The sequence below is a fragment of the Nuphar pumila genome, chromosome 5 (assembly GCF_984573655.1).
Source record: "Nuphar pumila chromosome 5, dmNupPumi1.hap1.1, whole genome shotgun sequence".
Classification (NCBI taxonomy): domain Eukaryota; kingdom Viridiplantae; phylum Streptophyta; class Magnoliopsida; order Nymphaeales; family Nymphaeaceae; genus Nuphar; species Nuphar pumila.
In genome coordinates, this window is record NC_143253.1 from 125,447,037 (window position 1) to 125,562,021 (window position 114,985).

A 114,985-nucleotide genomic window follows, 5' to 3' on the forward strand; every position below is an offset into this window, starting at 1 on the left:
CCTAGACCCCCGTCCGCTGACCGCGCAACGAGATCTGCGCCGGGGGGGGAGCCCCCGGACCCCCCTCCTGTAAGGGCAAAAACTCTAAATCAGGCTCCACAACGAATCAAGTTGAATGATGCTACCCACGCTGGGAGGAGCCCTCAGATCCCCTTTCTGTAAGGGTAAAAACTCTGAATCAGACTCCACAACTCTTCAAGTTGAGCGATGCTACAATCAGTGTAAGTCAATCGATGTTTGATAGAGCAATGTAGGATCATCTGTTGGATGTGTACATAAGTAGAGAGAGAAGGGAGAGAAAGAGAGAGGGTTGATGTTCATGGCCTTCTCCAGGGAGAACTCTTTGCCTCCCTTGATTTCTTCTCTAGAGAGAGAGAGAGAGTTTTACAGTGTTTTACAGAGAAAGAAGAAGAAGACTTTGAAGAGTCAACATCATCATCGACTTTCTGGATGGAGGACATGTTTGTCATTTTTTTGAACGGAGAAAGAAGAAGAAGACTTTGAAGAGTCAACATCATCCTCGACTTTCTGGATGGAGAACATGTTTGTCCTTTTTTTGAACTGTTTGTTTTTTCTTTTTTGAATGAAGGGCATTTTTGTCATTTTCTCAAATCATCACTTTATGAAAAAAATAGCAAGAAAAGGTACTTAAGTCTTTGCAACAACACCAGAGTTCGATGCAAAGTTATGTCAACATACACGAGAATACGAGCCCCATGTGCTTGTATACATGGTGCTCATTCAAAGCCCCGAACACAAACGCGGGATTCCATGAATCATGGGGGGGGACATACACCACCCTCCCGTTTTTTGGACGCTCACTCAATCGTGCTCACTCAATCGTGCACATTGGCTTGACCCGTTAGCTGGCAGTTGGTCGCGCGATTAATGAGTGCTGAAATGGGTGGCGTATACGGCTCTCATGTGAGCCCAACCAAGTCATGTGCTCAGAACTCAGATTCTTTCTCATTAATTCCCCTCTCGCTCTTATCAGTGACACTTGACCCAATGTAGTAAATAACGGATTTTGTTTAGTATCAGAGATCTGAATGATACCGCCTATCGGCCAATACTCGGCTGTATCGGCTAGCCTTGAATTATTTTTTTATTTTTTATTTTTTATTTTTTTGTGGTTTAATGCAATTTTTTGAAATAAACTGATTAAAAAGTAAAAAAATCCAAAATTACAAGAAAAAACAGAAAAAAAAATTAAAACTTACAAATAAATTTCTTATGACAATGTTTTGTCAGGGGTAAAAATTACAAGAAAAGCAGCAAATTTCTAGAAAAGTACAAAAAAATCATACAAAAAATTTAGGATATAAATAGTTTAGAATAATCAAAATTCATTGAAAATACATCAAGCTCCACTTGTGCCCAAGAAGACCCTCAACCAATATCTGAAACAAGGCATCAAAAGCACATCAAATGCATGTTTATCAGCCAGAAAGCACACCAAATGCATGTGTTTCTCTCTCTGCCGGCCGGCCGGTCGACATGAGAGAGAGAGAGAGAGAGAGAGAGAGAGAGAGACGGAGAGAGAGAGATTCTGCCGCCGTCACCTGCCGCCTGCCGGAGACCCGTAATCTCTCTCTCTCTCTCCGTAAGGCGTAGGGTTTCAGAGTTTCAGTTTCACTGCGAAAGTCTCGAGCTCGACCTGAATTACAAAAGTTAAGGTTGGAAACAGTTTTGCAAAACCTGGAACTACAAAAACCATAGACCGAAATTTACAAAAGTTAAGGACTTCTCTCCCATGGTTTTGTCGATACGGTGGATGGGACGGAAAGCAAACATCTTATTCAAAGACTCTAGAACGATTTATGACAGAAAAAGTAAGTTCTCTTTGTAATTGTAACTAAATCTTGTAAGATAAATTTCGCAAAGTGTGCTTTTTGAATTATAGCAAAAAATAGGCCCCGAAAGGAAAATCTACCAATAAATTAAAAACTCAATCCCACCTGAAACCGAAAGAGCGGGTCAGTAATTGAAAATAAAGGATCGTTACCAGCAGCTCCTGTCAACCTGTTTGACACGCAAAGTTTTATTACAAATAAAATGGCCAAAATTTTAATCATTACCTGTGATAGTTACCAAAAGAGCAACCGGTTATATTTGGCAAAAAATTAATGTCTAAATGATTTTTTTGTAATAAATTATAGTGCGGAAAGATCCCTCTCTCACTTCTCCATGCACAAAAACACTTCTCCATGAACAAAAAAAGAAATATAGTGATGCTTTCCAATGTCGTCATCGATTACATTATCAAATGTTGAGGGTTTTTTTCTTCTTCTTTTGAAATCGTGGTAAAATTTTCTTACCACGATTGAGTTCTTATATGTAGTAACATTAAGCTTTTATATATGGTTAATGTGTTGCTTTTGAAAATGACAAATTTTACAAAATGAAATTAAAAACATAAAATACTTAAGTTTTAATTAACTATATATGTCTTTTAGAGTTGTTAAGCATAGCATATTTTCCATCAATTTAACTTGGGTTAACATTAATTTAAGTTATATTTATGAGTTAAAACAATCATAATATGCAAAAAAAAAAAAGTTGTTTACATTACTATTTTCCAGTCCCCCTTCTTATTTTAAGAACTCATATTTACCTTTTTTCTAAGCATTTTTTTTTAACGGAGAGGAGCTCTTAAAGACCGTCCATCTAAATGAGTACCTGAAGGTTAGATTTCCAATAAGTAATACAATAGATTGACCAACTTATGAAAATATGGATATAATCAAATCTTTTTATTATTTTTTATAGGAAAATCGATTACTCTTTTTTTCCCTCCTGTTTATGAATGGAAGTAGACGTTTAAACTTCGCTTAGTTTTTTTTTCTGTTTTCTTTTTAAATAATTCCTGTGCGCACGCGCACATAGATTTTGCTAGTAGACATAAATGTGTGACGTAGAAAACCTTTTTAAAAGGTGGTGGAGCGAGCATTTCGTCTCAAAAAGTAAAAATAATGACGATGTACGGTCAATTGAGATTTTTACTTTATTTTAGGCAACATATCGGTCAATATGGGGCCTGTATCAGCTAAAGCTTGGATAATCGGGTGATTCAGTTCCGTATCGGCCGATATGTAAGTAAAACAATATTAAAATTTTATTTTTTTATTATAAAATATTTTAAAACAACAGATACAAAACGAAATGCATAGGCTAATATGTCGTATTGTTTTCTTAAACGATACAACTCCGAAACTGATACTAACAAAACGCTACGGCTTTAAAACCGATACTCACAACATTGGGTCAGCCCACTTGGTTGCAGGAGTTCAATAGAAAAACTTCAACTTAAAGGAAGTTTAGAGTTCAATATCTACCGAGGCCAAGACCTCAGAACCTAAAACATATAACAAGAGTTCAATATCTAAGAGTCATCGATCCCTTGGCATAATAAACTGGTGGGCAACAACCTGAGTGCAGAATTGGAGCCTCTTATAACTTACAACATCAACTACAATGTGCCAGCTATCACATCTAGCTTTGAGCATTTTACTTGGGTTACTTTGGGCAAATGAATTGAGATCAAATCGCCACTTGTTAGGTTGCCCAGCAATATGGACTGTCTATCTAGCATATACTGTGCGAGAAGAAATTTTGCAAACAAAAAAAATGCTCTTATTTCGGAAGAAAATGGTGTGCGCTTCCTGCAAGTTATGAGCTCGCCGGTTGTTTAAAATGTAAACGACGCGAGGAAGAAACAAGAAAAAAATGCCCATGTTTACCATGTGGGAAGGATCGGCCAATCCAAAAAAAATGCCCCTAACTTTTAAAAAACAAGAGGCATCTCATGCATAGCATCTAGAGACAGAAGCGGATTTGGATTTCAATCTAAATATCCAGACCCATTTCGAACATCGCTATCCAAGGCGATCCACACTCTTGCAGGACATCCCTCGTCCTAGTGGATATCCCAGTTAGTCGATGCTCGTCGTGCTCCTTTTATTGTTTTGATTCCATTGTGAAATCATATTTTTGGATATTGTTTCAATAATAGTTATTTCATGTATTTTTTTTTAGGAGCCGGATTCTACGGATCCGGATAATTCTGGTACCCTGTAAAAAAAAATTGTACTAGAGGGTGTATGGGGTTCAAGGGTAGTTTTTATTTTTTTCGCAAATTCGTTTCTCTTTTGTGTTGATGCAGGATCCAGTTCGCAACCTGTTTGAATCTGGATCATGATCCGTCTTCAAGAGAGGGTCCTAGGTGGTGCCACCTTTGTGTGGTCCATCTTGGACCTCATTCAAATTTTGTTGACCAGCCCAAAGTCAAAAAGTAGGTTGTTGGAGGTTTAATAGCTCTTGGTAAAAATGAGGCCTTGCACACTCATTTTTGGCGCAAGGCTTGAGAAGGCCCATGGCCTCTTTAATGTGGCCCTTCCCAAGCAAGCAAAGCCCTTAATTAGGGGAGGTCGACCAAGGGGTTGGAGGTTTCTTCTTCATTTAAAAAAAATCGTGAGTTTGTGAGAATGGTGGTTGGTTAGTGCTTGTGTGAAACCTTGTGAGTGTGGTGCTCTTGTGAGAAAGGAAGGTTCGTGCACCGTGTGAAGGAAGTGTGAAACCTGTGAGAGGTTTCATTCGTGGTGGTTGTACGAAACTTGTTCGTGGTTGTTGAACTTCATCCCTACTGTTCGTGGGTTCCCTTGTGGCATCGGTTGCTTCCCAACGATGACCATTGTTGATTTTTAGCTCGGATATCATCATTGGTTCTTCGTTCTAGCCCTTTGTTACTCTTATTCGCATTTGTTTGTGATTGTTCATGATTTATCATTACTAATTTGTATTAGACCATTAGAGAATTGTGAATGCATGTTAGAAGTGTTTTTCATGTTAAAAGTTATCTCATTTGATCTTAAGTTATTTTGGGTAATTGATGTGTGTGAATGAAATTCGGATCCGGTCAAAAGATCAAATTCCCTGTTATGAGTTTTCAAAGGTGTCTCTGAAGAATCAGTTGTATCAGACTCATTTCTGAATGGATTTTCACGTTATTTAGTTTCCTTTAAAGCTAAGACAATTTCCTATAATTTTGTAGTTAAAAGTTTTTCAAGAATCATTCGTTTGAACCTCTGAAATTTACTGTCAAGATGTCAAACTGACAAAAGTCCACTATCTCTTTTCTGTTACAAAACCGTCATAGTAGTGTTCGGTATTTTGCCATTATCTGAAGATTTCCTGTATGAAATTTCAATTTTTTTGATTATGTGAAAAGCTAATACCTAAATATACATCTTTTATGTTTGAAGATATTGTTGAATAATAGTTTTTATGCTCTAAAAATCTCAATTTCTGCCGCTGTTATTTTGCTTGGAATTTTTGTTTCATGCTCGTTATATATTACCATTTTATAACTTCAAAATAGGTGGTCAAGGTCAAAATAATTTTAATAGAGAGAACAATGATCGTGACCATCAATATGAGGTACGAGATTTGCAAAGATAACTCATCGAGGCTAATCGTCGAGTTGAAGATTTAACTCATCAAATGGCCAAAAATGTTAGATTTAACGATCGACGTGATGAGAGGAGTTCACACAGTTCTCGAAAAAATCTTGAAACTCAATCGTATGATTCTGATGATGACTTCGAGTCACACTGAGGAAGTTCAGAGAGAAGATAACCTACAGCCTAGGAGATCCCATTGGGATTCGGGCTTACATTTTGATATCCCAGAATTCAAGGGAACTAGACCTCTCGAATAATTCCTAGACTGGATTAGCAAAGTTCGCAAAATCCTTGAGTTTAAGGAGGTGCCTGAAGATCGTCGTGTGGGGTTGATATCTCTCAAATTAAAGGGTTGAGCTGCAACCTAATGGTGTCAGCTCAAGCAAACACGCAGACATCAGGGTCGTGCCCCAATTGAGCGTTGGGAGCACATGGAACAAAAGCTTTGTGCTTAGTTCCTTCCGTTAAACTATCATCGCGAGCTATATCAGAAATATCAAAGTCTGAAACAAGGAACCAGATCGGTGGATCAATACACCAAAGAATTCCATGATCTCGTTGCATGGAATGACATCATGAGAGTGAAGAACAATTAGTTTCGAAGTATATTGGAGGACTGTACTTCCAATTACAAGATATGCTAAATTTCGTAGAGTGCTGGACTCTGTCTGAAGCACATCAGAAGGCACGACAATGGGAAAGGTTCATCCAGAGAAAGACCTTGTCCAGACCTAGTGCTATAACTAAACCAGTGGCACGGGATCCTACAGTCCCCAATGAGAAAGTTGCCCCACCCTACCGTCACCCCAATGCGTCAAACCCACCTAGGGTTGCAAGCCAGAATGGCTCAGTAGGAAACCAGACTAGAACCTCTAGTTTAAGCACTCCCATCAAGTGATATACTTGTGATAAACCCGGTCATAAATCCATTGAATGTCGTGGAAAAGCCTTATTCGTTGAAGGAATTCATGAGGAAGAGGATGTCCAATTCAATACCGAGTTCGATCCCATTTATGATCTGGAGGTTGAATCTTTTGAAGAAGAACCAAAAGAAGAATTTGTGGATGGTGATGTGTTGCTACCTGATCGAGGCAAAGCACTCATCACGAGGAGAGTTTGTTTAGCCCCGAGGCAAGAAACAAATGATCGTTGGCTAAGAACTCACATATTTGAGTCTGCTTGTACCATTAATGGGAAAGTGTGTTGGTTCATCATAGACTCAGGTTGTTGTGAGAACGTCATTTTTGTAGAAGCCATGACTAAGCTAGGTTTGAGTTGTAAGACTCATCCCCATTCGTATTAGATGTCTTGGCTCCAAAAGAGCATTGATGTTCGTGTCTACCAGCAATGCTTGGTCAAATTCTCAATTGGAAACATCTATTTCGATCAAGTATGGTGTGATGTGCTCCCCACGGATGCTAGTCATATCATACTCGAAAGACCATGACAGTATAATCATTTTGTTATTCATAATGGTCGATCTAACTCATACTCATTCACCTTCGAAGGGCAGAAGATTCATTTGAAGCCGTCCAAAGATTTACCACATTTGTCTTCATCTGCTTCATCATCTCGTACTCCTATTACCACCCAAATTTCTCACCCCACTTCATCCAAACCTACTCCTTCAAAAGTTAAGCATTCAAGTGTTTTTATTGCTAGACATGAGCTTCAAGAGGCTCTGAGTAAATCTAGCATATAATACTTCTTGTTCTCTATGGATTTTGATTCTGATTCTGATTCATCGCATGGTGAGTTAAAGTCTGACACCATGGATCCTAGAATCACACCCCTGTTAGAGGAATTTTGTGAAGTCTTTCTCGATGAATTACCAGACGGATTACCCCCTCTGCAGGAAGTCCAACATCATATCGATCTACATCCTGGCACGGTATTGCCACATGCCCTGCATTATCGCATGAGTCCTATGGAGTATGAAGAGCTTCGTAGACAAGTTAAAAAATTATTAATTAAGGGTCACATTCGTGAAAGCCTTAGCCCATGTGTGGTTTCTGCTCTTCTTGTACCCAAGAAGAATGGAACATGGCGGATGTGCATTGATAGCCGAGCTATCAATAAAATTTTGGTTAGCGGGACCCGCGCCGGGGGAGCCCCCGGACCCCCCTCCTGTAAGAGCAAAAACTCTGAATCAGGCTCCACAACTCATCAAGTTGAATGATGCTACCCACGCTGGGAAGAGCCCCCAAACCCCCCTCCTGTAAGAGAAAAAACTATGCTACCTATGCTGGGAGGAGCCCCCAAACCCCCCTCCTGTAAGGGCAAAAACTCTGAATCAGGCTCCACAACTCATCAAGTTGAATGATGCTACCCATGCTGGGAAGAGCCCCCAAACCCCCCTCCTGTAAGGGAAAAAACTATGCTACCCATGCTGGGAGGAGGCCCCAAACCCCCCTTTTGTAAGAGCAAAAACTCTGAATCAGACTCCACAACTCATCAAGTTGAACGATGCTACAGTTAGTGTGCAGGTCAGTCAGTGTTTGATGGAGCAATGTAGGATCGTCTGTTGGATGTGCACAGAAGAAGAAATAGATGGGAGAGAGAGTGAGAGGGTTTTACAATGTTTTACGGAGAAGGAAGAAGAAAAAGATGACGATAAAAAGTTCAAACAAACATTTTTGACGGCTCAGGTTCGTTAAGCCAGATCACCATCGGATCGTCGGCTCACCATCAGATCGTTGACTCACCATCGTTTCGCCGAATCACCATTGGCGAAATGATTAAGGTTTGTTTCGTTGTGTAGACTTTGAAGAGTCAACATCATCCTCGACTTTCTGGATGGAGGACATATTTGTCTTTTTTTTGAATCGTTTGTTTTTTTCTTTTTTGAATGAAGGACATTTTTGTTATTTTCTCAAACCGTTGTTTTATGAGAAGAATAACAAGAAATGGTACTTAAGTCTTTGCAACTACACCAGAGTGATGTCAACATACACGGGAATACGAGCCCCATGTGCTTGTATACGTGGTGCTCATTCAGACCCCCAAACACAGACGTGAGATTCAGTGAATCATCGGGGGAGAGCATACACCACCCTCCCAAAAGACCCACTCTTCATCATTGGTGAAGTGGATGTTGATGCTGAGGTCAATGATAAAGAAGTCCTTTGCCGCCTCTGTGTGGGTCACATCGGTCTCACCTCCAGCAAATAGGGATGGCATGGGTCAGAAGGATATGGTCAGCGGGCCTGTGTCGGCCTAGCTCCCATCAGCAATGGCGTTGGAAGGTCCCATGAGTGGGTTGGGGTTGTGGTTGACCGAGTTGAAACTGCAGGTGGACATGCCCTCCAACACGCTTCCAGCGAGCAACGCGGTTCTCGGTTGGCTAGATCCAATTGACATAAGAGTGATGGTCAGCTGGGTCTTACCAAACGACGACTGGTGTCTAAGGCAACAGGGGATAGAGGGTTAGTCTATGGCACTCCAAAATGGGCTTTAAACATCTCTACCAATGATGTGTGTCTTGCCTCATCTGGTTGATTTGTTGTTTTATATCATCTACATACATCGGTTCCATACACGCTTCAATAGTTTTTCCCATTCGCTTTTTGAGCAACGCGACATCACGAACAATCGATTGGGGGTGGTGTGCTAATACCAAATTGATGCCAATTGGTTTTCCAATTCATGAAAGTCTACAAACTATAACTATGAACTACGATTAAGCCACCAAACAATGAGAGAGAAGCAAGGGAATAAGGTTTAGAGAGAGTAAAGGGAAGATGGAATAAAAGTTTAGAATAATTTTTTTATCAATATTCTACTTTAGAAATCCCTATAATGAGTAGATTGGGATTCAATATAAATGCATTACATAAAAAGATTCAATTCTAAATAAGAAATCCAAATAAAAATCCTAAACTAAATTAGATCCAAATGGATCTTTATGGACCAAGTCTTCTGCTATGCTCCTGCATCACACACCCTTCATCAAGCGAATAAAATCCACCACCTCCATACCTCAAGCCATTTGTGATGCAGCACATTTGGTCAAGTTGGATTTAAGACCTGTCTTAAACCTGAGTCTGGTCGCTTGAACCCGACCCGCTCTACAACTTGAACCAAGTCTATAGGGTTAAACACCAATTTAGGCCTTTTTTTTAGATTTCAAAATTTATTTTGAGCATTTTGGATGTTATTTTTGTTCAAAAATAGGGTTTTAAGTATTTAGATATTATTCTTGATTTTTTGTAGCTTAAAATTTTATATTTTAGGTTTATTTGATTTTCATTCGTGGATATTAGCTCCAAAAACCTGTTAGGATCTATATATTTGGGCTTCTGACAGATGTATATGGATTTGGGGTAGGATTTTTATAATTTGAATCTGGGTTTCCCATTGTGTTTGGAGCTTTCAAAATTTAAAATAAAGTTATTGAGAACTATTGGGTCCCTAACTAGTTATTGGGTTTGGAACTCTGATTGGGTCCATGGGTGGCAACACCTAGAGCCTCCCTTGGAAAGACGTTGGAGAGGGTCTCTCTGTTTAAAGCCCCAACACAAAGAAGAAAGCAACTTTATTTTGAAGAAAGAAGAAACCCTTGGACTGTGGAGGCTCCCCCCCTCTCTCTCTACTGAGTTCTCTATGATCGTCTTTGGGCATGGGCTACAAAGACCTCCCTTGGTTGCGCATCGACCTCCAGCCAGTGGTTTGTGTGGGTACTAATGACATGAGAAGAAGAACCCCTCTTGTTGTGTCAGCTGACGTTCTTGCAGGAGCTATCCAGATTTGGCCTTTTCGTGATCTATTTTATTGTTTCTTGATGGATTATTCTAATCATATTGTGATTGTTAGAGAAACACATCTATTGTATTTGCCCTTTAGGTTTGCACACTTTAAGGCCATTCTCTTTTGAAGAGTCACTAGAGATTTTAACAGCAGTTTTGAAGCGCTACTAAAAGTTTTTTTACCTTTAATGGTACTTTTGCAAATACTAGGCATGTCTGATATGTCTTGGTATTCGCAATACAATACTACATCCACAACCATGAGTTGCAAAGGTCCCAAAAATATGTAAACTCCTTTTATTAAAATCGCACACAAGGACATTCACAAATGTGTGCGGACATTTATGTGTCAAGGTAAGGCATTCATAAATATAAGAGTATTTAGTTAAAAAAAGTGCAAATAATTTGGAAAACTTATTTCGAATATCTCCAAAAATGTGCTAAGCCTTCTTTTAATAAAATTACATAAAAAAGTAATGACAAATAAGACACTACACTCACAAATGTATGAGAAGAAATTCACATATTTAAGAGAAAAATCATATATTTAAAAAAAAAATTGCATATTTTTTAGATATTTGAGAGAAAGTTTGCATATCTAAAGAAATGGAATACCAATTCTTGTGTGTGTTAATCCTTCCTCCTGGCAAAGAACCCTTAGACCACAACGCTTTGTTGGGTCGAGTCCATCCTCTAGAGAAGCGTTGTAGCATGATGATAAAGAGAACTACCCATCTTTGGAAAGCGACGAGCTAACAACCCCGTCATTATGGGTCACCTTTATAAACTGTGAGAAGAACTAAAATTCTTTATTCCTTCTAAATGAGTGACCCACTCTTCCAAGAGTCATGTTACTGCCATGAGCTCGCTGGTCCGCTCAACCTATATTTTCTCTTGATAAAGCGAACAATGGGAGTGTCTTCTAAATCAAATCACCACCACCAACTACAGAAGAGTGCTTTGTTCAATGCTAATAAGTTCTTCATTCCATGTCCTCTCTGCTTGTTGGCCTTGTGATCTTTTTATTTGGATTCCAGACTTGCCCCCATAAAGAAGGAACAGAACAGACGGTTGGGCCTGCTGGCAACGTTCACTCCAACCTTCCACAGGAAGGTCTCTCTCTCAAAACCCTTCTTCCAAATCAGAACTCTCTTTCTTCTTCAAAACCCTCTATTTTTCAAATCAGAGCTCTCTCTCTCTCAAAACCCTCCTCCTCAAATCAGAGCTCTCTCATAACACGATATGCCCCCCATTCTCTGGCAACAGCGGATCAATTGAATTCCGGCAACGGCGGGCATATCCGACACTCGAGAGGCGTAGAGATGGTCTGGTCGGTGCAGCAGACGATGACTACGACGACCCTCGATCGAAATCGTCGTCGTCATCATCCTCCCGCTTCTTCTCCATCAACTCTCGAGCGGCCATCACCTTCCTCCGCTTCTCCCTTTTTCTTTTCTACATTTTCTTTTTCAATTTATAAGGGCAAATTGAAAAGATCACAATGCCCCCCATTTTTCCCCAGCTAGTTCGGACCCAGGTGAAACCAGACCTGGGCCCAATTTTCGAGTATTGCATAAGGTCCCAACCCGGGAGAAATCATACCTGGACCCAATAAGAACTACATGAACTATACTCGGGCCATACCCAGCGAAAAATAATATTTTTTATCATTTTTATATTAAAAAATTGCTGTCTTAATTGAAACTCGAGTCTAGACCTGGGCCCAATTTTCGAGTATGGCATAGGGTCCCAACCCGGGAGAAATCATGTCTGGACCCAATCAAAACTACATGAACTATACCCAGGCCATACCCAGAAAAATAATAATTTTTTTATCATTTTTATATTGAAAAATTGCTGTCTTAATTGAAACTCGGATCTGGTATAAAATTTCACAAACTATACCTGGATTCATATATTAATCGAGTCCAGACCGGGGTCTTAATCAGGTCTTTTTATTTATCACCATACCTACTAAACCCTATAGTGTTTGGTATGGGTCGGGTCCCAGTAAACCTTACCAGTTGACACCCCTGCTTATATGCCATGGCATATAGCCGCTCCCGGGAACCCGACTCGTAGCACGCACTAATGGATGTTCAACATTTATGGCCTATTTATGTATGTTGTTGAGTTTAGTTTTGGTGTATTTTATCATCTCCATCGCTTCCTGTGTCCAACATTTTGTCACATGCTCCAGGTATGAGGTTTTTTTACCCGCTGTTTGTGGATGAGGTATGAACAATGTTGTCAGTATCGGAATCGAACCTTAATCGTTTGGCCAACATTCAGGTGAATAGGCAGATACCATTCTCAAGTGAATCGTTCTGAATCTGCCCAAAAAAACAATTAAAAAATATTACGTGTCAATAAAAAACTGACACGTGTTTAAACCATTGAATAATATTAAAATTAATTTTAAACTATTTTTTTATATTTATTAAAAATAAACGATACACTGTTGTACTGACAACACTGGGTAGGTGTAGGGGTGTCAACGGGTCGGGTTTGGTTCGGACCCAGGTAGAACCAGACTTGGATCAGATTTTCGGATATGGTATCGAGTTCAGACCCGGGTCTACTATAAGAGAAACCATACCTGAACTCGATAAGAACTACATGAACCAGACCCGGACTATAGCCTGTAAAATAATATTTTTTATCATTTTTACATTGAAAAATTGTGGGTCTTAATCAGAACTCCGGTTGGGTCTGGGTCTGGTATAAGATTTCACAAACTATACCTGGGTGGAACTTCGAGTCCAGACCCAGGTCTTAACCAGGTGTTCTTATTTGTTACCATACTCGGACCCTATAGGATTTGGTCTGGTTCCGGTCCAGGTAAACCTGACCCGTTGACACCCCTTGGTACGAGGCAACAAGTTGAAAACACCAGCTATTTTTTGGCTTGAAATTAATCAAATTGATGATTGTGAGATGACGCCTTCACATTTAAGGACCATCTTTTTTCTTGTGGGAACAAGCTTAAAGATAGTTGAAGGCGTTGATAAGTAGTCATTATCATGGGAGCTAAAAAATTCAGGATAAACATTACAAAAGGCAGAAGAAAGGAACCATGATTAAGTTAACCTCCTGATGCAAGAAAGGATCCATGATTAAGTGTTTTAAAATTTCCACTTTACCTTTATTTACTAAAAAAACATGACCCCATTTTACACGTTATGAATTTACACCACCCACACTTAAATTTAGGAACTTGCGAATAACCAACTGGTAGGGTCCTCCTAACATCAGCTTGACTTTCAAAAAAAAAAGAAAAAACTTATCCATACTTTCAGTTAATATATATGAAATATATCAGTATTTGAGGTTGGATCCAGGATAAATACATTTAATTAAAGTATTTTAAAATATTTAACTTAACTAATTGAATATAAAGTAGATTTCACTTGGAAATCGTGAGATATGTGAGAGTACGGGCCCACACACACCTATTTAGCGTGGGGTTGCGAAGGAATATCTATATATATAACGTAGGAAAATGTTGGCTACACTCTAGAGTAAGATACTTTCTACTTGAATCTCAAATGGGTGAGCTTTATTTGATAATCTTACCCCCACAAAAATGTACTTTGGATTGTGTGTTCTGGATGCAAAAATATGATTTTTTTTATTTTAGGAATTGTGAAGCATTCTAGACAGTTGAAATTTGTGCCCATTAGAAAATTTACTTTTACAAAGACAATTTAAAACATGTTTTTGACTAAGCAAACCATATACATCATATTTATAGGCCTTGATTGACAAAAAAACAAAGAAAATATGAACAAATGGTTTCAATTAGAGAGTAGGGTCCATCTTGGATGATTTGAGAATGGATCAACTGAAACGTTTTATGTAAAACGTTTTTCGATATGTTTTTAATTATATGCATAAATTAAATCCCATTTTATAAAGAAAATTGTTTTTATTTTTAATTAGGTGAATCTTTGGATTACTAATTATTTAAATTACTAAAATGAAGAGAACATAAGCAAGCTAGTGATGATGGGTGGTGGTGGTGGTGGTGATAGTGACGGTGATGGGGGTGGTGGTGGTACTGATGATGGTGATAGTATTTACCATGGTGGTGATATTAGAGAAAGTGGTGGTGGTTTTAATAATAGTGATAGCAGCGATGATGATGATGATAGTTATCATGGTGGTGGTGGTCTTCGTTCGTGGTGGTTGGTCACTCTATGTTTTTTAAAACATCACATGATTTCTTATTCAATTTTTAAAAGTTCATTTAAAAAATAAGAGATTCAAACATCAAAACTTGGTACTTAAATAAGTATAAATCCTAATGAGAGCTTCTTTTTCTTCAAAGTAACAAAAAATGAAATGTGTGTTTATAAATTTTTTTTTTTTAATAAACGGTATTACATTTTTTTATACTCTTGGAAAACCGCCACAGAATCAGAGACCTAGCTAAGGAATCCAGAGACTGGCTAAGTGCCATGACTATTGGACACAGTCAATCAAATGACCACATTTCATGTGGGGCCGGCACTCAACTCCTCATCATTGTCCTTGCAGCATAAAACCCGTGTATCAAACAACTTTTACTGTAATCGGTCCTCAGATGGGGCCAGGGCCTTCCACACTTTGCATGTGAGAGTTCATTTCGAACCAGAAAGGCTGCTTTCATATTTTATGGCGAAGGGGAAGACGTCGTGGAGTCGCCGTCCATCCATACGTATACCCATGTACCTCTCAATCCGCGACAGAGGACTTTGAGTTTCAGCTGTACATAAAAAAAAAACGTGCAACACAATTGCATCTTTCTTAAATAACTCATGAAACGTCCATGTACTGGCAAGTGCCCGTCCAAATCAGTGGATGTTAGCAACCAACAATTCCAGAAACAAATTACTGAAGATTGTTTTCGTTCGAATGGTGACTGACAGAGAGAGTGTGGTGGGCTGTTATGGTGGCACACCGGCTCTTAATGTTAGATTTGATGTTCACATGGGCAGCTCGATACTTAAGCAATGTGGGTGGTCCTCTAAAACGCCATTGTTTCGAGGCATACGGATTTCACTTTCCGGTGGTATCTCTGTTGCCATGGCCGAAGAGCGTTCCTCTCAGCAGCCGCTTCTTCCTAACGATGCTCACCACGATGAGCTTCGCGTTAAGAGCACCAACTTTCTCAAACTTTCTGTGAAATATGGCTTAAAATTTGTCATGTGGGCGATCTTCCTTACGGTGGTGACCGTCATATATCTGATTCCCAGCGATTTCATGAACGATTTGTTCAGCGAATGGAATGATCTGACCGACGGGACCATATTTGGTGATGCAGGTAATAACCAAATGAAGAGCTCTCCTTCCATTTTTTCTTTTCTCATAAGCAGAATCGAGAGAAATAGACCAAGGGGTTTGGCGTAGCGGGTTGGGGGCCTAGGCCGTTTGACGGGCAGCCTAGGTTCAAATCCCATGGGCCTCACCCCTTGCGTAAGCCGAAGCTTGGCGACTCCCTGGGGTCGAGGGGTAAGCTAATTGACACTCTTAGGGATATATGAGGGATCTGGCCGTTAAGCCTGAGATTAGAGCTCACCACTACACAAAGCTCCGAAACTGTTTAGTTTTGTTATTTTTTTTTTACCGATCGACTAGAGTTTTACGCTTTTCATCATATATATATATATATATATATATATATATATATATATATATATATATATATATATATATATATATATATATATATATATATATATATGCCGGCTTTGAGAGTAAGGCACGAGAGTTTCAGGTTTTGAGAGCTTTGTTTATCGCCTCTGTATTTTCTTACATCTTGCTGATGAAGCATGTTAATCTTGTGTATTCTGTTGTTTGCTCCTGTTTATCTTGGGGTTTGCTTCGTGGTTGTCTCTGGTTTCCATAACAATAGTATTGCTACTATTTTTTTAGGAGGCTTCTTTCTGTTGTTCAGTGCCCCTGTTCTGGTACTCGCGCTTCTGGGGACAGTGTACGTCGCCTTGTTTCCCAGGGAGTATGACGAGTATGCGTTCTCCATATTTGAGTGCCGAAGATTTTTTTGTCCTGCCTGCTTTCAGTTATAATTGGAATGTTTAACTTGATGAAACACCTAGTATTGACGTATCTCAGTATCTGAGTTCGTTTTCAGGAAGAAGAAGGGCAAGTTGCCGTCTTTCAGCTTGTGGACTTTCCCTGTTCTTGTTGATGGACCTTTTGGAGTGGTTTCTGCTGCAGAACTTATTGTCATTGTTGTGTTTGCATCTTATATTATCTGGGCAACAATCGCCTATGTTATAGCGGGCATTCGTTTCATATCTGGACCGAATTCCCATTTGAAAGAGAAAGTGTAATTCAGCTTTTCCTCACTTTATCATTTCTGCAAATCCATTGTTGGTATGAACATTAGGTTGTTCTAGTTTAATGCTTGGGTAAAGCCATTGACTTGCATCTCTTCTAAAAATAATTTGGATTTTTTCATATCATTAGGTGTCATGGAGATACTAACAGTTATGTTCACTAGAATGAATTTTGGTTCACTTTGTCATGGTTGCTTGGATATCAACGATGAGACTGATATCTTCCTAATGAAAAGCTCATCATGCACACTCTTGTGTACTGCTTGTTAACAGTGGAAGAATGTGATTTCTGTGAAGCTTAAATGTGTTGACTTATTTCTTCATATCCTTGATATGCACTGTGCTTCTTGTCTTATTATATGGTCAACGAATTTGACAAATTTTAAGTTTTGTGATTACCTTACTGGTTTGGGTTACTCCAAGTATGCGCACCGTATATTCTCTTTCCTTTCCAGAGTGTTCTCTTATAAAAATGAGATGTCAACATGGTTGATGTTTCCTATACCTTCTTGCTTTATTTGGAAAATTAGAAATATGAAAATGCAAGCTACTTTTACACAAACAATTTATGGCTAGTTTGCTCCTTCCATAGCCTTTGAAGATAATTTGTAACTATATAAAATCCTTAGTATATCTCTGTGACTGCTAATGCATATTGCATAAAAAAAACCCACTACCTAGTTTGCTTTAACTCTCCACGCTGTACCTGAGGTTCTTAGCATATTAAAGGACACAAATGACTCTTAGGATATCGAGTTATGATAGAGAAGTATACCAATATAAAAAACTAGAATGAAAAAGATGTGACTAGAATGACTTTTACAAGCCAAAAAGATGTTTTTTTTAGACTAAAAGAAATCTTTGCTTTAAAAATATTGTTTTTATATGGAAAACTAAATTATAATTATCCTATTGCGAATATCAGATGTTGCAAAATACTTTTGTAATCCACTGCTCCAAATGTTTTCTTGTTACAAAAGATTAGGTTGTTCTTCTATAGACGATTCCTTTGTGTTTTGATCATCCTAAGTACATATTATGAGTCTTGATTCTGCAACCATTGATGATTCTGTCCCTTTCTTGAAATCATTGATTTTTCGTTCGAAAGATAGTCATGCAATAGTGATTTAACTGTTGTTCATTGTGATTTTGCAGTTGTTTAATGTTGGATATTCTGGGATTCGGCTTTGCATCAATTGGAATGTTTTGCATCATGTTTTTGTTTTTACCCATATCTAGAGGTTCTAGTCTTCTCCGCCTTATAGATATTCCATTTGAACATGCAACAAGATACCACATCTGGGTGGGACATGTTACAATGATGCTCTTCACCTTGCACGGTCTTTCTTTCATTGTGTATTTTGCAGTACAGGGTAACCTGCAATATAAGGTCAGCATAAACCTGGCATTTGATTCTGCTTTTTGTGGCTTTTTATTGTATCATTAATTTGCATTTTGTCATGAACATGGATCAATGCAATTGAATTAAAAAGAGGATAAAAAAAGGAAGAAGAGGCGGGGTTACATCTGTCTAGGTTGATATTGATATCTAGTTTAAGAATCATGAGTTCTTAGATGTGAATAGTACTTAAGCATTGACTTGAAAAGATAGTTTTTTCTTCCTGTGAGTTATCAAACATGGTTGCCTTTTCTTTGTCCGGAGGCATTCAATTAATACCACTTATTAAGAGGATTGGTTATTTACATTCTAATTATAGTCCTTTATGATGGTTCTTGAGAATTTATTTTGGATTATTTTAATGGATTTTCTTGGCCAGAATGGAGTACTCTAATGGAAAAGCACCAAAAGTGAAATGGCTTTCTTTGTCATTTTCTGGAACAGTTCTATTAACTAGAGCAAACAGGGGTACTCATGTGGACTTGTTAATGAATGATTTAGAAGTCAACTAGGACCTTTTTTTCTGGGACCCTGATGTAGGAGCAAAGCAATAAAACTTGGGACTAACAGAGACCATTTCTTTGTTGTTTGTGAAATTGATAGTGAGTGATTTTCTAGCTGGTTTATGAACTTTATATGGCTGAGTTTGAAATTCACTTGTTAATGTGTATGATTGTGTGATACTGATGAAATGAGAAAAGAGTATGTGGCAAAATATTCATGAAAATTTTAGACATGATTTGCAACATTTGTGTCTGTCATAGTGCTTTGGATACCAACTTTTCTAGTGCCGTAGGAGCTATTTACCACAAGGAGACGGAAATGCTTAAGTTGATAGTTACATTGTAATGGCTTATGAGAGGGCAGAGTTCCCCCTGTTATGTGTGTGGATCTCTAAAAGAAGACAAGATGCTACACTGATCTGGGAACCTTATTATCAACTCTGGAAACGGTCTATACTTATTTTCATACTCACCAGGGTCATTGCTTATGATAGTGTTTCAAACTGTCCAATGACCCCTGTTCATGGGTAGGATCGTTTGAACTAAAAAGGACCCTTGTATGCTTGGAGTGGTGGGGTGCAGGTAAGGGGTTGCAGCCTAAAGTTGATCGTGTGTTGTCCTATAACTATATAGTTTCTGGTTAATCTCGTTAAATCCTGCAAACTATAGCCTTACATAACTTATAAGTTATAAGCATAGTCACCTATATCGTTCAAGGTAATTCCTCGGCGAGGGTTTTTCTCGGAGATATTTTCAAAATGTGATTTTTCTCACGAAAATCTTGGAAGCTTTAAAAATTGAAAATATATATAGTAATAAGAAATATAAGAAAACAATAGGTTTTCTATTATTTTTCTTGCAAAAAGTATAAAGAAACAATTAGAAAAGTTTTTAAAATATGAAAGAAACGAGAAATATACTTAAAATATGTACAAAAAAGATGTTTTTGAAAATATCTGGAAAATATCGTGATATTTTCATTTCTAGCGATATTTTGAAAATCTTGGAAAAATATCGAATGACCTTGAAATACCGATAATATCGTGATATTTTCAAAATATTGGCGATATCGGTGACTATGCTTATAAGAAACATTATGTTGCTGGTTGAACTGGAACCTCCATTTTCTACTGTTTGGAAAAAGATCTGAAGTACCTCTTTGTATCTCCCTTGCAGCTTATCTTATACTTAATTTTTTGATTAATCTTTATCTGTCAGTTCTTTGTCAAGCTTACTCATGATAACATATTTGTCGAAGGGAAAATATTGGCTACATTCATGGGTTCCAAACCCCCTAGCTGAAACTCATAGGGGCCCGGTCATGTTGACCAAATCTTACCCCATGGATGTGTTCAGTCAGCAAAGTCAAAGCAGTAAGTATCAATCCTTGGGTCATATTTTCTTGACATAAAAATGCATTTTTTAAGAGGTTAATATTCGGCAGATTGTAGGCCATTGTTTTTTCAACTCCCACAAATAGTGATGTACATGTAAGAAAGTGAAAAATACGCTACAACAAATGTCTCTCAACAAGTTCTCACAAATTTCAAAATGTGTTTTGAGAAATTTTTTAATATCATAAACTCCCTGTTTATCACTTCCAGTGATGATCATGTCGTCAACATAGAGTAGAAGGATGATAATACCTGCATCAGAATTCTTAACAAACAAAGCTGTGTCAGTAAGACAAAATCGAAAACCAAAATCAAGCATAACCTTACTAAACTTATCATACCAAGCTTTTGGAGCTTGCTTGAGACCATATAAAGCCTTGTTTAGGCGAAGTGTTTTCCCTTTAGGTATATTCATTCCTGGTGGTGGGTCCATGTATACTTCTTCAGCTAAAGTTCCATTTAAAAAAGCATTTTTAACATCCATTTGAAAGATATGCCATCCCTTTATTGATGCAAAAGCTATTAGGATTCTAACAGTGGTCATTCTAGCTACTGGGGCAAAGGTCTCTTCATAGTCTATTCCATATTCTTGAGAATAGCCTTTTGCCACCAACCGGGCCTTGAATCTTTCAAGAGTGCCATCACTCTTGGTTTTCACCTTGTACACCCAGCGACAACCAATAGGTTTCTTGTTGTTTGGAGGATGGTCTTGAATGGTCCAAGTATTTGCTTTTTCTAAGGCTTCTAATTCGACTTTCATAGCCTTGACCCATTCTGGTTGATCCTTGGCTATATCATAACTGGGAGGTTCTTCATAGGAATGAATTAGAGCAATAAAGGCTTGATGTTTTGCTGAAAAGGACTGATATGACACAAACTTTGCAGGAACCCTCGAGATCCTAGTGGATTTTCTAGATGAAGAGACAAATTCATGTTCCCTTGTGTATTTATCCAGGGAACACTGTCTTTCTAAATTTCCTCGTCTAGAGTATTGAATACAATCTTGACTATTTCTATGAGGATCAGAATCAATCACATCCATCTGATCATCTAGATCAATTTCTCTTTCACTATCCTTTGGAACTAGATCCAACAAGAAGGAATACTCATCTATTTCAGTAGAATTTTTGTTTTAAAAAAAACTTTCATTTTCTAGAAAGGATACATTCCTTGAAACGTATAACTTGTTGTTTTTAGGGTCAAAACATCTGTATCCTTTTTTATTATTTGCATATCCTAAAAAAGTACAGGGTATAGCACGGGGAGAGAATTTATCATTCTTATCTGTAAAAACAAAGCACTTGCACCCAAACACCCTCAGTCTAGAATAATCAGGTTTTTGTTTATAAAGCTTTTCAGTAGGAGAAATATTCTTTATTGAGGATGAGGGCATCCTATTAATAAGATACACAGCAGTTAAAATAGCTTCGGCCCAAAAAACTTTAGGAACTTGATGTGTGATAAGTAGTGTTCTAGTTGTTTCTATAATGTGTCAGTGTTTTCTCTCAGCTAACCCATTTTGTTGAGGGGTATAGGGACAAGATTTTTGGTGTGAAATTCCATGTGAGTTCAAATATTCTTTAAATTCAATTGATAAAAATTCTCCCCCTGAATCAGTGCGAAATATTGAAATATCATTCTTAAATTGATTTTTGACCATATTATGAAATATTTGAAAAAAAGAGAACACTTCAAATTTGTGTTTGAGAAAGTAAATCCAGGTATATCGTGTAAAGTCATCCACGAAAATTACATAGTATAAAAACCCACCTTTTGACGTAACTGGTGCAGGACCCCAAACATCAGAGTGAATTAATTCAAGTGGTCGAGTGGAGACAAAAGTTCTTTTTTGAAATGGTAGTCGTTTCATTTTTCCAAGAATACATTTTTCACAAGTGAAAGTTTCAAAATTACAAATTTTTTCCATGTTTGGAAAGTACTGAAGCTTGGATATACAAGGGTGACCAAATCTTTGGTGTAAAAGATCCAAGCCTACTTTTTGAACATTGCAGCATAATGTTTTCTTGGGTAATTCCAAAAAATCCATGTAATATAAGCCTCCTTCTCTATGGCTTTCCCCAATCAGCTTCCCTGACTGGTGATCCTGTACTTGACAATCATGAGAAGAGAAGGAAACATTACACCCATGATCAGTTAATTGAGAAACAGATAAGAGATTTAGATTAAGTTTGGGGATATATCTAATCTTTGGAACACAAAATCCTTTTGAGTTTTGAGAGTTATTTTCGAAATTTCATATTCCTTTTATCTCAAGGGATGTTCCATCCGCAGTAAAAACACTCGATCCACTTAAGTCATAACAATGCGACAGTAATTTTAAATTTGGTGTCATGTGAAAAGAAGCACCAGAGTCAAAAAGCCATAGGGGTTTACCTGGATCGGAGCTGCCAACAGAAGAGATCGCAACTCCAGCTGAGGGAGAAGTTCCTTTAAGAAGAGGTTGTAGAGCCTCCACCAGCTGAGACAGGGACATGTTTCCAATGGATGTCTCATTTGATTCTTTTGATTCAACAACAGCTACCTTATTCTCATAAGATTTTTTCAACTTTGGACAGTAAGTTTTAACATGTCCGGGTTCATGACAGTAATAACAAATAACTTTTCTCCTTTCAAAATCGCCTCCTTGCCTTTCATTGTTTATTCTCCCAATATGTGGAGGTTTGTATGTGCGAATGTGATTACCTGGTCTAGATACAGCTAAAACTGTATCATCATCGCTTTTGTCGACTCGTTTCTTGAGTCTATTTTCTTCCATACTTAGCTCTTCAATGGTATCTTCAATAGAGGGAACATTTCCTCGATGTAGAAGAGCGGACTTGGTTGATTCAAATTCGGGTCTCAACCCATTTATAAATTGAAAAAAATGCTCCGCATTTACTTGATTTTGGCGAAGCTCAATGTCTTGTGGACAATGCCACTTTGGTTCAAGAAGAGCCAACTCTTCCCATAGTTCGGATAAGCTATTGTAGTATTCTCTAATACTTCTCTCTCCTTGAACCATATTCCGAACCTTTTCTTGTAAGTTACATATATGAGCAATATCTTTAAGAGAATACATTCTCTTAAGATATTCCCACGCATCATTAGCATGTTCAAATTTTGCGAGACTTGAACACTTCTTTATGTCTACACTAGAAATTAGCCAACACATGATCTTGGCGTGACCCATTCTCCATTCTTTCCATTCCTTTTCATATGTGGAGATGGCCTTAGTTTTTTCTACCTCCAAAAGAGGTACTTCTCTTCCACCTTCTTCTTTAGTGAGCGTTAGTTTAGGTTCCTTATCGGTTCCATCAACTAAGCCCCATAGACCCTTTCCCCAAATAAGATGCTTCATGATTGAAGCCCATGTTACATAGTTTGAATCGTTGAGTTTTATAGACTTAATGGTGACATTATCATTGTCATCCATTTTACAAGCTTGGGAATGAGAGGGGAAGAAGAAAAGCAAGTGGGAAGAGGAATATTTTAACCACAAAGATCGAAAATAAGTAGCCTTCCACGCCCTTCAAGGCTACACACGAGCACTCCTTCAAAGAGACTTCACTTTCTTGAAGAGTAGTTGCATGGCACGCTTCCCAATACACGTCCACCGACCTTGCTTTGATACCATGTAAGAAAGTGAAAAATACGCTACAACAAATGTCTCTCAACAAGTTCTCACAAATACATCATAAGAACCACAAATGTTCACAAAGAGAACTTAAGAATACACAACCCGAAACGGGTATAAAAATGAAAAATAAACAATTTTATTGATTTGAGATAAAAACCCAAAACAAGAGTAAGTATTTACAAGGGGAATAGCCCCATATTTATAGAGAGGTAGAGAGAAGCCTTAAGAGAGCTGTTGGACTCTCCAACGGCTCTAATAGAGCTGTTGGGGAGTCCAACAACTCTTTTTGGATTTACCTTTTTGACTTGGTCAAAAAGGTACCTTTTTGACTAGTCAAAAAGGTAAAGGCCAAATCAGTCCAATGATAGACTGGTTTGGCTAATTCTAGTTGTATTTTAACTAGAATTAATTAAACAAAAAATCCTAACTAGAAAGGAGATAAAACATTACATGTCTATGAGATTACATATGAGATATTATATGAGATTACATATTTTAACAGTACACACCAAGAAAACATAATGCAAGGGTCAGTTTCTACTAAACCAAGCATGTAGATCACATCTGGAGAGTCAGATGTGCAAAAAGAAAATAAAAGAATAAAAAAAAACTTTTCCCAAACCATGAGTGTAGCCAATATTTTTTCCTTTCTGGAAATCCACATTTGCTAGAGGCCACTGGTGAACTCTGTAATTAAAGTCCCACAAATTATGTAGGCAGAGGTTATTCTCACTATCACCTATTTTATTAACAGGAGCTGGTGTCTCTTTTAAGGTCCTTGGTTCCGGATAATCAAAGATATTGCTAATTTGAGCTTGATGCCCAGCTGAAAAAGCTTAATAACTTACCCAACAGTCTACTGAATGATAAGGATTTGATGATCTCTTTAATGATGTTTAAGCTGTAATTAAATGTGATGCAAAAAGTCTTGTTGAACATCACCCAGTTTAGCTTGAGCATCAATAATATCTGGCTGCTCAGCTGGTGCTTGATCAGATGCAGCTTCTTGCTACGATATTCAATTATTACTTACAATAGAATCTCTCTACCTTTCTCAATTATTGTCTGGTTAGAATCAGGTTCTGGATGCATTTGCTGTGCATTGATAGATCATTAGGAATGTAATGTGGCTGAATAAGAACATATCAAATACAGTTGCCTGGGTTCCTTCATTAGTCACTAAGACAACAACAACAACAACAACAACTACGCCTTCATCCCAAAACAATTGGGGTCAGCGATATGAACCAAAAAAGAAAATCATTAGTCACTAAGACAGAACTATAAAAATCTGATTCTAACTAATTAGGCTGAAAATATTATCTGTTGCTCGCATCATATGTTAGTCTATAAATACATACCTTGAAACTATAATTTTATGCAACCTGGAACTAGGGGTGGCAATCGGGTCGGGTTGGCGGTTCAACATACCTCAACCCGAACCCGACCCGTTTATTAAACGGGTCGGCTGTGGCAAACACGAACCCGACCCGTTTATTAAACGGGTAACCCGACACGACCCGCCAACCCGCTTAATAAACAGGTTGGGTCAGGTAAACGGGTTGGCGGGTTGGGTTGGTGGGTTGGCGGCTTGACTCACCCGCCTAACCCGTTTATTAAACGGGTCAGCCGGGTTGGCATACCCCTAACACGAACCCGGCCCGTTTAATAAACGGGTTAGGCGGGTCAACTTGTTTATTAAACGGGTTAGTTTAAGCCCAACCCGAACCCGCCTAAGAGTCGGGTTGGCGGGTCGTGTCAGGTTTTGCCACCCCTACCTGGAACTAAAGCAACTATATCATTTGTGGATGTCATTACTAACCAATAAAATTATATATTTCTGCTCTCAGATAACTTGTTTCAAAAAAATTTGTGAACATGAACATGACATACTTATGCAAACCCCGAATGAGATTTTTGGAGAAATATTTCCCCAATCTATAATTATCTAAGAATTTCTAGAAATATTTGACATTATCGAGAAAAGCAAGAAATAACAGGAAATAACTAGAAATTAACTCATATCTCAAATCTCAATTGAATTGCTAAACCCCAGAAACTCTCATCTATATATAGACAAGTGTTTATAATCCTAGATGACTTTTGTTTTTGATAAGCAAGCTGCCGTTTGGTGGACCCCTACCAGTTTATTCACCAAAACTCACATTTACTTATACACTGACTATACATAAAGAATGTTTGGGACCCAGTTTGGTGATTTATTCACCCACTAGAATTCCCTATTAGACACTGCCAATCTAGCAATATAATGAGCCATGGCATTGAGCAGTTTGCGTACCCAGGAGATGTGTATCCTTTGAAATCTAAAAAGTAAATCCAAAAAAGTCAGAATTTACAAAATTTGGCCTCCCTTGTCTTTCCAAAGCATTTTTGAGGTTTATCCTGACATCCTTGCATGACGCTTCTATGTGTGCTTGACCTGCCCGATCAATTAGTTCAAGGATGTGTCACCACAAGCCCATTCCCTCTGGTTTATCTTCCCCTCCTACTGGATCCATCTTGTCTCAAGTACCAACCTCTCGAATCCATGAGGGTGAAGCCCATTGTCCGTCATTCCTTAAACGTACCATACAAATTCAACTTAGTCCACCCAGGTCAAGAGGGAGCCCATTGTAATGAAATCAAGTGTTCTTCACACACCTCAAACAAGAGGCCAATACAAATCCCACAAAGAGGGCAAAGCACGATAGCCACTTAGGGGCTTAGAAGAACACAGACAACAATACAAAAATTATGTTTATTCACTTGAAAATGCATACAAAATGCATTAGAATACATGGGGGTCAAAGATCTATATTTATACACAAGGGGGAGTGAGGAGCTCCAAGATATAGCTGTTGGGGGGCTCCCCAATGCCTAGAAATCTAACCGTTGGGGGCTCCCAGCAGCTATATAGCTGTTGTAATTGTCAAGGACAATAATGCCCTTGACAATACAACAATGTACACAAAAAGAGAAAAAACAAAAAACAAAAAAGACTTCCTATGGGGTGACACCTATACAATGGTCAAAAGACCAAAATACCCCTAGATTGTTTGTATGTATATATATATGTATATGAACATATACAACTACCTATTCTAACACCCCCCCCCCTCAAACTCACAAAACGACAACCGAGAGTTTGCCAAGAAGAAAGTGAAATCTGAGAGATGATAGCGCCTTAGTGAAGAAGTCCGCCAGTTGATACTCAGATGACACATATGGTAAAATGATGGTCTTTTTAAGGAATTCTTCATGAACATAATGACAATCCATTTCAATATGCTTTGTTTGCTCATGAAATGTATGATTGCTTGCGATATAAACGGCGCTCTTGTTATCACAACATAACTTTGAGGGCGCGGATATAAAACCCCCTAAATCTTCGAGTAATTGTCCCAACCACACCAATTCGGAAGTTGTAGCGGCTATGACACGATATTCAGCTTCTATGAAGGATAAGGATATCTTCTATTGTTTCTTGCACCTCCAAGATATTAAGGAATCACCTATAAAAATGCAAAACCCAGTGGTTGAACAACAATCATTTACATCTCCTCCCCACTCAGAGTCAGTATATGCAATAACATTTAATGGGGATAAGGATAACAAAAATAAATCATGATTAATAGTATTTTTAACATATATAATTATTCTCATTACAACACTCATATGTACTGCAGTATTAATAGCATGAGCAATATCAGGACGAGTAATAGAAAGGTAAGATAAAACGTCAATCATTTGGCGATATGGAGTGGGATCTTTCAGAGGTTCTCCATCATCTATTCTCATCTTTGCATTGATGACCTCTGGTGTGTCTATGTTAAATAATATGTAATAACCTAGGCTAACTAGGAATTGTTCTTTTCTTTTTAGCTTAGTTAGCATAAGCCTAGTTTAGTTAGAATAGGATTTTTTCCCTTTTCCTTTTTTAGCATGTTTGACTAGTCAACATTTGACTTAGTCAAAAAGCAAAAGAGTTGTTGGACTCCCAACGACTCTATTTAGAGCCGTTGGGAGCCCAACGACTCACTCTTCTACCCTCGCTCAATGTATATAAATATGGGGCTTTGCCCCCTTACAATGTATGTTTTTCTTTAGGGTGATTCCCAATCAATAATATATATATTTTTCTTCTTGTTGTTGCATACCCTTTTTTGAGTATTTTGTATGAACCTTTGTAGTTCTTTTGAGTGATCTTTCTCGACACTTGGGTTGGAGCTATTTGAAGTTCAAATTCTCTGACACAAGTTTCTTAATAAAACCACGACTACAATGACCCAAACGATTGTACCACAAATTTGACTTATTACATTGAGAAAAACTGTAGACATCTGTATGACAAGACTTAAGACTCTGTGATGCTGGTTCCAGGAAAGAAGACTTCAAGGCAGAAGGTGAATGAGTAGAGGGATCCTCCTTGAAGATGTACATGTTTCCTCATTGCTCTCCCTTAGCGAACGTCTCCTTCATTCAAAGATTCTTGACATACACAGAAGATGGAGTGAATTCGATAAAAGAATTTGTATCATCAACAAGTTTTGATACCGAGACAATATTATTTTTAATGTTAGGGGCAAGAAGAACATTAGATAAACTAAGAGAAGAACTAGACAAAGGAATTTGTGCACTTCCAATATGAGTGATGGGATGATGTGTGCCATCTCCTATGACTATGCTACTTTTCCCGAAATAAGGGGATAAGTTCGAGAGCTTACCAATATTACCTGTAACATGAGTGGCAGCTCTAAAATTTACATACCATTCTCCTTGCTCATTCTGCTTGATAGTCATTTGAGATAATGCTACCAGCAAAAGCTGTTGCATATCCCCAGTGGGCTTCTGTCCCTCAAAATCCTTTTTGTTTCCCGCTTTGCTATTCTTTCCCTTGTTTTGGGGATTAAACCAGCAGTCAGCTTTCACATGTCCTTTCTTATTGCACAAAAAGCTTGTAGGCACTCTCCTGTGACTCCCTGCATTAAAACATCCTGGTGAATTCGGAGTAGAAAGAGTGCCACAACCTCCCTGTCCAAAACGGCTACGTCCTCTACCGCTTTGAAAACTGTTACTCCCACGCCCAACAACTTGAGACATGTCTAAGGCCAGGACACTATGGGCATTTGTATGTTCACCACCTTCTGTCATGTTTTTTATGCTCATCTCATACTAAAGAAGTTTGGCTTGAAGATCTTCAAAACTAGGCAACACTGGTAGGACCGACAAGGATGTAGATAGAACATGGTATTCTGGACCTAGTCCATTAAGAGTTTGTTGTACCTTTTCCTTGTCAGAAACTGCCCTTCCAACAATTGCAAGTTGATCTGTAACAGACTTTACCTTGTTTAAATACTTCATGAACGACATTGAGCCTTTCCTAAGTGTCTGAAATTCCCTTTTTAAAAATAAAACTCTTGCCTCTGAAATCTGAGAGTATGTTTGTGCAAGCCCGTTCCATAGTTGTACAGCCGTACAATCATTTGGTTTTGATATCAACACTTCCTATGATAGCGTGAAAGTAATATATGCAACCAAAACCTGGTTTCGTTTCATCCATGTTGAAAATTCAGGATTTGAAATATAGCTAACTGATGCAACTCCTTTATCATCCTTCGTTTCTTGTGAAATAAACTTTGGTGGGACTGGAATCGATCCATTCAGATGCCCAAACAAATCTTGGATCCTTATGAAAGGAACAATTTGTCTCTTCCAAGTCAGAAAATTTGTGTGGTTAAGCTTTTCGGAGACAAGCTGACTCAGAAAGTTTGAAGAGAGTCCAGCATAGGAAGAAGAGTCCATTGATTAAAAGAAGAGAAAAAAAAATAAAACAAGGAAAGAGGACTGATTCAGTCAAGTACTAACGTGTAGCAGTCAAAATCAGATTCAGCCAAAAACAGGGAAGAAAGAAAAAATTATGCAAAATGTGCCTTTTTTTTTAAATAGGCACTTCTGCAGACACAATTTGATCCCTGTAATTAGGCCTTGCTAACACAGAAAATCCGCTGCCAATATATAAACTGACTAAATATACGTGAAGACAAAAAAGAATAATAATAATAATACACCAACGATGAAGAGATGTCAACACAAAAGGTAATATTTCAGAATGATTTGAGTTTTGCAGTCAGAATGAAATAAAATCTGGTTTAATAACAAAAAAGACAAGATTTGCAGTTTAAGATTTTCGCAAAACACGAAACACAGATTTGACGTCAAAATAATTTGAGTTTTGGATTAAATATTTGACATCAAAGAGAAATATATGCTATTTTGCATAGAGAAATCCAAAAGAGAACAAAACGACTGATTTGACGTCAAAATACTTTGAGTTTTAGATCGAATACTTGACGTCAAAAAGGGACTATATGCTATTTTGAAGTAAAGAATTCAAAAGAGAACGGAACGACGAGAAAAGAAAGAAAAGAGGGTTTAGATTGAATAAGAATAGAGAGAGAGAGAGAGTTTCTGACTAGAAGATCAAATTTCAGATCTCTATGAGCATACCTTTTGGAAGAAATCCACAACCTTGCTCTGATACCATGAAAATAATTTAAATATCAGATATTTGAGTGCCACCACAATCACCTTTCAGCAAGAAGTAGAGAGAAGGAGAAAGAGAGAAAAGGAGAAGCACAAAAAAAATGGCAGCCACACTGCTATGTGCGTGCCCTAATCTCTTTTATATATGGCTTGATATACATTAGACATAAACCTTTAAAATACAAATAAATTACAACATGCCATTACATAATGTAAAACATGATTATAATATCAGAGGCATGGATCTGGATTGGATCCAGATCCAATTATGCGTAATCACGTCTTATCAACAAGATCATGGGGTATATATATATATATAGCGAGAGAGAGGAACTGGTTCCTCTTAAGTCCATAAGGTGTGGATGGTACTGATTTTTGATGTTCCAAGCTATGTTTGATAAATTAGAACCCACAAACGTGATCCACTTACTAGGAATCGATTGTTGGATTATGATTTTTCATCAAAAAAGATTTTATTAGCTTTAAAATTTATAAAATTTTAAGTCATTTATTTTTTAATCTTTATGAAAACCTGCTCACATGTTATAATTGTCAAGGAATGAGAGTCTTCAAACACAAACGATAATGTCCACCAATAGGTACAAAATGGACAACCACAAAAGAACCCACAAAGGAGCTCACTCACAAAACCCACAAAGGGGCACACTCACAAAACTCTCAAGAGAGAACACAAAGAAGACAATCTCATAAAAAAATTGTTATTTTATTGATAGGGAAGTATGAAAGAAGCATTAAAAGAATGAGGGGGTTCACCCCCTTCATATACACACAAAGAGCCCCAAATAGAGATGTTGGAACTAGTCCTACGGCTCTCTTTGTAGCTGTTGGACTAGCTCCAACGGTTAGTCAAAGCTGGTCAACATTGTGTTGACTAGTAAAAAAGAATAAAAAATACAGAAAAATAAAATATTTACAGGAATTAAATATACATATATAATACATATATACAAATATATATACACATACAATACATATACATACATGGGTATGTAATATGTATACATATAGATACACATATATATGGAATAAATATACATTATATGTATATACAATTTAACAATAATTGGATGATTCAAAAGTTGAATCCTACTAAACAAGCCATGTAGATCACATCTGTATAGTCATTCCAAAAAATAAAAAATTGAGACTGTCCTCACATATATGTACTATATATATATATATATATATATATATATATATATATATATATATATATATAGAGAGAGAGAGAGAGAGAGAGAGAGGAATATAATATGGTTCTGTATACAGTTTGTGTGGATCTAGCCACCAAATGTCAGATCTAACTGTACAGATATATTTAGCAAGGTTTGTTTACTATGCTAAGAGGTTTTATCATGTCTACTACACCACAAGATTGGATTTCTGAGATGGTGAAAAATCAATGGTTCACAATTCATGAAGATAAGAGTGGTGTAAAACAATAGAAGGAAATGATGAATGCCAAGATTGGGTGCTCACAACCTTAGTGTTGTGATAATGATAATCATTTATATGAGAATGAGGGCCTTCTCTTGTTAGATGCACACCGTTTGGAGTCTGGATTATAATTGGGTTAGATCTCCATTTAGTGTCCATGTCTCTTAACCGGCCCATTTGGGATATTATATTATATTTTGAGTCATTTTATTGGCTCTAGATTGCATTGGGTTAGGTCTACTTGTATTGGGTTGTATGGGTTAGATTTCTTTAGTGGTCCACACTCCATTTGCACTAGATAGGGGTATTTTGGGCATTCTATGATTATAAACAATAGCTTTTAAAAGAAGCTTAGAAGGTTGCTTGGGGAGGAATAAATAGGTGGATCTTATACTCATTTTGGAGTCCATCTAATATAATGCTTCGAGAGTTCTTTGTGAATTCTTGGGTGGCTATCTCCTTTCACTAACTAGGAGAATTGGGCTTTTATAGTTAGGATCCTTCTTAGATGTAGGAGAATAAATTCCTTCATTCATCCCACTTTGTTCTTATCAACCAAATTCTAGATCCTACTTCTAATCCACATCTCTACCTTATCCACTTCCTTCTACCATCCAATTTGTTTTCTCTCTTAATTCAAAAATCTTAAAAAAATTGTCCTAAGAGCTAGATCTATAACATGTCACTTCTAATCCTATGGCCCCTAATGTTGCATTAGAAGTTGTTAGTTTGAGGGCTAAGGGGAAAGGGGTAGCAGAGGTTGGGAGTGGTGATTCAAGTAAGAAGAGAAGAAGAGGGAGCTTAGGAGGTGCCAGTATTAGGAGTTTCTCCCTCCATGGACTGCACCTAGGGCCTTGCCTGATGACTCCTAAACCTATAGTTGAGCAAGTGAATGTCACTGTTGGATGTTGGTCTTATGTCTGCATTCAATTTAATGCAACAAAATTCATTTTATTTTTAACAATGGTGGACGCTGTAGCTGGTATTGGACTTGGGTAAGAAATGCCTTTTTACCATGATTTGAGAAACTCCTTAATGCTAGTGTTCAGGAGATGAGGAGTTATTGTGATAACATAAAACAATCATGGATGGATGGAGGTATAGCATCTTCGCGGATGGATGGACAAACAAAAATACAAAGACCCTTATAAATTTTCTTATGTATTTTCCAAAAGGAATTATGTTTTTAAAATCTATTGATTTGTCAGATGTGCCCACAATTTGACTACAGATGCATTATGCTCGGTTTTTCATGAGGTTGTGCAACAAGTAGGACACTCAAACTTGGTCTAATTTATTACATATAATGCAACAAACTATGGAGCAACAAGTAGGAAGCTTGCACATAGATATGGGACTTTCTTTTGAACTCCATGTGCAAGCCACTGTATAGTCTTCATGCTTGAGGACATTGGAAACATGGATAAGATAAAAGAAATTGTTGAAGCCAATTATAATATTACAAATTTACGAAGTTTAAAGTGTGTTTGCAAAATGGAAGTGGACCACTAGCTGGATTGTATCTTCACCCCCTACAGTCTTACTGGAATGGAGCCTGATCTTGGGGTATTAATAGGCCCATTGGACTTATTGTGGAGAAATTATCTGTCTATTTGGAGTTAGTTTTGGGATTTAATCGGTTCTTCCACATGATCAATGGGGTATATATCCTTCACATGACTTGGTAGAGTTATCGTCCTCTCATGAGTGTCCATGTTGATTGTTACATATGAACTTACCAGTTAGTATTATCGGCCCATCAAAAGTAATAGAGGGATTTTTATTTGCCCAAATAACTTTTGGGATTTATCGGTCTTTCGGATCTTTGGTGGGAATGCAAATCAGATCTAAAAGTTTATTGAAATAATAAATTCTATAATTCTACTGCATTTAAAATGGTTTCATTGTTCAAATTAAGTTAAAAATTGTTTAAGATATATTTTTCTGGTTTATGTAATTTCTTTTCAATTGAATCTTCACAGATCTAGTTATTGAAGCTATAATTAGTTGTTAGCATTATAACTCATTAGTTGCTCATTATTGTGAGCATCTCAAGTAGGAAGGATTTTGAGATGCTCACAGGATACTTCCAGGAGAATATATTGGTAGATAAATTAAGCATTTTAACCTATGGTTAAATGAGTCAATGGGGGGTTTGATGCATTCTAGAATTTTAAACTTCCTTTGGGGTATTGGAATGAATCAAGAGTTTTGCAGCTTTTGCTTCCCAAGCACCATCAGACATAGAGTACTGGGCTAGTAATCATAGAAATATTCTGGGAATAAACATTGACTGTGGTGTGCACTAATGAGGTACCAAACTGTCTTCTATACAAGGACGTTGCTACTAATCTCAATGAAATTCTGTCATACAATTAAGCATATTCTTTTTCAAGAATGATATTATTTATTTCAAGAGAAACATGATTTTCCTTTAGTGATACATTAAATATTATTTAGTTGAATTAGGGATACAAATGGATCGGATCCAGAACAGCTAAATAAGTGGGAGTTGGATCTGGATCGGACTGCCAAAAATTGCAAAACCTCCATCCTTGATCCAACCCATTTGCATCCCTAAGTTGAATATATTCAACTTTGTTGGATTTTGATGTAATTAACTGTTGCTTCCCCATTGTTAACGTTGCTCAGGTGAATACTTTTCTATTGTTTATTTATTCTATCTGATGTGTACATATAAGTTACTTCCTGCTCACATTTGGAACACATCTGTAATTGATACTATGTAGGAACTAATGCTGTTTCAGAGTTATCGGACATTTTCTTTTCTATTTCTTTTGAACGGCTCTACATCGACTGACATAACTAAACAATTTCCCCAGATAACTCAGTGGCAAAGTGGTGAAATCTCCATATTTCCAGGGGTTATAAGCCTTTCAGCTGGATTATTGATGTGGGTTACTTCACTCTCTCCAGTGAAAAAAAATTGCTTTGAGCTGTTTTTCTACACCCATCAGCTGTATGTAGTGTTTGCCATTTTCTTTGCATTACATGTTGGTTACTTCATATTCTGTGTCACTGCTGGCACAATTTTCTTGTTTGTGCTGGATCGCTTTTTGAGGTTCTGCCAGTCAAGGGCCACAGTTGATGTACTCTCAGCAAAATGCCTTCCATGTGGAGCAATAGAATTGACTCTATCAAAGCCACAGAGTACTATTTTTACCCTGTACATTTTAGTATCAGTGGAAAAAAAAAAGTTATCTTTTCTTCAATATATTAAAATTTCAATTTTCTTTGGAAATACTTAGTATTTTGTGTATTTAAATTTGCTTTTGCACACTATGTTCTAACTGAATTTTCATTATTTCTAGATATGAGATACAATCCTCTCAGTTTTGTCTTCCTACATGTGAGGGAGTTATCATGGTTGCAGTGGCATCCTTTTAGTGTTTCTTCCAGCCCATTGGATGGTAGGCTTCACTTAACTATTCTGATTAAAGTTTTTGGGCAGTGGACACAAAAGTTGAGAGAGAATATTTTGAATGTCGAGAAATATCCTCAGATAGGCATGCAGTATCTGCATTCTTTCAAAATAACTGCTGCAGTTGAGGGGCCATATGGGCATGAATCACCGTACCATCTGCAGTAAGCTCTGCCTGTGATTCTCCCATCTGATACTATATGATAGCATCATGTGCTCTATTGTTTTTTGCAATTCTTTAATTGTTTTTTTTGAATAAAATGACTAGTAGTAAGAATTATTGTTTGTCCTTCTCATGTTTCTTGTGTTGTCAATTGATCAGATGTTGGACACTTCTTGATGCAAGTATACATTTCTTATTATCCTTGTTGATCATATATTTGTTAATTGGAAGAAAGGCAAATTTTTCCCATTCAGTTTGATGGTACGGGTTGCAACTTGGGTTTGCCCCTTAGAAATGAAGATTGGCAACTCTATTATGCAGTGTTACCGGAGTTGTGGGCAATTTGTTTCTTTCCAAAAGGTCCATGATTTCCAGCTATCATGAGAAGCCAAATTTTCAGCCAAATTCTTAATAGGATGCGTCAGCCAAGAAAAACTCAAACAGTTAGAAGTTAAAGGTGCTTTCATCCAATTGTCTGAAGCAGTGTTGTGAAAAGCGTTGAGGCGTAGCAAGGCGCTCCACCAAAAACCGAGGCGAGGCGTAAAGCGTAAGCCTCAATTTTTTTTTTTGAAAACTTTAAGAAAATTATAAAAAAATATCTAAAAATACAAATAAATAAAGAAGTGCTTTATTGATGAAATAACAACCAATAAAAAATAAAAAATCTCAAATAAGTACTAAAAAATATGAGATTAACATATAAAAATAACTAAAAAATGATTACATAGCTGGAAAATATCTGAGATTAACCAACAAAAGTTAAAATATACTAAGAAACTGATTACATAACTGAAATAACTGGAAAATGTATGAGATTAACCTACAAAAGTTAAAATATATGAGATTATTCTTACAATTATGAGTTTAACATATAAAAGTAAGTTACTTTTATATGTTACTTTAAGTAACATATAAAAACTGATTACATAACTGGAAAATATATGAGATTAACCAACAAAAGTTAAAATATACTAAGAAACTGATTACATAACTGAAATAACTGGAAAATATATGAGATTAACCTACAAAAGTTAAAATGTGTGAGATTATTCTAAAAAATATGAGATTAACATATAAAAATAACTAAAAACTGATTACATAGCTGGAAAATATATGAGATTAACCAACAAAAGTTAAAATATACTAAGAAACTGATTACATAACTTAAATAACTGGAAAATGTATGAGATTAACCTACAAAAGTTAAAATGTGTGAGATTATTCTAAAAAATATGAGATTAACATATAAAAGTAAGTTACTTTTATATGTTACTTTAAGTAACATATAAAAACTGATTACATAACTGGAAAATACATGAGATTAACCAACAAAAGTTAAAATATACTAAGAAACTGATTACATAACTGAAATAACTGGAAAATATATGAGATTAACCTACAAAAGTTAAAATGTGTGAGATTATTCTAAAAAATATGAGATTAACATATAAAAATAACTAAAAACTGATTACATAGCTGGAAAATATATGAGATTAACCAACAAAAGTTAAAATATACTAAAAAACTGATTACATAACTTAAATAACTGGAAAATGTATGAGATTAACCTACAAAAGTTAAAATGTGTGAGATTATTCTAAAAAATATGAGATTAACATATAAAAGTAAGTTACTTTTATATGTTACTTTAAGTAACATATAAAAACTGATTACATAACTGGAAAATACATGAGATTAACCAACAAAAGTTAAAATATACTAAGAAACTGATTACATAACTGAAATAACTGGAAAATATATGAGATTAACCTACAAAAATCTTGTTGATTATGTCTTAGAAATCTTAAAAATAAATAAATAAATAAATAAATAAGTAAATAAATTTGTGCCTCACGCCTCAGGCTTGCTCCTTGAGGCACAGAGGGCCGCACCTCAAGGTGATGCGTGCCTTTTGCTCCTCAAGGCGCGTTTTTGATAACACTGCTCTGAAGCCTCCACTTCTTGATGGAAAGATATCAATGACAAGAAGTTACCAAGTCCTAAGAAAGGCATTTCCAGAGTACACGTCACATTCCATCCAATTGAAAATCTCAGATGCTAATTCATTTCTCAAGGACTGAATGTCTGTCTTTAGCACTTTGAGTTCATTACTCATGGAGCGCTTCTTGGCCATTGCCGTCGTCTCCTTCAGCGACTTTGGTTCCTTAGGAGATCTCGTCTTCTGTTGCAATCAATCTATCTCCTTGGAAACATCTTCAAAGGGTTTCATGAAGTGCAAAGCAAGTCCCAAATTTTTACAGATATAGAAGAATTAAATGCGAAAAATTTAAGTCATATGTATGTTTATTTCTTTACTTCTTATGCCTGCAAAGCTTCTGCTAGAATCTCTATTAGATTGTGAACATATTTTGTGTATTTATTTTGTTGTGTCACATGTAATTTTGTAAAATATCTGAACTCCATGTACTTTGTCCTGTTTAGGGTTTTGTCATATAAATAAGAACATAATGGAGCTGTCCTTATCTACCAATGAACATGAGGGGTCATACTGGCTTGTTTTCTCCTTTTATTGTGTCCACTACTAATTAGAAGAGTTCTCTGGCCAGATTTAGATTGTACAGGAGCCAGTTCCATCCTATTTTTCAGGTTTCAGTCCATCTGTTTTTTTTTTCTCTTCATCTTCTTCACTCTTTGTTTCATCTTTTTTCTTTTGTCTTTTCTATATCTCTTTTCTTTTGATTCTTTCTACTTTAATCCTTCTCCTTTATTCTCCTTCTACCCTTACTCTACTTTTTTATATACTCTTTTTGTTTCCTCTCTTTCTTCTTTTCTTTCTTTTGTCCTTTTCTTCTTCCTTCTCTTTGTTTTCCTCATTTTTTTCTCCTTCTTTTCTCTTCTTTATTTCATCCTGTGTCTGAGTTCTTGTTTCCTGACATAAGTAATTGGCTTCATTGTTGTCAATAATCAACTTATACTTAAATTAAGGGTAAGTTTGGTTTTCTGTGCCACATGATTCCAAATCAAATTTGATTTGGAGTCATATGAATCAGAATCACATGAGACTCCTTGTGATTCTGATTCTCATTTAAATGAGAATGCAAATCTTGTGAAGGCAAATGAGAATCCATTTCTCATCACTCATTTTCTGAATTTTTTTTAGCCAAATCTCATTTGCAAATGAGAGTCCATTTCCCACCACTCATTTTCTAAAGTTTGTTTAGCCAATGCCAATGAGATTCATTCTCTCATTAGCATGAGTCCAAATCTCATGAGACTCAACCAAATATGCCCTAAAATTTTTTCATTGTTGATGCTAGATCCAAATTCCATTGTTTTATTGCTGTTTTGACCCCATTTCCCCAGGTCCATTTATACTTTGTGTTTTGATTCTTTGATTGCATTATTTGTCAGTGGACTCCAAGTACTTTATCAAACATATCTTTTCTTAAAGTAGGGGTCAATTAACTCCATCTAGTTGTTTTGTCTGGAAAGAGATTATTGTCCCTTACATTCGATATATGAAACTTTGAGATCACATGGATGGAACATATTCTCTATCATAGTTTGTTCCAAAAAAAAAATAAGGAGAACAACTTAGAATTGTGCTTCCATCATACAAAGCTTGAATGACAACGGACCACCACCTCATTGGTTAGATGAACTCTACTTTTATCATAGGTAATTTGGTGACAGGTCTCATCTTTGTTGCTGATCTTTGGAAGGAATTGAAAATTTCATATCGATAAGTTTCACCTACTAGTTTGATAAACCTTAGAGATGAATTGAAGCATTGTAAACAAGTTTGTATTTGAGTATCTAGCCAAAGTTGAGAATGTATTTGATCAACTGGATTTAATTAAGCATATAGTTGTAGACAGTGAGAAGGTTCATTAACCTCTTCATAGTTTAGGTAACGTCTATGAGATCCTTGTTAGAAAGTGAGTTGGAATACATTGGGTTCAATAATGAACCCATACTTATGCACGTGAAGTGCAAATATACCCATTAAAGGGAAACAACACAAGCACATAATCTGCTAACCCATAAAACCCATAAAAAGGGAAAAATATGACATAAAGTCATAAGTTGCATATCATTGAAGAAACAATGGACAAGGGGTAAAAACCCCATTACAATGGAGCATAAGCTCCCTCAAGAAGTAAGAAATACAAAGGGGAGAGCCTCTATTTATAACAACAAAAAGGAGCCTTGGAGGGGCTCCACTCATAGACGTTGGAGCCCCTCCAACGGTCACAAATGTGACCGTTGGAAGGGGCCCAACGTCTATTTGAGTGGCCCCCCCAAGGTACCTTTTGGTACTTGAGAAAAAAGAAATAAAAAATAAAAGAAAAAGAAAAAAGAAAATAAATTACAATCACATTCATAAAGTGAATGTGCGTAAAACAGAGGAAAAGACTAAAATACCCCTACGGCTAAACAAAAGGAAAATATATATTTTATATATATAAATAGGAGGATACATATACATATATACCATATATGTATATGTATCATCTTTTATATATATAAAATATATCTAATTACAACAATTGATGGGTACATTTTAACACCCCCCCTCAAGCTTTGCAGGGAAACAAAAAGATTGAAAAAAGGGCAACACTCCACGAGGCTTCGGCGACTCCAAGAGGCTTCGGCAAGGATGCAATGAAACTTGAAATAGCCTTCCTCCAATTGTCTTCAAATGATGAACCCATTTCCCGAACCATCCAGGGTACTTCCCTTTGTCCTATCTCCAAGATCCTGAGAAAAGAAAACAACAAAGAACAAGTAAACAATATCTTTGCACTTTACTCAAAAAGGAACATTCCTAACAAGGTGCAAAATTTATGCATAAACGAAAAATTTAGAAAACCAAAGTTTCTAAATCATACATTATGTTAAAACAAAATGAGCGGAAGCAAATTATGCAAAAATTGCAAGAATGCATAATGCATTCATAAGGTCCACCATTGGACAAATATAACCCCATAATGGGGAATAACAAAATGATCCACTAAGGGATACCACAAGAAGCCTACGAAGAGGCATAACATACATATACTTTATTGAATGAGTGTAACACCCCAAAATTTCAAGCTTGCAAACCTTTAAAAAAAAAACAGACAAGAGACTAAAAATGAATCTCTTCATCTCAGAGATGGTTTACGAAATCAGCGGAAGACTATACTTTTATTAATTTCAAAAAGGCAAGCTGACAACTTTGAGCGCGTTAGCTAAAAGAACCAAAACGCACAACACATGTTACTTGCGAACACTTGGAAAAGCCACTTTCATTTAAGAAGTTCTCCAAATAGTACAAAATTCGGATATTCCAAGGAAAATCCGTTACAAAACCCCAAATAACAGGACGCGAGCTAAGAGCAGGAAGAAGAACGTCTTGGAGCCATCTTGCCATCGCGCCATCGCCTGTGGTGTACCTAATCATCACCTGTACCCATAGAATGGATTAGTTTCACGAAAAACCAGTAGGTGCACAAGAGAGACTACAAGGAACTGAATTATGCAATTTAATTCAGTACATTACGCAGTTCAAAGCAAATATGCAGTTAAACAGGTAAGCAATGCATGCAGATAACTAGTGCAAACGCGTAAGTAGTGCAAGTGAATAAGTAGTGCAAGTGAATTAGTAGTGCAACGAATCAGTAGTGCAACGAATCAGTAGTGCAGCGAATCAGTAGTGCAACGAATCAGTAGTGCAGCGAATCAGTAGTGCAACGAATCAGTAGTGCAAGCGAGTCGGTGGTGCAAGCGAGTCTCACGGCTCAGCAACCAAGGTGAACAGACTTTATGTTCCGATATTACTGGCCTGCGGGTACGCGCAGACAAAACATAGAAACAACTGAGACTAGTTCGGGCGTCTATTATTCTATGTATTTTCAATAACCCGAATAGCTAGTTGAGTCCGCTCCAAAGGGGACGGCTTTAGCCGAGAGAGGATTCCCCAGAGGCTGAAAAGCAGTGCCACGGATGCATCCAACTTCTGCAGAAGTGTTGAGCTAACTATTGTAGCCCCTTTCCCCTAACTCCAATGACTGGGGAGGCCGGATCTTTGCCCGTGGGGTGGTTGTTAACAACCTGTCCATTGGAGTTTTTGTACCGATCTGTCCTCTCCCTTGACAGACAACCAGAAGCGAACGGGTGCGTTAGGGGTTGCTTAACTAACGACCCACTCTATGCTGTGTCTTTAAACCACTCGAGCATCTTGCCTGTGAATGCGAATGTGAGGCCATTTATGTGATTACAACAGTTTGCATTTAGCGTTGTTCGAGGTCGCACGACCGTCTCATCCGATCATCGCAGTACTAGACGTGTCGTGCACGACTACAAGTACTCTAGGATAAAAGGGGGTATAACTCCTCAATAGAAGCCTCAACAGGAGTGTTTCACAAAGATGTAAAGTTTATCAACTTTACTCTATCTTTTGAAACTGCAGTACCTTGTGCCAACATGAAGCATGTGATTATCTCGAATCACATCCGCTATCGGGGTATCCACATGTCTCGCATGACTCGATACCGGCCTCGATAGACGGGATACGGGTTTCTCAACAGAACACCCGCTAAGAAGTTCGCTCGCTCCCGACTAAACTCTTGTCGCAAGAGGGAGAGTGGTAAATGCTCCTTGCATCCTCCACAAGGATGCCCTTAAGGCATCCGCAAAGAGCAAGAACCTGCACGTCATCTGCAATAGCAAGGCAATACCAACACATATGCAAAAGCAAGAGCCTAGGCGCAAAGCGCGATGGCAAGGTAAAGGGCAAGGATTGCGAAACCGCATCCTTGAGTGAAGTGGATACTCGTATAAATATATATATATTTGTATATATATATATATTCATTCAATGGTCGTTTTTAGTTCAATTGAACTTAATTAAATTATCCAAGTCTTCCGTGCAATTTTCCCCTACCTTGGAGGGTTACGAGCTTGCTGACGTCTGCGGACGTACACGATTGACGGCTCGGGTCGCGGAGCGCGAGTGGGATCCGTCGTAGCTGCAATTATGCGATATTAACAAGCAAACTCTGACAAAAACAAAAGCAAGGCAAAGACTCGACTTTGCCGATACATAAGGTTGGGGCCAACCGTCCCAATTGACTCGAAAAGAAAATGGGGCAGGATCAAAAGACTCTAGCTGCCAAAAGAGGGATGTAGCCCATGCGAGCAGATGACTCACGCTACTAGGAATTCCTCGTTGGAGACCAACAATTGTAATGATCTGTCCCCATCACGATGTAGCTTCCAAAGATTTCCCGGGCCTGTCGGCCAAGGGTATAGGCTCGCACACAAAGGGCAGGGGGCCATCGGCCCCTGCTGGCAAAACAAGAAAGACAGGGGCCCATCGGCCCCAGCTGGCAACAAAAGAAAGGCAGGGGCCGATGGCCCCTGCTGGCAAAAGAAAGACAGGGGCCCATCGGCCCCTGCTGGCAAGAAGGCAGGGGTCGATGGCCCCTGCTGGCAACAAGGCAGGGGCTGATGGCCCCTGCTGGCAAACAGAAAAGCAGGGGCCATAAGCCCCTGCTGGCTGGCAAAAAGAGAGGCAGGGGCCCATCGGCCCCTGCTGGCAATAAGGCAGGGGCCGATGGCCCCTGCTGGCGACAGGGCAGGGGCCGATGGCCCCTGCTGGCAACAAGAAAGGCAGGGGCCATAAGCCCCTGCTGGCTCGCAAAAAGGAAGGCAGGGGCCCATCGGCCCCTGCTGGCACACGGAAAGGCAGGGGCCAATGGCCCCTGCTGGCGCAACTAAAAGGGACAGGGAGGAGGGGCTCGGCCCCTCCCCTGCCATAGCAAAGAACAGGGAGGAGGGGCTCGGCCCCTCCCCTACCGTAACAGAAGCAAGGAGAGGGGCTCAGGGAGGGGGTTTGACCCCTCCCGTGGGCACACAGAGAAGTGAGGGAGAGAGAGAGAAGAGACAGAGAGGGAATTGAGGGAGAAAGAGGAAGCGATGGCGTACCAGGGGGTTTTCGGAGGAAGCTCGCCGAAGAGGAGCTCGCCGGGAGGAAGGGGGGTCGCCGATGTCAGTGGCGGCGGTTGTCGGGGGTCGCCGGCGTCGGTGACCGTGGACGAGCGAGAGAGGGAAACGGAGAGACAGAGAGCGAGTGGCGGTGAGGGGGGTTTCGTAACCCTCCTCCCGCCTGCCTCGCTGTCTTTTAATGACAGCGAGGGGCGGTGGCCCGGGTCGGATCCGGATCCGGGTCCGGCCCAAACCAATATATATATATTTTTATATTACATCCTACCCTCCTTAAAATAATTTCGTTCGCGAAATTTCTATAGCATAAATTGGTCAAAATACAAGTCAGGGTATTTATCCCTGATATCTGACTCAAGCTCCCATGTACATTCACTAATTCCATGGTGTTGCCAACGTACTTTTACAAGAGAAATCGTCTTCGATCTGAGCACTTGGTCTCGACGATCAACGATTGCCACTGGTCTTTCCTCGAACGTCAAGTCCTTTTGGATATCCACATCATCATAATGAATGATGTGCGATGGGTCGTGAACATATCTTCTCAGCATGGATACGTGAAAGACGTTGTGAATCTGAGCGTACTGAGGAGGCAGCGCAACGCGGTAAGCCGCCTCGCCGATCCGATCCAGGATCTCAAAAGGTCCGACGAATCGCGGACTCAGCTTTCCCTTTTTCCCGAACCGGAAGACGCTCTTGGTAGGAGATACCTTAACAAAAACCATATCTCCTGTTGAGAACACGAGCTCTCTACGTCGACGATCGGCGTAACACTTCTGCCGACTTTGCGCGGTACGCAGACATTCCCTGATCATCTGCACTTGCTGAGTATAGTGCTGTAGCACTATAGGTGAATCTAGCATTCGTTCACCAACCTCATCCCAGTAAACGGGTGATCGACAAGGCTTCCCGTACAAGGCTTCGTAAGGGGCCATACCGATACTGGCATGGTAACTATTATTGTACGCGAATTCTGCCAACCCAGTATGAGAGTCCCATTCTCCCCTCCAGTCTAACATGCACGCTCGCAGCATGTCCTCCAAAGTCTGAATCGTGCATTCAGATTGTCCATCAGTCTGAGGGTGGAAGGCAGTGCTGAACTTTAGCTTTGTGCCCAAGGCCAACTGCAGCTGCCCCCAAAACCTGGAGGTGAACCTCGGGTCACGATCGGAGATGATTGACACAGGAATACCGTGCAATCTCACAATCTCCCTGACATAGAGGTCTGCCAAGCTGTCCAGTGACTGACTGAGCCGTATAGGGAGGAAATGCGCTGATTTAGTGAGTCGATCCACGATCACCCAAATCGCATCGTGTTTCTTCCGCGTCCTCGGCAAACCGACGATGAAGTCCATCATGATGTCCTCCCACTTCCATTGTGGAATCTCCATTTGTTGTATCACTCCGCCTGGTCGTTGGTGCTCGATCTTAACCTGTTGGCAAGTCAAGCACTTCGAAACGTACTCGGCTACGTCCCGCTTCATTCCATTCCACCAATATCTGCGCTGCAAATCTTTGAACATCTTTGTGCCGCCCGGGTGGATTGTGTACTTGGACTTGTGGGCCTCAGCGAGAATCTCATCTCTCAAAAAAGGATCTTCTGGCACCCAGAGACGATCCTTACGCCATACACCTCCTTTCTCACTCAGTCGGAAGGGGGTATCGGCCCGCTGCGCTAGAGCCTTCAGCTTTTCGTACTGCGCATCGATCTTCTGACTGACAAAGATCTTTGACAATAGCTCAGGCTGAGCTACCATGCTGGAAAGACTGATCGAAACTGGAGTGACCGCAAACGGTTCCCACGATATCAGATCCTCGATCAGCTTCCACCCCGCAAATAACAAGTTTACGGAAACACTGGGAGACTTGCGGCTCAGAGCGTCGGCCACAACGTTCGCTTTTCCTGGGTGGTAGGACAAGGTAAAGTCGTAATCCTTGAGGAATTCCAGCCAACGTCGCTGCCTCATATTCAGCTCCTTCTGCGAGAACAAATATTTTAGGCTCTTATGATCTGTAAAAGCCTCGAACCGCTCCCCATACAAATAGTGCCGCCATATCTTCAATGCGAAGACTACCGCTGCTAACTCCAAATCATGAGTCGGGTAATTCTTCTCATGTATTTTAAGTTGGCGCGATGCATAGGCGATCACTCTATCGTTCTGCATTAAGACGCAACCCAAACCTGTCCCGGAAGCGTCTGTGTAAATCACGAAGCCGCCTTGACCCGAAGGTAAGGCCAAAATAGGAGCAGTCGTAAGACGTTCCTTCAACATCTGAAAACTGCTCTCACACATGTCGTCCCACACGAACTTAGCTTCTTTCTTCAGGAGCTGCGTCAAGGGTAGAGAGATCTTAGAAAACTCCTGGATAAATCTTCGGTAATACCCAGCTAATCCAAGAAAACTCCGAATGTCACGAACATTCCTCGGTTGCTGCCAACTGAGTACAGCCTCGACTTTCGTTGGATCCACGGACACACCTTCCTTGGAGATGACATGTCCCAAAAACATGATCTCTTCGAGCCAAAACTCGCACTTAGAGTACTTAGCGAACAACCGCTCCTTTCGCAAGGTTTCGAGAATAACTCTAAGTGCTCACGATGTTGCTCCCAGCTATCTGAATACACCAAGATGTCGTCGATGAACACGATCACGAAGGTGTCCAAAAAGGGTTTGAACACCCTATTCATGAGATCCATGAACGCTGCAGGAGCGTTAGTGAGTCCAAAGGGCATGACCGTAAATTCGTAATGCTCATACCTGGTCCGGAAGGCTGTCTTGGAGATATCATCTCCCTTAATTCTGAGTTGATGGTACCCAGATCTAAGGTCGATCTTTGAGAAGATCCTGGCCCTCTGCAACTGATCGAACAGATCCTCAATGCGAGGCAACGGGTACTTATTCTTTATTGTTGCCTGGTTAAGCATCCGATAATCGATGCACAACCGCAATGATCCGTCCTTCTTTTTCACGAACAAGACGGGAGCTCCCCAGGGCGAGACACTGGGGCGAATGAATCCCTGATCCATCAACTCCTGCAACTGCTTCTTGAGCTCTGCGAGTTCGGCTGGCGCCATCCGATATGGAGCCTTAGAAATTGGCGCAGTACCCGGCAGCAACTCGATGCCGAACTGCACCTCGCGAGGTGGAGGAAGGCCTGGCAGTTCCTCCGGGAAGACGTCTGGAAAATCTCGAACAATCTCCAAGTCTCCCATCGGGACTCGCGTCGGCCCGGACTGGATGACACTGACCAAAAAGGCAGTGCATCCCTTCCTCAGGTAGCTCTGCGCCTTCAACGACGAAATCAACTTGCTCGCCCGAACGGGTTTCACGATCTTGAATTCCATCTTGGGCATTCCTGGTGGAGATAAAACAATCCTGCTATCTCGGCAGAAAATCTTGGCATGATACTTGTGCAGCCAATCCATGCCTAGGATGACGTCAAATTCTGTCATCACTAGCAGGATAGCACAAGCCGGTAAATGCCGATCTGCTAAGACTACGTCCAACTCTGGTACGTAGGCCGCACAAATGGTATTTTTCCCAATCGGGTTATACACTTCAAGTGTATTATGCAAGGGTTTTACAGGTATGTGCAAACACTCGGCAAAATTTACCGAAATAAAAGAGTGTGTGGCACCACAATCAAAAAGCACAAAAGCCGCTTGGTTAGCGACAAAAAGGGTACCTTGTACTAGGTCGCCCTTGGTCAACTGCTCAACCTTGGCTGAGTAGACGCGTCCCGGCGCCCTCCTTTGACCGCTCGTCTGTGATGGTGGCGACTGATACTGCTGTTGCGGCAGTGGTGGCCGAGGGAGCAAAGGTGCTCCGCTGGTCTGCCTGGAATCATCAGCCGCCTTTTTGCGGCAATCACGGACGTAGTGGCCCATCTTGCCACAATACAGGCATCCGCCTGTGTCGAGCGGGCACGCCTGCCCAAAGTGAGATCGCTGGCATCTGGGGCATACGCTGCCAGCCTGTTGCCTGGCTGGAGGGTTGCCCTGTGGCCGCTGACGCTTCGAAGGAGGATATTGTTTCCTTCCTCCTCCGCTCTTTACAGGAAGGAACGATCGTTTGCCTGGGTCGCCGGAAGGTGTCTTCGGCTCACCACCCGTAGCGGGTGGCCTCCTGCCCTGAGCACTCTTAGTGCGCTCCCATGCTTCACTCAGAACGGTGGCGGCAGCAACTGCCGCAGAGAAGGTCGAGGGCATGCTCGTTAGGACCCGATGCATGAGTCCCTCCTTCAGCCCCCGAACAAACTTTCCTGCTCGCTCGCGATCATCCGCAAACAGGTTAGGGCAGTAGGGTTCCAAACTCTGGAATTTGGCGATGTAATCCGTCAAACTCGAATTGCCCTGGCAGAGCTCCAAGAACTCCACCTTCTTCTTCTCCCTTGCGTGAGGCGGGAAGTAGTTCTCCAAGAAAGCCTTTCTGAAAGCTTCCCAAGGAATGGGCGAAATCCCCAAAAACTGCACACCCCGCGCCATGTCCCACCAACTGCGGGCATTCCCCTTCAGCCTGAAGGTCCCAAATAGCGTCTTCTTGTCATCGGGCACCGACAAGACCTCGAACACTCGTTCCACCTCCTTCACCCAGCTATCGGCCATGTCTGGATCGGGCTTGCCGTCGAAGGTCGGGGGATCAAGCTTCAGAAATTTCTCATACGTCACTGCGGTATGCGGGATCGGCTCAGGAACGGGCGCTGGTTCCCTTTGGGAACGAATTTGGTCTCGCATAGCCGCTGCCAGGGAACCTAGGGAATCCATCACGAATCCCCGCTGATCTGACCATTCGTCAGCAGACCCTTCGTTCGAGTTCCTTGCCATCCTTGGAGTAAACAAGGAAAACCCATAATTAGAAATTTTAGGAAGCTCAAAACAAGCAAAAACATAAGTACTATTCATGTTTAACATGAGTAGTTTATGTAACCCCAACAATGCTGGTACATACACAAAACATGTCAAGCCACTTAAATTAACGATGCCTTGTGCACCTACTAAGCAAGAGGAAAAGTATACTCACAGCGCGATGCGGATGCTCAATGGTCAAGAATCCTTGCTTCCCTTAGCTCTGATACCAAGTTGTAACACCCCAAAATTTCAAGCTTGCAAACCTTTCAAAAAAAAACAGACAAGAGACTAAAAAGGAATCTCTTCATCTCAGAGATGGTTTACGAAATCAGCGGAAGACTATACTTTTATTAATTTCAAAAAGGCAAGCTGACAACTTTGAGCGCGTTAGCTAAAAGAACCAAAACGCACAACACATGTTACTTGCGAACACTTGGAAAAGCCACTTTCATTTAAGAAGTTCTCCAAATAGTACAAAATTCGGATATTCCAAGGAAAATCCGTTACAAAACCCCAAACAACAGGACGCGAGCTAAGAGCAGGAAGAAGAACGTCTTGGAGCCATCTTGCCATCGCGCCATCGCCTGTGGTGTACCTAATCATCACCTGTACCTATAGAATGGATTAGTTTCACGAAAAACCAGTAGGTGCACAAGAGAAACTACAAGGAACTGAATTATGCAATTTAATTCAGTACATTACGCAGTTCAAAGCAAATATGCAGTTAAACAGGTAAGCAATGCATGCAGATAACTAGTGCAAACGCGTAAGTAGTGCAAGTGAATAAGTAGTGCAAGTGAATTAGTAGTGCAGCGAATCAGTAGTGCAGCGAATCAGTAGTGCAACGAATCAGTAGTGCAGCGAATCAGTAGTGCAACGAATCAGTAGTGCAAGCGAGTCGGTGGTGCAAGCGAGTCTCACGGCTCAGCAACCAAGGTGAACAGACTTTATGTTCCGATATTACTGGCCTGCGGGTACGCACAGACAAAACATAGAAACAACTGAGACTAGTTCGGGCGTCTATTATTCTATGTATTTTCAATAACCCGAATAGCTAGTTGAGTCCGCTCCAAAGGGGACAGCTTTAGCCGAGAGAGGATTCCCCAGAGGCTGAAAAGCAGTGCCACGGATGCATCCAACTTCTGCAGAAGTGTTGAGCTAACTATTGTAGCCCCTTTCCCCTAACTCCAATGACTGGGGAGGCCGAATCTTTGCCCGTGGGGTGGTTGTTAACAACCTGTCCATTGGAGTTTTTGTACCGATCTGTCCTCTCCCTTGACAGACAACCAGAAGCGAACGGGTGCGTTAGGGGTTGCTTAACTAACGACCCACTCTATGTTGTGTCTTTAAACCACTCGAGCATCTTGCCTGTGAATGCGAATGTGAGGCCATTTATGTGATTACAACAGTTTGCATTTAGCGTTGTTCGAGGTCGCACGACCGTCTCATCCGATCATCGCAGTACTAGACGTGTCGTGCACGACTACAAGTACTCTAGGATAAAAGGGGGTATAACTCCTCAATAGAAGCCTCAACAGGAGTGTTTCACAAAGATGTAAAGTTTATCAACTTTACTCTATCTTTTGAAACTGCAGTACCTTGTGCCAACATGATGCATGTGATTATCTCGAATCACATCCGCTATCGGGGTATCCACATGTCTCGCATGACTCGATACCGGCCTCGATAGACGGGATACGGGTTTCTCAACAGAACACCCGCTAAGAAGTTCGCTCGCTCCCGACTAAACTCTTGTCGCAAGAGGGAGAGTGGTAAATGCTCCTTGCATCCTCCACAAGGATGCCCTTAAGGCATCCGCAAAGAGCAAGAACCTGCACGTCATCTGCAATAGCAAGGCAATACCAACACATATGCAAAAGCAAGAGCCTAGGCGCAAAGCGCGATGGCAAGGTAAAGGGCAAGGATTGCGAAACCGCATCCTTGAGTGAAGTGGATACTCGTATAAATATATATATATTTGTATATATATATATATATTCATTCAATGGTCGTTTTTAGTTCAATTGAACTTAATTAAATTATCCAAGTCTTCCGTGCAATTTTCCCCTACCTTGGAGGGTTACGAGCTTGCTGACGTCTGCGGACGTACACGATTGACGGCTCGGGTCGCGGAGCGCGAGTGGGATCCGTCGTAGCTGCAATTATGCGATATTAACAAGCAAACTCTGACAAAAACAAAAGCAAGGCAAAGACTCGACTTTGCCGATACATAAGGTTGGGGCCAACCGTCCCAATTGACTCGAAAAGAAGATGGGGCAGGATCAAAAGACTCTAGCTGCCAAAAGAGGGATGTAGCCCATGCGAGCAGATGACTCACGCTACTAGGAATTCCTCGTTGGAGACCAACAATTGTAATGATCTGTCCCCATCACGATGTAGCTTCCAAAGATTTCCCGGGCCTGTCGGCCAAGGGTATAGGCTCGCACACAAAGGGCAGGGGGCCATCGGCCCCTGCTGGCAAAACAAGAAAGACAGGGGCCCATCGGCCCCAGCTGGCAACAAAAGAAAGGCAGGGGCCGATGGCCCCTGCTGGCAAAAGAAAGACAGGGGCCCATCGGCCCCTGCTGGCAAGAAGGCAGGGGTCGATGGCCCCTGCTGGCAACAAGGCAGGGGCTGATGGCCCCTGCTGGCAAACAGAAAAGCAGGGGCCATAAGCCCCTGCTGGCTGGCAAAAAGAGAGGCAGGGGCCCATCGGCCCCTGCTGGCAATAAGGCAGGGGCCGATGGCCCCTGCTGGCGACAGGGCAGGGGCCGATGGCCCCTGCTGGCAACAAGAAAGGCAGGGGCCATAAGCCCCTGCTGGCTCGCAAAAAGGAAGGCAGGGGCCCATCGGCCCCTGCTGGCGCAACTAAAAGGGACAGGGAGGAGGGGCTTGGCCCCTCCCCTGCCATAGCAAAGAACAGGGAGGAGGGGCTCGGCCCCTCCCCTACCGTAACAGAAGCAAGGAGAGGGGCTCAGGGAGGGGGTTTGACCCCTCCCGTGGGCACACAGAGAAGTGAGGGAGAGAGAGAGAAGAGACAGAGAGGGAATTGAGGGAGAAAGAGGAAGCGATGGCGTACCAGGGGGTTTTCGGAGGAAGCTCGCCGAAGAGGAGCTCGCCGGGAGGAAGGGGGGTCGCCGATGTCAGTGGCGGCGGTTGTCGGGGGTCGCCGGCGTCGGTGACCGTGGACGAGCGAGAGAGGGAAACGGAGAGACAGAGAGCGAGTGGCGGTGAGGGGGGTTTCGTAACCCTCCTCCCGCCTGCCTCGCTGTCTTTTAATGACAGCGAGGGGCGGTGGCCCGGGTCGGATCCGGCCCAAACAAATTTTTTTTTTTGATATTACAATGAGAGCCCAAAAAAGGCCATAAAGAGCATATGCATATACGAATCATTATATGAATTAATACTCAAAGAACTAAAACATGCTTCAAACATGTAGTGAAGTCCAAATAAGAGAAACGAAGTCTCCAAGCATACTTTAGGCAAAATAAACCCAAGAGTTCACAAGGTTTTTTAAAAACATTTATGAAAGTCACACTTAATTGAAAAAAAAACATTTTACATATAAGGGTGGCAAAAACCATAAGCACTTAATATATAGATTAAATGCTAAGAAATCAACTTGATATGCATATCAAAAATATGATTTACTTGAAAAATACAAGTCATGAATGAAATTTTGTAAATTGCAATAATAGTTTATTCATTACAAACAACTTCCTCATTAGTCCTCCAAAACCCATAAATCAAGTGTATAAGCTACTAGATCAAGAATATAAAGCCATTAAAGGCCAAAGACACACACAAAGGTGTGTAAACGAACCTCTTGTCTACATATAATAATATTTGAAATAAGTGCATCTACGACAAGAGCAAGAGAATACATGCCAACATGGACTAAAAAGTATCTCTTGTCTACGTAAAAATACACTTAAAACCAAGTATGTTCAGCTACTAGAACAAGAGTAATAAGTCAACCATGGGCTAGAACATAATACATCTCTTGTCTACATAAGATGACACTTGAAATGAGTGAAATAAGCCAACCATGGGCTAGAACATAATACATCTCTTGTCTACATAAGATGACACTTGAAATGAGTGAAATAAGCCAACCATGGGCATACATCTAAGCGACTAGAACAAGAACACAAACGCCAACATGGACTAAGATCACACACGATGGTGTGAATCAACGTGTCTTGTTTACATATAAGATCACTCAAGACAAGTTTGTTCAGCTACTAGACCAAGAGAGCAAAAGCCAACAAAGGGCTAAAAACACACGAAGGTGTAATAAAATTCTTGTCTACATATGATGACACTTAGATAATGGGCATAAAAGGAAAGGACTTTTGAGGCAATAAACTTGTAATGAAAATAAACCTCGAATGAAACAATATTCCTTTTAAAAAAAGAATACTCATAATAACATTTTGGAATAAATGCAAGTAAAACGTATCTTCAACAAGATACTACAACCGATAAAATAATATTCTTTTAGAACAAATGTGTGAACATACACACCAAGAACACTTGTGAAAAAACACAAGAACACATGTGCACAACGAGCACAACATACGGAATCACAAATGTGCAAATGCACTCATAAGATTCATAAACAAATAAAAAGTTGGGCTATAATCCCAAAACATCTTGATTTTAAATGTACCTTAAAACATTTAAGGTTTCAAATACCATATGTCCATCACATTTACATAGAAGCATCCATAATATCAATGGCACAAGAGAAAAAATGAGTGTCACACTCATAATTAGAGATCAAATAACAAATCATTTTAGAGTCCCAAGGTGCCCATAACTCACCTCAACAACCATCTATAATATGGAAGGTGAACAATCTAAAAATGATACAACACGAGGTGCCCATAACTCACCTCGACAAACATCTCTAATATAACAATACTAAGGCCAAATAAATGATGCATTAAATAACATGTGATGGACAAACATAAATGCCACAAAAGGGCAATAAACACATAAGGAATCATTTTCCAAATAAAAGTTTTTACAAAGAGGACCGATTAACAAATTGAATCAAAGGTCCAATATAATCCATCAAAACAATTTTGCATAAACACGAATTATGCTTAATCTTCAAAAGAAGTCTTGTACACCAAAAAAGGCTTACTATGCAACATAACATGAAATATTAAGCAACATCATGTGTATGAACCGATTTGGAACAAACAAGCCTTAACTATGAAAGACATAAGGTGCAATTAAACGGTGAAGTTGGTGAAGTTCAAAAATAACAAACTTAGGCCAATATAGGCATTCATAAAGATGGTGAAGTTCGAAAAACTTATGAAATCTACTATTGCAACTTAAAAATGATAAACAATCATGAAATCTTCATAAAAGAGTATATACTCACAAGAAGATTATAAGGACCGAAAGGCTCCTTAAGGAGAGTTTGAACAAAAAAACATATACAACTCCCAAAGAAGGAGAAAACTCCATTAAAGTGGAAGAAATCCCAACAAAATAGATTCATTAACAAAACCTTATGATAAATAAGATTGTACTATGGCTTAAATAAAAAGTAAACATTTATTGAGGAAAAATTTAACTCTTAAGTTTTATCAAAAAACATGACTTAATAGATTATTACCTGCTCCTAATGAAATAAGTACACAATAAACATTAGTGAAGACCATAACTTTTGTAATGAAATATGCGGAAAAGCAAAAGAGTGCATTAAGTACTTACAACATTCACTAATGAACAAACAAAAGGGCAAACACCAAAACCCACAAGAGACAATCACAACATAAAACTATAAATGTCTCTTATTGAAAAGAGAGAGAACTCTCTAAATGTTGAAAACATCCTTAAGAGTGTAAAGATGGAAAGAAAATCACCATATTCCATAAGACCATTTTAAAACTTAATTCAACCGGTATTATAAAAAAAAACTTTCTTAATTAAATGTTGCTCATATAAAACGGACACATAATATGGAATTTTTCATATATGCCAAACATTTTTCAAAAAACTACATTTCACAAGCATTTTAATCTTAACATACCTTTCTTTAAAGACTAAACATTCATATAAAGGTATTTTCATAAACAAGGTTAGGTTTAAAATGTAAATTCAAAGTTCCAACGGTCATAAATTTTTACCGACCTATTAAAGCAAGTTTTGAGCAATCATATATCTAATTTTTCGCCAAACAAGTTATCATTTAAAGTTTTTCAAAGAAAAACATACGAAAACGATTCAATGGAGTAGCAAGTAACTCAAAAAAGACATAATGACAAAAAGCACACATAAAGAAAAGAACATATTACATTCTTCATACAATACTCAAAGAAATAGAATGCATACCGAATAACTATAAGAAAGACAATAGAGAGAAACGAATACTTCACCATTTTTCTTTAACAAATTCTTGAATACCACGCTTCCCGATGCACCAAAGAGCAACTCGATCTCAACCTTGCTCTGATACCATGTTAGAAAGTGAGTTGGAATACATTGGGTTCAATAATGAACCCATACTTATGCACGTGAAGTGCAAATATACCCATTAAAGGGAAACAACACAAACACATAATGTGCTAACCCATAAAACCCATAAAAAGGGAAAAATATGACATAAAGTCATAAGTTGCATATCATTGAAGAAACAATGGACAAGGGGTAAAAACCCCATTACAATGGAGCATAAGCTCCCTCAAGAAGTAAGAAATACAAAGGGGAGAGCCTCTATTTATAACAACAAAAAGGAGCCTTGGAGGGGCTCCACTCATAGACGTTGGAGCCCCTCCAACGGTTACAAATGTGACCGTTGGAAGGGGCCCAACGTCTATTTGAGTGGCCCCCCCAAGGTACCTTTTGGTACTTGAGAAAAAAGAAATAAAAAATAAAAGAAAAAGAAAAAAGAAAATAAATTACAATCACATTCATAAAGTGAATGTGCGTAAAACAGAGGAAAAGACTAAAATACCCCTACGGCTAAACAAAAGGAAAATATATATTTTATATATATAAATAGGAGGATACATATACATATATACCATATATGTATATGTATCATCTTTTATATATATAAAATATATCTAATTACAACAATTGATGGGTACATTTCAACAATCCTTGTTACTAGTGTAACCATGAAACATCCATATCCATCGTTTGTTGAATTAAAGATGATGAATATGTAGAAATAATCTTGTTGGTCATGGGCGTGGTTTATTTGAAAATAGGTATAACATAATTGTAATGAAATATGCGGAAGAATCCAAGAATGCTAGAGCATTCACTATGTCCCACACGGACAAATGCAACAAGCATAAGATAGGAAATCCACTAAGGGATATACGAAAGGCCTTATAAAAAGGCTACACACATGAAAAATAATATCACTATTATTGAAGAGGGGCTCTCAAGAGCCATACATCACACAAGGGGAGTTCCCCCTATTTATAAGAAAAGGAGACCAAAGGGGCTCCCAATAGAGTCGTTGGGAGCCCCCAACGGTCACAATTGTGACCGTTGGGGGCCCCAACGACTCCATTGTGGGGCCCCTTTTCGGTATCCAAAATACATTTTAAAAAATAAAAAAACAAAAATAAAAAACAGCAAAATAAAAGGAATAAAACAAGTACCCCTATTGGGTACTTGTGAAAAGACCATAATACCCCTATCGGGTATTATGGTGAATATACATATATATTTATATATATAGATGTATAATTACATATGTTTTAACACCCCCCCTCAAACTTTACGGGGGAATGACCGAAAGTTTGCCAAGAAGGAACAAGAAGCGAGGAGCAGGCAGGGCTTTGGTGAAGAAATCTGCAAGTTGATATTCTGAAGTGACATATGGCAGTGTAACTGTCCCACGAAGATATTCATCACGTACATAATGACAGTCCATTTCAATATGTTTAGTCCTCTCATGGAAAGTGTGGTTGCTGGCAATGTAGATGGCACTTTTGTTGTCGCAACAAAGCTTCGAAGCCCCGGTAATTTCGACTCCCATATCTTGAAGAAGACTTCGAAGCCACACCAGATCCATTGTAGTAGTTGCCATAGCCCTGTATTCTGCTTCAGTAGAAGACAATGAGACTTTCTGCTGTTTCTTGCACCTCCAAGCAATTAGCGAATCTCCTAGGAAAACACAAAAGCCAGTAGTTGAGATTCGATCATTTAGGTTTCCTCCCCAGTCAGCATCAGTATAAGTTAGTAAATCTAAGGAAGAGATTGAGGATAGGAATAGCCCTTTAGTCAAAGTATTTTTAATATATCGAATGATCCGGAGCACAGCACTCATATGCACAGATGTAGGAGCATGCTGAAATTGGCTTGCAGAGTGCACAGCATGAGCAATATCCGGCCTGGTGATAGTCAGATAGGTGAGGGAGCCTATGAGTTGCCTGTAGGGCGTAGGATCATCCAGTAGAACTCCATCCTCCAGTCGTAGTTTAACATTGATAACCTCGGGAGTCTCCACCTTTTTATCATCTGAAATCCCAGTTTTGGAACATATGTCTGCAGCAAGCTTCATCTGTGACAATATATACCCTCGAGGAGAGTATGCAACTTCTATACTAAGAAAGTACCTGAGAAAACCCAGATCAGACATATCAAAATTATGTTTTAACATATTTTTAACTTTAAGAATACCACTTTCATCATTGTCAGTGATGATCGTATCATCAACATAAAGCAGAAGGATGATGATACTATTACCTGCACGTTTAACAAAAAGAGCAGTGTCAGTATAACATGAGCGAAATCCCAATTGTAACATGATAGCACTAAATCTATCATACCAAGCCTTAGGGGCTTGTTTAAGACCATATAAAGCTTTTAATAACCGAAGGGTTTGACCTTGGTTAACACTGATTCCCGGCAGAGGGTCCATATATACTTCTTCATTCAACTGACCATTAAGAAAGGCATTTTTAACATCTAATTGGAATATAGGCCATTTCTTAGATGATGCTACCGCAATTAAAGTTCTAACGCTTGTCATGCGAGCCACGGGAGCAAAAGTTTCCTCATAATCGATGCCATACTCTTGTGAGTATCCCTTAGCAACTAATCTAGCTTTATAACGTTCTAGGGAACCATCACTTTTTTTTTTTGACTTTGTAGACCCATCGACATCCTATAGCTTTCTTATTTGGAGGAAGGTGAACTATTTCCCAAGTTTTAGCTTTATTTAAAGCATCTAGTTCAACTTTCATTGCTTCAACCCAATGAGGTATACTTTTTGCTTGATTATAATGGGAAGGTTCATAGTAAGAATGCAAGGCTATTAGACAAGCTCTATGTTTAGGTGAGAGAGTTTCGTATGAGACAAACCTATTAGGTGGAATTGATTCTCTAGAAGAACGCCTAAGGGAGGTCTCTTCTAGGGGTTCATTAAGCCGCAAGAATTTTTCTAAAGCACTAATAGGTTGGGCTTCCTCACGCCGAGTGTATACTTGGAGATTGTCACCATTAGTTGGTGATGCATCATTATCATGAGAATCATGAGTATTTTCTAAAACTTCCGGATGACTCAAAGAGTCATCATTTGAATCTTCTAAAAGATCATTGATAAACATATAATCAATTTCATTTGGTTTTTTCAATATTTCAAATCCATTTTCATCTTCTAAAAAGGTTACATCTTTGGGGACAAATAATTTATTGTTTTTATGGTCAAAGCATCTATAGCCCTTTTGATTTTCACCGTATCCTAAAAATACACATTCTATTGCTTTAGGTGACAATTTATCTCTTTTATGTAAAAGAACAAAGCATTTACACCCAAAAATTCGAAGACGATTGTAGTCGGGTGTCATATTAAAAAGTTTTTCATAAGGAGAGATATTGTTCAATTTTGAAGATGGCATCCTATTGATTAAATAGGTGGAGGTTAACACGGCTTTGGCCCAAAAATTTTTAGGAATATCTTTAGAAATGAGTAAGGATCTAGTGGTTTCCAAAATATGCCTATGTTTTCTTTCCGCTAGACCGTTTTGTTGAGGAGTTCTTGGGCAAGATTTTTGATGACAAATGCCATGTTGTTTTATATATGATTGAAAATCATTTGATAAGTACTCTCCACCCGAATCGGATCTAAGAATGGATATTTGACTTTGAAATTGATTTTGAACTTTTGCATGGAATTCTTTAAAGAAGTTAAAAACTTCCGATTTAAAGTTAAGAAAATAAGTCCATACATATCTAGTATAATCATCAATAAAAGTAACATAATACGAATAACCATCTTTAGATAGAACCAAAGATGGCCCCCAAACATCGGAATGCACCAATTCAAAAGGTCTTGTTGTCACAAAGGTTCTAATAGGAAAAGGAGTAGACTTCATTTTGCCAAAAATGCAATCTTTGTAATTGATATCTTTTTCTTTACAAAACTTGTGTCCAAAAGGAAAAAAATATATTTTAGAGTAACTTGGATGTCCAAGCCTTTTATGCCAAGTTTCAATATTTTTGTCTTGGACATAAGTACAAAATGAGGTATTTGGAAGCATTAAGCTATCCATAAAATAAAGGTCTTCTTTCCTATGGCCTTGCCCAATCCGCTTCCCGGATCGGAGATCCTGCACAAAGCACCCTTGGGATGAGAAAGATATTTCACATCCATGATCGGCTATTTGAGAAACGGAAAAGAGATTAAGATTTAATTTTGGAACTATTCTAACTTTTGGAACAAGGAAATTTTGAATATTTTTAGAATCAAGAGTTCCAACACCATTTATTTTGAGAAAAGTTCCATCGGCCGTAGAGACACAAGACATTTTTGAATTGGTGTGCACATTGGTTAATGCATTTTCATGAGGGGTCATGTGAAAAGAAGCTCCGGAATCTAAAATCCAAGAGTACGTACCGGGAGGTGATGATGAGGCAATGGCGGCACCGGAGGTAGAAGAAGTAGCCTTTAGAATTTGTTGGAGAGCCAAGGAAATTTGTCCAAGAGTATCTTTGAGATCCCCGTTCTTGCCGTCATCTTCTTTGGTGGATGATTCTTCAACGGAAGCCACCTTTGGCTTGAATGCTCCATTTAGCTTTGGGCAAACGGGTTTAATATGTCCCGGCTCATAACAATGATGACATATAATCATTTTTCTTCCACCACTCCCTTGCTTACCAAAATGAGGTGATTTGTATGTTTTGACATGATTCCCGGGTTTAGATACGGCAAGAACTTCATCAATGCTTTTACCCATATTATGCCTAGTCTCTTCTTGAGTAATCTCGGCAATAGCCTCTTCTAAGGGAGGAAACGTAAATCTATGGAGAAGTGATGATCTAACTTGTTCAAATTCGGGACGAAGCCCAAATAAAAATTGAAACAATCTATCTTGTTCCATTTGTTTTTGTCTTAGAACCACATCCTCCATAGACACCCATTTAGGCTCTAAAAGAGCCAATTCATCCCACAAAGGATTTAGAGCACTATAATAGTCTTGTATGCTCATGTCACCTTGTTTTGTGGTTCTCACTTTTTCTTGCAAAAAATAAGCTCTTGCAAGATCCTTTTGGGTAAACATACCCTTCATAAAAAACCAAGCTTCATTTGCCCGACGGAATTTAGCAATATTTGCACATACCTTAAGTTCAACGTTATTCATAAACCATGCTAGGATTTTTGCATGGTTACTCTCCCAATCTTCCATTTGATGATGATAATCTTCAATAGCCTTGAGACGAGCATCGCCTTCAAGTGCTTTCTCTTGATCTTCTTCCATCTTTGTGAGCTTAAGTTGGGGTTCCAGAATGGTCCCCATTACATAACCCCAAAGCTTCTTGCCTTTGAGATTATTCTCCATTGCGGATGCCCACATCATGTAATTTTTCCCATTGAGCTTGAATGATAGATCGATCTTGACTTCCATTGCTACAAGATGGAGGTGTGAGAAAAAAAGGAAGTAGAGAGATACACAATTTTACCTTAGAAGATCGTATGGCTCTAATACCATGTAATGAAATATGCGGAAGAATCCAAGAATGCTAGAGCATTCACTATGTCCCACACGGACAAATGCAACAAGCATAAGAGAGGAAATCCACTAAGGGATATACGAAAGGCCTTATAAAAAGGCTACACACATGAAAAATAATATCACTATTATTGAAGAGGGGCTCTCAAGAGCCATACATCATACAAGGGGAGTTCCCCCTATTTATAAGAAAAGGAGACCAAAGGGGCTCCCAATAGAGTCGTTGGGAGCCCCCAACGGTCACAATTGTGACCGTTGGGAGCCCCAACGACTCCATTGTGGGGCCCCTTTTCGGTATCCAAAATACATTTTAAAAAATAAAAAAACAAAAATAAAAAACAGCAAAATAAAAGGAATAAAACAAGTACCCCTATTGGGTACTTGTGAAAAGACCATAATACCCCTATCGGGTATTATGGTGAATATACATCTATATATATATATAGATGTATAATTACATATTATTACATATGTTTTAACGATAATTATAATCATAATAACATTGAACATGGATAGATAATACTGGTTGTGGATATTGAGTGGAGTAATAGTGGCAGCCCCTGCAATAACAATGCTGGTTGTAGAATTTACCCACTCTTGGTGGTAATTTTATAAGTACTGTATCGTTACTTGTATTGGTAGGGCCCAAAAAAAGATATGTATTGTATCATAAAAAATCATAATTTTTTAATAATTTTTTTTAATTTAAAAAAAACAGAAAAAATAGAAAAAAATCTAAAAAAAATCATAACACATGAAACAATGATGAATTGCACAAAATATAACCATAAAATCACATATGAAGCATTTATGTCTCTATGAGCTGCATAAGATATCATCAAACATCAACTATGTCACAATAACAATGCAAAATATTAAATATCTTGCAAACATGCCACAAGACTCATACTTTCATATTGAGTGGAGTAATAGTGGCAGTCCCTGCAATAACAATGCTGGTTGTAGAATTTACCCACTCTTGGTGGTAATTTTATAAGTACTGTATCATTACTTGTATTGGTAGGGCCCAAAAAAAGATATGTATTGTATCATAAAAAATCATAATTTTTTAATAATTTTTTAAATTTAAAAAAAACAGAAAAAATAGAAAAAAATCTAAAAAAATCATAACACATGAAACAATGATGAATTGTACAAAATATAACCATAAAATCACATATGAAGCATTTATGTCTCTATGAGCTGCATAAGATATCATCAAACATCAACTATGTCACAAGAACAATGCAAAATATTAAATATCTTGCTAACATGCCACAAGACTCATACTTTCATATTACATAAACAAAAACAAAATAACCAAATTTATGAATACTTAAGTGTTATTAAATAACCAAGTATTTTTAAAAATATAACCTCAATTATCATCATTATCTTCTTCTCCTTCTTCGACATTCACATCGCCTCCAATATATGTGGGTTCTTCATCATCTACCTCTTGTGCTCCTTTCATGTTGATCCACTGAATGTCCTCTTTATTCAAAATGTCTACTTCTTCAACCCATGCATCCAATACATCAAAAAATTTCAAACTAATGAGATCAAATTGCTTTTTGTGCCTCCTTGATGATAACTTTTCTATTTGCCTAAAAAGATGACATGAAAAAATTAGAATTAGTTGGGTTTTGTATGATATAATTTTCTTTAAAACAAACACATGAAAATGGCAAATAAACTTTATAATTTTATATATATCTACCTTAGTTGTAAGTTGTAACGAACGTAGAAGAAGTCATTGAGCTTTTTGTGCTCCAATCTATTTCTTAATTTTGTATGAATTTGTTCAAAGACGCTTCAGTTTCTCTCGCATCCACTTGCACTACATGTTTGGCTAAGAATGCAAATGGCAAAAACTCTCAAATTTGGAACATCACTTCCAAACCTGGTCCACCACGTCTGAAAAAAAAAACAAGAAAATGAGAAATGAATAAGACAATAACAAATACAATCATACAAAACATCATAAATAATTAACAATATGAAAATAAAATTGAAAGAGACAAAATAAATTACTTGGACGCATCGTGGCATGGTTTTGCACTATTGCAAGTCTCTCCATTTCATATAATGCATTATCATAAATTTTCATTTCTTTATGAATTTGATCTTTAACTCCATAATCAGGGTTCAACCTTTCGATGCAATTCAAAAGTCCTTTGTTGACTTCCCTGTTCATTTTAAACGTAGAAGAGTATCTAAATGCAAGATTTAAATAATATGTTTCAACATGAACAAGTTAATGAAGTTGTCTAGTCCACTTGTGATCAATGATGCTCTATATAGGCATGCACAATTTTTTCTTTTCATTCAAATTATTTCTAGTGACCTCTTTTGCCTTATCCATAGCCTCATATAAATAACCCATAGCTGGTTTGTCTTCACTGTCAACCAATCGAAGTACCTTCACCAAATGTGTATAGTTATTCTCAACAACTTCACGCATGAATCTCATAATTCACTTATAAATACAATATCTACAATTTCTCTTGGCTTTCTTTTTTGTGCATAGGGGTATGCATTCTACTCATCTGATGAAAACAAATTTTTTAGTGCAATTTTATTCTTTACTAGACTTTGCACTGTCAAAAAATTGTAGCAAATCTAGTAACTGCACTATTAATTAACTCAACACCACTAGTGTACTTTCTTATTAGGCTCAAAATTCATGCATGATGATTGCAAATAAGTTTAGTAACTTGGCAGCATTCAAAAATGTGCTTTATCTCATCCATGTTGCCGATGTCTTCAAGCATGAGGTCTATGCAATAGGCAACACACGGGGTCCAAAAGAATGACCCATAATTTTCTGTCAATTCTTTACCTACTACCCTATAATTTGATGCATTATTAGTAATGAATTGAACAATATTTTGAGGTTGAACTTCTTTCACAACCTGATCAAATACCCCAAGCAATATATCTGTTGTCTTGGGCGTCTTGGACAAATCAATTGTCTTAAAAAACATAGTTTCTTTGGGGCAATAGACAAAGGAATTTATCAAGGTCCATGACTTTATGTCTGTTCACCCATCTGCCATGATGCTATACTCAGTTTCTCTCCATAACTGCCTCATGTCATCACAATATGCCTTCACTTCATTTATTTTAGTATCTAAATTTTTTTATCCAAAGCATGGTATAAGGGCATTTTATATTCAGGCCTGATACTGGATATGGTATCTGTCATGACTTGAAAATGAAAAGAATTTGTCGTATTGAAAGGAATGCATGCATTATAGAACCATCTCCCAACTATGACATTCGTCTTCTCGACTAAATGATGATGAGTCATAGTAGTACGAATGTCGGGTTGTGCCCAAGGACAGTCCTAAGAAGGAAAAAAACTCATAATAAAGCTTCTAACTCTACCTTCTCTCGAAGAAATCCCTCCTCTTTCTCCTCATTGTTCTTTTATTCCTGCGACACTACTACTAGCACTAGCCACACCTTTCCCCTTCGCTGCACAACTTCTTTTGATGCTATGCTATGGGTTGTAGGATCAGAAAGAGCTCATCTTCGTTCTCCTAGGGCTGCACAAACCTTATTTCTGCCTCATTCATCTCCTTTTCTTATTTTTTTTTCTCTAACCAGTGAGTAATTGTTGGCATTGCTATTTCACAACCTTCAAAAAATTCTTTGACATGTAGGGGGCAACATTGAGATGTGTCCCCGCTAAATGATGCTTCAACCAAAAGATATCACTTGAAAAAATATTATGGCAATAGTTGCACTCAATTTTCAATGGGTTTCCACTCATTACTTGAGTGCCCCATTACTATGCCGTATCATTTGATGCCATTTCCCCTCAAAAAAGCTCAATAAGAAGCAAAAAATAAGTTTTTTTTTTTTTACTTAAACTCACTTCCTTGATTAAAAAAAAAGGTGGAAATGCACTCTTGAACAAACTATAAAAGTCCTCTCCTTTGAGCACAGATCGGCCCTCAAATCGCTCTCACGACTCCTAGGGTGCGTTGATACCCCTCTAATGACCTCTGTGCAAATGAGGGAGTCGGCTCTCAAGAAGTATTTAAACCTTAAAAAGAAAAAGTTATGATTCAGCCCCTTTTAAAATGCGTCGAAAGTGTATCTCGTACGATACTGTATGATACATGATTGTTTCGTACGTATTCACTCGTATTGCGATACGAGTATGTATCGTTATTTCCCATAGTAACTGTAAAAGTATCTTCAACAAGATACTTTAGTTGATAACGCAATAACTTTGAGAATAAATGTGCGAACATACACACAACAAGAACACTTGGAACACTTGTGCACAACAAGCACAACACCGGAATCACAAATGTGCAATTGCACTCATAAGATTCATAAACCACTAAAAGGTTGGGCTATAATCCCAAAACCCTTAAGAAAATACAAGAGGAGCTGCTCATATTTATAGGGCTTTTAGGAGGCATTGAGAGGGGCTCCACATAGTCGTTGGAGCCCCTCCAACGGTCACAAATGTGACCGTTGGAGGGGTCCAACGACTAGTGGGTTGGGCCCCTCCCAATGCAAGTACAATGCATTAAATGAAAAAAGAAAAAGTAAAAAATAAAAAAGGTAAAAATACAAAACCATATTCACGAAAATGAATATGTGTAAAATACCTAAACTACCCTTACCTAAACTACCCTTATCAATATATATATTTTATATATATATATAGGTAGATACATATACATATGTAATATATGTATATGTATCACCTTATATATATAAAATATATATACGAAATTACAACATATTTTAACACCCTCCCTCAAACTTAGGGCAAGATGACCGATAGTTTGCCAAGAAGGAAGTTGAATCGCGGAGCGCACAAGGCTTTAGTAAAGAAGTCTGCCAACTGATATTCGGACGTGACATAAGGAAGATCAATGACTCCTTTGAGATATGCTTCACGAACATAGTGACAGTCCATTTCGATGTGTTTAGTCCGCTCATGAAAGGTGTGATTTTTCGCAATGTAAATTGCACTCTTGTTGTCACAACAAAGCTTAGTGGGCCCTTCTATTGTAATCCCCATGTCTTCTAGTAATTGATGAATCCAAACAATCTCCATGGTAGTAGTTGCCATGGCACGATATTCAGCTTCTGTGGAGGAGAGTGACACCTTTTGTTGCTTCTTGCATCTTCACGATATTAGTGAGTCACCTAAGAATACACAAAAACCAGTGGTGGAGTGACGGTTATTTGGGTCACCTCCCCAATCTGAGTCAGTATAAGCAATCAATTTTAAGTCAAAAGAAGAGGACAAAAAAACTCCCTTATTCAGAGTACCCTTTATGTATCTTACGACTCGTAAGATGGCACTCATGTGAACGGATGTAGGCGCATGCTGAAACTGACTTGCAGTATGGACTGCATGGGATATATCTGGTCTGGTAATACTCAGATACATCAATGATCCTACAAGCTGTCTGTAGGGTATAGGATCCAAAAGGGGAACCCCATCATCAATTTTCATCTTTGCTCCTATTCGTAATTTTTATATTTTACGTATATTCATGTTTTTTAATATGATTGTAATTCCTCCTTTTGCCCTTTCCTATTTGCGATAGTGATGGATGAGCTTACGAGATCAATTCAAGAAAATGTACCGTGGTGTATGTTGTTTGCTGATGATATTGTTTTGATTGATGAGTCTAGAGCTGGAGTTAATGCTAAGTTAGAATTATGGAGACAGACATTGGAAGCTAGAGGTTTTAAGTTGAGTAAGAGTAAGACTGAATATATGGAATGTCGGTTTAGTAAGCAACGAAGTAGTGATGGGAGTGTAGTGAAGCTTGGTGAGCAAGATATACCGGTGAATGATTATTTCAAATATTTGGGATCCATCATTCAAAAGTATGGAGAAATTGATGGAGATGTAAATCATAGGATAAAGGTTGGGTGGATGAAATGGAAAAGTGCTACTGGAGTGCTGTGCGATCGTAGAATGCCATTGCGGTTGAAGGGAAAGTTTTATAGGACGACTATTAGACCCGCTTTACTATATGGTACGGAATGTTGGGCTGCCAAGAGACATCATATTCAAAAAATGAGTGTAGCTGAGATGCGGATGCTTAGATGGATGTGTGGAAATACAATAAAAGATAAGATTCGGAACGAAGAGATACGTAAGAAGGTAGGTGTTGCACCCATTGAAAATAAGATGCGAGAGAATCGTTTACGGTGGTTTGGACATATTCGGCGAAGGCCTAATGATGCTCCAGTTAGAAGGTTGGAGAAATGGGAAAATATATTAGTTAAAAGAGGTCGGGGTAGGCCTAGGAAGACTTGGATGGAGATGATAGGAAAGGATATGAATGCTTTGAACCTCACCGAGGACATGGCGTTGGATAGAAATGATTGGAGGAAAAGGATTCATGTGGAAGACCCAAAATGAATTTCTTTTTTGGTTCATATCGCTGACCCCAATTGTTTTGGGATGAAGGCGTAGTTGTTGTTGTTTGTTGTTGTAATTCCTCCTTTTTATTTTTTCTTATTTTTGTAATTTTTTCATTTCTTATTTTTGTTTTTTATGTAATATTTCTGTACACAGTTAGTGGCTGACTGTGTACAGTGTACAACAGTCAGCCACTCACTGTTGTACACAGTTTAAAAAAGATAGACGTTGGGCTGATTCCCAATGTCTCTAATAAGAGCCGTTGGGAATAGCCCAACGACTCTTTAAGTATGCTTATAAATAAGGGCTATGTGAGTCCATTGCAAGCATACATTATAGTAAGGAGTTGTCTCCTTAAGCTTATAAACACTGTGCATTTATTGCACTTCTTTTGTAATATAAAACTTATAAACACTGCATTTATTGCACTTCTTTTGTGGTGTAAAGCTTATAAGCATTGTGCATTTATTTTGTGTCTTGAGTATTTGAAGTATCAAGTTATTTGAAAACTTGATTGTTTGCAAGGATTCTTCACAGCCACATCCCTTGCTTCACTAAGGATTGGCTTGGCCTCAGAGTTCACCATCTTGATGGTCCTTTGCTTTGGCCCAGGCTTCAAGCCCAATCGCTCAGCCTCTTTCCGCGAGACGAAGTTATGTGTGGTCCTAGAGTCTACCATTGTCGTAGTAGATTTCCTATTCGCAATGACTTTCAGATACATGAGCTCTTTGCTAACCGACATGCTCTTGGCTGCGCAACTTCTAACTGCGTTTATCGTCTACATAACTCTCATCTTTGGTTGTACGACCTCGGTGTCACTACTCTCCGCCTACACTGCATTGGCCTGCTCGTCGTTGCTCACGAGGCGCTTTGGACATTGCCTAGAAATATGTCTATCGCCACAGAGTCAACAAGTCACAACTGGCCCTTTGTTGCCGCTATTGTTGTGCTTTTTATAATTCTGTCTCTTGTCAGAATGGTGTTAGGTCGACGCCTCACCTTTATTGTCGTGCCGATCCTCCTTCTTGCCTCTATGGTCTGGCTTCTTCCTAGCCTTAGTCGATGGAGTGAAGGACTTGCGCTGTGTATCCACAAGTCGCTCGACCGTTACATACGCATCTTCTAAAGTCTCAGGATTGCTCATTTCCACTTCGGATTGTGCCCAAGGCTGTAGTCTCACAATAAACCAGTCGAGTCTGTCTTCATCCGACATATTGGGTACATCTAGCATGAGTTTCTGAAACATCTTGATGTAGTCTATCAAGGCTCTAGTGTGTTTGAGTTCTGCCACCATCCGATAAGCTTAACGTTGTACATTTCTTGGCATAAAATAGTTTTGTAGCTCATTTTTGAAGGCTTCAAAGGTATCAATCACGCAGTGACCCCTTTCTATATCGCTACGCTTCCGTCTCCACCAGGCTATAACATCTCTGTCAAGTAGAGTTACTGCCGCCTTCACCCTAAGGTCTTTAGCCAATACATTCTGAATGTTCAAGTAGTTTTCCCCCTGGAATAGAAAGTTTTCTATGACCTTGGTATCTCTCGAACCATTGAATTTAGCTGGCCTCGGCACATCTATCTTTGATGGCCTATCGCCATTTCCGCCATTGAGGGTAACTGCCCGCTGCAGAGTGCGGTTCTTCAACTGAAGCTCTCCTACTTCAGTCTGTAGGGTGGTCACTGTCGTAGTTAGCGAAGTAACCTGTCGTATCAGCAAGTTTACCTGCTCTCGCAGAGTCGTCACCTCGTCGTCCAGTCTTCCGAACAACTCAACTGCGCATGAAATCGCTTCCTTGTGCGAAGTCACATCAGCCATCAATCTGTTGACGGTCACGGTCATCTGTTCATGTCCCCGAGGTGAACTCATCTCCTCGGTTTTGACAACTGCCTTTCCTTTGGTGCTCCGCAATTTGTATAGGGGCGCCACGATATCTTGCTCACAAATCGCGGCTTGTCGGTGCGTCTCTCAACACCGACTCCTGAGTCCCTTTCCCAGCTTGAGAACGGGCTCTGGTACCACTTGTCACGGGCCTACTTCAATAGGCATGCTCGGTGCGACGGTCCTTCCTTACCGCCGCAAGCCTTCCGGTCGCTCACTTGCCGTTGCGAAAGCTTTGATAACTGAGAGTGCAAGAGAGCGAGAGAATAGAGAGGGAGAGAAATCACAATCACTCGAAAGCAATCATAACGAGAGTGAACAAAAGAAAAGGCACATTACAGTTCAAATCTACGGGTTGACCCTTCTAGGTATTTATCAACCTGAATCAAAGTACATGGGTGGCCCGAAGAAAGTTACAAGTGACTCGACACTTTACATCAAGACTCAACTAAAGCAAAACAGACTCTAGACACAACTGTACAAAGTAGGTCGCAGGGGAATAGTGGGTGTCATGTTCTTAAATGTTATTTACGTGTTTTTGTGTATTTTCTTTGTAGGAGTAAAAAATTAAAGTAGTTTTGTGCAAAATGATGTAATTTGATGTGGCATGACCATATTATGAATGATATCTTTTACTAATTTTGTGTGCGAACATATCTTTATATGTTTTATATTCCATAACTGGGTGATAGTTAATTGCAGATATTACCTCTTAATGGAAATGATACTTGGTTGTGCTAAAAAATCTCATCTTTGTTTAACTGATTTGAAGATGCATCTCTGCCTCTGTAGGTACGAAAATCTTATATTTGTTGTGGGTGGCATTGGAATTTCATCTTTCATTGCTATTTTGAGAGATATCTTGCATAGGGTTATGGAGAAAAGGCCTTGCCTGCCAAAAAAAATTCTACTAGTTTGGTCAGTCAAAAGATCAAAGGAGCTTTCTCTTCTTTCCATGGTTGATGCAACATCCATATGTCCATCCTTCCAAAGAACTTTAGATTTAGAAGTTCAAACATATGTTACTCAAGAAAAAGAGCCTCAACTGGTATGTTTTAGTTTTCCATTGCATGATCTTAGTCTGTAAAACAAGCTTGGCTAGATGAACTTGCTGTATCTTTGAATAACAGGAAGAAGGCAACCTTTCTGGAAACATGATGGTTGCACGCTTTCCAGAGACCAGCGGCAATAGTATGTCCACTTTGGTTGGTACAGGAAATGCAGTATGGTTCGGCATCTATATCTTCTCATCCGTTGTTGGTTTTGTATTATTCTTAAGCCTGATAGAAGTGTTTTACATAAATCGGTTAAATATATCTATCTGGTGGCTCGAAGGACTTTTATACATTGTTTGCATGGTTGCAAGCACCATCATATTTGGTGGTACTGTAATCATGTTGTGGCATCGGTGGGAAATGGGCATGTTAGACCATGAGAAAATTAAGGATATTGCAGAACTGAGTTCATTAGAATATAATGAGCAAGCAGCAGCATCCAATCAAGCTAGTCATACGAATCTTGTTGCTTTAGGATCTACTCATCATGGACAAAGGCCCAACTTCAAAGGTAAGAATCATTTTCCCTTGGCTGTTTAGGATTTTGAATGCTTTAAATTTAAAAAATGAAATGATCGTGTCCAAGGATGACTTGTTTCTCCATCCTTCTTATAGTCTATGTACTATTTGATGTGCATGCACACAAGCATGAGAGAGAGAGAGAGAGAGAGCAATGCCTATATGCCGAACTGGTCCATGATAATGATTTTGTTTGGCCATGATAATGGTGGTGTTAAATCAGGCTTTCATGCCATAAGTGCACCTAATCAGAAACAAGCATCTCTGCTGTATGTTCTTCAGGTATCTAATTTCTGATTTTCTTGCATTTCTTGGTTTGTCAGCAATTTTTAAGTCAATATCAGACGAGTGGGGAAACATGGACGTGGGTGTTCTTGTTTGTGGTCCATCAGGCCTCCGGTCAACTGTTGCAGCAGAGTGCAGGTTTCAGAACTTCAGGAGGTGTTGCAAGCACCCAATTTTCCACTTCCATAGCCATAGCTTTGAGTTGTAGGAAAATTGTCAGGGATGCCATATATGCGGTTGCCGATATGATATGTATGATATAAATAGCTCAACTTCAATGTCAGAATACTTTATTAGTAAAACTTTTCGTACATATGGTTAGTTTTGCAGCTGCATACACATGTACTAAAAGATGATATATGATAGAGTGGACTCTCTCTCTCTCTCTTTCTCTCTCTCTCTCTCTCTCTCTCTCTCGTGCACACACTACACACAAGTTAGGAATTTTAAACAGTTTGGATTGGGGTCAAATATTCAGATGGAGAAAACTCATGTTGAATCTGATTTTTCACCTTATGGAATTTGGATATATATATATATATATATATATATATATATATATATATATATATATATATATATATATATATATATATATATATATATATATATATATATATATATATATATATATGAGAACTGAACATATTAGGCCCACTTTTCTCGTTCTGCCCCGTTAGGCCCCATAGTTTGAAGTGTTGTTTTATGATGGATCTGAACCCTTAGATGTGAACATATTAGGTCAACTTAGTCAGGTCTCCATTACATATAAGTTTCTTTTTTTTCTTTATTTTTGATTGTTTTTCATAAAACTAACTTTACATATGTGATCTAGATGTTCTGATTAGTGGGAATCGGCTCTTGGATCATGCAATTACTAAGATTTTAGCAGCCTTAAAAAATCAACAGCTTACAATGCAGAATATTTTCTTTGCTCATAAAATCATGTTTTTTCATCGTAGAAACATGATAAAAAAAGCTGGTTCCTAGCACTTGGATCATGCAGAGACTGTCTATGAGGTCTGATTGAGTCCACATGATCAGCAAATATGATTTATAGTTTATTCAGATGGTCAGATTGCCATGACCAAAGATTAACGATATATATGTCTGTATATGTGCAGCTATCTAAACCATTCAATCAAATGATTGGATGGCCAATAAAACTCAAGGATGTGACTTACATGGTTTGTTTTATAAAAAACGTGTTCTGGATCATACCATTGCAATGTATAAGTATGATTTTTAAGAGTATCAAGAATCAACAACTCACATTGCACCAAAGTTTAATTACTTAAAAAACCATGATCTTATTTCAAATGGTCTAAGTTATGGCTCTTAGCAAACAGTCTGTTCTTAGCATTTCCATATCGATAGATTGAGTTAAAGGGATGTTCTTGACCTTGTGGCAGACGAGGCGCATCAGAACTTGGGGAACAGCCCCCGGTCCAACCTCTATATTCACTTACCTTAAATCATTCAATCAAATGATTATATGGTAAAAAAAAAAAGTTCTGCTTACGGAATTTTTTTTTTTTACAAGTAGTCAAGCTGGGGTTAGGCCAACTCCTACCAATTCATTAAACTAATTAAAAGATTACCACCATGCGTTACATTGTATGCAAGATGGGAATCTAATCTGGGGGTTTATCTTTTCAAGTGCTATTAGGTTGCAAAACAGCTAATCTAGCTAACCTCCTGGCAAAGATTCTTTGTCATATAACATTGTTCATAATGTTGTTTGTGTTGGTGATCGTGCTAGGCTTCTACGCATGTGGAACCCAATAAAATAAAATGCAGTTATTTTCAGCTTGAGGAATGTTTAGCTAGAGGGTCGTTTGTTGATCTAAGAACCAGTAGAGTTTTTCTTGTGTACTTGAAGAATCACATTACAGTGAGGGTTCAAGGACTGAATTTTCTAGAATACATGATCAGATACTTTAAATTGAGAAAAGTACCTAGAAAGGGTGTTTATGCATTTGGCAAGAACTCGGTCAAACTATCTTGCTGGGGGTTGTTAGGGAGAATGACATTGAGGAGGTAATTTATGCATTTGGCAGAGGAGGTGCACTAAATCCTGATTACGGTAACTACCACCTCCTAGAGGTGGTGATAATTGCCAAATCCAGGATTGGGTAGGCTACCACTTTTCCAAATGCATATACACTCTCCAACTTCCAATTTTCAAACGTGCATGGCTTTTGTTGGGGAACCGTAACTTGGTCCTTGACTGCTTAGAGAAGGGGGCAGGCCTCCCAACTCTAGGTACTCATCTCAACTATTTGGATTCATGCTTAACTGCGAGTTAAAAAAAGAAATGACCCCTTCATCCCAGGTTCGACTCTCCCGGATGTGTAGGTGCCTTTAAGTGGTGGACTCTGCAAGAGCTTGGTTGTCTGTAGCGCCACTCGGGGTTTGCCTCACTTGTGGGCCCACCATATGATCTGCCCAATCAAGGTGAGTAAATGCTCTAACATCTCTACCCTCCATTGATCTCATCTAACCGTTACACGTGCACGTGGTGGGGCCCACAGCAAAGGTGCCAATGACATTGGAGGCCACGACAGTGGCTGATCACGGCAACAATGGACGGTGGGGATGCTAGAGCATTTCTCTCGAGAGGAATCCCACGGTGGGATTTCTGTTTAGAACGGATCAATAATCAAAGTGATGTGCCAAGAACACGTCTCATCGGTATCTTGGCATCTCCACCGTTCACTCTGTCGATCAACAGCCACAGCTGTTGATGACAGCATGCTGTGGGCCCCATTGTTATTTGTGCAATTAACGATGGAGACGCAGAAAACACATGAAAAAACGTGTTTTGACATATAACAGAGAGAGAGAGAGAGTTGATTACTAACCGCTGCGGGCGTTCTAGAAGAAGAGGAAAGGAAATGACAGAGAAGAAAAAGGAGCGATTCTTTCCAACGCTCACGAGGTCGGACGGTTGCGTGATTCCAACAGCACCTCCTCGTTTTCCATCCCTTCTTCTTTACCACCTTTCGTCCTTTCTTCTTCTTGTTTTCTTTTATTGATACTATCATGAAAACGAAGATGATGGGTTGAGTATATGTCCTTTCTCTGTCACATTCTCTACTTCCCCACAAAGAAGAAGAAGAAAGAAATGGAACAAGTTGACGTTGATGGCGTTGAAAGTGACACTCCCAGACTTTCCTACCGTTCCTCCTTTTCCGGCGGAGTACCTTCGGTAGTAGCAGAACCAGCGGGCACGAAAACACCACCCTTTCACGCGCCTCTCCATCCCTTTCTTGTGGGAGGAGGTGCCCGGCAAGCCTCGCCCTCTTTTCTCCTTTGCCACCGTTCTTTCCGTCGGGCTTAACAAGCTCACTGATCCCTTCACACCACCATTGCCCCCCTCCTCTCCTATTCCCCAAATCCTTCGCTTCTCTTCTCTCAAGGAAGCGCAGAAGACGACTGTGAACAACGATGAGGGAACGGTGGTGGGGATGAGGAATATGAAGAAGAGATCATCAGGAAACAGGCTCCGTGCTGCCTCTCTCACCCGGTTATTGGTACGTCTCTCTCTCTCTCTCTCTCGTTATTCTTTTGAAATCCAAATCTTACTCTTAGGGCTCATTTGGATGAAGGGAAAGGGAGGGAAAGGAAAGGATAGACAATCCTGTGTTTGGTTGTCATATTATAATGGAAGGAAAGGAAGGATTAGACAAAAGTGTGTTTGGGTAGGAAGGAAAGGAAAAGGAGAGAAAAGGAAAGGAAAGGAAAGGAAAGGCCTTTATAACTTCAATCCCTCCAAAAATGAAAAGATGGGGGAGGGAAATGAACGGAGACATAGAACATGACAAATTTGCCCTCATGCTTTAACTTTGATATTAAGAGTATTATGAGTATTATTGTAAATAATTATAATTCTTTCCTTTCCTTTCCTTCCTATCCGAACAAGTTTTTATAAAAGCCTTTCTTTTCCTTTCCTTCTCCAGGATTAATCCCTTCCTTTCCTTTCCATCCATTAGTATCCCTTTCTTTCCCTCCATCCAAACATAGGTAGTCCAAAGCCAAATCTGGTAATAGCTACATCCGATCGGAATTTAAACTGTTTACAGCGCTAGATATCAACCTTCCATCAACATGGCTTTTAATTTAGAAGGTGCCAGTTAGGGTTCCATTTCAGAAATTTTCATGTTCACAACGAAGCTGCAACCGATCAATCAGGCCATGCCCAGCCTAACGACTTGGTCACTCTTTATCTGTTTCAATCTTTTTTAAAACAATCATCGTGTCCATCCTTTCTTCTCAGATTTGATTGAGAAAGCTAGGCCTATTTCTATAATTGGTTCGAGAGATTTAAGCTTCACATGACTAAGATCAGCCTTTAGGCCTTGCTTGTCAATTAGTTGATCAACAAGATCAGGTCCATTCAGGGGATGACTGTCTACAACAACGGCTGTTGCATCAGGAAATGATTCAGAACCCCCACCTCTCAAGGTCCTTTGGAGAGGTCAAAGTGATACAGTTTATTTCGATTCCCCACTTCCCTTCTTAGAAAAAAAAAGAGGGACAGTATAGGACAGGGCCATGCTAGTCAGTCACCATCGCCTGTTGTTCCAACGTCTTCATAGACTTCAATGTACATCATTAAAAGTCTTGGCTTAGGGATGTCAATGAATCGGATTGGAATCAAATATGGCTATTACTATATTCGACTGTTCGGATATTGCTTAATTTGGTTTGATATCGGATTCAGATTCGAATATAAAAAATATAAAACTATATCCAAATTTTTACATATAATCGGATTCTGAAAATGGGATATTTATTGGATTCGGTAAGAAAAACCTGTATACCATATCCGCATCCGATTATGAATCAGATGTGAATTTTCTTACCGGATCTAACTACTCAAATTCAGATTTGAATTGAATATCGGTTTACATCCGAACCATTAACATACCTATCTTGGCTGCTAAGAAACTTCTCCAAAATTTCAAGCACGATGCAAAAATTTAATTTGCTTTGCAGTGAGCAAAGGGGTACTGTAGGGATGCACACAGCTTGATGTGACTATTTTTGGATGAAGAAGGTAACCTCTCTCTCTATCGCAGGGTCTTCCCCTCCCTTGTCCACACGAGACATCCACTACTACTAAATTCTTTACCCAAGTGGTCTCCTTTCCTGTAGAAAACAACCATGTGTTCCCAGGGCAGTACTTGGTCCCACCAACAGTTGGTGGGCCCACCGTCACATGGCTTTGTTGTTGTGATAGACGAATACATTGTATCCTGAAAAGCATGAACAACCAGTCTCTAGAGACTGGTTGTTCTTGCAATCAAACACGCCCTCAGGGTAGGCACCACCATGTGCCTCCTCCCCTGCTTTCAAGTCCTTTTTTTTGCAAAACAAACTTTACCACTATGAGTTCCATGTCCAGAAATCCAGAACCTGACATAAGAATCTTGTTTTCTTTTTCTATCAAGTAGATTAGAATTTATAATGTTAAAAAGTTCACGCTGTTCGTGTTTAAACTCTTATAAAACCTGATTTACACATTAAAAAAAGTATTTTTTTTAAATTGTTAAAGGGTTTCAAATATGAAAATTCCGTCCATATGATTAGTCTTGTAAAGGACGACCATGGAATATGAGTCTGCATGAGTCAAGGCATTAGCATTAACAATGGTTTCCACCAATTTGAGACAATCACATAGGCTGTCTGTTTTTTTAACCACAGTCGAGCATTATTGTAGTTAGTTTAACAAATTTCGAACAGAATGACCCACAAGGATGCAAAAGATGGGAATAATTTGCAAAACTACATAATGGAGGCACTCTTTACCAATATACTACATAAGGCATACCCAAGTTTTTACATATGGTTTGCATAGTGCACAGAATCAATTAGTGCTTCCCTAATATTGCAACTTAAGACCGTCCTTAGCCTGATCAATTTCTTGACTTGCAAACTGCCGAAACCTCCACCTCGAAACCATTTTATATGCTACAATATGTATTATCATAAACAGACTAAAAAAGTTTGTGAAATCTCAGTTAAACCATTGGAACCCTGGCAACTAAATCATTCTTTATCTTCTTCAACCTTGCCACTACGCTTCTCATGTTCATCCGTTCCTCAGGAGATTCCGTGGAGCAAATCAAACCCACATTGGATATTGCATCAGGAAATGACTCTTCAACCCAACTTCTCATGGTTGATCTCCCCACAAACATTGGATCTGTGGGGTTTTTTCCAGTGAATGTCTCCAACAGCATTATCCCATAACTATACACATCGCTTTTGATAGAGACCTCAATTATCCCTGATAAGAAAATTTCAAGAATCATGAAAAAGAACATGCAAATTTATCATCTTTAGGCCTTGAAGTTACTGACTCACAAAACAAATGGCTTCTCACTTCATTTTTCACTTTTTCTTACTTTATCTGCTTTACAGTTTCTTCCACAAGAATTATGTATGAAAGCATGAGAAGTCTTACCTGGTGCAACATACCCGATTGTGCCAAGCGTGTTTGTCAGTGTAGAAGTGTTGTCCTGAACCAGTATCTTGGAAATGCCAAAGTCACTGACATGTGCAAACATATCATCATCCAGTAGCACATTACTGGGCTTCAAATCAAAGTGCACAATTGACTCCGTATAATCATGGTGGAGATACTCCATCCCACATGCCACATCTATCATTATAGAAAGCCTTTGATAAAAAATCAAGAAACTGCTTTTAGAATGCAACCATCGATCTAGACTTTCATTTGGCATAAACTTAAGCACGAGTGACTGAAAGTCAAGGTTGGAGCAAGAAGTGATAATCTTGACAAGGTTTCTGTGTTTGATTCTGCACATTATATTGCACTCCACATCAAAAGTATTGCATGCTCTCTCAGATTGCAGGTTGAAAACCTTTGCAGCTATGAGAGTTCCATCAGCCAGTACTACTTTGTAAACTGAACCAAAGCTACCAACTCCAAGCAGGTTGGCTTCATTGAAGTTATTAGTTGCTTGGGCAAGCTCATACTATGATATCATTTTCTGTCTCAGGCCCAGTGGTTCATCTTGAGGAGGTAGCCTTGTTGACCTCTTCTTGCCAAATATATGATGATTGCAAGAGGGCTTATGACGCAAAATATGGGAACCAAAATTACCAAAATCATTATGTGATTATGAAGAAGGCTTTCCTTTGGTTTTTGCTCAGCATTGGTTGTACAAGCAGACACTTTAAATCTCTCTGCCCCACAGAGTGCACGGTTTCCTTGAAATGACGGCTCATGTTGCGATCAAGATAAAGGATCTCCATAAACTTCATTTTGAAGAATTCAATTGGAAGGGATCTTGATAAAGTTTTTTCAGAAAGAGCCAGTCCCTGCAGCTTATCCAACCTCCCTATGGATGCTGGAATTTCTCCACTCAGCAAATTGTCATTTAATGACACAAGCGAGTTAGTCCAGTGAGGTTTCCAACCTCATGAGGAATGTTTCCACTAAATTGGCACCACTCTGGCAAAAACGGTCAGGTTTCCACTATTCTCAGGTGCTGGTGGTGGGTTTTGAATGGAGTCCAAACCAAACCAACTTGAAGCCGACTACACCTAGGATCCTATATGAATTGCACAAACCAGTCACAAAGTTAATGGGCCAGACTGAAATACGTAAATATGGTGAAATAGTTTTGGTTTCGATCAAAAACAGTCAATTACTAATGCAACAATAGCTCCAATGTACATCTGACTCATTTTCCCGATAACAGAAAAATCACTGTTGGGGGTGAGAGACCTGGAACAGAGGATTGAATACTCGGACCGAGTGTAACTAAAAGGCTATTATATTTTTAAGGAGAAGAAATAAATGGGAGAGGAACCCAAAGAGTTTGCATAGAAAAACTACAGATAGCCTTAATGTAAAATGAGTTCCCAAAATGAGGGAGGAATACGAAGAGTCTAGCTTATAATTCCAACAAGCCTTAATGTAAAATGAGTTTCTCAAAAATGAGGGAGGAATACGAAGAGTCTAGCTTATAATTCCAACAACTTTAATGTAAAATGAGTTTTCTAAAAATGAGGGGGGAATACGAAGAGTCTAGCTTAAAGATATCAGTCACTTGGTCTTGGGTCTTGCAAAACTTGACATTGACATCTCCATCTTTGACCAAGTCTCTAATGAAATGATACTTGATTCGAATATGCTTGCTTTTGTCATAAAAAACTGAATTTTTGGTGAGTGCTTTGGCTGAACTATTGTCACAAAACAAAGGAGTGTTTTCCCATTGAGGATGCTTCAACTCATGAAGAATCCACCTTAGCCAGAGAGCTTGACAACTAGAAAGAGTCAATCATATATACTCAGCTTCAGTTGTGGAGAGAGCAACAACAACTTGCTTCTTTGATGCCCACGAGATTGCACCTGAGCCAATGTGAAAAACGAAACCTGAAGTGCTTTTACTGTCATCCCTATTTCCATCCCAATCACTATCACAAAAATCCATCAATTTTGAATCTTCGACACATTTATAATGAATTCCATAATTGATAGTGCCATGCACATATCTCAAAATTCTTTTGCCTATGTCCCAATGAGTATTAAAAGGAAATTTCATGAATCTGCTAATCATGCTGACAACAAACATAAGATCAGGTCTTGTAGCAGTCAAGTACATAAGACTACCAACAAGGCTTCTATAGAGAGTTGCATCGATCTTTCTCTCACCATCATTTTTGCTAAGTTTCAATCCAACTTTCATGGGAGTATTAAGAGGTGTAGCACCCTCCATTCTGAACTTCTTCAATATATTTTCAGCATACTTTTTTTGAGATATGAATATTCCATCTTCAGCTTGCTTTACCTCAATGCCCAGAAAAAAATGGAGAAGCCCCATGTCAGTCATTTCGAATTCGTGCATCATATCTTTCTTGAAATTTTCACACATGCTTACACTAGTACCGGTAATTATTAAATCATCAACATATAAGCATATAACTAAGAACTCTCCTTGAATGCCTTCTTTGATGAAGAGAGTATGCTCGAAAGGACACCTTTTAAAACCATTCTTCAAGAAATATCCATCAATGTGATTATACCAAGCCCTTGGCGCTTGTTTCAGCCCATATAAAGCCTTCTTCAATCGACACACTTTGTTTTCTTCATCCTTCACATAACTCGGAGGTTGATCAATATACACTTCTTCTTCAAATAGACCATTCAAGAAAGCCGATTTAACGTCCATTTGATAGACCTTCCATTTTCTTTGAGCAGCCAAAGCTAACACCATACGAATTGTTTCAAGGCGAGCCATAGGAGCAAAAACTTCATTAAAATCGATGTCATACCTTTGCTTGTAACCTTTTATCACCAGCCAAGCTTTGCATTTTTTAACTTCTCCATTTGAGTTGAACTTTGTTTTATATACCCACTTGACGCCAATAGATTTGTGTCCTCTTGGGAGCTCAGTCAACTCCCAAGTATGATTTCTTTCAATGAAGTCTGTTTCTTGATTCATAGCAATTCTCCACTTTTCTTCTTGAGATGCTTCTTCATAAGTAATTGGATTGACGTCTGCAAATAAAGCAACATTCACCAAATCTTCCTCAATATTTCTTCTTGTTGTTTCATAAATTTCTTGAAGACTTCTTGTCTTCATAGGAGAAGATTCAAAACTCCTTGAAGATGAGGAAGACGGTGATAAATGCGCGGATGGAGAGGAGAGTGAAGTATCTCCTTCACTTCCATCACCATTAGGTTCATGACTCTCCTCCTTATTGATGAAATGTGAATTTTTATTTTCATTCTCGCTATCCCAATTCTAAGATTCTTCTTCATTGAATTTACATCTTTGCTTATGATAATTTTCTTGGTGATTGGATTCTAAAGCTTATAAGCCTTTGAGCATTCATTGTACCCAACAAGGATACATTTTTCAGATTTATCTTCAAGCTTGCTCCTCCGTTCATCGGGAATATGAGAATAACATATGTTGCCAAATACTTTCAAATGAGCAACACATGTTTTTGCCCACTCAAAGCTTCTTGAGTAGTTAGGTCTTGAACACTTTTATTGGGAGCACAATTCAGAAGATAGATAGCACATGCCACTGATTCAGCCCATAATATGTTAGGCATACCTTTAGATTTTAACATACTTCTTGCCATCTCCATGATTGTGTGATTCTTTCTTTCCGCAATGTCGTTTTGTTGAGGCTTGTACCGAGTAGTCAACTGATGATGGATGCCCTTCTTTTTCAAGAATTCCTCGAACTCATTCGACAAATATTCAGCCCCACGATCAGTACGCAAGGTTTTAATAGAAAGATCACTTTGCTTTTCAACAAATGTCATAAATTGCTTAAAATATTTAAACACCTCAGATTTTTCTTTTAGAAAATAAACTCATGTCTTTCGACTGAAGTCATCAATGAATGTTAAAAAGTAACGATTACCTCAAATAGATGTGGTGCGCATAGGGCCGTATAGATCAGAATGAACCAACTCAAGTGGTTTTGATACTTGCTAAGATTTGCCACCAAGAAAAGAGTCTCTGTGATGTTTCCCAAGAACACAACCTTCACAAATTTTGTCTTGCTGATGAAATGTTAGGCATGCATCTGACCATATATTTTTTGCACATGAGAGATAAAGAACTGAAATTCAAATGCCCAAATCGAAGATGCCATAACCATGATGGATCTTTAATAATAGTATTGAAGCAAGGAAGAACAACACTTTGAAATATAAATGGAAATATTTTATTTTGAGTCATTTTCACCTCGGCTATGAGAGTATTCTTCTTGTCCTTGATTTCACATATCTCTCCTTTGAAATGAAGATCATATCCTTTTAGAATAAGTTGCCCAACACTCAAAAGATTGTGTTTGAGGCCTGAAACATAGAAAACATCGGTGACGTGTTTGCTGCCATTGTTAGTTTTAACAAGAATATCACCACGTCTCTTGACAGCAAGCCTATTATCATCACATGTTCTAACTTCAGTTTGGACCATTTCATTTAAGCCCACAAATAATTTTTTGTTTCCAGTCATGTGGTTACTACAACCACTATCAATATACCATACTTCATCATGTGTTTCTTCTTTGGTATCACAAGTAAGAAAGAGAATATCATCATCAAGAATTTCATTTTTCTCATGCATGAAAGTTACCTCTTTTTGGTTTTCTTTTGCCAATCTCTTTCTACAGAACTTTATGGTGTGACCATACTTCTGACAATGAAAGCATTGAACTTATAAGAGGGAGCGATCACGACCTCGACCTCTACCTCGACCTCTTCCTCGCATAGAATAAGATGAATCACAATCATCTTATTTCGTCTCTTGATTTCTATCGCCTCCATATCCTCTTCCTCTTCCTCTTCGTCCTCAAGCACCACTACGAATAGAGAGATGTGTCTGAAAAGCTTGCTCGATTGGAGGAGAATCAAATTGCTTTATACGAAGTTCATGGAATTGAAGTGATCCCATTAAACTATCAATGGACAAGGTGGATAAGTCTTTGGATTCTTCTATAACAACAACAATATGTTCAAACTTGCGAGTTAAGCTTCTTAATATCTTTTCAACAACTCTTTGATCTTCAAGTTTTTCACCATTTACTCGCATTTGATTAACAATGGAGAAGACTCGATTGAAAAATACTTCAATAGTTTCATATTCTTTCATTTTTAAAGAATCAAATTCACTTCTAAGAGTTTGAAGTCTCACCATTTTTACCTTGTCTTCTCCTTTATATGTTGTATAGAGAGTATCCCATGCTTCTTTTGTCGATTCTGCCGTAGATATCCTTTCGAAAATGCCTTCATCAACAGCTTGATAAATATAGAACAATGCATTATTGTTCTTGTTCCGATTTTCCTTCAACTCAATTTGTTGTCATGGAGTGATGCGCTCCACATTGTCCATCACATTGAAGCCACTTTCAACAATGTCTCATAGATCTTGAGAGCCAAAGAACGCCTTCATTTAAATACTCAACTTGTTATAATTTTTTCCAGTAAAGCAAGAAACTTGTGGTTGCACCATATTGTTGGAAGTCATGCTAGATATGATACAACTATGTTGGAAATAAAACAGCAAACTAGAGAAGAAGATTGTTCTCTAGAATGAAAAACACACAGAAATGGTGCTAGAGAAGGAAAAGGCTTTAAAACATTCCAACGACTTATCAAAATAATGATACATGGCTGGTATATATATCATTCAAGCCCAACCAGAATTTAATTACATAGTAAATTCCTACCATAGAAAAACTAAAAAGTTAAAATGAGTTTCCAAAATGAGGAAAAAATACGAAGAGTCTAGCTTATAATTCCAACAGTGAGTACTCTCCTCCTCCTGAAATGACAAAAATGCCCCCCCCCCCTTAAGCACAAACAGGGAGGGCTGGGAGGTAAAAATGAAAAAAAATTAAAAACACCTTTTTCGAAATAACAAAAATGCCTTGTGATCATCGCAAATTTTTTTCCCTCTTGGCGTTCTCTCTCTTTCTTTCTAACCTCTATCTCCCTTTTTGAGGGGGAAATAAAAGACAGAAAAGAAGAGAGAAGAAAAAAAGAAAGAAGAGAGAGAGAAACTCTTTTGCGAGGGTTTCACTTGACCTTAATTTTGAAAAAATTTAAAAGATTACTCGCCTCCGTTTTGAAATATTTGCGTGAAAAAGGGAGACAGGGCTCGCTCGTCGGTACAACGTTCGACCGTTCCTGGTGCCTTTACCAGGGGTAATCAAACCAAAGATCGAATTTATGCCTTTTTGCTTTGCATTAATATTGTCTAAGAATTTATTCTAAGTCTAGAAAATGTACAAAGAATCATGCTTGTGCGATGCAAATGCAAGGATGTATGCTTTTGAGAAAATAATTCAGAAATTTTGGAGATGTTCCATGTGGTTTTTGAAAATGAATTTTGAGAAAATTTGTGAAGAAATGGTTTTTGAAAGTTAAAGATGGACTTGGAGAAGTTAGATTTTTCTAACTTTAAGATTTAGAATAGATCTTGAGTTTTGAAAATAATCAAAGATTGAGATGAACCTGAATTTGAAGAAGAGTGATTTGAAAAAAATGAATATAGACTTCAAAAATGGATTGAAAGTCAAAATGGTATTCGAGAAATGGAGTGAAATTCTAGATTTAAAGTTTGAAATCAGAATGGATCTTGGGTCTAGGTGGAATTTGAAAATAGAATTGGATTTTTAGATCTGGATTTCAAGATGGATTTGAATCCGAAATCTGGAATCCTAAATGGCATTGGATCCGAAGTCTAAAATCCAAGATGGAGTTGAATCCGGAATATTGAATCTTAAATAGAACTGGATCCGGAGTCTGAAATCCAAGATGGAGTTGAATTCAGAATCTAGAATCTTAAATGGGGTTGGATCCGAAGTCTGGAATCCAATATGGAATTAGAAGATGGATCTGGATTTTGGAAATCCAGATGAGATCCGAAGATGGGTCTGGGCTTTAGAAATATAGATGGGATTTGGATTTTGGGAACCCAGATAGAACTTGAAATTGGATTTGAGAAATCCTAGATCAATTTTAAAAATTTGGGAAGAAGGATAGAGAATGAAACTTGATTTTCAAACTTGAATTTTGAAATCAGGAGATGAATCTGGTTTTTCAAAATTGAATTGATCTTTGAATTTGGAAATTGAATCTGGAATATAGAAATGAATTTGAAATTTCAAAGTCAAATTGGACTTTGAAATTGAATTTTGAAATGAGATAGATTTTGAGAAGATGAATTTGAATTTATAAATAAGAATTGATTTAAGAAATGAAGAAGGTATTTGAAGAATTATCTCAAAATCACTTGGATTTAAAAAAAAAAAGAATTTTGAAAATATGATGTAATTCCATCCCAAATGATGAATGAATTAAAGAATTTTTGAAAAAATGAATATTTGAAAAGCATATTTCATTCTTTAAATGAATTGAAATAAGACTGAAAATATAATACATCTCTGGCTATGGTCATAAGATGTATTATATAATAATCATATTTAAATTCAAGTGAAGAATAAAACACATTTTTGGTGCCTTTATAGAGTTTAAAATGAAATTAACTCTCAATATATCCTGACTATAGCCATTGATATACATTTTGAGTTAATTTTAAGTTAAACTCTGATAAATGAGAAAAATATTTAAAAATATGATGATTTTTGAAAAGAGGATCCAGTGTGGGTCCCGTGTTATTCCATAAAAGATAAAAATCATAAGTTTTGTTCACACCCTCACTATGGCCATTGATGCAAATCATCAACTTAGGATTTAATTACATTTTATTAGAATGGTGCACGTGCTATTCATGTTTCCCATTAGTGGATTTTTGAAAGTAAGATAAAAATGAGATGAAACACATGATTTCGAGATCTTATATGCACATACTTTTTATTCTAATACTGGAAATGTAAATTTCTCATTGATATCTAGCTATTACAAGTCTTGAATGAAATTGAGATTCACATTCCTAAATCAAGAAGGGAAATAGCCTAATCCCTGCAAAATACAAGTTAGTACAAGGTAAAAAGATACATATAGCAGGAAGTTTACAAAATATGATTTTGAATCTACAATGCAAATGATATAAGATTCATGCACAAGCCCTACACCAAAATAAAATCACATTAATGAGAAAATATACATAATATATTGATGAAAGGCTCATGCTAAGTGAAAAGGTATTATGGCCTAAGAGGCAAAAGGGTAGGATGTAAGTGATGCTCAGTGAAAAATATGTTGCCTAACACCTGTAAAGTAATGAGTGGTGGTTGTTGTTTGATCAAATGAAAATGTGGATGGGGGAGCGGGCTGGTGTTATGGGACAAACTACTATGAATAGGTGTTGTGGGTGAAAGATGGAGTGTAGTGAAGTAGATATTATATAGTGAGTGAAGTGTGTGCTGTAGTAATGGAAATGATCTATAGGTGTTGAAGAGATAGCTGTGAAAAAAAATGGTGTTGTGAGGAAGACCCCAACAGGTGAGATAGTATGATGCAGTGTAGTGAATGCAATGGTGAGTGTGTGTGCATACAGGTGTTGATTAAGTGGGTGATGTATGCCATGCTGTGTAACAGTATAAAGGTTCTGTGTGATAATGGGCGTTGGAATGCTACATATTGATAGGGATCATAGCAGGATTACAGTGAGGAATCTAATGGTGAATCTGTCAGGACCCTATGGGATGGATGATGCTGTGAGCTACAACAGCCATGAGCCATTGTGAAGAGCTCACAATAAGGCCCCGGCTGATAGTGAAGGCATGAGTGAAACACAGGAGGTATGTGATCATGATGCCGTATTCACTGAAATGGGTATATACATGGCAATGTGCAGAATGATATGGTGTGAAAAGGGGTACAACTAACGGCATTGACTCAGACAATTTGGCATTGTAACAGTAAACCACCTAAAGAGTGTCTCCCTAATGAAGCAACTATCTTAATTTATCACTGGGTTTGATATTCTTACCCTCTTGAAGACAAGTGTTTTGACAGAAATAACCGCTAACAACATACCAAGGCCAATAACTTTGTACTTACACAAGATCTATTTGGGTGTGGAAGAATTTGTTTTGTAAGACATTATTCTCAGGTTTGATACCTTATCCTGAAAGGTTTTGGGAAGAAATGAAATCCTCGAGAATGAAAATAATTTGGACAGAAAAAAATGAGAAAATCGTGTTGGGACTTTGGGATGAATATCCTGACATGGTGAAAATGAGAGATTTTGAAGAAGCCTCATAGCTGAGACAAAAATAATTTTTTTTGAAAAGACTCAGGTTTAGCCCTTAACCTGGATGGGACAAAGATTTTTGAAAAACTACATGATGCGATATTTTTGAAAAATACCTCGTGAGACGAGGTTCATGCATAATCCTTATTTGAATGGATACACAAAGCATGAATTCCTTGATGGAGAAAACCATGATGGGACTGGGAAAAATACCTCACCAGAGTGAGGCAATTCTTTTTGAAAAAAATATAAACGCTAGGTTGCATCAAAATAGATATTGAGCATTTATTTTATTTTTTGGATAACCAGAAAATTTTGATTGAAATTTAACCCGATTATTCAGAAGATGGAGTCAGGGGCAAAAAGGAAATTTTTAAATTTTTTGGAAAAATTCAGGATGTTCACATGCCCCCACCATTTTTTTGAAATGCCAAAAATGCCCCCTTGATGAGCTTGTGAAGGAGGAGAAGAGTACTCTTTAAAATTCTTTCAACGTGTGCACTCTTGCCCACCCTAACCACAGCCTGCCTCCACCCCTGCTTTCAAATCATTTTAAACCTTGCCACTATGAGTTCCATGTCCAAAAATCCAGAACTTAAGGGTTTTAAATATGAAAATTCTGTCCTTATGATTAAGGATGGTTTCCATTAATCTCAACCGTGCCATTCTACAACTTGAGCTTTCCTATAGTGTTGTCCTCGTAAAGCATGGTGGTGGGGCTCACCTCGTTCTCAAAAAAAAAAATCCATTAATTTGAGAAACAATGTCATATATGACAGCCCCTTTTTTTTATTTAACCATAAACAAAGATTGACTATAGTTAGTTTAACGCATGTCCGATGTGCAAAATAACGGCAGTGGAGGCACATTTAGCAATGTAACTCATAGGGCAGGACTATTTTCCAAAAAAACTGTAACTATATTAATATTACAGAAAAACGAGCACTGCATAGTGCATACAACCAATTAACCCCTAATATTGCAACTTATAAAACCGTTCTCACCCAATACTTGACTTTAGTTAAAACCATAGGAACCTTGACAACTAAAATCATTTCTTATCTTCTTCAACCTTGCAACTACACTTGTCATGTCCATCCTTTCTTCCGGAGATTCCATGGAGCAAGCCAGACCCACTTCTGCAATTGATGCAACCAACTGAAGCTTCTTGCTAAGCTCAGAACTTGGGTGCAGCTGCCTATCATTTGTATCATCACTAAGCGGCTCCTCTATCAGGCGGTTGTCCACCACATTGGCTATTGCATCAGGAAACGACTGTTCAACCCAACTTCTCAAGGTTGAGCTCCCTACGAACATTGGATCTGTGGGTTTTTTTCCAGTGAACGTCTCCAACAGCATTATCCCATAGCTATACACATCACTTTTGATGGAAACCTTCCCAGTTAAGCCAGATTCTGTCACACACACCACACACATACACAAAAAAACAAAGTGAAAATGGAAAATCTAAGTAATAAAATTTCAAGAATCATGAAAAAGACCATCATGTAATTTGTTATATTTAGGCCTTCAAGTTACTGACTAGCAAAATAAATGGCCTCTTCAGTACATCATTTTTCCCTTTTTCTTTTATTTTGTCGCACTTACAATTTCTTCCATAAGCATTTTGTAATATGTAATGAGAAACTAAGATCCCTCAGCAAGGCATGAGAAATCTTACCTGGTGCAACATATCCAATTGTGCCAATTGTGCCAGTTAGAGTAGAAGTGTTGTCAACCAGTACCTTGGAAATGCCAAAGTCACTAACATGTGCGGTCATGTCATCATCTAAGAGTACATTATTTGGCTTCAAATCAAAGTGCACAATTGGTTCTGTGTAACCATGGTGGAGATACTCCATAGCACATGCCACATCGATCATTATGCAAAGCCTCTGATGAATATTCAAGAAACTGCCTGCAGAATGCAACCATCGATCTAGGCTGCCGTTGGGCATAAACTGAAGGACTAGTGACCGAAAATCATGGTTGGAGCAAGAAGTGATAATTTTGACAAGGTTTCTATGCCTGATTCTGCGCAATATATTGCACTCCACATCGAAAGTTTTGCATGCTCTCTCAGATTGGAGGTTGATAACCTTTGCAGCCACTGGAGTTCTATCAACTAGTACTCCTTTGTAAACTGAACCAAAACTACCAACTCCAAGCAGGTTGGCTTCACTGAAGTTATTAGTTGCTCGAGCAAGCTCATAATATGAAATCCTTTTATGTGTTGGGCCCAATGGTTCATCAAGAGGAGGCTGCTTCGTTCTCCTCTTCTGATGAAGTATGACGACAGAAAGAGTGCATATGATGCAAAACAGAATTACCAAAATGACTACAATGATCTTGTGCTTATGAACAAGGCTTCGGTTTGGTTTCCTCGTAGCATTAGCTGCACAAGCAGGCACTTTAAATCTCTTTGCCCCACAAAGAGCATGGTTTCCTAAAAATGACTCGGCCGAGAGGTTTCCGAAGACTCCACCATTGGGAATTTCTCCTTCTAATCTATTGTAAGATATATTCAAATAAGTTAGATATTGAAGCTTTTCTAAAGATTTTGGGATAGCACCAACTAATGTGTTAAACGAAAGATCAAGGGACTCTAAGCTTATCAACTTGCCAAATGATTCAGGAATCAGTCCATCAAAGTAATTTCTGGACAAGTTTAGGCTGACAAGCATTTGGAGATCAGCAAAAGAATCAGGCAGGCTTCTTGACATTCGATTTCCAGAGAGATCCAAATCATGTAGCTGTTTTAGGTTCCCCACTTCTATTGGAAGAGATCCACTCAGGTTGTTATTGGACATGTCCGCACTTAATAGGCCTGTAATGCTCCAAAAGCTTTGGGGTATAGCCGACTGTATCCTGTTAAAGGATAGAGTAATATTTTGCAAGTTGGTCATGTTCCCAATGGATTCGTCAAGGGAACCAGATATCACGTTATTACCAAGGTAAAGGTATTCCATGGACTGGATTTTATAGAACTCAGATGGAAGGGGTCCTGATAAATTGTTTCCTGAAAGATCCAGCAATTGAAGCTTCCTCAACTTCCCTATGGATGGTGGAATTTCTCCGCTCAGCAAATTCCCAATTAACCTCAACCTGGTTAAGTAGGTGAGGTTTCCAACCTCATGAGGAATGCTTCCATAGATTTGGCATGAGCCTGCATCAAACAGTTGCAGGTTGCTGGACAGCAATCCAACGGATCGAGGTATAATTCCTTCGAGTGCTGGGTTGTCATGTAAACTCAGCCAATTCAATTGGCTACAATTTGCCAAGGCCGTGAGGAAGGCTAGTTCAATTGAGTTTGGCGTGTTAACTAGTTGATTCTTGTGTAGACTTAGTAAGCTAAGTTGGGACAGTCGCCCTAGTTCCATAGGTATAGACCCTTCAAGGTTGTTTTGGGAAAGCTCAAGCAATTCCAGTGCTGAAGCATTTGACAGAGAGGCTGGGATGAGACCAGTGAATTGATTGCCACCCAGGTAGAGTTTCCTAAGATTTGGAAATGCAGAACCTATATACGTCGGGATATACCCACTCAAGTTATTGCTAACCAGGTTAAATATTTGGAGAGAAGACAAGTTATAGATGGAAATTGGGATCGAGCCCGTTAGGTTGTTAACTTGCAAGCTAAGGTCATTTAGACCGGTGAGTTGCCCCAAGTCATATGGTATGCTTCCCCCAAGATGATTCCATCCCAGCTCAAGTGCTATCAATCTTGAGAGGTTTCCCAAAGCAGGTGGAATGCTACCTATAAGCTGGTTTACGCCAAGCAACAACCCTCTCAATCTTGATAAATCTGAAAGTTCTCTGGGTATGGTCCCACTAAACTTGTTGTAGGCTAGGGACAATATTTCAAGGTGTTGGCAATGACTTAAACTTGGAGGAATTGTTCCTTCCAACTGGTTTGCGCTTAGATAGAGCACCTTCAACCGAGGTAGTCGGCTGAACTCTTGGGGCAGTTTGCCGTAGAAGGAGTTGAAGGTGAGGTTTAGAAGCACTAGGAAAGAGAGGTTGGAGAGGTGTGGGGATAATGTACCGGCCAAGTCAGAGCTGTTGAGCTGCAAGGCTGTGACTCTCTGCCTCCTACGGCTGCAAGTGACGCCATACCAGCTGCAGAAGGAGGTGTAATTGGAAGAAGTGGGCTCCCAACTGCTCAATACGTCATGAGGGTCTTGAGTGATGCATGACTTGAATGAAAGTAACGCTGCCAAATCAGTTGCGTTTGACAGGCGGGGAGGATCGACAGATGCTCCATTTCCAGAACCAGAAGCGACGTATGCCATGCAACAAACAATGGATACAAAAAACGATGATGCACCAATGTCGACACCCATGGTGTCTTGCATGGATATACACTCTCGAGGAGCATATATGTAACCTCAGTTTGCCTGTAACCGTCAAACTCAGATACTTTCTTACCTCTTTTTTAAAGGTTTTTTAAATTAAGCACTCACGCAAATTAACAAATATGTATACGGGATGTCAACGTGTCATATTCTGATCGGATATGGCTTTTATGATATTCAGATATTGGTTAATTTGACTTGGATACGGATTTGAAATGAATATAAAAAAAATACTAAACTGGATCCCAATTTTTACATGTAATCGGTTTCAGATGTTGGTAAAAAATGGATATTTACTAGATTTATCGGATTTGGTAAAGAAAACCCTTATACATGTCCTCATCCAATTATTGATCAGATGTGAATTTGGTTTGGTTGATTTCCTGGATGCTCCCTCAATCGGCCATACTGGCTTCACCACTTGGCAGTCAGTAGTTAAAGGGAGACCCTGATGGTTGATACATCTAAAATGGACCAGGTCAAACTTGCCACCAGCCAATCACTTCAATGAAATTATGGAAGACATTGCTGGTGCGGGCTCGGTCATAATTTCGAATTCTAATGGTAGTTCACTCAAATTGGAAATTCAGGTATACTTCCTTTTTCAGCTGAAGGACCTTGCAATGAATGCTATTAATATCACGTCCGTGTCAGAAGGCCGTGTTTGAATGGTCGATACATACCTTACCTTCTCATTCAAGTTAATATCACGTCAGTGTCAGAAGGCCGTGTTTGAAGGAAGCAGATCAGGTCATGCTGAAGATGAGCGTTTTTGCTCATGCCCACATCGTGGCCATTCGATTTGCATTTTAAAAAGGTCAAAAGTCAACAAAACCACGTGGCATTCATCCAAAATGCAAACAGACGGCCACGATGTCGGCATGAGCAAAAACGCTCATCTTCAGCATGACCTGATCTGCTTCCGTGTTGGAATGGTCGAGGAAGTCTGATACAGACACATTTTTTCCCAATTTTCTGAGGGTGCGACGGAGGGACAGGAGGAGAAGGTCGCTGCAACGCACCGAGTCACCTTCTCCTCCACCACTCAAACACGTCCTAAATATCATTCAATACAACCTCTGTTATGGATGTCAATGGATCGGATATATATCCGACCGAACTGCTTTAAATAAGTCGGAAAAAAATTAACATCCGATTAAGAAATCGGATCGGATTCGGTTTTAAGAAATGACATCCGATCGGATTCGGTTTTAAATAAATATCCCACCGGATAATAAGCATCAATATGGGCAGTTAAATTTTCCTATATCCATATCCTTACATTTTGAAAGTGGGTTCTTAACTTCATCATAATGCGGATATCCCAATTTAAATATCCGAATCCGAAGCCATGAGCTAATAGCCGATTGAATTTATCCCAATTCAGAATGGTCTCTATGCGTTTTGAAGGTGCAACCTGCCAGACCGTTGGGCTGTTTTAGCAAAATGCTTAGACAAAAGTAACAACTTAAGTTTATAGCATTTAGTGAACATAATTTTTTTATAAAGATTACTGACATGCGTCTAACCATATCAAACCTTAACAACTCTGGCGTTTGTCAAGAAAATTTTAGTTTATTTAAAAATGAAGAACTAATATTGTATAAACAAGCTTAATGAGAATAAAATACTACTATTTAAAAAAACATTCTTAATATAAAGTAATATTAAAAAACAAACTTAATTGTACAAGAATAATAATCCATGATCACTATTTGAGACTCAAAATTTTTCCAACATATATTTTTTTGTAATCGAGACTCAAAATTCATAATTCAAATAATCCTTTTTGTTTTCTAAATATTTTTTTTGTTTAATTAATCAAACAATCATACTCCATTAATTAATTGAATTTTTGGATCAAATAAACTATAAGAAGATTAATTAATCCAATCAATTAATCAAAATAAAAAGAAAAGGATGGTCTAAAAAAATATTTGAAAATAATATAAAACATCTTAGTCAAGAATTGTTAAGAAATCTTAAACTATTTACAATAAAGAACTAATAGTATAGAAACAATGTTAATATGAAAAAAGGCCAATATTTTGGAAACAAAATTAATTAAAAAATTAAAGAATTAAAGATACAAACTTAATATGAGCCAATATTGTAGAAACAATAATCTATCAATAAAGCAAGCTTTCTTAGATAAATATTTAGAAGAAGAAGAATGGTGTAGAGAAAACATTTGAAAATAATATAAAACTTCTAAATCAAGAATTGTCAAAGAAAATAGTTGTTTTAAAAATAAAAAACTAACATTATACAAACAAACTTCACATAAAAAAGTTAAAAATACCCTAAAAAGAATCTTAATTTAGAAAATAAAGAGCTAATATTGTAGGAATAAAATCAATGTTCAGTAATATTGTAGAAACAAACTTAATAACAATCATGGAGCCATGAGTATTGGCCAATTGGTCGGCACCACCAATATTGGAGACTTAAATTTTTTATAATTAATAATTTTCCTAATTGAGAACAATAACTTTTAATTAATAAAAAAATTATTTTATTTAATCAATTAATAGATATTTTGTTTAATTAAACAAACAATTTTACGTAATCAAGCAAACTATTTTAATTAACCCAATCAACTAAGCAAGTTTTCTTAAATAATGTATTTGTTTAATAGGAAATAATATAGGACACCTTAATCAAGAATTCTCAACAAAATTTGTTATTTTTTAGAAAAAAAAAACTAACATTGGATAAACATGCTTAATATGAAAAAATACAAAAACCATAAAAAATGGTTTAATGAAGCAACTATTTGTCTAATTAATCAAATAAATTATTTTGTGTAATCATGCAATCTGTGAAAATGTTTTAACTAATCGATCAATAAAACAAGCTTTCTTAAATAAATATTTAGAAAAAGAAGAATGGTCTAGAGAAAATATTGGAAAATAATATAAAACTTCTAAATCAAGAATTGTCAAAAAAAAAAATGTTGTTTTAAAAATAAAAAACAAACTTCATATAAAAAAGTTAATAATACCCTAAAATGAATCTTTTAATTCATAAAAAATTGCTTAATTAGTAATACCCTAAAAAGAATCTTAAATAATGTATTGTTTAATAGGAAATAATATAGGACACCTTAATCGAGAATTCTCAACAAAATTTGTTATTTTTTAGAAAAATAAAAACTAACATTGGATAAACATGCTTAATATGAAAAAATACAAAAAACCATAAAAAATTGTTTAATGAAGCAACTATTTGTCTAATTAATCAAATAAATTATTTTGTGTAATCATGCAATTTGTGAAAATGTTTTAACTAATCGATCAATAAAACAAGCTTTCTTAAATAAATATTTAGAAAAAGAAGAATGGTCTAGAGAAAATATTTGAAAATAATATAAAACTTCTAAATCAAGAATTGTCAAAAAAAAATGTTGCTTTAAAAACAAAAAACAAACTTCATATAAAAAAGTTAATAATACCCTAAAAAGAATCTTTTAATTCATAAAAAATTGCTTAATTAGTAATACCCTAAAAAGAATCTTAAATAATGTATTGTTTAATAGGAAATAATATAGGACACCTTAATCGAGAATTCTCAACAAAATTTGTTATTTTTTAGAAAAATAAAAACTAACATTGGATAAACATGCTTAATATGAAAAAATACAAAAAACCATAAAAAATTGTTTAATGAAGCAACTATTTGTCTAATTAATCAAATAAATTATTTTGTGTAATCATGCAATCTGTGCAAAAGTTTTAACTAATCGATCAATAAAGCAAGATTTTTTAAATAAATATTTAGAAAAAAAAGAATGGTCTAGAGAAAATATTTGAAAATAATATAAAACTTCTAAATCAAGAATTGTCAAAAAAATTTGTTGTTTTAAAAATAAACAACTAATACTATACAAACAAACTTCATATAAAAAAGTTAATAATACCCTAAAAAGAATCTTAAATTTTTTATAACATATAATTTGCCTAATTGAGAATAAAAACTTTTAATTAATAAAAAGGTTATTTTATTTAATCAATTAATAGGTATTTTTTTAATTAAACAAACCATTTTAATTAACCCAATCAACTAAGCAAGTTTTCTTAAATAATTAAGCAAACTATTTTAGGAATTTAAAAGAAAATTGTTATTTTTTAGAAAAATAAAAACTAACATAGTAGAAACATGCTTAATATGAAAAAAAAATACAAAAACCATAAAAATATGCTAGCTATTTAGCCTATTTTATTTTAATCGAGCTATTTAGCTTAATATGAAATAAACAACTCGAGCTTTATTCAATGAAGCTATCTATTTTGTTTAATTAATTAAACAAGTTGCTTTATGTAATCAATGCACAATTTTTTTAATTAATCTAGTCTAAAAAAAATTCGTTCATTACATGGCAGATATGAGATATGATATATCGAGATCCAATCCAAACCCATATACGCATGTCAATGTGGCTTTTCAATTGAAGGAAACCCTACAAGATATTCTTGGGCGTGGCAAAACTGTGAGGCTTATAAAACAGAAGGTAATGTTGATTCTGTGGATTGGACCTTATTTCATTTTATTATTTGCTTCTTTTGTGGGTAACTTTCGTCTAAGTTGCATCCCACATTTTTCCCACTCTCCACACAAATGTATTATATATCAAGTGTACCGGAAGGTAATACACCAGTCCTGGTCGTTGGTTGATGTATATTTCAGTTATTGTGATATTCATGCTTTTGAGATTAATATAGAAATGATTGTACATTCATATGGGAGAAATAGGGACCCTACACTTCATTCACAGATAATGATATGGGCCCTAGAATTGCTTTTAAGGAGTTGGTCCAAGCCATGTGCTGGACACATTCTCATAGTTGTCCATGTGAGAAGGAATCCGTGGACCATTTTGGCTGTTTGGACTGATAAATGAACCGAACAACTCACGGATTGGGTTACTTTGGCTTGTCAAAAGCTCATTCATGTTTGTATAAAAGGGCTCGAGAATGGGCTAAAATGGCCGTGGAAGCCCTGGGTCAAGTTTTCCGTTACCACTCTACACCTCGGATACAAAAGAATACATTTCGGCTACTTCAATTTCTGCTATCATTTGATTAGTGTACAACATTCATGTCTTCTCTTTCACATTATGCTCATGTCTCTTTGAGTAATCAAAATTCTTCATCTGGTGTTTCTTCAGTGTATTGTAATTGGATTTGCTTCAAGATAACAAAGGTGGCATTCTCTTATAGGAATCCAGATTCGGATATTTCAAAATTAGCATTTAAATCGGATTTCGAATATTTCAAAATTAGCATCCAAAACAGATTTCGGATCGGATTTGGTTATTTAAAAATTAGCATCCAAATCAGATTTCAGATCGGATTCAGATGTGAATTTAAAAGTCGGATTCGAATCCGAATATGTGAATATCCGATAAATCGGATATGGTAAAGGGTACATCAAATTCGAATCCGATCAGTTGACATCCCTAACTTCTGTTGAAAAAAATGATCTAAATCGGCCTATTCAGCCAAAATTTTATTATTTTTTAAAAATATTTTAAGTTAAAAAATATTTTAAAAACTTGTATCGTTTAGCAAAGTGATACACAGTGGCGGAGCCAAAAATTTAGGCTGGGGGGGGGGGGGGGCACCAATACATGGCATAATGGAAGACACATATTATAAATTAAACTTTCTTCCAAAAAAAAAAATCAAAGGACTATAGTCCACATAGTCATACACCAAAGAAGAATATATAGAAACATTTAATAACATGTACACATATAATCAAACAATACTAATGTTGTGACAATATATAACAAACAATATATCATAAGAATCCAATACAAATTCATAAATTTGAGACAAATTTACTAAAAGTTAGCATTCCACAAGGAAAAAGAATTTAATGTAAAACAGAAAATAGAATGAATTTGTTAAAACAATTACTAGTCCAATACAAATCTAAAACAATATATGTTCTCCCAAAATTTGTTAATCATGTAAAAATATTAATCTATGATTTAAAATATTAATTTATGATGTGTTATACACTTTTATGTTCTCTTTAAATTTATCATTCTTAATGTCTGATCGAAATTTAATTTATCTATGGATTAGATGACTTTTAGTTGACATGATCAAACTGAGATGCTAAATGCTAACTGTAACGACCCAATTTTAACCCCAAAATTTCGAACCATTTTTTTCTTTAACAAAAACAATGAGACTACAGACTCACAACCTCAACCAAACCATTAATTATGTAGATAACAACAAACTTTATCTCCAAAGTTTTATTTAAATCAAATCAGGATTGAAAAAAATCCTTAAACAAAGGTCCACAAACCTACATGGACACACATAGTGAAGGGGTTAGCCCCTGGTACTACATATAACAAAAACTAAAGCCTATGCAATTTATGGCAGTCAAAATAGGATTTCACTTTATAAAGGACAATAAAATCATTCAAAACAAATGAATAGTCAATCCATAGATCAGAAGACAGTTATCAGTTGAAAACATAACAAACTAGTCAATCATTTTAAAAAAACACCCTTGGACTTGCATTAGTATAAATGCCACTGGCTATGACTGCATTTTTGTCAATTCCTTTAACAGTAAGAACAATACACTACCTTACGAGTACAACGCAAGCTTTTCCATACTAAGGAAAAACCTTTACTGGGAGGTCCCTCTAATTGGTTATATAATTTGAGCTTAAGCAATAGGGCCAACCACTATGTTCCCTTGTATGGTTGTCCTGGTCCCCCTTGAAAAATCCTGGCTGGAGGATCGAGGAGCGACCACGCTCTCCTAACACACTGTCAATCTCAAAGCCTTAGTACCACATACCCTCCATGTAGGCCTACATTATTAAAACCCTTACAGTAGGGTCGCGCTGAGTTTAACTCCCCCAAGCAAGGATCGGTAGCAATTTCCCATACAGGATTCATACACTGGGTTTAACTCTTCCAAGTAGGGTTTTACACATTCACTCTGGGTTTACCTCTCCCAGATAAAGTCTTACGCATTTACACTAGATTTAACTACTCCAGGTAGGATCTTAGTAATTTCCCTATGAAAAACATGTTTTACCACCAGGGATGGGGCTACGTTGAGGAAAAGGTGGGAAAGTACATAAGAATTAAGTTTCACATCTTACCCTTCTTCCTTTTTAGATACCGTTCATCAGCCAAAAGCAGTTGGTTAGGATCAGTCTGCCTAAAACTGCCCATTATAATTATGTATTGAATTATTCATTGTTTGACGGATGATTGTTTGGATTGCTCCTGGTCATTGTAACTTCATGATTTCCAACTCTTAAATGTTGTCTTCTCACACAACACACACACACACACACACACACACACACACACACACACACACACACACACACACACACATGCACAGCTTAGATCCTCGATCAGGTGCCAAGAACTCTAACTACATCAAAATTGAGTTAACTTACTAAAGACCAAGATAGGATTTATGCACTGCCAACTTTCTAAGGATTCTTCCTCAGGAACCTCCATTTCTACTCTCATATTTCCCATGGACAACAGCTTCTGCACACCATGATGAGAAGTTTGACAGAAATCCTAGAAATATAATCAACCTATGTCAATACTGTAGAATTTAACTACAATTTTCCTTATGAAATATATCTTTTAAGAATCTAATCTCACCAGTATCTAATCTCCTTAGGAAATAAACAGGCAATAAGAATCTCATCTAACCACGAGCTAGGAAACAACCTGCTACTGTGATTTAACAACCTTATGATTATGAAATTCAAAACTGGAATTACTGACAAGTATCGGGAAAAAGATCTCAATATCTCATCAATTCATGGACATTCTAGCAAGTCTACCTCACTTTCTCTAGCTATAGAGGGGACAGATGTCAACTTTCTGAAAATCTTTTATGAAAGAAGGGACAGGCAGACCGACAAAAAATTAGATCAATCTCAGCACATGTTTAGCAACAGAATTATTAGAAACCATATAACAAGGACAAGATGTTCATGAATATACCAGATGAAGATATCTTACAAGGTAACATGTGGCAAGTAAAGAACATACATATCTCAATATTTGATAAAAAATAACACATATATAAGAAGTGAAACCAAGGCACAAACCTTCACAATGTGTATAACCATCTCCCTGAACACCATTCACTATTGGACATTCACAGACTCTGCCCCTGAAAGTGTCCTACTCAAAGCAAAAGAAAACAAAAAAGAGAAAGACAAGCCAGTGTTAGCATGCATAAACACAACTGTGATAACGCATTCAAATATTTTCAAGGAAGAAATATTATTTGATGATAAGATCAAATCATTCTGAACATAGCGCAGATTGAAAACCGAACAGATTAATTGGCAATACTACGTTACAAGCAGTAATATTAGTTTTTGTGTCCTGCCAACAACTACCATTATTTTCAAGGCATTCATTTGTCTCAATGTCTGCATGGACAATGAAGATAACAGACGCAATAAGGAACCAATTAGTGACTATGTCGCTTGAGAAAAGCTGAAGGCATGCATGAACCTATTGATTGACCTCCATTTAAACAAATTGCAGGCACAGTTGTCGCTTCGAATCCAGCACAGATAGCCCTCAGCATGGCAGCTCTCAAGCAGGAGAATCAACTATGATGGCAAGTAGGGAGACTCTACAAGCATGCTAATCCCCATAGCTACCTGGCCTAAAACTGATTAGAGTGTGCACTTTGGTGGATCACAACTCATCCTTAGCCAGCTTCAAGTAACAATATTTGCCTCTCACCTGGTCATACAAGAGCAAGCATTAGTAAATTATTTGGTTCAGTGATTAACAAGATTTGTAAATCATGAATGGTTCATGAAAATCCTCGTTTCAAGACATAAGGCTGAAAAACATGGTAGCACAGCTAAGAAGCATATGTAAACATGATAATAAGCAAATTTTCTCATGCATATTTTATTGGTAAATTAATTTGAGGTAAATGCTTCACTGTTCGTGAACATGCTATGCATATGAGAGTTGCAGTAGAAAGTGCACTCATATTTGTGCCTAGAAACTGACGAAGAAAATAAGGTAGAAAATCAACTGTGAAGAGATGCTAGGATTACATTCAACTAACTGGGTATTAGCTTGGATTCAGATTAGGATGGAGAATAGCTACTACTGGACTTGACTAATTATCTTATGATATCCATTCAAATGAGGCAGCTGATGCATTATACGTTGTATAAAGGCCAGCTGAGAGCAGCTACCCTATTCAAAGATCAGCAAACAGATATGTTCTTGAATCTGTTATGATGAGCCTTATGGCTGAAACTGTTGTTGCAGACGAGCAACTAAACCCCACAATGTTTAACCAGTGCCAAGACCTGTGCAATATCATTACCTTATTGCCCTTCACCTTGAGATAGATGTGATTGGCAAGAACAAAGGCGAGAGGAAATGGGCTAAATGCAGTTGTAAGACGCATTAAATCACTAAGAAAGGGCAAAGAAACAGCTACAAATGTATTCACTGCCAGGTAACCACCCCTAAAAAAAACTTGAACAAGATACCGTATAAAGAGTATGGTCCACCTCTTTCCTCCAAGCGTGGTATCCAGGTACTCATACATTGGACTAGAAAAGCAAGTAGACAAGGCTTCAGTAATGTACACTCTAGGTCATATTGCATCTGCAAGTAGCAAAAAGAATATTTCACAACAGCATGCATCAGAAACTATCATTTACACCTAAAATGATGATTATTTCTGCATTACCAGAATCTGGATATGAGATAATTATGCCAAGTTATAAGAATACTTTGTAAAAAGAAGTAAACCATGAGGATGTTGAGTGATGCATGATTTGAATGAAAGTAACGCTGCCAAATCAGTTGCGTTTGACAGGTTCGGGGAATGGGCAGATGAACCCGCTCCAAAACCAGCAGCGGCGTGGGCCAAGCAACATCCAATGGATATGAAAAAAAATGATGCACCAGCGTCGATGACCATGACATCTTGCAAGAATATGTAAAGTGACGACAGAACTTGCGATGTTAATTAGACTTGTCACGTAGAAATATCCCTCAACCATCGCATGCCCCGAGTCTTCATTTTATTTTTTTGGTTTCCTAAACTACCTCAGCCCTGCGCTTGCCCTCGAACCCCTTTTCGCCTCTTCCCTCCTCCCCCTTCCTTATTCCCCTCCTCCTCCTCCCTTCTCCCACCGTGAGGCACTATCCACTCAGGCACACTCGAGCTCTCCACTGGCGACAGAAGCAAAAATCAACATTCAAAGCTACTTGATTCACCACTGGCGTCAAGAACCACCCAATCTAAAGGCGTCGACCACTAAGTATCTAATACTTGAGCTCTCCAACCTTATTCTTTTGAAATCCAAATCTTACTCTTAAAGGCTCATTTGGATGAAGGGAAAGGGAGGGAAAGGAAAAGAAAGGATAAACAATCCTGTGTTTGGTTGTCAAATTATAATGGAAGGAAAGGAAAGGATTAGACAAAAGTGTGTTTGGGTAGGAAGGAAAGGAAAAGAAAGAAGAGCAAAAGAAAGGATTAGACAAAAGTGTGCTTGGGTAGGAACGAAAGGAAAAGAAAGCCCTTTATAACTTCAATCCCTAAAAAAATGGAAAGATTGGGAGGGAAAGGAATGGAGACATAAAACATGACAAATTTGCCCTCATGCTTCAACTTTGCTATTAAGAGTATTATTGTAAATAAACATAAATTCTTTCCTTTCATTCCAATCCAAACAAGTTTTTATAAAAGAGCCTTTCCTTTCCTTTCCATCCATTAGTATCCCTTTCTTTCCCTCCATCCAAACATAGCGTTGGTCCAAAGCCAAATCTGGTAATAGCAACATCTGATCGGAATTTAAACTGTTCATAGCCCTAGATATCAACCTTCCATCAACATGGCTTTTAATTTGGAAGGTGCCAGTTAGGGCTCCATTACAGAAATTTTCATGTTCACAACCAAGCTGCAACCGATCAATCAGGCTATGCCCAGCCTAACGACTTAATCACTCTTTATCTGCTTCAATCTTTTTAAAACAATCATCGTGTCCATCCTTTCTTCTTGAGATATGATTGAGAAAGCTAGGCCTATTTCTATAATTGGTTCAAGAGATTTAAGCTTCACATGACTAAGATCAGCCTTTAGGCCTTGCTTGTCAATTAGTTGATCAACAAGATCAGGTCCATTCAAGGAATGGCTGTCTACAACAACGGTTGTTGCATCAGGAAATGATTCAGAACCCCCACCTCTCAAGGTCATTTGGAGAGGTCAAAGTGATACAGTTTCTTTCAGATTCCCCACTTCCCTTGGAAAAAAAAAAAGAGGGACAGTATAGGACAGAGCCATGCTAGTCAGTCACCATCGCCTGTTGTTCCAACGTCTTCAAAGACTTCAATGTACATACTTCATCAAAATTCTTGGCTTAGGTATGTCAATGAATCGGATTCGAATCAAATATGGCTATTACTATATTCAACTGTTCGGATATTGCTTAATTTGGTTCGATATGGGATTCAGATTCGAATATAAAAAGTATAAAACTATATCCAAATTTTTACATATCGGATTCTGAAAATCGGATATTTATTGGATTTATTGGATTCGGCAAGAAAAGCCTGTATACCATATCCGCATCTGATTAAGAATCAAATGTGAATTTTGGAAGGGCCCAATGTCCAGAGGCAGAGCTGGGGGGGGGGTAGGACTGGGTTGTAGCCAGTCCTGCCTCACGAAACAGTTAAATTTTTTTTTAAAGCCCAGTCCTAGCCCAGCCCTGATTCTATATGAAATAGATTTTTATCCATTTTTTTAGCTCAGTCCAGTCCTACCCCAACCCTAACTGCAGCAAATAGTTTGATTTGTCCATATGAAATAGATTTTTATTAATGATTGTAGCCATTTTTTATTTTATCTCAAAAAAAAAAATGGGGGCGTTGCCCCCGAACCCCCGACTATCACAACACATTTTTTTTTGCTACACCCCTGTTTGCCCCCCCCCCCCCCCCCCCTCACATGAATCCTAGCTACGCCACTGCCAATGTCTATATAGTGGGGTGGCCCCCCAATGACTGAAAATGCAAGGATATAAAAAGGAAAAAAAATTACAAGCATATTCAAAAGAGAATATACATAAAATAGAAAATAGTATTTTTACCCTTATAGGGTATTACAAGAATTATATAATATATATAAATTACATTTTAAGATCCTCCTCAAACTTACGGTGTGATGACCGAAAGTTTGCCAAGAAGAAAATTGAATTTAGGAGAACGGAACACCTTAGCAAAGAAGTCAACCAATTGATATTCTGATGTCACATAAGGAAGATCAATGACCTTTTTCAGGTATTCTTCTCTAACATAGTGGTAGTCCATCTTAACATGTTTCGTGTGCTCATAAAATGATTGATTCTTTGCAATATATATTGCACTTTTGTTGTCGCAACACAACTTTGTAAGTCCTTGAATATGAACCCCCATATTTTCTAGCAAGTACCGAATCCATATAATTTTCATAGTTGAAGTTATAATGGCTTGGTACTCAGCATCGGTAGAAGACAAAGATACCTTTTGTTGTTTCTTAGATCTCCAAGAAAATAATGATTTGCATAAAAAGACACAAAAATCAGTGGTGGAGTGACGGTTATTTGGGTCACCTCCTCAATCAGAGTCAGTATACATAATTAAATTTAAATCAGATGATGAAGATAGAAATAATTCCTTATTTATGGTCCCCTTTATATATTTGATAATTCGAATAATGACAACCATATGAATCGATGTAGGGGCATGCTGAAATTGACTTATAACATGAACTGCATGAGAAATATATGACCTGATAATGCTAAGATACATCAATGATCCAACGAGTTGCCTGTAAGGAGTAGGATCTTCTAAAATAATCTCTTCATTAATCTTCATTTTTGTTCCTACTACTTCAGGAGTTTCATAGATTTTATCATCTGTAATACCTGACTTGTCAATAACCTCACAAGCAAGTTTAGTTTGAGACAAAAAATAACCCTTGTGAGAATAAGCAATTTCATTGCCTAAAAAATATGTCATAAAACTTAAGTTCGACATTTCAAATTTTTCTATTAATGCAGACTTGATACTCTTGATCTCTTTGGCATCATCATCTGTGATCAACATATAATAACAAATTCATAATTTTTGCATGATATTTCTTGGCAAATAGAGCAGTGTCAGTATAACATGACATAAAATAATTTTTTATCATTAAATTGTTAAATCTATTATATCAAGCCTTGGGAGCTTGTTTTAAATCATAAAGAGATTTTCGTAAATGAAGGACTTTACCCTTAGGAACATCCATACCCGGAGGAGCATCCATATAGACTTCTTCATTTAAATCTTTATTTAAGAATGCATTTTTAACATCCATTTGATATATGTTCCATTTTTTAATAGAGGCAATTGTAATTAGGCACCTAACAATAACCATCTGACAACAGGGGCAAATGTTTCATCATAATTTATACAATATTCTTGACTATATCCCTTGGCGACTAGACAAACTTTATATATTTTAAGTGACCCATCACTCTTAGTTTTAACCTTAAAAATGCATCTACATCCTATTATTTTATTTCCTTTAGGTAAATTTTGGAATTCTCAAGTTTTAGCTTTCCTAAGGGATCCAAGTTCATTATCCATTGCATCCCTCCATTCTATCATTTTCTTAGTGTCTTCAAAAATTTTAGGTTTCACATATGAATGAATAGTATTAAGGCATGCTTTATCTTTAGATTAGAAGGATTCATAGGATATAAATCTAGAAGGATTTCTCCTAATTCTCTCAGCTCTACGAGGATTGTTTATTGATGGGGGTTCATTAGATTCACTATATTTTTCAATTGCGTTCTAAAAGTGCTTCTATTTCTATATGTATATGTAATTGGTTCACTAGACATTCTTTCTTCGCTAGTGTGCTCAAGAAGTGAAAAATGCTCACTTTCTTGAGTATCATTAGAAGCATCAAATATCATTTCATCATCACTAGAAATATCCTCATTTCTAGACAATAATTCAAACAAGAAGAAATATTTGGTATTATTCTCATGGGGTTTATATTCTTCAAAACCACTTAAGTTTTCTAAGAATGTTACATTTCTAGAAATATATAGTTTATCATTTTTGACGTCATAACACCTAAATCTCTTTTGTGTTTTCGAATATCTAAGAATTGTACAAGGAATGACTTTGGGTGAAAGTTTATTATTTTTGTTGGTACGAACAAAACATTTGTATCAAAAAATTCTTAGTCTAAAAGATGTTCTCTGTATGTTCTTCAGATATCTAATTTTTGATTTTCTTGCATTTCTTGGTTTGTCAACAATTTTTAAGTCAATATCGGACGAGTGAGGAAACATGGACGTGGGTGTTCTAAAGATGATATATGGTTAGTTTTGCAGCTGCATACACATGTACTAAAATATGATATATGATAGAGTGGACTCTCTCTCTCTCTCTCTCTCTCTCTCTCTCTCTCTCTCTCTCTCTCTCTTATGCACACACTACATACAAGCTAGGAATTTTAAAGAGTTTGGATTCGGGTCAAATATTCAGATGGAGAAAACTCACGTGCGATCTGATTTTTCACGTTATCGAATTTGGATATATATATATATATATATATATATATATATATATATATATATATATATATATATATATATATATATGAGAAGTGAACATATTAGGCCCACTTTTCTCGTTCTACCCCCATTAGGCCCCATAGTTTGAAGTGTTTTACGTTGGATCTGAACCATTAGATGTGAACATATTAGGTCAACTTAGTCAGGTCTCCGTTACATACATATAAGTTTCTTTTTTTTTCTTTATTTTTGGTTGTTTTCATAAAACTAACTTTACATATGTGATCTAGATGTTCTGATTATTGGGAATCGGCTCTTGGATCATGCAATTACTAAGATTTTGGCATGATTTTATCAGCCTTAAAAAGTCAACATTTTACAATGCAGAGTATTTTCTTTGCTAATAAAATCATGCTTTTTCATCGTAGAAACATGATAAAAAAAGCTGGTTCCTAGCACTTGGATCATGCAGAGACTGTCTATGAGGTCTGATTGAGTCCACATGACCAGCAAATCTGATTTCTAGTTTATTCAGATGGTCAGATTGCCATGACCAAAGATTAACGATATATATGTCTGTATATGTGCAGCTATCTAAACCATTCAATCAAATGATTGGATGGCCAATAAAACTCTAAGGATGTGACTTACATGGTTTGTTTTTATAAAAAAAACATGTTCTGGATCATAGTGATGATAATTGACATTGAGGAGGTAATTTATGCATTTGGCAGAGGAGCTGCACTAAATCCTGATTACGGTAACTACCACCTCCTAGAGATGGTGATAATTGCCGAATCTAGGATTTGGTAGGCTACCACTTTTCCAAATGCAAATACACTCTCCAACTTCCAATTTTCAAACGTGCATGGCTTTTGTTGGGGAACCGCAACTTAGTCCTTGACTCTTTAGACAAGGGGGCAGGCCTCCCAACTCCAGGTACTCATTTCAACTATTTAGATTCATGCTTAACTGAGAGTTAAAAAAAGAAATGACCCCTTCATCCCAGGTTCGACTCTCACCGGTGCATTTAACTGGTGGACTCTGTAAGAGCTTGGTTGTCCGTGGCGCCCCTCGGGGTTTGCTTCACTTGTGGGCCCACCATATGATCTGCCCAATCAAGGCCAATAAGTGCTCTAACATCTCTACCCTCCATCGATCTCATCTAACCGTTACAGGTGCACGTGGTGGGGCCCACCGTAAAGGTGCCAATGACATTGGAGGCCACGACAGTGGCTGATCACGGCAACAATGGACGGTGGGGATGCTAGAGCATTTCTCTCGAGAGGGGATTTCTGTTTAAAACAGATCAATCATCAAAGTGATGTGCCAAGAACACGTCTCATCGGTATCTTGGCATCTCCACCGTTCACCCTGTCGATCAACAGCCACAGCTGTTGATGACAGCATGCTGTGGGCCCCATTATTATTTGTGCAATTAACGATGGAGATGCAGAAAACACATGACAAAACGTGTTTTGGCATATAACCTGATGAGAGAGAGAGAGAGAGAGATGATGCGGGCGTTCTAGAAGAAGAGGAAAGGAAAGGACAGAGAAGAAAGGCGCGATTTTTTCCAACGCTCACGATGTCGGACGGTTGCGTGATTCCAACAGCACCTCCTCGTTTTCCATCCCTTCTTCTTCACCACCTTTCGTCCTTTTTCTTCTTGTTTTCTTTTATTGATACTATCATGAAAACGAAGATGATGGGTTGAGTATATTTCCTTTCTCTGTATCATTCTTTACTTCCCCACAAAGAAGAAGAAAGAAATGGAACAAGTTGACGTTGATGGCGTTGAAGGTGACACTCCCAGACTTTCCTACCGTTCCTCCTTTTCCGGCAGAGTACCTTCGGTAGTAGCAGAACCAGCGGGCACGAAAACACCACCCTTTCACGCGCCCCTCTCCATCCCTTTCTTGTGGGAGGAGGTGCCCGGCAAGCCTCGCCCTCTTTTCTCCTTTGCCACCGTTCTTCCCGTAGGGCTTAACAAGCTCACTGATCCCTTCACACCACCATTGGCCCCCTCCTCTCCTATTCCCCAAACCCTTCGCTTCTCTTCTCTCGAGGAAGCGCCGAAGACGACTGTGAACAACGATGAGGGAACGGTGGTGGGGATGAGGAATATGAAGAAGAGATCATCAGGAAACAGGCTCCGTGCTGCCTCTCTCACCCGGTTATTGGTACGTCTCTCTCTCGTTTTACGCCTTTCCCATGCACTAAAGTTTCCATCCTCCCCTTCTCTTGTCTTTTTAGTCGAGCAAAACAAGCAAGGGCGTCGTGAATGTGTAGACTCTCTTAGTTGACTCAATCCTCCAGCAGTATACGGCTTTGCCGCCTACCAAGAATTTATGGGAAGAGTGCATAGAAAACGAGCTAGCTAGGGTTAATCATTTGCATCAGGAATCGATATTTGCTTAATCTGAACCTACATGGAGATGTATTATTCGAACCTTATTTTAAGGCCTGTTTGTTTCTACTTTCAACCTTCAACCTTCTGTTTAGGTGGCTTCTTGCTGTACCTCTGTAATGCTATGCTGTTGTGATAGATTTTATTGGCCGCAACTTCTGTTTTTTCTACCATGGATTGTTCAACCTCTACATGTTTAGGTGGCTTCTTGCCATCATTCTAATTACTTTTGTGTTTCTTGATTGATAAATTGATTCTCTGCTTCTTAGAAAAGAGAAAAAAATAAGGGTGGTCATGTATTTTGTGTTCTCTTTTTTACCGTACAGAATCAGGTACTTCACTTGTTTTATGCCTGTGTGTGTTGTGTGTATACGATACAGGAAAAGATGTGCAGACGCATAAGGCTTGCAATGGGGACAGGCGGAACGAGGGAATGAGGAAAATGACAAAATCACTGGGAAGACGTGTTTGTTGATTTCTTCTCAACTCTTTTTTCTCACACAACAAGCAACACAAAAGCATGTGGAACCTGCTGGAGATCGCCCGAACCTTGCTTGATTCTGACTGTGTATTGGTTAGAGAAAATGAAAGATGTTCAAGGGTCCGGTCTATCGGGTTGTTATGGATGTCTGACTGAATTGGAATCCGTTTGTTGAATTTGGTAGCGTTAAAATCGTAATTATATTTAGTATAGGATTTCCTTTTTTTTGTTGAATAGTCCCAAGATAAAAAAAAAAACTATCACCATGTGGGAAGCAGGGTCCTGTGCCAAGCTGAAGGCCCAGGTTCGAATCGTTCTGCCACATAGGGCCTAAGACATATCTGGTAGGCGTCTGCCTAACCCCAGTTTGCCTTTCGAAAAAAATACCCATCACCTACCGCACAACCAGCATAACTATAGTTAGTATATCTAGCCCGGGTTGGTAAAACCCCTCTTACCCCTTGCTCCTGAGAGTTGCCAGGCTTCGTTGGCTTGTACAAGAGATGACTGCCTTTGAACCTAGACTGCCTGCCTAGCGGCCTGGGCCCCATCACACTAAGCCAAACCCTTTGGGGCCATTTTTCAAGTTTGAAACATATGCATATCTGAATTAAAGATATAAAATCTTTATTAGCTATTTAAGCAAACTGGATCTGGATTTGGTGTTGGTTTAACCATTAGGATATATATATTCAAGTTTACATTTGATTGGGCAATACCCAATTGACTCGGATTCAGTACTGCCAATGGCTGAACCAAATCTGATCCGTTTATATCCTGCCTTACAATTTCTCATTTGCTATGGGTCGTGTAGAACTTGGATTTGGTTTACAAGTACCACACAGAATTCAAGTGCTATCTGTATGGGAATCTTGTGGATAGCTAATAGGTTTTACTTGATGGATTTAGATCTTAACGTTATTTGTGGATCTGGTGGCATTAGATTATATCAAACCCCAAGGAAAAACAGTTTTTAATGAGAGGAAACAAACATTAAAAAATCACTTTTGGCTGTAAAAAATCAATGAGTTTCATGGAAAAAATATATAGTCTCCATAATGAAATTCTTATATGCATTTGTGTCTTCAAATTGGTCAAATAAAGCTTGCACCTATGAGATTCAGCTAGAGAGTATCATTTGCTATGTTTTTGGATATCGACCAAGATAGACATTTGCATATTGAACCGTATGGGTTAATCCTCCAAACCATCTTTTGTTTAACCTAAAATTTGGGCCCAAATAAAATAAATTTATTTGGGGCCTAGATTGGACCTATCTCAATTCACCTATCTTTTATCTATATAATTCTTTTCCATCATTATTTAAAGCTGGAAGAGAGAGAGAGAGAGAGAGAGAGAGAGAGAGAGAGAGAGAGAGAGAGAGAGAGAGAGAGTTATTAGGGCTGGTAGACGATCTGAACAAGCCAAGCTTGGCACATTCTTGTGAAGCCAAGCCGAGTTTGAGTTGTCTTGTTTATAGAGAAAAATACATTATCTTAGATATGGAAGAAACAGGATTACTAAAAAAGAATCGTCTCAAAGCTAGAAGTAATAAGATTTTATCACTAAACCTATTTATTGCAAACCAAATAGTTCAATCATATATTCTACGTATATTATATAGCGTAAAATATATCTAAAATGTACTTTTTACTACTTAACAAGCTAACACGAATCAAGCCAAACTGAGTACCTATTATTCATGTTCAGCTTGTGAAGCCTATTTTATGAGTTTAAGCAAGCTCTTTACGATCTGAACATGAGCCAAGCCACGAGTAGCTTAGGCTTTCAGAATTCTAATTCATTGCATAAATTTAGATTGGCTGCAGATCTATGATTTTTTTTTTGAAGGCAATCTGGGGTTAGGCAGACCCCTACTAGTTATACAACTGTACCATTGGGTTTTGAACCTGCAACGTCCCAACACAAGGTGACGTGCACTAGCTGCTCCTACCAGACAATCGGATTCCCCGTTGGTACTTCAGATCTATGATGGTCGAACTTGTATATGACCTTGAACAAAACTCAAAGTTCACGTTCCCTCATGTTCAAAGTTAATGGACCAACTGCTTGTTTGGTAGGAGCGGTTAGTGCGCGTCACCTTGTGTTGGGACGTTGCAAGTTCAAATCCCAATGGTATTATGTATAACTGGTGGGGGTGCGCCCAGCTTGCCTTTCAAAAAAAAATTTGTTCAAAGTTAATGGAATGTTTCGTTTCACAATACTCAATGCTTATTTGAGTGAATCTTAAACTTTAAAACTAAGGCGCTGTTTGGATCTGGTTTTATTTACTGCTTACAAAAATAAATTGAAGCACGTCTTAGTTAGTAGTGGTGATGATGCTCGTAGTAATAGTAGTGATGACATAGGTAGTGAGGGTAGTGGTGGTGGATGATGACGGTGAATGATATGGGTGGTAATGGTACCGATGGTAATAGTGATAATGGTGATGGTATTGGTGGTAGTAATGGTGGACAGCAGTGGTAATTAAGGGTGTCAACGGGTCGGATTTAGCCGGACCCAACCCATACCAAACCCTATATAGCTACACCAGCCTCCCAGCAAGCTCCATCAAGGTGAGGCGGAAGAAGGAAGAGAGAAGGGGGAGAGAGCGAGAGGAAAGGGAAAGAGAATAGACATATGGGCGGAGGTAGGAAGGTCTATTTTTTTATAGCTTTCATGTGAAGTTTCCTCATCCCTCAAGGAAACTTCCTTCTAAGCTTACCTCATTTATATTTCAATTACTTTACATGTAAATTTATAAAATTCTAGGCTAATTAAAATTTCTTCATATTATAAAAACTAATAAACACATTAGCTAATTAGGTGTATTAATGAAATATAAAACTAATTAGCTAATTAGGAATTTAATTAACTTATATTGAATTCAGGAGGGGCCTACATAAGGGGGGCATCCCACCTTATGGGTCAAGCTTCTTTGATTTATTACAAACTGGCTTCAAATTTTAATTAAATTTTAAATTTAAATTAAATATCAAATTGTAATTTAACTCTAAATTAAAATTAAATCCCAAAATAAAATTCAAACCAAATTAAGATTCAAATTAACTTGAGATTCAAACTCAAATTGAAATTCAATACTAATAAAATTGAATTCTAAATTAAAATTCAAACCAATTTGAGACATAAATTTCATCTTTATTTATCAAAAAATTATGAAAAATTCTCAGGTGGTACACCGAGTATGGTGATAAATAGGAAGACCACATTAAGACTCGGGTCCAGACTCAAAGGTCTGATTAATACATGCACTTGGGTATAGTTTGTAAAATTTTATACTAGACCCGGGTTTGACTCGAGTTCCAATTAAGACCCATAATTTTTCAATGTAAAAATGATAAAAAATATTATTTTATCGGGTATGGCCCAGGTCCGATTCATGTAGTTATTATAGGCTCCAGGTATGGTTTCTCTTATGGTGGGTCTGATTAGACTCGGTTTTGGACCCGATACTATACTAAAAAATTAAGGTGAGGTTTGGCTCCACTTGGGTTCAAACCAAACCCGACCCGTTGACACCCCTAGTAGTAATGGTGGTGATATAGCGACACTGTGATGCATAAGTGGAGTGACAAATATCCAGGTCCACATGGTTCAGTGGATCATTTGAAATTCATATTTATTTAGTTTAGATATTTTATCATTTTGAATTTGATGTAATGGATATTAGATCCAAGTCATTGATCCATATCTCATTTTAATAATTTAGTAGGATTAGAATTTACTTAGTTAGTTGTTTATATAGGTAGGAAACCTTGACCCTGGGATTGTAATATCTCATCTATATACTTAGATGAGAGGCGCAAGCAATCAAGATAAGAGTTGAGTTGGAATTTTTGATTGGTTTATCTTTAGTTTATTTTTGTTATTTTTTGTTTTAGGTAATTTTCAATAATTTCCTATTAGCTACTTGGAATTTCCATTATATATTCTGCTTTGCATAGATAAACTCGTGCTTGGTTCGATTGTTTCTGCAAATCAGGCAATCAATTTGCATCAACGAGAATCAGAGCAAGACCTCGATCTTGCCCACAATGTTACAGGTGGGCTCAAAAAATATTTGGAAAGATATGCAAAATGCACGCATGAGCAGCGTGAGAACATCCATTCATGACATGAAATGAGGTGTGGAACTGATGGAGAAAGAAGTTGTGTCAATGTGTCAACCAACTCAAGCAATTTGAGAATCACAAAGAGCAATTAAAGAATTGCAAAGAGTGATGGAACAAACACTTTTGGAGATCCTGGAATACTTGAAACAGTAGTTGCGCCCTGGAGATCCATGACAAAAGCAACATGCAAACATGAGGCTTAACTGTATCAATGAGCATGGATGTGAAAACATCCACTTGACGAACACTCGGGAGTTTCCAGCATACATTTGCCACCACCAACGTTGGATCAACAGGTAGATACACAATCAGAGGTTGATAGGGCAAAACAATTGGTTGATGGTAGCGATGACTGTCGCCCCATCGACCCCACCTCTTCATCTTCTCCCTTTCCTTGATTGTTGCACACAGGCAGGTGGGTTGGGGAGGACAACCACCAGCATCAACCCCTGCTCCCCTCTCCACCACCTGTTTCACACCATCATCGTTAACGTATCAGGCGCTACCACCGTTGACACTGCCAACATCGATAGAAGACAATAGGAATAGAGGGAAGGCCATTGTCGTCCCTCCCCTTGCTCTTTCGTCCTTTTTTCAGGCTAGGACTCGACTACCGGCGCATGCATGTCTGGTGACCATCCATGGACGGGGCCGACTGGTGGGCCTGACCCACTAGCAGGAGGATCCCCTCTGTTACCCACAGAAGAGGGCCTCAGCCATTCCCTGTCAGGTGGGGAGCACCACCCTCCCCGGCCCCGCGCACCCCCACCCCCCCCCGCACACACTCCTCCGTGGGTGAGCTCACATGTAAGTCCGCGAACCTATTATATGAACTGATTTGTGTGAAAAACCGAACCTCAAGATAGTACACACCTCCAACACCTGGTTTCTTTGGGTTTGGGATTGGTTCTGGCCCAAAGTCCAATGGTTTCTAACTTAGTGGACCTCATTCAGGTCCACTGGATTGGATCCAAACTCTCATTTTTTGCACAAATCCGACCCAATAGTTTTGAACTTAAGTCAGCCCTAAAACCCATCTAATCCAAACAAGTTTAACCCAAAACCCTCATTAGAACACAGTATCTTTATCTAAAACCCAACTTTGATTCAAATCCCATCTAAAGTTTACCCATTTGAACTTAAATACCATTATAAACCCATTAGTACCTATTCACACTTAAACTTAAGTTTGATCAGTTATAATTGGATCAAGGAGTATTTACAATTTAATTTTTCTATCTTAGCTCATATTATGCAAGTGGATCCATTTAGAGTTGTTTTATACTAGACACCAAAAAGCAATAGGGTCCAAATTTTTATTCTATTTGGATAGTTAACAAAACAGATTCCACTACGGGTAGTTTCCCTAGATCAGTACTTAATAGATCCACACCCATTAGAGATTACACCACTTTAATGGTTCTTAAAAGTCGAATGAGATTGAAAGAAACACACGTGAGATCCAGAATTGAGGGCAAACCTTCTCTGAACCGAAGAGAATGATGTAAGAGAGGAGTGACACATATCGAGGTCCACACCGTTCATTGGATCATTTGAGATCCATACTTTTTAGTTTAGATATTTTCTCATTTTGGGTTTAATATAATAAATATTACATCTAAGTCATTGGTTCACATCTCATTTTAACAGTTTAATAGGATTAAGATTTGTCTTTTTAGTTAGGTATTTGTATAGATAGGAAACCTTGATTATGGGATTGTAATATCTCATCTATATATAGATGAGAGGTGCAAGCAAGTTCAGAATAGTTGAGTTGGAATTTAGATTTGTTTATCTTTAGTTTACTTTTGTCATTTCCTATTTTAGTTATTTTTCAGCATTTTCTATTAACTTCTTAAAATTTTCGTTATAATTTTTGCTTTGCCTAGATAAACTTGTAGTTGGTTAGATTGTTTCTGCAAATCAGGCGACCTATTTGCATCATGGTGGCGGTGGTGGTAGCAATGGTATTGATGGTGACAATGGTGGTGGCCGTGGTTGTGATAGTGACAATGATGATGGTGGTGGTAATGATGGTAGTAATAGTGATGGGTGGAATGGAAGAAAATATGCACTAACAAAAATAAAAAGTAGAACTATCATTATTTTGGAAGGAAAGGGTGATGTTTATAAAATATTATTAAAAGAATAAAAAGTAAATGATCCAAATACCAAAATGTACTTGCTACTTAAAATAAGTATACATGATATAGAGTAGTTTATAAAGTGGTCCAAACAGGAAGTAAGATTACAAACTGGATATAGATCCAATTCAGGATTCGAGAGTTTAATTTATTAGATTCACACGGATCTTTAGTTTTAGGTTTGCATATGTTGTGATTGAAAAAACCCGCAGCTATACATGTAAGGTGTAGGTTTCTGAGTTTTAAATGGATCACTCAATGTCTGCAAGATTGGTTCTCCTCACTTTTTATTGGTTGTGTAGCATAAACATCTTCTTATCATCATGCATTAAGGTTTTGGAGCTTCCTTTCCTGTTTACATTGCCGGGTTCTTGTCTTTGATTACCTCACTCCCCACCAAAAGGATTTTTAGGGCATGTTTGCAATGCCATGATCACAAGATTTGACCTGTGATCAACAATCACAACTTCCATTCAATTCAATTATGATTGTTCATCCCCCACATGTGGCCAAAGCAAACATGCCCTTAGTGTGTGAGTGACCTCCTTTGAAAGGCTACCCTCACCAATCTCTATCCTCAATCAAAGATTGACTCAAAGGCTTATTGAATAAAAAAAATCATTTATGAGGTAATATATATTGGTTAAAATAGGGTTAATATTTGGTGCTATTTCTTTTCTTTTTAGGAACGAGGAAACCACCCTCAAGATTGGGGCTTAACTGAAGACACAAAATTATAAGAAACCATTGACTTGGAAATCTTAGGTTTTAGATTAAATCTTATAGATGTAATTACAAGTTTTGTTTAGTGATAAATAAGTTTTGAATCATATGATTGTGTTATAAGCAAAATGCACTAAAATTTTATAGTTCAAAAATACTATATTATTATTGGATCCAAAGTTTGATCCTTAACCTATGATTTTCAGCCCAATAATTTCATATAATTCCATGCCTTCAGTAGCACCAAATATTAACCCGTTCAATTATATTGACCAGTTATATTCTACTTAAAAAATAAAAAGAATCAACTTGGCATAGATTTTTCTAATGCTCTTTTGTTATCATTGGAAGATTGATCCCAACGTTTAAATATAATCA

The 114,985-nt window shown here is 38.0% G+C and overlaps 2 protein-coding genes across 2 annotated transcripts; one reads left to right on the plus strand and one right to left on the minus strand.

Annotated features, from left to right (window-relative positions):
* The first annotated feature begins 8,691 nt into the window (after positions 1-8,691).
* On the plus strand, positions 8,692-70,314 carry LOC149838564 (ferric reduction oxidase 6-like). Its single transcript, XM_090008271.1, has 12 exons — positions 8,692-8,829; positions 11,242-11,317; positions 14,190-14,391; positions 15,028-15,509; positions 16,121-16,211; positions 16,338-16,535; positions 17,701-17,935; positions 34,323-34,650; positions 34,812-35,085; positions 68,960-69,215; positions 69,298-69,733; positions 70,065-70,314. The coding sequence occupies exons 1-12, from the start codon at positions 8,692-8,694 to the stop codon at positions 70,232-70,234; spliced, it is 2,886 nt and encodes a 961-aa protein (XP_089864397.1). The 3' UTR covers positions 70,235-70,314.
* Positions 70,315-86,635: 16,321 nt separating this feature from the next.
* LOC149838565 (uncharacterized) lies at positions 86,636-90,155 on the minus strand. Its single transcript, XM_090007734.1, has 2 exons — positions 87,432-90,155; positions 86,636-87,165 (listed from the first exon to the last, which is right to left on the minus strand). Exons 1-2 carry the CDS (start codon positions 90,100-90,102, stop codon positions 86,768-86,770), a joined length of 3,069 nt encoding a protein of 1,022 aa, XP_089863860.1. The 5' UTR covers positions 90,103-90,155; the 3' UTR covers positions 86,636-86,767.
* Between the last annotated feature and the right edge of the window lie 24,830 nt (positions 90,156-114,985).

Bases quoted from the DNA above. Each gene is read 5' to 3' on its own strand.
- LOC149838564 (XM_090008271.1), top strand. From the start codon at position 8,692: ATGGCGTTGGAAGGTCCCATGAGTGGGTTGGGGTTGTGGTTGACCGAG. The intron at 14,392-15,027 runs GTTGGTCACTCT...TGTACTGGCAAG, and splicing joins GGTGGTCTTCGTTCGTGGTG to TGCCCGTCCAAATCAGTGGA. The intron at 69,734-70,064 runs GTAAGAATCATT...TTGGTTTGTCAG, and splicing joins ACAAAGGCCCAACTTCAAAG to CAATTTTTAAGTCAATATCA.
- LOC149838565 (XM_090007734.1), bottom strand. From the start codon at position 90,102: ATGCAAGACACCATGGGTGTCGACATTGGTGCATCATCGTTTTTTGTA. The intron at 87,166-87,431 runs GTAAGATTTCTC...TGTGTGTGACAG, and splicing joins AATTGGATATGTTGCACCAG to AATCTGGCTTAACTGGGAAG.